We start from the raw sequence: 144,179 nt of genomic DNA on the forward strand, positions 1-144,179 counted from the left end.
TGATGAAGCCTAGGACAGCAAAACAAGGCTAATATTCCGGAAATCCTTGTCTTAGACTCTGTGAAAGGATTCTGTGGAACTGCAACAACCTTTTGTGTGGATTGTTAGACTCTGTGAACAGACAGGTGGAATAGACATTTTCACATATATGGACCTTATGCACAAACTGATTAGAGAATGAACTGATCCACTGGGTCTTCTACTTTTTTCATTGAACTTTATGAGCTACTTTTGTTGAAATCTACAATTCAATACATTGAATAGTATATATTATTTTTTCAAACGTACTGCCAGTTACGTCTTGTGTGCTTATTGAATGTTTCACGTTACCAGAGTGTAATGTGTATGGGTTGCTCGTGCGTAAGTTGCCGCCTCTCCAGGCTTTGTTGCCTTGCTAAACCTTTCAGTCTGGGCAGCCCTTCACTTCGTGGCTGCCTCAGTCGCTAGCAGAATCCGTCAGTGGGCATTTCTTAAATCTTTTCCAACATAAAAGTTGTTTGACACCCAGTCTCCTCCTACTCTCTCTGCGCGGAAGTCTTCTGCGCAGGGTGGGCGTGGGTAGCGGAGGACCCGTGCTCTCCCCGCTGGTGTCCGGTAAAGAGTTCTGGAGCCCTCTCGCCGATTCCCCCATCAGCCCCTCTATATCCCTGGTGTTGCGCTGATTTGCTTCCCCATCTGCGGAGCTGCCTCTCTCCCTGCTGGGCCCTTCTCCAGCATCATTTGAGAGCCTTCCCTCCGCCTCTAGCTCCGATGTCAGTTCCCTGACACAGAGGTTTGTTGTTGTTTTGCCCTTCAGAGCTGGCACATCACACAGGGCTGGACCTCAGCGGCTGCAGCTTATTCTCCTGCTCCTTGCCCGCTCTCCAGCAGCTGCTACAAGTTGCCCAAGGGAGGAGGCCATCAGTGGTAGCAATGGAAAGCCCATGGAGAGGCAACAGGATGTTCCCTTGCAGCAACCACCGCAGCCACTGTCACTCATAACAAACCTCCTCCTCCTCCTCCTCCCTGAACTCGGCAGAAGCAGCACCGGCGAGGGAAACTGAGGCATTCCGTGATCAAATCAAAAGCCAGGATAGCTCTTGCAATTCTGGGACTCTCCCTGGAAAATTGCCCCACACAAATGATGAGTGTGCCATAAAATGTTCCCAGAATCCTCTGCAACGTGGGAGAATTTCTGTGGCAGGAGTTCCTTGGCGAATTAATTGATTTGGGAAGGATTCTGAAATCCCTGTTCTAAGAAATGAGTCATCTCTGTGTACATAGCAAAATACTGTTTTGCTGGGCAATTCTAGTAAACTTTCCAGTCCAAGCTTTTAACATAAAAGACCTTTTGTATACGAGGGAAATATAGTGAGACAGACCCAAGCATTTCCACACATTTTGGGCGGATGGAATATATTTCCAGTCATCTTTTCCTGATGCTTTTGGATATTAGATGGTTTGCCCTCATTTTAGCATTCCAGGTTAGAATAGATAAGGGGGCATATTGGGTGATGATACGTTCCTTCTTCCTGATTATCTTTGTTCCTCAGCTCCCAACACATGACCTTTGCTGGCAGCAACCAAAAGCTTCGGCCTTCTGCCTACTTTAAATTTCACCGTGTTTCTGCCCTCAGGCCTTGCCTGCTGTAAGGCTCCTTTGTTCAACTGGCACATAAAGGCCTGGGAGGTAAATCTACCTGGGGCTGAACAGGTCTTTCAAGGAGATGTATTAACCTGAGTTGGGGCCAAAAAGAAAAAAAACAATCCTTACTGGACATTCCAGCTGAGCTGAGCTGGTTTTTGCAGCAAGTATTACACAACAGTGACGCAGAGTGATTTTAGGGGAATCACAAAGTCCTATCACATACCACATTGCGGGGTGGGGCAGGGAGCACACAAAATGTTTCATGGGTACACCTTAGCTCTTAAATGAGGACTGATGCAAGAAGAAGAAGAAGAGTTTGGATTTAATATCCCGCCTTTCACTCCCCTTCAGGAGTCTCAAAGCGGCTAACATTCTCCTTTCCCTTCCTCCCCCACAACAAACACTCTGTGAGGTGAGTGGGGCTGAGAGACTTCAAAGAAGTGTGACTGGCCCAAGGTCACCCAGCAGCTGCATGTGGAGGAGCGGAGACGCGAACCCGGTTACCCAGATTACGTGACTACCACTCTTAACCACTACACCACACTGGCTCTTTCTACACCACACATTTCACCCCATCAGGGAAAGAGGATGAGGAGCACAGAGAAAGGCAGCTGGAGAATGAGTGGACAAAGGATGAAAGATGGGAGGATCCATGCAAGGAGAGACGCATGTGGATGTGCTGTGTGAGGATGAAGGTTGAGGAAGTTTCCCTAAGAATCCATTGCGATATTCAGATGCATGGTGTTATGTACTGAAGTTCTCACCCTGGGCCAGCAGGGGGATACTGTAGATAGTTTTCACTCAGGTCCACATATGCAAATAAGGGATTGAAAGTGACGGTCAGTGATTGGATAGTTACAGAAAATGGTTACTGTTGCGTTCTAGTGGAGCTCTATATAAGCAGGCTGGCTGAACCCTTCAGTTCTGTTCTGTTCTGGCTTGTGAATAAACAAGAGCTGCTTGAAGAATCGCTGTGTCGTCTGATATGTTCACCCGCAACTTAACACATAGGGATGGGGAGGAAACAGGAAAGCAAATAAATTCAGGCATCCATTCTTCATGATGTTAGATAAATGCTGAGACCCTACCTGCCCGCAGACTGTCTCGCCAGAGTGGTGCATGCTCTAGTTATCTCCCGCTTGGACAACTGCAATGCGCTGTACCTTTGAAGGTGACCTGGAAACTACAATTAATCCAGAATACGGCAGCTAGACTGGTGACTGGGGGCAGCCGCCGAGACCACATAACACCGGTCTTGAAAGACCTACATTGGCCCCCAGTACATTTCCGAGCACAATTTAAAGTGTTGGTGTTGACATTTAAAGCCCTAAACGGCCTTGGCCCAGTATACCTGAAGGAGCGTCTCCAGCCCCATCGTTCTGCCCGGACACTGAAGTCCAGCACCGAGGGCCTTCTGGCAGTTCCCTCACTGCGAGAAGCAAAGCTACAGGGAACCAGGCAGAGGGCCTTCTCAGTAGTGGCGCCCGCCTTGTTCGAATGCCCTCCCATCAGATGTCAAAGGAAAAAACAACTACCAGACTTTTAGGAGACATCTGAAGACAGCCCTGTTCAGGGAAGTTTTTAATGTGTGACATTTTAATGTATTTTTAATCTTTGTTGGAAGCCACCCAGAGTGGCTGGGGAAACCCAGCCAGATGGGCAGGGTACAAATAATAAATTATGATTATTATGATTATTAATCAGGAAGAATGGACACCAAGGAAGCCAACTCTGGGAGATGAGGGCAGTTGGTCCTTGCCATGCTAGATCACGCAGACGCATCCTCTCTCCAGCAGTCAAATGGAACAGGTGCTAAAAGGATGTAAGCTGGTCTGTTTACTGCCACATATTCTGTGAAATACTTCTAAATTCTGGGATCTGGTTTCCAGCTTCCCATCAAGACTTAACTCCAGGGGATTCCAGCTGTGATTTGGGGCAGCTGTATAGATTTAAATCAATGCATTTAATTAATTGCTTAATTAACTAACAGGATTTGTACACAGCTTCATTGTAAACTGAACCTCTAAGCAGTTTGCAAAAATAGGTAAAACAAAGTTTAAAAACAAGTTTTTGAAATATATAAATATAAATAAAATCAACAGATTAAAAACTTAAATTACAAACTAAAGGGACAGTTTTAAAAAATAAATCCATAATGGCTGGGTCTGAACAGCTGGGTAAGATTGCCTTTGAGTAAGACTGCGCTGTCTGTGTGTTTGACCAGCATGTCTATTTTTTCAGTGCCTGGACTTGACATGTCAACTGTCAGTGAAGGAACTTCTCTGACATCAACGCTGTGACAGTAGCAGCAGGTAACATCTATCACAATGCTGATTTTTCTGGATGGCAGGTGTTAAAGGGAATGTTGTCTTAATCCCAGTGCTGCACACTTGCTGCTGCTAGAGAAGTATTGGCCAAGAACTGCAACCTCCTGTGTCCAACAGAGAGGATTATCATCTGACTGCATTGTTTTCACCAACTGTTGATCCTCAACAAGAAAAAGCTGAAACTCAAGGCAAAGTTTCTATGGAAACCATTGGCTTTGTTTTGGGAGGTCATCCTTTATTTTATTTTTTTTAAATGCTATTTATTAAAGTTTCATAAACAATCAATAACTTCAGAAATTAAACATAAAATACAAAAGCCAATAAGGATAACAAAAACAGAAAAGATACAAAACAAAACACATACAAAGTACACAATAAAAAGAAGTTAACAAAATAGAAGAGAGAGAAAAATAAAGAACCCCCAAAAGCAAAAAAGTAAAAAAGATTAGTATTTTCTTATCTTATCTTTCATTCACTAGTTTCTTGACCTCCTCACACCTCCCTTTTTGTATTCCAGTTCAGATATTTAGTTCAGCAAATCCTTACCCTCTATCATTTAACCTTACTCAACATCTTAACCTATAATAAAAATACATTTTCCATCATTATCAATCCATATTTACATATTCTTATTAATCTTTTTACCAACACCACTTATTTTCCATCCAGCATCCGTTTAACATTCATAAATTTTACAGTATTTCTGTAGATAGTCTTTAAATTTTTTCCAATCTTCTTCCACCAACTCTTCTCCCTTGGGAGGTCATCCTTTAGTCTGGTGGAATGTGAGGAAGCACAAGACAGCCATGTGTTATCTGGGGATCCTGAAACCACCACCATTTCCTAACCCTCCACCATCCCAGTAAATAGCAGCAGGGACAACCCATCCTCTTTCACTGCCTGAGACAAAATAGGAAAGTGCCTTCTCACCACCCCAGCTCCAGAAGCCTCACAGAACTCTCACAAGACCTCACCAGAAGCCACTGCCACTTTTCAGCCGGCAACTTTTTCCACTCAGTCACATCACAGCAAATTCTGCCCTCAAACTCAAGCATTGTCCTTCTAACTATCTAAGAAATAGAGGAGGGGCCCCACTCATTTGCTCTCTTAATGGCCCATCACCTTTCCTTTGTTCTCTTAATGGCCCATCGCCCAAGCGATCACCTGAACACAGAAAGCTAGCCTGGCCTGTTTAGCTTTTAACACTTGCTGGAGCCAGGGATTAGAATTGTCTGGCACACACAAACTCATAGCAATATATGCATAATGAGTGGGTGTGGGCATGTTTAGAGAGAGTATATACTATGTGCGTGCGTGTGTACGTATTTAGAGTATATATTATATATTCATTGTGTGTGTGTGTGTGTGTGTGTGTGTGTGTGTGTACGGTGGAGTGTGTATATATCATATATACACAGTGTGTGTATCTGTGTATTTAGAGTATATAGTATATATTCAGTGTGTGTGTGTAATTTTCTTGTATAAATAAAAATATAAGGTGTCATCATGTTCTGCCAAGTTCTGTCATCTTTGCTATTCAAAATTATACCTAACACCACACCACACCCACTAAAAACTCCTGCCAAAAATCTTGGGCTCCACACTATGACCAGGCATGGGATTCAGGTTTGCTCTAATAACAGCCCTGTGTTAATGCACAAAGGAGTATGTCTTGCTTGCACAGTCCATCTGCATGTCAGGGACTGGACTCAAGAGGGCGAGAGGGAGGAGGAATGGTGGAAATCACAATCACCCTTCTCCTGACGCTGCAGGAGAAGAGAAATGCAGCATTGATTTACAGCAGGAGTTTGAGGGAAGTCACTGTTTGGATACTGCCGGGGAGACAGGGGGCATCAGGCAGGCATTAGGCAGGCCCCCAGCTGGCTCCAGCCACCAGCCAGCAGCCGGTGTCCCTTGGAACAGCATCAATTAGCGACACAAGCCTCAGATACATTTAGAGACCTGTGCACGCTCTATCAGCAGAGTGTGTAAATCTTCTCACAGCAGAAGAGGCGGACAGAGAAATGTGTAAACATAATGTACAGCATTTTATTCAGCATAGTTCAGGAATAAAGGAAAACATGTCTGCTTCTCTTCATCTCCAGCAAAACAGCAGTAACACAAAAGCTTTTTCAAACAGAAGTTCCCAGCAAGTGCTGGAAGTAAACAGGCATGTGACACGCAACAGCCTGTTCCCTTTTAAGGTGGAATGGAACTATATCCTACAAGTCACAGCTCAGAGATAGGCAAACAGAAGAGTTGGGAAGTGTTAGAAGAAGGGGGGAGAGAGAGGAACTGCAGCAGGGCAGCCAGTTGACACGTTGTCACTGGAAAGTATCTCTGATCCCCCTTCTCCCAGAACTCGACATTCGTTAAGAGTGCAGGAACAACAGAATCAAAGACATTTGACCACCAGCGGCCACCATAAAGGGAGATGTTGTTGCTAGGAAGGGGGGGAGGAGCCCAGTTTGGAGCAACCCCATAATTAGGGCAGACAGCGTTCCTTTGTCTCTCACTGTTATGATTGATTAAACTAATTAAAAAGGACTTTTATCTTGTTTCTCTGCTTCTTGCTGCCACCAGGGAAGGAATAGCATTGCAGTTCCCACCAGCCACTCTGGGAAATACTCTGAAAGGATGGGAGTTGTAGCGTAGCAACATCTGGAGGGTCAACGCTTCCCCATCCCTGCTTCATACCAATAAAAGTTGTAAAGGGAACTCCACAAGCCATTTACAAACCCAGGCTTTTTTTTTGCCCTGAAGTCCACATTCACTTTTGACCAAACCTCTGGGAGCCACAAGGCAGCAGCGGGTGTAGTCACCCCAGACTCTCGTGCACACTCTCACGAGCACATAAAAGAGGCACACATCCTCAGGGCACACACAGGATACCACTGGCAGACACACAATGGCACACAGCCTCCCCTTCTCAGCTGATTCGTGCAGGCCCAGTGCCGGATTTACATATAAGCTAAACAAGCTATAGCTTAGGGCCCCCCAAAAAGTTAAAGGGGGGGGGGAACTGGATGTACATTTCCAAAATATAAGATGAAAAACAAATAAAATAAAACCTCCATACAGCAACAGTGTTTTGTGTTGTGTAGGCTCCTATGATGTAAGAATTGGGCCCTGCCTGCTAGCCTGCTCCCTAAAATATCACTGGTTTGCTCATTTCTATATATAGAGAGCCTACATTCTCCATGGACTGGTTGCACGACAACATGTGCAAATGGCTTTAGATACCTATTTAGGTCCATAAATTAGCTTATAGCATATATTCAACACAAAAAACAGTGGCAATTTGTTGTTGACAAAGGACAGCTGGACATATAAAGGGCCCCAGTAGCTTAGGGCCTCATCAAACCTAAATCCGGCCCTGTGTAGGCCGACTGATCAGTCTCATGAGTGAGGAGGAGGCTATTTGCATCCTTACAGGGATGCTGAGCTCTGCACACACCACAGCTGGGTCTACTTTTTCATTTTTTTAATGCCACTCCCACCAAAATAGAGAGGGTATCGTGGGGCTAGGGGAAAAACCTTGGGTTAAGCTTCTGTGCAAGGGCCACACCTGCTCTAGATCAAGAATGACAGTTGTCCAAAACATACCAGAAAACTCCTGGTGTAAGGTTGCCAGATTTTTTTCGATGAATCCAGGGACACTTTCCAACCTCCTACGAAACAGATGGAATTTGTCAGGGGACTGGTTTGTAAATCCGGGGACTGTCCCCGGGAAACAGGGACACCTGGTAACCTTATACTGGTGTGTCATAATATGCAAATAAATTAAACGTTTTAAAACCTCTGAGGATGTGAAAGCACTTAGCTCTAGAGGAAGCTGCCCGCTGCATCTCTGCATGATTTACTGTTCAGGCCTTCCAATCAGCATCATCCGAGCATGGAGCCCAGTGGCGTAGCGTGGGGGTGCAGGGGGGCCCCGGCCGCACCGGGCGTAACATCTGGGGGTTAGGGTTAGGGGGCGCAAATCCATGGGTTAGGGGGCGCAAATTACTTGCCTTGCCCCGGGTGCTGACAACCCACGCTACGCCACTGATGGAGCCTTCTGCCCCCTCTCCGTTGCAGATGCGGTGGAGAGACAAACGACACATGACATTGAATGAGACACTTGGAGCTGCATGAATCATCATTAAACTGTAAATAGCAGGTGCCGTGGGGCTGTGACTGATCGAGATTGGGACCACAGCGCACAAGGAAGGGGGATTAACCCTTTCCTCCCTAATCAAAGCCCCAACAACTCTACCACCAAAAAAGCCTCTATTTGGTATAGGACGGCAGCTTCCACTGGGGCCAACGCCAGCTTACTTCCTCCCACTAATTATCAGCTTCCTTTGGGAGAGATGGATTTTCACCGGGGTCATGATGCACAGGAAAACTATTCAATCTGTGTCATTTCCCTGCTGCCATAATACCACCCCTCAGGCTCAGATCGCTCCATGGCTGCAATTTGCTTTTTAGAATAAAGACAGGCAAGTGCCAATGTATTTTTCTTCTATATTCTCTTTTTCCACCTCCGTACAGAGGTCTGCTCTGTGTTATGACTGTACTGCGGAGACACCTTGTGGAGAAAGAATAATATTTTTCCTTAGCACACGTACAGCATGAAAGCAATTTGCATGGTTGCTTTTAATGCTTTGTAAAATCTGCCTTAGATGGGATGATTCCCCCCCTTCTATTTGTTATAATAGCATTTCTCTCTCTCTCTCTCTCTCTCTCTCTCTCTCTCTCTCACACACACACAGAGAGAGAGAGAGAGAGAGAGAGAGAGAGAGAGAGATATTCAAATGACTTTTTTATCAAATTTATATACTGCCCTATACCCAGGAGTCTCAGGGCAGTTCACAGAATAAAATCAAGATATAAAACCACAAAATACACAATAAAAATGGAAACAACAACCCAATCGCCCCCCCTAAAAAACCCCCACATTTTAAAGGGGCATAGGGTGTAAATCAGATCAACCAAAGGCCTGGTTAAAAAGGAATGTTTTTGCCTGGCGCCGAAAGGTGTATAATGAAGGCGCCAGGCGAACTTCCCAGGGAGAGCATTCCACAGATGGGGAGCCACTGCAGAGAAGGCCCTGTTCTTGTGTTGCCACCCTCCACACCTCTTGAGTAGGTGGCACATGAAGGAGGGCCTCAGAAGATGATCTCAGGGTCTGGGTAGGTCCATATGGGAAGAGGCAGTCCTGGAGGTATTGTGGTCCTGAGCTGTTTAAGGCTTTATAGGTCAAAACCAGCACTTTGAATTGGGCCCGGAAACTAATTGGTAGCCAGTGCTGTCGGGCAAGTATCAGTGTAATATGTTCGAACCGTCGTGCCCTGGTGAGCAACCTGGCTGCTGAATTCTGCACCAGGTGAAGTTTCTGAACCGCCTTCAGAGGCAGCTCTATGTATTTACTTGAATGTTCAGGAACAATGCTCAAAAGCTGAACTTGTTCCGCACCATCCCTCAATGCTTTATCAAAGGAAGACGACGATGAAGGAAGAAGAAACAGCAGCAACAGCTTAACTCTGGTGAATGGGACAAATGTAGTGCAATCCCACATATTGATCTTGCATTTTTCAACCATCAGTATATGGGGAAAGAAACCGCATTCAAAAATTATGAAAAGTCAAAGGAAATTTCAGTGTTTTCCCTAATATGACCATCTTTGCAGAGGTATTTTCCCCAACGCAATAGATTCTCACATATTAATCTCACTGGCATGTGCCTTTCTTGTAAAGTTTTATTTCATTTTATAATGTATATAAAACAGAGGGAACAGACAAAAATTAGAAGACGAAAAACAAAATTATAAAATAGGCACGTAGAATGAGTAGTTGCCCATGAGTTAAAACAACAAAGTCCAGGTATGGAATAACAACATTATCAGATCATAAAGTCTCATTCCAGGCTTGTGACGAGGGCTGTCTGAAAATGATGGTTCTGCTGTATATGTCATAATGGAATGCCAAAACATTTTAAAAGTGCCAGGAGGGTCTAGTCCTTGCCAAAATCTTAAATTCAGAGTAATTTTCTCCATTATAGCTATATTCCACAGTAAGTGTAAGATCTAGGACTGTTTTCCATTGAGCTGCAATTACTATTCGTGCTGCCAAGGTCATATATAAGGTCAATTCTTTTGACAATATCAGATGCATCTTACTGCACATTTTACCCTAATATTTGCATTTTTGTACACATGACTTGGCTGGCGAACTGTACTGCAAAATTCAGATAAGTGCAAATTTCAAAACAGTTGTCTTTCAGTTCACATAGTGTTTTGTAAGGTAGGTAGATTTGCTTTAAAATGCAAACTGAATGTAATTTTTCTTTTTTAATATAAGATATTTATTAAATGTTTTAAACAGTATAACACCATAGACATACACAACCCAAAAACAATAAAAAACACTATCACCAAAATGAAAAAATACAAACAAAAAAGAAAGAAAGGACAACCGACAAAAAATCATATGAAAAATATAAAACATAGTTAAACTTCATAAGCCAAATGTCCATGACCCTCTTTTCTGACTCCCTCACATCTCCCTTTTCTGTGTTCCCATTTAGAAAATCATGTTCAGCAATACTTCACCTTCTCTCAAAACTTGTTTTACATTGTACGTTTCAACTATTATGTCCCCAGTTTTGCCCTTTGTTATCAAATATTTAAATTTTTAAGCTTGACATAATATTATTCAAATTTCACCTTCGTTCTTATAGTTCAGTTATTTTCACGCTCCTTTCCGCCAAGTCACTAATGCCATGTTATCTTTATATCCTGCATCATTCTAGCATTCATACAATTTACAATACTTTTGCAAATAGTCCTTAAATTTCTTCCAGTCCTCTTCCACTGTCTCCTCTCCCAGGTCTCAGATTCTGCCAGTCATTTCTGCCAAGTCCATGTAGTCTATCAGTTGCATCTGGCAAACTGAATGTAATTTTTCACCCATCCCTACAACTGGCTGGCTGGTTCTGTCCCCAAACAGCAGCTCTTACTTGAGAGTAGGAAGAGAGCTTTATTGGGTCAAATAATAGTAAAGGCCCGGCAACAAGCACTGGGTACACAAGCCAGGATTCCAAGGTAAGCAGGAAAGGCAAGCAAAGCAGAACTGAACAGAGGCAATGAAGATGTCCCAACAAGTTGTCATACTCCTCTCTCTATGCTTTCAGTGGCGGAGTGAAGTGAGCTAACTGACAGAATTCTCACACCTTAAATGACAGGTGCACATTCAAGTGTGTGTTCCACCTGAGTGGGTGCATCTAATTCCACCTACATAGGTGGCATTGCTGCTCCTCTGACTCCAGCTCTGCCACCTCCTCCTCCTGCTGCACAGCCCTTTCTCACTGGCTAGTCAAAGTCCTCCCCTCTCCCCAATGAGGTTCTGCACTCCACAGCAGGGGCAATGGAGACAACATCCCCCTCTCGGGCATCTGGTGTCACAAGGATGCCTGCATCCCTGGGTACCAAGCTTCCAGCCCCGCCCCACCCCTGCTTCTTCTCCTTCAGTGTCATCCTCTTCCATCTGGGGCCACCAAAGCAGGCCAGATCCTGGCAGAGCCAAGAGGTCCATGACAGAAAAGCATGTGTTCTACTACTGAGCTACAGCCATTTCCCTAAGACTTATTTACATTCAGAATTTCTGGATGCGATCTGAATTCAAATCCTGCTTGGCAAAAAGAAATGATGAATGTATGGAGCCCAAAATCACAATGCTTCAAAATTTGCTTTGATTGCTCCTTAATCTCCAAGGGTTACCCATGTTTCCCAAAGGGGTGTTGGTTAACTTTCATTTATCTGAGCTACACATGAATGTCAAAAATTAGTTCTGACCCATGAATGTACGTCAACATATCTTTGCCACATACCTAGTCAGTACATTCCTAATACCTGCAAGGACCCAGAATCAAGGCACTATGTTTCACTAGAGCACGTTCAACCTTATCTGGCAGCATTAATAAACAGAGAAGCTTAATCATGTCCTAAAAGATCAACACAGTCGAAAGCCCAGTTCACCAAAGGTAGTGCTAATGAACCTGTTATCCAAGTCATTTGCAATGGAAAGCCTCTTCTCGTCCCACACCAGATGCCCAATTAGCAGGGGTTTCTTGTACCCCACCTGGAAAGTGGTATTTTGAAAAGGGTATTAAAATAAACTCAGCGCTAGAGAAAAGTCTAATTACTTAGCGAGAATGGAAGCATGTCTAGCATGAAAAGTGCAGGTTGCAAATGTCAGGGGAGTTCAGAATCAGAACGTCTGTCTCTGGGCTAGGACCGAAGGTGGCAACATTCAGGATGCAATGCCCAGGAGCAGAGCAGAGAACAACAGGTAAATTGCCACCTTGTGATAATTAATGGCAACACAAGACCTTTTTTAAACAAACAAACAAAAAAGCTCGTGACCCACTCTTCCCTCATTTTCCCTTGCTATGAGCTCTGGGTTCTCAATGGCATTAACTCTGGACACCACAAAATGGCCACCTTTCTTTGTTGACTGTTCTTATGGTCTACCTTCCATAACCAACATGGACCACTTCTTCACTTAACTTCTTTCTTTTTTCGTATAATTTTTATTAAGTTTTTCTATTTTACATTTTAGAATATTCATTTAAACAACCTTAAAATATCAATGCCTTCCCTTCTTCTCTTTCCATGGTTCAGTTTGCATGCCATAATTCCCTGCAAATTTTACATGAACTAAACCCTTTAGTATTCCATTATTACATCCATCAAAACTTACTTACACCGTTGAATTTATCTGAATGCTGCCAACGTTTTCAAGTATACACAATTCCCCCCATATATTGAATAGACATTTCCCAGTCTTCTTTAAACGTATGTTCTTCTTGTTCTCTTATTCTATGTGTTAGGCCCGCAAGCTGCGCATATTCCATCAGTTTAAGTTGCCATTCTTCTTTAGTTGAGACCTCACTCATTTTCTATTTGGGGGCTAACAAGACACGGGCTGCAGTAGTGGCATACATAAATAAGCCTTTTTTGACATCTGGGAATTTCCATCTGAATTATCCCCAACAAAAAGGATTCTGTGTTGTTAAACATTTTTTCAATTCATTATAAATTATTTCCCAATACTCTTTTACCAAGTCCACCACATATGATAGAATGTACCCTCAGCCTCATTGCATCTCCAGCTTCACTTATCTTCTTAATCTTCAAGGGTGGCCCAAAACATTTTGCTGCCTAAGGCAGAGGAGCAAATGGCTCCCCCCCCCTCGACTCCACACACATAAATCAAGGTGCATATATTACCCAAGACTAGCCAGGCAACTAGCCTACAAGGGTTATCCTACACCAGGGGTCAGAAAACTTTTTCAGCAGGGGGCCAGTCCACTGTCCCTCATACCTTGTGAGGGGCTGGACTATATTTTGGGGGGAAAGATGAATGAATCCCTATGCCCCACAAATAGCCCAGAGATGCATTTTAAATAAAAGCACACATTCTACTCATGTAAAAACACGCTGATTCCTGGACCGTCCGCGGGCCGGATTGAGAAGATAATTGGGCCAGATCCTGACCCTGAGCCTTAGTTTGCCTACCCCTGTCATACACTTACCCTTCCTTGGTGGTAACATAACCATGTGTGCCCCTTGCGGACATCAGCCACCTGAGGTGATCACCTTACTTTTCCCAATGTTACGGCTGGACCTGCACATACCACAGCCAACATGAAGCTGAAGGAACTCCCTTTGTTCATATTCCCTGTTATTTTCTAAGTGGGCCAGGAAAAGCTTCCATTATTGGTTTGCAGTCATTCCTTGCTTTAGAGGGAAAGGCCCTGGTGGTGGCATCCTCCCTGTGGCAGCCATGTCAGGATGGGGCCAGGCAATGAAGTTGAGAGAGCTCCAGGCTGGTGGCAGTAACCCTGCAAGTGGTGAACGTTGTCTCTCCCTGTCTTCTTTTCTGTTCCATTCTTCCACTGTCCTCCTTGTTGCTTATGTTTTGCTAGAAGAGAAACTTCTCTCTGCAGGAATGTGCACTTACCTCTCTCACTTTCTCAGTATGTGTGTGTGGTGGGAAGAGGAAGAGGGAGAGGGAGAGGAAGAGGAAGAGGAAGAGGAAGAGGAGACAGATCACGGGCAACTGGTAACTAGAGTGGCCTAAAGCACTTCCAAGACTGAACTGACCACTCTTTGAAATTAGTTGATTAATCAAATATAAGTTTCATGTTGATAATTATGGACAGCATCTTTTCCAGAGCATACAAAAGACACTGTCATTTGAAAGTACCTTTGACTGAAAGAATCTTCAAGTTACAGTAACAGGAACCAAGATTCCTATGGTAACTGCAAGCCTAACACATTTATTGTAGGTAAACTCTGTAGATGAGAGCCCATTTCATCCGTTGGATATTGCATAAATCTTTGTTCTCAAGGGGTATATGCAGTTTGGTATAGAGCGTGGGGGGAGTTTATGGACAGTGGGGCCCAAAAGTCACAAAATGCAAATGATAGCCGTAAGCCTATCACATCTCTGTATAAATTCCAAATGCATACAAACCAAGACACTCATTCCCAACTAGTTGCAGCTAAGATCATTTCCCTTGCTTTGCTATTTTAGCACCTGAAGAAGGGCAATTACCTTCTGTGGTGGAAACGATGCTCCAATCTAGACTGAGTCCAAATGCAGTCACTTTGAATTTGCTAATGAATTCTCCCTTTTCACCTTCAAACTGGAACCTTAGATGTTAGCAGCAGAATCCTGAGAGACAGAAATGTCTCCCCAATAGTCTCTGAATGTTGCAGATTGGTATTGTGGTGTGTGTTCTTTTATCTCTCTTTCCCTCTTCTTGTTGTTTTAGAAGAGAAAGGTGTTTGGAACATCACTCCTTCAGGCTCACACAGGATGTGGCCCTGCAACAGACACACACACGCACACACACACTCCTCTAGTAAGGAAGAAGCGTGCTGTTGACTTGATCCACCTGAGCATTGTGGAGAAAACCTTGCTGAAGGCACAGCTAAGGAGTCCTGCAATGGTCACATCTTCTCTATGGACCCACTTAAAAATAGAAAAGGAAAGAAAGATCCGGTAATGATTCATAACTGGCCCATCCAACCAAAATCATGAACACCAATGACCTACCTGTCATCTTTTAGCATTCCACTAACAAGCTTAAAAACCCTGGTAAGGAATAGCATTAAGCCACAAAATCAGCTCACAAAGAGAAAGGACTCAGGATTTAAAGAGAATCTTGCGTCTTTCGGAAGGTAAGCAATATTCTCTTCAGCAGCACCATCCGTCTGTATAAGACTCAATCTATAGCACTTTAAATGAGGCATTAACTAATGACAGAGGGGTAGGAAGTCTCTATTACATTCAAAGTAGCGGGGAGAAGGCAGATATCGGGTTTTCTAAGCTAAGTCATGAAGGAATGTGATTGCTTTCAGTTTATCCAAAGTGAGACATCATCCTAGGTGCAAACAGCTATTCTTTTAAAGGAAATAGATTGGGAAAAGCAAGGCATTTCTGTCATTGTATAGTTGGCACTTTGGCTGGAAATAGCTTGCAAAAGCACGCATCAATAAGTTCCACTAAAATGAAAAAGGCACACATGCAAATAACAAACTCACTAAGCACTGAAATGGATGCTGTGGTCTTAAGCGTGCTTAGATGAAAGTAAGGCTGGAGGAACAAGCGACAGCTTTTAAGAGCACAGAAGGTGGAACGACAGAGCCACAATTTCCCATAGTGTACACATACATTTTCTCATTATGCTTACTTGCTGGATTTGTTAGACTCCTTTCCAAAGAGATCGAGGCAATATGCAGCACCTCATATTGTAAAACATGTTTTTGAAAACTTTACCCCCTTTTTTATTATAAAAAAGCCTGTTTTCTCCAATCAGGTTTCTGAAGAACTACAAAAACTTGTGAACAAAGACAATAAGGTGAGTCTCTGCATAGCATGGACAATGATGCCTCTCTCTCTCTCTCTCTCTCTCTCTCTCTCTCTCTCTCTCATACCACTTTCATTATCTAGAGAGGAAGGACTCCTCTGTCTCCATGCGTTTGGGATTGCTATGTCAGCCTCATTTGACTGAACGGCATGAAATCAACTTCACATCAGCTTCTTTAGCTTAGCTGGTGTGTGCCAACTGCAAGTTCAAATGTTCAAAATCAGAAGGCTCTGGCCAAATAAGTTCTATTCAGAGCAGACCCATTGAAATTTATGGACTTAAGTTAGTCACATATGCTAAATAAATAAATATGAAAAAAAAATAATTCCTATCGATATACTACTCTGAGTATGGCTAACATTAAATGCAGCATAGAATCATGATTTGGATGTTTACAAACTCATTTTAAGAGTCGGGGGAGTCATTCTTTCCTTTGAAACCTTAAAAAGGCATCATTGTGTCATCTCCTAAACTGGTAGGTAAATGTAACTTTTAACAACAATGATCTGATTTCTGGTTCATTTATTTGCTTGTTTTGATGCAGAAGGTCTGATGAAGAACACACAGTGGCTTTACCTTTGTGGGCTGGTTGTTGCAGCTTTTCTCCCCGTTAGCTGGCAAATGGTCCTGAAAGATTCGACTGATGAGTCCAGGTAAGAAGCATTTAAGAATGATCGACAGAATGGAGTTGAATCACAGGGACGCAGATACTTGATGAATCCTTGTGGAAATCTTCAGAATATATTTTCAGCACTGTCAAGCTGACTCCTAGAAATTTGAACCCTTTCCCCAATCCTGTAACGGAGGAAATAGGACGGTCAGTTTAAGATAATATGAGGAGATTAACTGGCAACCTCTGTCCACACCCCAGTTAAAGCAGAATTTAGAAATGTATGCCAGCTGAACTATATATTACTACATACTACTGCGTTTTTCCATATATAAGACTAAGGGAGCTGGGCATGTTTAGCCTGGAGAAGAGGAGGTTAAGGGGTGATATGATAGCCATGTTCAAATATATAAAAGGATGTCACATAGAGGAGGGAGAAAGGTTGTTTTCTGCTGCTCCAGAGAAGCGGACACAGAGCAATGGATCCAAACTACAAGAAAGAAGATTCCACCTAAACATTAGGAAGAACTTCCTGACAGTAAGAGCTGTTCGACAGTGGAATTTGCTGCCAAGGAGTGTGGTGGAGTCTCCTACTTTGGAGGTCTTTAAGCAGAGGCTTGACAACCATATGTCAGGAGTGCTCTGATGGTGTTTCCTGCTTGGCAGGGGGTTGGACTCGATGGCCCTTGTGGTCTCTTCCAACTCTATGATTCTAGGTTTTTTCCCTAAAAAATAATGTAAAAAATTAGGGGGCATTTTATACACGATAGTGTGTCCCTCCATTTTCTTAAATCTGAGTCCCCAAAAATAGGGGGCGTCTTAGAGACAGAAAAATACGGTGTATATAAACTGTGTGTTTACTTAAAACACAAGAAGATGGTACAAGTTGGTGCCCTTTGTAAGTTGCATGGGAGCCTTATTTGTGGAAATAAGTTCAGGGTATGCCTATGGAGGTCAAGCTCATGCCCCAGTCTGAACCCACACAGCTTATGCACATTCAGTTTAAATTGTGAGCAGACTTTTCTGCAGACACAAATGTAACATGCCTAGATTGTGGATGCATAATCCTTACAAACAGCAGAATCATGCAAACTGGCCTACACAGGTACTGTTTGTTCATAGGTATATCGTGTGCGTTCACAAGACCTACTGGTCGTGAATAAGTTGGGGTGGGTCCAACAGGCATAACTATTACTACCCTGAAGATATGTGTTCTCTTGTCACGGGACGTCTGCTGTGCAGGGCTTGTGGTAGCCAGTGTTTTAAAAAACATGATGGGTGTTACTCAGAGTGGACCACTTGGAATTAAAGGACCTAACTTAGTCTTGTTCATTAATTTCCGTAGGTTCTACTCTGTGTAAAATTTAATTTTTTGATAAGGTGTGATGTGCTATGAAGATACTCTTACTATGGTTAAAAGCAGGCATAGGCAAACTCGGCCCTCCAGATGTTTTGGGACTACAACTCCCATCATCCCTGACCACTGGCCCTGTTAGCTAGGGATGATGGGAGTTGTAGTCCTAAAACATCTGGAGGGCTGAGTTTGCCTATGCCTGGTTAAAAGGATGTATAATTCTGTCCATTCTTGATTTCGGATACAGGTGGCAGTCTTATGAAACAGAAAGCGCCCACAGCTTTACATCTAATGTCAAAAGACATTCTGAAGGCACCTTTACCAGTGATTTTACTCAATATTTGGACAAAATGAAGGCCAAGGATTTTGTACACTGGCTCATCAATGCCAAACAGTACAGGTATGTAGTAGACTGCAGATCAGTTTTCCAATCAGAGTAAAGACAACAGGGCCAGCAGAAAGACAAAGAAGAATCAAAACCAAGGTGATTCCTATATAACTATAAAAATACTTTCTTACACAAGTGTAGGCAGACACAAGATAGTTCTTTGCTTTCTGCAGTAGGTCAGCATAGGTTTCAGAGTCCCAGTTGTTTGACAACAGCAAAACAGTGATTATAGTTTATTGTTCAAAGGTTTTATTCTGCTTTATTATGTTTTGTGCTTTTAAATTATGCCCTGCTTTGGGATTACAGAGGAGTGAAAAGTAGATAAGAAATGTTGTTGTTGTTGCTTTAAAAAAAATAAAACAACTTATAATTCAATAAGCAAAAGCTTGCAACCATGATTAGAAGGGAGGATGATTTTTCAACCTCGGTATGGTAACACTCCAGAATCAGATAAATGAGGGCGCTCTTAATCCTAAACCCATTTATTTAACCCTACTCTTCATTGATTGGGCCTCAATTTAGCAAAATTGAATTAAATAATCTACTGGTTGAAATGTAAAAGGTTCGTTTGTTGTTATTATTGCTATTAATATCATCATCAATACTACTATAGCTTGATTGATAATTATTCCCAATTCAGGAACAATCAGCAATGGGGTTATTTATCTAGCTGGTCTCGTTACAGTAAAATAGCTACAGGAAAGTCAGGCTTTAGATCAGTGGTAGGGAACTTTTGTTGCTGGACCATCTGTTGCTCTGACCATCTCATACTTGCTGGGACTGATGGGAGTTGTAGTTCAGCAACATCTGGATAGTCAAAGGTTATTTCCACCTACTTTTAGATGTTTGGTGATTTGGGAATGGCTTGGCTCTGTTAGGCTCCAGTCCTATGCAACAGGGGTGGAGAACACACAGTCCTTCAGATGCTATAGGCTTTCAACTCCACGCTTAGTAGCAGCCAGTATGGCCAATGGTCAAGGATGATGGGAGTTGTAGTCCAGTAACATCTGGAGGGCCAAAGTTTCCCCGTGCCTTACCTAGGAACAGTTCCTATTGAATTCAGAGTTCTTTCTAAGTAGACATGCACAGGTTTACGCTGTTACTGTTGTTTTCATAACTGTTGCCTTATTCCTATTCACAGCTATAAAAAGAGGTTCATCAAGGAAAGTTACCCATCTGGCTTTCTCTCATTCAGGTAAGTCTTACTGCATTTGAAAAGAGAACTGTTACCGTATGACTCACATCCTCAAGACAGATAAGCTTCAAGGGTTCTGTACTTTCCCTATTTCTGGAAAGAGAAGGACAAGCCAGTGCCATGCACTAGAAGTGGTCACATTTGACTGATTCAAATCCTTGTGTAATAGTAAATACTTCCCTGTCTACATGTCTGGAAAAATCATACACTATGAAATACAGCCATACCTTGGTTGACGAACGCCTTAGCAGTCAATCGTTTTGGGTCCCGAATGCTGCAAACCCACAAGTGAGTGTTCCGGTTTGCAAACGTTCTTTTGGAAGCTGGATGTCCGGCAGGCCTTCCACAGCTTCTGATTGGCTGCAGGAAGCTTCTGCAGCCAATTGGAAGCCTCGCCTTGGAAGTCGAACGAACTAGCGGAACGGATTCCATTCAGCTTCCAAGGTACGACTCTACAAGTGATTTTTACCAGTCACACAGATGCCACTTCAAACACAGTAAGCCCACAACTCACACACATTTAATTCGTGCACATTCAGCTTTAAATGCATGGCAAAAAAATTAAAAGGGAGGAAAAATGGTTCCAGGAAAAATGGCAATCCCACCCACCCTTGAACCCAGGGTGTTTTGGCTTTAGTCGTGATCCCCAGAACATAACCCCTGTTTAAGTTGCAGTCTTACTGTATTGGATTGTATGAGTTCATTGAATAATCTTAGGACAGTCACTGTCTTTCCACCCAACCTACCTCACAGGGCTGTTCTGTACTTGAGCTTCTTACAGAAAACAGGAAATATCGTATTTTTCGCTCCATAAGACGCACCAGACCATAAGACGCACCTAGTTTTTGGAAGAGGAAAACAAGAAAAAAAATATTCTGAATCCCAGAAGCCAGGACAGCAAGCGAGATCACTGCGCAGCGATCCCGTTTGCTGTCCTGGCTTATGGGATAGCCGCGTGCAGCCTTTCCCAGGCAGCAGAATGAAGGCTCCCCTTGCCCGGGAGAGGCTGCACATGGTTAAGCAAGAAGCCAGGACAGCCAGCAGGATCGCAGCGCAGCGCAGCGATCCTGCTGGCTGTCCTGGCTTATGGGACAGCCGCGCACAGCCTCTCCCGGGCAGGGGGGGGGGCTTCATCCCCCTGCCTAGGAGAGGCTGCACATGGCTAAGGCTCCCCCGAGAGCCACGCTCCCTTTAAAAGCCCTGAAGAGCCGCACACACGCTCCATGTGGCTCTTTAAAGGGAGTGCTGAGTAGAGCCTCCCGCCTGCATTCGCTCCATAAGACTCACACACATTTCCCCTTATTTTTTAGGAGTGGAAAAGTGCGTCTTATAGAGTGAAAAATACAGTAGTTCGAAACTATTTTTCTGAAAGCGGGAGGTGTGCAGCCCCCACCCATAATTGGCCCAGGCAGCTGCTAGGGCACCCCTAAATTCCTTCTGACCTGAACTCAGTCCATCTCCTTATTCCATGATCTATCACTTTTACAGATATGCGTAAAAGGAAAACTCAAAATACAAGAATCCCGAGTTCCCCTGCTTTGATGTCCAGCTTCAGCCAACACTGGAGTCTTTTGCTCGACATGGTCTTACCATCATTCTTTAACTCTTCATTGTTTCCAAGTTGGTGAGCTACAGGCACTTATGAAACTTGCTGCTAAAGCTGTCTGCACTAAATAATGGCACATTAAAAGTGGTTTCTTCCAGCCTCTCTCTTTTGATTTCCCCTGTGTTCCTTGGAGGTGTTTGGTGTTAAAGGTGGGATTTATGGGTCAAAACACACCAATGTAAAGGTTCTGTTTTTAATAAGATGTAGATTCTAAACAGTCTGGCCTCCAATAGTTCCAACAGTCTACAATTCCAGGTAAAAAGAATGCAGCAGCAGCATAATTACTGATGAAAGATTTAAATGATTGTTAGGTACTCATCGCCTAGGACATCAAAGCCATGGTCCATCAAAATGGAAAGCTGTGCAAGTGTGCTGATCCCGGGGGATTACAGTGCGGTGTGGTCCAAGTCCAGTCCAAGGTCGAGGGTGTGGTATGGGGCTGTCCAACAAGGCTGAAGCGGGGTCCAAGGCAAGGAGTCGGGTGAGGTCAGGAACTCTGGCAGAAGAGCAGGACGGGGTGCCGGCAGGAACAGGTTACCCACAGTCAAAATAAAAAAAGAAGAAGTGTGCATGCACACGAAAGCTTATACCAAGAACTAACTTAGTTGGTCTTTAAGGTGCTACAGGAAGAAATTTTTTTATTTTGACTATGGCAGACCAACACGGCTACCCATCTGTAACAGGTTACCCACAATGTTGCTCCCACAACCTGGGACTGGGGCTAGCTGGCTTTTATCTGCCCCGAGGCATAGGGTGGCCACAGGTGACTCGCCTCTCCTGGCCTGGAGGCAAGCACTCCTCCTGCAAGAACTTAGTTCCCTCCACCTCTCTGCCCTGAGCCTCTGCAATCCAGAGGCAACCTCGCCTTCCCCTGACGGGGCTGAGAGTGGAGCACCTGCAGGCAATGGGTCCTCTATCACTTCTGGAGCCAGAGCAGATTCAGCTGGTGTCTGCTCCTGAGGCACAGGTGAGAGCCCTTCAGGTTCAAGCCCCTGGAGGTGGAGACTCCTGTGCAGGCTAGGATTTCTCAGGTTCAGCCTCTGAATCTGATTCCCAGGCCATCACAGCAGGCACAGAACCTCAGCTCTGCTCCCCTATTGTACTTTGCATGTTGATAGCAGCATCTGGGCTTGAGGAGGCATGTAGTCCTCACCTGTCCTGAGACTAATCCAGCTGAGGAATCACACACCTCCTTCCAGATCCAGCCAGCCCCACCTGGCCAGTTAGTGAGCTGGGCTGTGTGCTATTGCCTGTCTCAGCTTCCTAGAGAGTTCCTCCCACTCCTCCCTATGCCTTGGAGCTTGCTTTGTTTGTGGAGATGGGGACACCTCCAGCTCTGGTAATGGGTCCTGCTTCTCTGATGCCTGTGCACTGATCTCCTCGCCATCCTCTGACACCCTGTGAGTACTTTCTACGCCCCCAACCTCTTCCTCCTCCATCTGCAGCTTGTTCTAATGTGTACCAGTGGAGATGGCAGTACTGAATCGGTAGCTCATGTCCTTCTGGCTTGCACTCTTTATAAAGATTTGAAGAGTGAGGTTATCACCCCTCCATTCCGGGTCGCCCAACCATTGTTACACTGTCCTTTCTCTTAGCAGATCAAGATGAGCAGGTGACAGCAAAGGTTGCAAGGTTTTTAGCCGGGGCAATTAAAATAAGCTCCATTATTTGACTATTGATTCAAACCCCCAAAATGTATTTTATATAATTGACTTTTTACCTTTAACCTCTGTATACCGCATTTTGTTTGTTTTATTGCTATGGCTGGTGGCTGATGCAAATAAAGTTTCATTCATTCATGTGTACCAGTTGTTGCTACACCCATCGCCAGGATCCGTTTCCTCCTCCCCATTGTCCTGCCAGCTCATGACATGAATTCTCATATTGTCCCCATCTTCCTCCCTGCTGAATTGTACAAGGAATAACATTGAGACAAGGGAGGTGGGAACCGGCAGGCTGTGAGTGCCACACTTGGACTGGCTATAGATAAGGCGGCAAAGAAGTGGGGGGTGGCAGAGAGCAGACTGCATTTGGTGGGGCACAGCCCCACTCACCTGTGCAGACTATCTTCCAACGTTGCATGCTTCTTCATGTATAAAGGCTTCCCCAGGAGACATAAGGCCTCTTTCTTGTGCTGGGTTTCCACCCTGGGACATTTGAAAGCATATCAGAGACAAGAGTGCCTTCCAGCATATGCAGAATGCATATATCTCACCAATGAGCAACCACAGAAGGCAAGGGCGTTCACATCTGAGGGCTTGAATCAAGGGTACAGCTGAATCCAGAACTCTCTTAGTTATAAGCTATGCACACTTAGCGTATTTTTCGCTCTATAAGATGCACCCGACCATAAGACGCACCTAGTTTTTAGGGGAGGAAAACAAGAAATAAGAAGCCTCTCCGCTCAGGAGGCTTTGCGGGGCTATCCCTGAAGCCAGGAGAGCAAGCGGGATCGGTGCGCACTGATCTCGCTTGCTCTCCTGGCTTTAGTGAAACCAAACCTCCTGGCTTTCCCCCAACCTCCTGCTAGAGCCATGCGCTCTTTAAAGGGAGCGCGGCTCTTGGGGGCTTTTCTGGGAGGTGGGTGAAAGGGACAGAGCTGCGCACTCTGTCCCTTCCCCCACCTCCCACAAAAGCCAGGGATAGCTGCGCGAAGCCTCCGCAGGGCAGTGGGATGAAGGCTCCTCTGCGGAGGCTTCGTGCGGCGAAGCTAGAACAGCGAGAGGGAGCACTGTGCAGTGCTCCCTCTCACTGTTCTGGCTTCTGGAATAGCCCACGAAGCCTGCATTCGCCCCATAAGGCGCACACACATCCCCCCTTACTTTTTAGGAGGGGGAAAGTGCGTCTTATAGAGTGAAAAATACGGTGCGTTGAAATACGTGGGACTTGCTTCTAAGCAATGTGACATTGGACTGGGCAGACATTTTGTCCCCAGCTAGCATGACCATACTGTGTTATGGTCCAAAACATCTGGAATGTATCGAGTTAGGGATGATTGCTGTGAATTATACATTTATATGAAGCCTGGTGCACACCCCCATCGTTCTACCCGGACACTGAGGTCCAGCACCGAGGGCCTTCTGGCGGTTCCCTCACTGCGAGAAGCCAAGTTACAGGGAACCAGGCAGAGGGCCTTCTCGGTAGTGGCACCTGCCCTGTGGAACGCCCTCCCACCAGATGTCAAAGAGAACAACAACTACCAGGCTTTTAGAAGACATCTGAAGGCAGCCCTGTTTCAGGAAGCTTTTAATGTTTGATGTATTATAGTATTTTAATATTCTTTTGGAAGCCGCCCAGAGTGGCTGGGGAAACCCAGCCAGATGGGCGGGGTATAAATAATAAATTATTATTATTATTATTATTATTATTATTATTATTATTATTATTATTATCATCATCATCATTATTATCTACTTCGTTTGCAAAGTTCAATGGAAGTTGGTCTTGAGCTGCAGTGGGGGTCCCCATATATTTTTAAAAGAGCAGTACCTCCTTTCAGCATTGAGGTGCTCAGTAGTTTCATAAGGGGGGGGGAGGTTACTCAGGCTCAGAGCATACCAAAAGGGAAAGGGAAGGAAACAGTTGCAAGGAGAGATTTCAGCCAGAAGCAAAGAGGGACGCTGACAAAAATATGTGAAGACAGTCCAGCCTGGCCTCTAGCATCTGCTTATTATCTATGTCTCAAGATGTTTTCTGTTTCACATAGAATCTGGCCTCTGGTAGTTCTTGTGATATGTTTACTGCACTCCCAACTAAATTTGAAAGGATTGTGATGACATCACTCCTGGCAAAGTTCTCGATTTCCTGTTAAGACATCCTTGCTACGAATCCTATTGCATCACTTTTCTCAATATTCATGTGGGATACATAATGCAACATTGCATCCTTGGGCTTTGCACTTATTAACCTGGAAGAGGCTTCCACTACTGGTGACTCACTAAGTGACAACTCACCTGTCATGCGCAGTGGCCTGCTGGGGTTCAATAAACTCCCTGTTTTTACTGGTGGACTGAGACTGCACAAACAGGAAGGGATGGTTGCATCTAGCAGGGTGCCACACATACCGTATTTTTCGCTCTATAAGACGCACCAGACCATAAGATGCACCTAGTTTTTGGAGAAGGAAAACAATAAAAAATATTCTGAATCTCAGAAGCCAGAACAGCAAGAGGGATCGCTTCATAGTGATCCCTCTTACTGTTCTGGCTTCTGGGATAGCTGTGCAGCCTGCATTCGCTCCATAAGACGCACACACATTTCCCCTTAATATTTAGGAGGGGAAAAGTGAGTCTTATAGAGCAAAAAATACGGTAGTTGCTGGGAATACATCTGGCTTGGTAGGTCACAAGTTGGACAGGCATGATCTGAAAGTCCTCCTCCTGCTCAGGGACCAGGGACCTGTAAATTCTGTAAATACTTCCCTTTGTGATATGATGGAGTAAGTGTGAAAGACTATACAGTGACTCCTCGGGTTACAGACGCTTCAGGTTACAGATGCTTCAGGTTACAGACTCCGCTAACCCAGAAATAGTACCTCAGGTTAAGAACTTTGCTTCAGGATGAGAACAGAAATCGTGCAGCAGCAGCAGGAGGCCCCATTAGCTAAATTAAGAATTAAGTTCTTAACCCAAGGTACCACTGTATTTGATTGACAAGGGCATGCCTGGATCTCAGGTTCTAAGAGACACCTTTTCAGTGAAATACAGTGGTACCTCGGGTTAAGAACTTAATTTGTTCTGGAGGTCCGTTCTTAACCTGAAACTGTTCTTAACCTGAAGCACCACTTTAGCTAATGGGGCCTCCTGCTGCCGCCGCGCCACCGGAGCATGATTTCTGTTCTCATCCTGAAGCAAAGTTCTTAACCCAAGGTACTATTTCTGGGTTAGCGGAGTCTGTAATCTGAAGCGTATGTAACCTGAAGCGTATGTAACCCGAAGCGTATGTAACCCGAGGTACCACTGTATCTATGATGTCTTGATGATGCATCCTGAGGTGTGTTCTGGGAAACTTTAAAATACTGAAATACTTTATTAAAATAAAGACATGGAGCATACACTGTGTGTTAATATATCCATTTCCAGATGTGTTTTGAAAAGGCCTTTAAAAATCCAACATCCTTTTCCAACAGAAACCATTGTCTTCTGAAAATACACTGTAGAGAGAGTGCTTAGACAAATAAGGGCAGCTTTTATTTTACATTTCTCCTTGTTATTTTGGGTGAGTATGTAGATGACAGGCACAATCCTGATTGTCAGAATTTCATCATCAGTGACATTTTAGTCATAAACCACAAGGCAGAAACCAATGCCTGTAACTATAGAACCAAACAAAAACTATACTATAATACCGTATATACTCGAGTATAAGCCGACCTGAATATAAGCCGCGGCACCTAATTTTAGCACAAAAAAACTGGGAAAACGTATTGACCCGAGTATAAGCCGGTTCACCACACCACAAACCGGGTGGTGGCGGGAGCGGCGCAGGAAGAACATTGGAGGAAGAAAGGGCTGCTTTCAGGCTGCTTGTTCTTCCTCCGCCATCGCTGACAGTGGCAAAGGTGGAAGATGAGGAAGGAGCAGCCTGAAAGGACCCTCACTTGAGTATAAGCTGAGGGGGGCTTTTTCAGCATTTAAAAATGTGCTGAAAAAGTTGGCTTATACTTGAGTATATACGATAAATAATGATGATGATGATGATTGATTGATTTATATTCTGGCCATCTGACTGTACATTTCCATAATACTTGTTTCTTAGGTGAATTTAGCAAAAACCCTTTTTATCGTGCACAAAACAAGTAGCCAGAGCCAATCTTCCAATTTTCATATTTTATTTACAACATGGAGTGTTTTTTTGAAATTACATCTCTTACAACAAAATAAATATTTTTTCTTTTATTTCTAAAAAGAAAATAATCTCTCTATTTCTACATGTAGCGATTATAGGAGGAAGGAAATACGCTAGAAAAATGTGCCAGCACCTTTTCTTTATTTGATTCCCCTCCTTCTCCAGTAAGGATTATGAAGCACTTCTTGTGCGTTGTGGTTTTCAAAGAAGACAGACCCCGCCTTAAGAACTGACACAGATTCTGTTATCTAAAGCCTTTCAGACAACAAGCTTGTTGGGAGATACTGTGGAACCTGGAGTCCAGGTTAAACCCCACCCCGAAACATTTGTCTTCTAATCCCTGTCAGCCATGAGCCATTTCCCTCCTTCCCATCAATACTGGGATGAAGTCAAAAGTCTTGCTTTGCTCGGGATAAAGGCTTAGGTTGGCCCAACTGGGTTGTGGTTTCTCTTATGAATGGCGCTAGGAAGGAACAGCAGTGTGCTCAAAGATTCTTTCCTACCAAATAATACTAGCCAGCTGTCTACCCTCCACATCCACACACCCAAAGAAAGAAAGAAAGAAAGAAAGAAAGAAAGAAAGAAAGAAAGCTCTGCACGACTGCCTCAGGTTGCAGAAGTTCATGTTCTAAGACTCATGTACCGTATTTTTCGCTCTATAAGACTCACTTTTTCCCTCCTAAAAAGTAAGGGGAAGTGTGTGTGCGTCTTATGGAGCGAATGCAGGCTGCCCAGCTATCCCAGAAGCCAGAACAGCAAGAGGGATTGCTGCTTTCACTGCGCAGAGATCCCTCTTGCTGATCTGGCTTCTGAGATTCAGAATTTTTTTTTCTTGTTTTCCTCCTCCAAAAACTAGGTGCGTCTTGTGGTCTGGTGCGTCTTATAGAGCGAAAAATACGGTAAATGTTGACAAATTCCCCAACCCTTGAGCTAGGAAGCTATAGGAGAAGTTCAATGTAGCACTAAGCAGATAACTCCATCTACTTGCCCAATGGAACAACCAGCCTTGTCCTCCCGCATGAGCTGTGCTGGCAATTCTCTGAACCCCATTATCCTAGTAGAAGTCCTTGCATGGGCCTCCACTGGCAGGGCCACTTAACTGAATGGGTGGCATTCAAGAAAGTTTTACTCACCCATTGAAATGAATGGACCTAACTTAGTAATGTTCATGAATTCCAGTGACTCTGAGTGAAACCTAGTTGCATACCACCCCATACATTTCAATTTTTGCAAGCATAATCACCAGGCTACGCCCAGCTATGCTTTGTGTTTTTCTCCTTGCCTTCCTAAATTCCCATAGACAACCGCTCTTGGTTAAAAGTCTTCACTTCTTGGAGCGGGGGCCTGCTTTAAGTCCAGCCCCCCCACACACACACTTTTCTTTAGTCCAGAATAATCCCCAACCATTCTGAACTATGATTCCCGATAGCTCCACAGATCCATCATGCAGCAACACCTTTCTACATTAGACCAAATGAGGTTGTTTCTGTCACTTTCTGCTCAGTGCCCATTCAGCACTCCATCATTTGGCCTACAGATAGTGTAGGGTTACCTAAAAGTCCGTGCTGCTTTCCTTTGTTTAGCCACAGATGCCCCTAGAGTCGAGAGAAGCTACATATCTTGGCCTCCTATCAAGATTGCCAAGCCAATATTGCAGGGCCCTTTTGCAGAGACAAGCTGGAGATGCTTAGGGTAGAATTGAAAGGAAAGCTGCTGATTATTCATGGCATGAAAATGCAAATTGTCACTTGGCATACAAGGAGAACCATGAATAGAATGAATGCAAATATTAATACAGATACTCTGGTTTTTCTTGGCTTAACTTTCATGGCAGGTCAAGTGGTGGAGATTTTGAAATTCAAGTCAGAAAGGAAATTCAAAACTGTGTTTCAATAAAGTGGTGCTTGGGAGGTATAGCTCCATCCATTATTTGACCTGCAATCCAGTTAAGTCCAAGCCGCTGACACCTATACCTAACAGTTATTGGGAGTTCCTCTGACTTCAATGAAATGGCCAAGCAAATAGGAATGTAACAGTGGCCCAAAACAATATTTCATCGGTGACAAAGGAGAAACCTGATTCTGCTACACACTATTTTTTCTGCCTCTGCTTTACCCTGACTAGCTAAATCCCATCACACTTATGTTCCTAATTCACCAAACTTTGCCTTGGCTCAATCCCTTACCTGGCAGCTATTATCTTGCTACCACTTGCTTTAGCTCTACTCATTAATGCTACCTGGGCAGCGGACAGAATTTCTGAAATCCTAACGAGCAAATCCTAATGCTAAATGTTCTCACCAATGAAGTATCTTAAAACAATCTCAATTTTGCGTCGGGGGGGGGGAAATCACCCCCAAGGTTCAGAGTGACTTGCAAACGATTTGCATCCTGTCTCCCAAACCTGCCTCCAGCTTAGGATTGGTAAGTTTACCCTGACCAATTCAGCATGCCCATTCCTGCAGGGCATTTAATGCTCTCTGTTCCCAAGGACAACAGGTGTAACCTATCAGACCTCTTGCCCACTTTCCCCCATGAAATATGCGCCTCTATTCAAGTTGTATAATCTTGTAAACCGCTCTCAGCATAAGGAATTAAGCCCAGATATGAAACGTGCACCTTTGATCTCCTGCCAGTCTTAAAGGCTGCTTACTTAAAGCATGGAATCCCTACAATTACAGCCACTTTAAAAGGGCAATGCCACCACTTTGACTACCCCTCCACAGCTCCTTGTGCGCTTGTGAATGAGATGGCTTTGCTCACACCCTTGGAACACAAGACTGCAATGCAGAGCCAGATCAGCTGACAAGGATGGCAGTCAATAGTGGGGAATGGGATTTAAGTATGTATGTAAGTGCTTGCTCCTCCCTTGCTTGCCTCTGTGTGCCATAAAAGGGCCACCAATGCAACACAAGAATCTGAGCCAGGGTACTGTCACCCAAAGGAGGCAGACTGTGCAAGACAGTACCTCCTGGCTCTCACCTTATCACCAAGAACTCATACTCTGAAAGGGGGATAAGGAGAGAGGACTTTTGCTCATTGCCGATCATGTTGTCTATCAATAAAAGTTGTGCTCTTCTTTTCAGTCCAGCTCTTGAGTCTCATGTCTTCATTCTGGGTCTTGATAATAATAATTTTAATATTTGTACCCCGCCCATCCAGCTGGTTTTCCCCAGCCACTCTTGAGGCAAACATTTACAAGGAAAATAAACCACTCACAACTCTTTCCACCATGCTGGTTTTCTTCACATAGCCAAGAGATGAAGGAATATTGATAAGGAGAGAATTGGAGAAATGAGCAATGTAGTTTGGCTTAAGTTTCATGGAAGGGTAACAGATCTAAATTGCACTTCGATCGAGGTGGAATGAAACTGCTAAAGGTTTGCAGTATAAACTGCCACCGCTTCCTCCAAAAAAATATTGGGAGCAAGAATCGCTGCTAAGAGTCTCCATCACAGAACTTCTGTTCCAGGGTTTCTACTGTGAAGGAATAGCTTTAAATGAGTTTTAAGCATGTGGTATTGTTGTTCCCAGCTTAGTACCCTCTTTCCCAATGTGTCCTCAATAAACACATGTCCAACTTCTGAAAAATATCAATTTACTTGGTACAGAAAAACCTACAGGAAGAACTTGAGAAAAGACAACAGTGTTCTGTCTAGGTTGGAGAATCCTGACCTACTCACCTGGCCTATCATCCCTGCCTTGTCCCTCAAAGGTTTTGACAAAGTATGGATTGGCCATTGCAGAGCACTGCTTTATGAGGAAATCAACACACACACAATCTGGCTCTTGGGTACAAAAAGGCAGCAGAAGTCAGGGCAGATATTATTGATTTGTTCTGAAAAGTCAGCAGGCCATGCCCATCTCTTTCTTGTCTATTTAAATTTTTTAACTTCTCTGAATTTTGAGGGGCCCAGGATGGTCAAAATGCTATGCAACCAATTCTTTTGAGGTGCCAGCAGCTTTGGAAGCATGAACTACTTATGCTACCATCAGCCCCCCTGCCACATAGTCAAAGCACCAGATTGGATGGGTGAGGAAGCAGAGTGAGTCCCTGCTCTGTAATATAGTTATGTCTCCCTCCCAGTTGCAGTAGTGGATAATGCACAGGGCCCCAATGGAGCAAACTGGTTGGTTGGCTTCCTTGAAACCTGCCCTTGGAGCACCTGAAATCATGCCATCGATTCAAATGACCAAGCATCACTTGGGGCAATAGCATCGGCCCTAGTCATCATTTCTTGGCCAATTAACACTTGGGGAGGTTCACTTCTTGACCTGAAAAGGCACACAAGAATGTTCTCAAACGATAATAGAAAACAGAATAATCAAGAACCAAATTTCTGACTAGTAGATCAATTAGCTCTGATGTTATTAATTTCAAAGGGGTAGAAGAATATCATGAACTAAGTTTCCATGCACTGAGGCACTGAGACTCCTGGCCCAATCGCCTCAAAGGCAACTTTTGATGTCTGTTATTTTGTTCTCAATCTATGAACTCAACATTTCTGATCACATTTCTGGGCTCAACTGCTGCTCTCCCCATATCAGTCCACTTTTGCCTTCATAATACATTGGGCTGCAGGGATTTGTCAAGAGAGTGCCGATTGTGATATCAATAGCTGTTGACACAATTGCCCTTCTCTAGCCTGCTAGCTCATTTACATTGCTATGGTCAATGGCTTGGTTGCTTTTACCTAGACCATGAAGATCACACACACAGACAAATCAACACAGATATGTTTGGCCCATGTCTATATTGTGACTGAAACATGTAAATGTTCTGATGAATTGGGGTTTCATCATAAAGTAGCTAAAAAAACAAAGGAATTAAAATAATGTGACCTAATTTTTTCTAAAATGAGCATTTCAGAAGGCCATTCCCCGCCCCACATTTTCTTGTAAGTTATCTCTTATCAGTTGCTTCTCTGATTCTGTGTAGAAACTCAGGCAAACCCTAATTGAATTATTTCTGCAAAGAATAAGTAAATACAAAGAATAAAAAAAGAAAATCCAAACATAGTGGTGGTGTTGTACATTCAAAGTTTAAAAGGTTAAAAAAAAACAGACACTGAAGAGGGAGACTTTAAGTATGCAGAGACAGCAGTCTCTCTATAGCTAAGAAACTGCAACACGGCAAATGTACACACACATACACACACACACACACAGGCTTTAACACTGAATTTTCATTGTTTCATGTGCGTCTTGATTTGCTGGTCTGAAGATAATTAGGATGGCCACTGAAGCACACTAAAGGATATTCAAAACACTTCTGAATGGCTTTTTAATATGAACCCAGTTACTTGTGTGAAGGAAGTACTGGGGCAGTTTGTTTGCTTGCACCCTTTTCTATTGCAAAAGCATTTTTCTTCCTTGCCTGCATGTCTTGGCTCTTCCCTGAGTCATCTTCGTGTGCTGCTGCTCCTCATCCAAAGCAGAGGGGCATGAATGGCAAAGCTGTGAACCAAAACATGCTATTAGAGATAGATTAATTCTGGACATTCTGGAGGTAGGAATCAATGCGGTTTCTTCTCCAAGCTCCATCTTCTTCTATCAAAGATGATTTGGGGTAACACAAGAGGCGCAGGGGCACTGGGTGCACAACCAAGGAGGGTGACTTCTCAGAGCCCAGTAAGCACTTGCCTGGCTTGAAGGAGGAGGCATGAGGGCTCTTACGGGGTTCTAGAGTCTTCCTGTCTCCTTCGCAAAGCCAGGCAAGTGTTTATCAGGCTTTGGGAAGGAGGAGGGAGGGCTCTAGGACCTTGCCAGAGCCTTATGCCTCCTTCCCAAAGCTTTGTTTACCTGGCTTAAGCCAGAGGGCCAGAGGGTAACTAACAGGACCAGTGGCCAGGGATGATGAGAACTGTAATCCCAAAACAGCTGGAGATACAAGTTTGGAAACCTTGGACTAGATGATCCTCATGGTCCCTTCCAACTCCATGAATCTATGGTTCTATGACTCTAAGTCCGAGAGCATGAGAAACAGTGTCAATTTGCCTATCAGTGACTGTCAAATGCTTGTATCCTTTGCACACAGAAATACAGTGCAAAATAGATTAGATGTGCTACCAGACTACCTAATGTGCTCCTAGCACTACCTAATGATTGCTCCACTGTTGTAATTGAAGTGTAGCATTGCAAGAGACTTTCCACAGTCCAGACGGCATAATGTTTTGTGTTTGCATGCACACTCTGCTATGTTCTGTCCACCTTAGTGAATGTGGAATAGCTGTTTGGGTAGGCTGTGTTCCAGCATGCTATTTTTAAAACACTTTATTTTGCGGGGTGGGTGTGGGTGAAATTGTTTAATGCTCTGCTCTCGCCAGTACCTTAAATTAACCACTCTAGCTGGCTGGCTTGAAGATTGCATGGGTAAGTACAGGTCCAGGGTCACTGTACAGCGAAATCTCCGTACCTCTACTCTTGATTTAGAGCATTTATTGATTCACGATGTTCTTCCACAAGATTGTTTTAGCCATTTCGTCAGTGATGTTGATTTCTAAAGGATCAGGCCTGCAATAATCATTTTAGTTAGAGATTAACTCCTAGGACAGTGAAATTAAAAGCACTGCAAAATAATGCAAAGTCAAATAAGAGTTTTGTAGTACCTGAAAGACTAACAAGTATGGCCATCTTTAGATCAGTTGCAGAGTGTCCTGGTAGACTCTCTGCTACTGATCATAAAAGTGGCGATTCTTGAAGAAATCAATTTCAAAGGGAAGCTCCAGTGTGAAACTGCTGAATTGCAATTCACCAAGAAGTTCAGCTCTGTTTATTTGTAACTGAATTGGTCTCCTTGCCCACTACAGATGTTAATTAACACAGCATTGCCAAGTTGAATTTCTCTCCCTGCTATTGTAAAAAGCCACTGGAACACAAAATAAGAGATATTCAAAAATAAAAATAAAAGAGGAAACATGCAATTTCTGGATATCTGGAATTCACCAAAATTATAGCAAGCATTGGTCACTCATTTAGTGCCATTGAATGCCCTTTTTGTGTTGATTTTATGACCTCCCCAAAGGCTAATATTTTCTTTTTGACTTCACAATTTTGTGTTTTTACCCGTTTTGAGTTTTTACCTGTTGGTATTTTTTTGGGGAAGTTTTGGTGGTGGAGTTCCAGCTCCCGGTACAGTAAGAAAATTTGGCATTTGAACTACAGTTTCTTCTGAAGATTCTTTCATCTTTTCAGGCTCCTGTTTGACACATAAAGCTGGCGTAAGGCTGATTTGAGAAACAACACATCGAAAAGTAACATTTTATAACAACGCACGGTGAACAGGAATGTGAACAAAGCCTTAGTCTCTATGCATTCCTCTGAACATGTGAACAAAGCATACAAATATATAAAGTGTGTGTGTGTACACAGGGACCCCACTTTTTGCAAGGTTCCTTATTGTGCAAAGAAAGCCTGTGTGCAGTTATACAGATGCAGGGGCGGAGGAAGGGGGGTGCGGTGGGTGCGGTGGGTGCAGGCCACAATTCAAGGACAATTACAGTACAGTACACAGCCGGATCATCTCCCATTTAAATTCCTTGCACCGTAACTGGAACTGTGAGGCATTGACTGTCACAGTCCTGACCAAGCTGAGAGTCAGGAGGATGGATCTGGGACGGCTGAAAAAGTGACTCAGAACAAAGTTCCTGAAGATTGGAAAAACATTGCCCAGCAGAGGGCAGAACAGTTGGATATTAATTTAGACTGAACATTTGACCACTTTGAAGAATTATTGTACAGTCGTACCTTGGTTGTCAAACGGAATCCGTTCCGGAAGTCTGTTTACTTCTGAAAATGTTCAACAACCAAGGCGCGGCTTCCTATTGGCTGCAGGAGCTTCCTGCACTCAATCGGAAGCCGCAGAAGCCGAGTCAGATATTTGGCTTCCAAAGAACGTTTGCAAACTGGAACACTCACTTTCGGGTTTGTGGCATTCAGCAGCCAAAACGGTTCTCGCAAGGCATTGGGGAACCAAGGTATGACTGTATATACAACTGAGGGATGGCTAGCTGGAAGTCATTTTACCTTTTATCTATTTCTTTCTTATTTCCTTTCTCTTTTCTCTTTATTCCTTTATTTAATATTCTCTCTTACAGTATTTTGATAAGAATTGCATGCAGATGGAGATGATGGACAGTTGGTGAAATGCCGGGAGGCACTCACCGCAGGGCCTGCCTAGCCCACCCAAGCCACGTATCTCACCTGGGAGAGACATGGTGGCTTGGGTACACGCAGCCTCTACACTGCCCAAGCGGTCCACCCACTGCCTCCGCCCCAGCTGTAGGGCGGCTGAGTGGGAGGAGGCAGGCAGATTCCAGAGGCCCCATGGTGCGCCCCGCCCCTATGGGTGGCTCGTCCCGCCCTCGGCTCGCCTATATGGGTGGCTTGCCCCAGCTTTATGGGCGGCTCACCCCGCCCTTGGGCGTGCTGCCCCAGGTGCCCAAGCGGCTTCCTCCGCTGCTGTATGAATTTAGGGTGGAAAATGGTAAGGGATTGGCAACTGATCAATAAGAGAAAATTGGGAGGAACTAAATCAGGGGTCTGCAACCCGCGGCTCCGGAGCCGCATGTGGCTCTTTTACACCTTTGCCGCGGCTCCGGGGCAGATACTAGCGAGGGGAGGAAGCGCATTGTGTGCCCCGACACTCCCCACTGTGGCGGGCGCTGTACTGGCTGTGACGTCGCATGGGGGCAGTGCGTGTGTGCGTTAGTCACGCACCGTCCCGACGTCACCTTCCCGGTTTTGCGGCTCCCAGTTGTTGTTTTCTTCGGAAACGGGTCCAAGTGGCTCTTTTTGTCTTAAAGGTTGGAGACCCCTGAACTAGATGGTGATAGCACAGGAAAGATCAAAAAGGGCTTGAGTGATGAGATGGGTGTCTCAAGAGTAACATGTCTGTGCCTGCCCTTGATAATAAGAAAGTACAAGAGGATCTTCTAGCTGGTGCCTAACTTTGCTACAGCACAATCAGATTCTGAAGGGTGGACACATACATGCAATACATAAACCTGCTTACCTCTGCTTGCTCTGCTTGCTCTGCTTCCTGTGCCACAATCTGTGCATCGTCCAATCTTTTCTTCTTGCTCTCTGGCATAAGGTCATCAAGCCAACTGAGTTCCCGCTTTGAAAAGCAGACATCCATGAGCTTCCGTACAAAGACTAACGCCAAAACCTTGTTGTAGTAAGGAGAAGAGAAATGGGAAGGTGGGAAAAGATAAAGAGCACTCACACTCTTAATGAGAGGATTCACCAGCTGGAACAATACACAGATGAAGACAAAGGGGATAAAGGGTACCAGACAGGGGGAGAAAGACACAATTTTCTTTACTCTCCTCTTCCATGATCAAATGTTATGCAAAGATTGCCATTCTTGCTGCAGAGTTTTGTTTGTGGCAAGGAGACAAACAGGAGAGCAAGAGAACTTCATTCATGTGTAATCCCAAAATCCCTCCAAGCTAATGCCAAAGTTTTGTGTCCTTTTTGTGCCATTTTGTTTGGGAGAATACCTCTGGCTCTCAGTCTATTAATTACGCAGTTTTGAGTGGGGTGGAGGTACAAAACATGGGCTTTTCAGGACAAAATGGCACAAAATGAGCACAAAACTGTGGCATCAGTTTGGAGGTGATTAGACAATGCCGGATTTGGGGGTGTTAACTTGGAACCCTGGTTTGCTGTGTCAATTGTTCAGCTGGGGGGGGGAGGCACAAAACACAGGGTCTGTGGCTCAAAAGGAACACAACAGTTTAGTATCAGCTTGGAGGGGATCCAAAATTTGGGGGGTTACATGTTAATGAAAATCCAGCATGTTTGTAACCCAGCTCAGGCAATCAAACAATAGCAATAATCAGCTATTATGAAGGGGAAGCCAGCGCTGCCTCTATCATGCAGCAGAGCAAAGCAACTTGCTTTAGACAACACCATGGGGACAGATGAAGGATAGAGGAAGGCAGGGATTGGTGTTGCAGCAAAACTTTCAAAAGTGTTGGCCCTAGTAGGGAGGGAACCATTTGGGCTCTGCTTCAGGGATCAAAATATACCCCCCCAAAACAAAAAAAAATAAGGCTGATTGGAACTACTGCCAACTATCTGAACTGGACTGCAGTCAGATGTTAGATCAGAGTCCATATTTATATTTGTGGTGGTACTACTGACACCTTAGGGACGCGGCTGGCATTGTGGGTTTAACCACAGAGCCTAGGACTTGCCGATCAGAGGTCGGCAGTTTGAATCCCCACGATGGGATGAGCTCCCATTCCTCGGTCCCTGCTCCTGCCAACCTAGCAGCTTAGTCATGCTGGCCACATGACCCGGAAGCTGTACGCCAACTCCCTCAGCCAATAAAGCGAGATGAACACCGCAACCCCAGAGTCAGTCACGACAGGACCTAATGGTCAGGGGTCCCTTTACCTTTTTACTGACACCTTCCATCCCTTCCAATTTGGTTAAATTGTGGCTGGCTAACCTGCCTTCGCTCACTGGAAGGACAGATCCTGAAGCTGAGGCTCCAGTACTTTGGCCACCTCATGAGAAGAGAAGACTTCCTGGAAAATACCCTGATGTTGGGAAAGATGGAGGGCACAAGGAGAAGGGGACGACAGAGGACGAGATGGTTGGATAGTGTTCTCAAAGCTACCAGCATGAGTCTGACCAAACTGCGGGAGGCAGTGGAAGACAGGAGTGCCTGGCGTGCTCTGGTCCATGGGGTCATGAAGAGTCGGACACGACAAAACGACTAAACAACAACAAACCTGCCTTCTGGTTCGACTTCTGTTATCCACTTTGTACACTGGCTTATAAATACTGTGTAACCAAAGAAATAGGCTAAGGACACAAAAGTCATTTGGGGAACAGAATTCCCATTAATAAATGGGGCTTTTTAACAGCAGTAAGACACAAAACACAGGCCAATTTTTACAGATGCAATCTCAGTCCACGTGATAACATTATGGCCTATTCATATATAGGTTTTTACCATCATGGGAAAGACAATAGCAGCACGAGATGCCTTAATAGCCCAGAGAAGAATGAGGCAGGTCATTTGGATGGCAGTGAAGAGGTGTACTTTTCGCAATGGAACGTGTCGAAGATAGATGAAGTCCGGCTGGTGTTTGGTTGGCATTCCAATGAGCTTCAGGCGATCAAAGAACTAGGGAGAGCATATGACAGAATAAATCAAGCATTTGAAACAAGGCATAAATTACTATAGAGTGCCTACTTCATGAACTACCTTACACAAATCTGTATAAAATAGCTAAGGGCATTTTCCACACAAGACACAAACACCTTTAACAAACACCTTTAACATGTGGGTGTACCTTGAAAGCAATATTAATCTTCACTAGAAGGTGCTTTCCATTTCATTAGGAAATGATTCCCTGTCTTCCAGTTCTTATCTCATATTAATAAATAAAAGGGATTTCTGTCACGTTGAAAGGCAAGAAAGCCACGCTTTGCCAAAGGCAGGGAGCAGCAGCCCATTCATTGGCAGAAGGCATGGTAGGCTGCTGCCTCTCCCCTGACCTCCATTGCATTGCTGCTGCTTACCCGGAAGTACAGGGTAAAGGGCGAGGCATTTATGAGGTCAGCACAGAGAAGGGATCCTTTCTTGTGAGGCTTCACAAACTGCATACCTGAATTCCGTCCAGGGAAGAAACGCCCATGTACAGGAACACTCCATAGAGGACAGGCATAGGTATAAACTGGAAAGAGAGTACACACATCATTCCACTATTCATTTATTCATTCACTTCAAGCACTTATACACCATACCTTCTGCCAAAACAACGCTCCAAACAGCATCCAAGAACAGTAAAAACAGCATTTAAAAGCATAGTACAAAATTCATAAAGCATAAAGGCTTGGTTGTAAAAAGTCAATAGAGACAACTATAACTAATAAGCAGCAAACTGTGCATTACAAACAGATGAGTTATATATTTATTTGTGGGGCACACTTAATAGGATGCATCTAGCTCTTGAAGCACAGTTCCTACCTGTCATTGTATTGGCAAATAATATAAAATGGCCCACCAAGAAAGCCTAAATCTGCCTTCTCAGCCTCTCCTCCCTGCCTCTGTGATATCTCCTGGCAACTCTTCCAACCCTTATCTTGTCAATGAAATGCAGACTGAGCAAAGACTTAGGCCACAATCCTAACACTTATTAGGGTCTAACTATGCAGTTGTCTACATGTCAATTTAGTAGCCCATGGGAGCTGAGAGAAAGGATATTTTTGCTATTTTGAGTATAAGAGAATTATCTGGCTCCAATTTAATGCAGAAAAAAACTGTGCTCTAGGTACCTATAGTCTGAGGAGCAGAAGGATATAAAGCTCCCATTTAATGAGGCCATCTCTCCAAAACACCTTCTGCAAATACCGTAAGTGCACTTTTGGAACAGAAATCCAGAGTTAATTGCCATTGCCAAAGCTGGTTTCTCATATTAAAACCAACACCATCTAATTTCAGCACTTTCCCAAAAATGGGGCTATTGTCATATTGTAACCTTGAAAGTTCCTTTTACCTGCAACGCACTAGTGATGAAAACCGAGAGGCCCATTAGTACAAAAATCATCAATCCGGTAGCTCTTTGCTCACGTATGCCCAGGAATTTAGGTTGCTCTCCAGGAGCTGCCACGCTGGACTCCAGTTTGAGGCTGTTGACATGACTGATGGAAAGAACGGTGGCAGCAACAAACCAAGGCAACCCCATCACTGAACACACACCAATCATGACGCCCACCGTTAGAAGGTCCAAGTGGTAGCCGCCCCCTTTCTGTGGAGATATAAGTCATTAGCAGATGGCAGCTAGAAGCTTATATATTCAGAGAGCTATCAAATACTAACAAGTTCTAGAGAAAGGTTTGTCACATGCTTGAAATGCAACAGAGGTCACAGGACACCTGATGGCAAAGGTCAGGCCCCAGTTCTTCATACCATGGAAGATGATAGTAGGTAAGAAGCAGATTATCCAACCTCTGTCAGATGCAAGATACTTTCACTTTTGGCAGTACTTTGAACTAGCTAAAACCACACACACACACACACACACACACACACACACACAAAATCTGTTAGAGAGCATACTTTCTCCCATATTTATTTTCCTATACCCTGAGATCTGCTGGGAGGTCAATAGAAAACTGTTGGGTTTTGCAAGTTGTTTTAAAAGCAGAAAGATCTCTGCTTATTTACTAAGCCGACCTATTTCAAGAAAGGCAATAAAGCTGATAAGTAAATTTGCTAGTAAGTTTGTGGACAAACAAAAGAAGAACATTACCACCTTGATTAATTTAGAACAGGGAAAGAGATTATTAAAAACAAAACAAAAAAAGAAATTGTAACTTTGCCTTTCGAATTTTATAAAGCCGTTTATTCATCAGATAACTTAGATCTAATGAGGGCATTTGTTTGTGATATACCTAAAATTAGCAGTGCAGATGAGGTTATGTTAAACAGCCTGCCTATGGAAGAAAACGTGAGACAGGTTATCTGTTTATTGGAGCAACCCAATAAACTGCTGGTTTCCTTGCAATTTTATAACAGATTTTTGTAAGACTAATACGTATCATAGAATGCTTAAATAATTATCAGACATGTTCCCATTTTTCAAATACTTGAAAAGATGAAAATTCACTCTTATTTTTAAAATAAAATAAGTGGTCATATTGGCCACTTGCAGAATTTTTCTAAATATATTAATCACTATCAGAGTTTAGAAGCAGTTGGGCTTCAGTTCACAATATGAGAAAAGGAATACATGTAATTGCTGAAAGTGAATATCAACAGAAACAAGCATGATTATGTGTTCCTGGGTGTCAGGAAGACATTTGATTGAGTGGAAGAACAGTTTTTATTCATTACATTGCAAAAATGTAGTAGCATGAGATGTTCACTTCTCCAAACCTGAAGATTAGGATGACAAAGAATATATAAAATACCTGCAAGCAAGAGGCACATCCAGTTGTACACTGCAATCCTAAACATGCCTACTCAGAAGCAAGGCCCATTGACATTAATGAGATTTACTTCCAGCTAAGGATGGGAGTAGTAATGTTTTAGTCCCATTAAAATCACTGAGGCTTACATTAGTCTAAAGTGCTACTAATTGCAATGGGACCAAAGCGCTGATTAAAACCAGTGGGTGGCATTCAACTAAGTTTTACTCGGAGCAGACCCACAGAAATGAAAGAACACAACTAAGTATCTTTCATCTGAGCCTTTTAATGCCATCACAATGCTGCTGTCCTGATTATACTTCTCATATCATAGTAACAGAAAGAAAAGTATTGCAGACTTCAACAAGCAAAGTATACCATTACCTTAAGCTTATGTTCCTTCCTGTTCACAATAACTGCAGTGATCTGCTGGTCCATAAATACCAGTATGGTGCAGAGCAGAGCTGGGATGATAGCTGCTACTACTGTCCACCCGGGGTTGTCACCAACTGGACTAATGAGCCACCCACGGTCGTCTCTTGTTGGCTGCAGAATAATACACAGGGTTTGTGCACTGCCCAGTCTCAGCTGCTATTCTTCTTGATGTCCTGAAAATTCTAGAATGTCACAGCATGGTGCACAACAGCCTTGCCTACGGCTGTCCCCATCCTAAATTTAAAAATGCTCTCCATATGCTTGGGGTGTCAGACATTTTGATATGACCCTAAGGATTCACACTTTTGAGACACTCATCAAATCAGGTACACATATCCGGGCAATATGCCTATGCCCTATGAAATACAGTGGTACCTCGGAACTCGAACGGCTCCATTGCCGAACGTTTTGGTTCCCGATAGCCGAAAACCCGGACGTGCTCCAGTTTTCGAACGTCCCTCAGAACTCAAACATCCGAAGCAGCTTCCACTGAGAGCAAGAACCAATCAGAAGCTGCGGCTTGGAACTTGACCGTTTCGGAGGTCGAATGGTCTTCCGGAATGGATTACGTTCGAGTTCCAAGGTACCACTGTAACTACTTCTCTTGTCAATATAGTGACCAACTTGATCCATGCAATACAGCACTCCTCCTCAATCCATCGCCTTCCACATGCCGTTGAGTTCCAGCTCCCATCAGCCCCTTCCAGCATGGCCAATAGCCAGAGATTATGGAAATTCCATCTTAATTGGGCAATGTGCATTTTATATTGGAGTCAATATAAAAAGGTAAAGGTAAAGGACTCCTGACAGTTAAGTCCAATCACAAATGACTCTGGGGGTTGCAGCGCTCATCTCGCTTTACTGGCTTAAGGAGTCGACGTTTGTCCTCAGACAATTTTTCCATGTCATGTGGCCAGCATGACTAAGCCGCTTCTGGCAAAACCAGAACAGCACACGGAAATGCCATTTACCTTCCCGCCAGAGTGCTACCTATTTATCTACTTGCACTTTGACGTGCCTTCGAACTGCTTGGTTGGCAGGAGCTGGGACCGAGCAACGGGAGCACACCCCATCACGGGGATTCGAACCGCCGACCTTCCAATCGGCAAGCCCTAGGCTCAGTGGTTTAGACCACAGCGCCACCCATGTCCCGTAGTCAATATAGAAGAGATCAATTGTCAACCTTGGATGTACTAAATATGATAGCAGGCACAATGTTATTGGTAAATACTGTATAATATAAAATAAATAAAGTAGGACTTCCGGGTTGGTGCCTCTGGCAATGGTGGAATTCCTCTGATCGGGAGGAATTTGCTCCATGGGAATTTGGGTCTGTACCGCCACGGCGAAGGCGGAGACCCATAAAAATCACAGGCGGGAGAAGCCTGTGAACGTGGGATTCGGCGGGCACAATTTGCGCCTCCCCTACTCGCGGGGAAACCCAGTTTCGGGGATCCGGAGCGATGTGGGGTGGGTGGTGCAGTGCTTCGAATCGTCTGCTTCTTCCACGGAGCGAAGCCACATAGCTGTTGTCGGAGAGCACTGACTTTTTCCTGTGGACAATTTGACTCTAAAGTAATTACCCGTGAGTAGAGCTGAATTGGGAAGAATTGGATTTTTAAACGTTTAATCTGGCATCGAAACGGGGAGGTTCAATACAGGAAGTCCGCCTCCCCCTTTTGTAGATAAACTGAAGCAAGGAGGCTGCAAGCTAAAGTCTTGGAAAGCCTTTTGTAAAAGACTAAATTTCCATCTGTAAAGAACTAACCCCCCCCCCTTTTTGGAGACAGGAGAAGAGGGGGGGAAGTGGTGGACTGAATATGCCTGTAGGAGAGAGTTAAGAGAGTTAAAATACCGCCGCTCTGACCCTGGAAACGGGCTGCTAGCAGGATTGATGTTTTTTTGGAACGTCCATTGACAGCGTTTAGAATGTTCATTGACAGGTAGCTAAACAAGAGAATACATTGTTTCTACTGTCTCCAGTTGTTTTCAAAAAAAAGGAGGAAAGTAACTGAAAATTGAAACTAACTTTGGATTATTGAAACTGTGTTTAAAAGAGGACATACTGACCGATACAAATAGAAACTGTTTTCCCCTAGTGGAAGCTTTTGAAATTGGTTACTTTACAGGAGCTGGGCTAGGGGAATTTCCAGCTGCAAGATAAAAAAGTGTGAGACTTTGGAATTGACCTTGAATCTCTTAAGTGTTATGGCAAATGGAAAGGAAAAAGCAGACAGGATGTCGACAGAAGAGGCCTTAGTGGCTGCATTATTGAAAATAAATGATTCGCTGGAACAACTTCACAAGAAAACAGACGTGATAAATGTGAAAATGGATGCTGCAAATATTGAAATTGACTTAATTGTAGAAAGTTTAAATAACTTGGGACAAAAGGTGAATACCAATTCAGAAACCACCCAGAAACTGACATAGGAATCTACTCTGATACGGCAAACTGCAGATGAAGTCAGGGAAAAAACCCTTGCTGCTGAATCTAAAGCAATACAACTGGAGAGGAGAGTCCCATCCATACAAAGACAAGCTGATGAACATAAGCTGACATTCGTTATGATTGAACTTAAAGAAGAACAGATGAATTTGAGGACCAGAGCCCTATCTGAACTGGAAAAGGAAAGCTTGACAGAGTTTCAGGAGGTGACAGGACTAATATCGGTTGAGAAAGAGAGGTATTTGGGGGTTAGTATGACCGCCAAAAATGTGAATCTGTTGAAGGATAACTGTGAAGGATGTTGGATTGAAGAGAAGGGGGATTTGGAAATATGGACAAATCAGAAGTTGTTACTGTTGGGCTGAGTTACTGTGGTGGGGATGAGGGCTGCTGTGTTGCTGGGGATGTTGCTTTTGTTTCAAACATTGCAAGCTTTGGATGGGATGGTTTGTTTCAGGAGGTGGCAGAGGGTTGTTTCTAGAGTTGTTTGGCAGGGCAGGAAGCCTCAAGTAAAACTTAAGATATTGATGGATGCCAAAGAAGGAGGTGGACCTGCCCTGCCAGACCTTTAAATTTTGTTGTGAACCATCTGCTTTTTGCTGGTTGAGAGAATAGCTGCTTCTTGAAAGCACTGAAGTGTTGGACAATGGCAGACAAAGTTGATGGACTATATGGAATTGGCGGAAATGACTGGCAAGATCCGAGACCAGGGAGAAGAGTCGGTGGAAGAAGATTGTAAGAAGTTTAAAGACTATTTATAGAAACATTGTAAAATTAAGGAATGTTAGAAAAATGTTGGAATGAAGTTATATGGCTTTAGTAGAAATGTCATAAGGAATTAAGTATAAATAGATTAATAGAAAATTAAAGGAAAAATAAGGCAAGAATGTGTTAAGATAATTATAGGATAGAAAATGGGAACGCTGCGGGTTACGTCTTTTCAGGTTGCGTCCCGCGGCAACCTGGAAGTACCAGAAAGGGTTACTTCCGGGTTTTGCCACTCGTGCATGTGCAGACACACAAAATGATGTCACACGCATGCGCAGAAGCGGTGAGTCACGACCCACGCATGCGCAGACGCGCAGACACAGGTTGCGTTCTGTTCAGGTTGCGAACGGGGCTCTGGAACGGATCCCGTTCACAACCAGAGGTACCACTATACTCCAGAATAAGCTCAGGATTCATCCGCAACATGTAGGGATCCCACAGCTGGCCATGCTGGGGTTCCTTAGCACTGTGATGGGGAGGACATTTGAATACCACCACTTTAGGGAATGTGGAGTGGAGCCACATGCCAAGTTCAGCAGAGGGCATTAGGTTTCGCAAAGCAAAACGTTAATTGCAGAGAAGAATAAACATGGTCCCCTGAATCCACCCTTAGGGTGTTTTTCTTAAGGTGGCAAGACACAAATATTTTACCATGCACAAGCATCTTTCAAGCATTTTCAGTTATGATGGGGCTGTCCGCAACCTTTGCTTGTTTCCACAGTGTCTCTTCTGCCTTGACTGGACGACAGAACCACCAACTTCTATTTCAATCAAGGCTTCCTCCAATTCCACATTTCTTCAGTGCTTTCATCTTTCTGCTTCCAGGCCTAGGACCCTTGTACCTATGGGACCGCCTCTCCCGGTATGCCCCACGGAGGACCTCAGGGTCCTTATATAGTAACACCCTAGAGGTCCCGGGCCCTAAGGAAGTTAGATTAGCCTCAACCAGAGCCAGGGCTTTTTCAACACTGGCTCCGGCCTGGTGGAACGCTCTGTCTCATGAGACCAGGGCCCTGCAGGATCTGATTTCTTTCTGCAGGGTCTTAAGACAGAGTTGTTCTGCCTGGCCTTTGGCTTGAAATCAATTTGATTCCCTCCCCCTCTTTCTTTTTTCCTTTCTCCTCCTGTGATGAGGCCGCATTTAAATGTTGTATTTTAATCTTGTTTTTTAGTTGTCTTTCAATCAACTTGTTTTTATATCGGTTGTTAGCCGCCCTGAGCCCTGTCTTGGCTGGGGAGTGCGGGGTATAAATAAATTTTATTATTATTATTATTATTATTATTATTATTATTATTATTATTATATCTTTCTGCTTCCCACTCTGCTTTTAAACACCCACCTGCTTATTTCAAGCCATGAATTCCTCTCGCCTCCTGTACTCTACACCTTGCCTCATTGTCCTGTAATCTACCTATGCCCAATTGGAGCAGGTGTCCAGGACTCCTCTCAGCAAAAGGTATAGGAATACTGCAGGGATGACTTACCACATTTTGAAGTAAGTGTAGTGATACACGTTACTATCCTGGTGATGTCTAAGACATTTAAGCCCAGAGTCTAAAATTACCTAGCTGCATCTCTCTGCTCCATCCACTGAAAATAGTAAACACAACTCCCAAACCTCAGTTCCCCTTCGCACATTTAGCTATGAAATATTAATTCTCCTCCAGAACACAGACAGAACCTGGTATGGTGCTGTCCTCTTCTGCCCCAATCACATAGACATCCCTTATTTTCCACACCAAAAAGTTAGTTGCACTTAAGAAGCCACATCAAATCTATCATCAAAAGAAAGGTACCTACCTTGAAGACCCTGGGAACATGTAGCTTTGGTGATGGGACTCCAACTAAGTAGTCAATTAGAACCATGATAGCAATGGTAATGAAAATAGCAAAATCACCTACTGTTGAACGAATCTGTTGCAAAACAAAACAAAACAAGAGAGGGCTCAGCAAGAGGATATATGTTGGTTATCAGAGCACTTAGCAGGTTAATTAGTATGCAGATGGCTGAGACAGGGGCTGAAAAGGACTGCAGGCCAAAAAGCCGTGAGTTAAGCCGCCTCACCGCAATGCAGGGCTGTTTGCACACTATCCTATTTGCAAATTAATGCAAGAACACAATGCAGTCTGAGAGCCACTGTGGTGTAGTGGTTAGAGTGTCAGACTGGGACCTTGGAGGAAGGGTTCAAATTCCCACTCAGCCATGAAGCTCCCTGGATGATCACTTTCTCTCGGCTTCACCCATCTCACAGGAGGCAGAGAATTGTGCACGCCACCTCGGAAGACGGGTGGGGTGTAAATGCATAAATTTTTAAAAAATGCATAATTAAATAAGTTAGCAGAAGGCAAGAATAGGTGGGTGCTCAAAAATGCCCTAAAAACAGGAGGGCCAAGCCACATACTGCAAGGGCAGATGGGGAGGTTACAATAGTAACCTAGGTGGGGCAACATTCACAGAAAACGCTTTGTCTATCTGAATCCAGATTACAACTCAAAATGCAGGTAAAAGCTGAGCACACAACCCAAGCAAGTAAAATGTCTCGTTTAGTTCGTTAGTTCCTTCATGCAGCCCAAAGTCTCTGCACGCAGTAGCAAATGGCATAGTGAGGTGAGGTGCCTCTGTTCACCTGGTCTCCTGTCAGTCACATTTCTGTTGTTGACCAGGAAGTAGGAGGGGAGGGGAGGCAGTGGCAAGGTCATCATGGTGCAAACACAGAAGCAAGAGCACTGGATTGGCTCTGCCTGCTTGTTTGCAGCATGCCAACCTCACTGCCACTTTGTCACATGTCCCCCTTTTTCCAGGACACACCCTCTTTCTCATGGGTATGTAAAATGAGAGTCACCATAGCGATCCACAGCTAAAAGTAGCAGTTGGCAAATGTGTCCTCTGTTTTGCTCTTCGTAATATGGCAACCCTAACTTTGCCCCTCCCTGATACCTGACCCTCACCTGCTGCTGCTGCTTATTGTATCTGCTATAACTCTGTACTCTGCCATTGTGAAAGAGAGAGAAGCAATGTCTCCTTTGCCACTGCTCCAGATGCTGGCCACAAACAAGGCCACCTTTTGGCCCTCCCTGTGGTAAATGCCAGGTGCATTAATTTACCCCACAGGGTAGAGGTGAAGATAAGCAGAAAGTCCTCCCCCCCAAAAAAATAATAATCCAGCCTGTTCATGTGACCAGGGTAGTGTGGTAATTGTGCAGAACAGAGAAAAATCATTCAGCCAGTCATTGTTACACGGGGTAGACAGCATACACCTGTCAGGGTTTGAATTTGCTGTGCTCACTGCTGCTATCTACTTACTCTTTTGGGGAAATAGCTACTGGTCTTAAATTTCTTCAGCGTACTCGACAGGATAAAGGTGGTAAAAAACAAAATGCAGCACCAGAACTGAACATCCGGGGTGAAAGGGCCATCAACGCCACATGAAGGTCCTGTGAATTCTCCAAGCATCTTCCGGCATTTCTGAACAAACAAGTGTAATGAAAGCATTGAAAAGAAAGCCCAGGCAGCAGGCATGGTGACATCAGTGATTATTAGATGCAATGAACATTTGAATAAATTAAAGGTAAAGGTAAAGGGACCCCTGACCGTTAGGTCCAGTCGTGGCCGACTCTGGGGTTGCGGCGCTCATCTCGCTTTATTGGCCGAGGGAGAAAGCGTACAACTTCTGGGTCATGTGGCCAGCATGACTAAGCCGCTTCTGGCGAACCAGAGCAGCACACGGAAACGCCGTTTACCTTCCCACTGGAGTGGTACCTATTTATCTACTTGCACTTGACGTGCTTTCGAACTGCTAGGTGGGCAGGAGCTGGGACCGAACAACCGGAGCTCACCCCGTCACGGGGACTCGAACCGCCAACCTTCTGATCGGCAAGCCCTAGTCTCTGTGGTTTAACCTACAGCGCCACCCGCGACCCCTTGAATAAATTAGGGCTGCTCAACTTGAATACTAAACTTGCAGCAGGGGGAGATGTCCGGATTGCTGGGCTCCCAACTCCACGCATCCTCAACCATCATTGCCAAGGGCCAAGGATTGTGGGAGCTGTAGTCCAACAATCAAGGTGGGCATAGGTTGGCAATCCCTACCAGGTAAGAATGGGCAAAATGAAGTTGAAATAAAGTCTCCAATTGGGCTAAATGTGATACTCTACTATTCAGCAAACAGCCTGTGGGTGTGTGCATGGATGCTGTTATGCAAATTCAACATTGCTTGGGTGGGAGAATCCCAAGCCCACAATCCTTAAATGTGGAGGCATGAACATGCAGAACGTGTTCGGCATTTAATGCCATGATAAAGTTGGGCCATGATCAAGTATGTCATGGTTCAGATAGTTACTTTAAAAAAGTAAGGGCAAGGCAGGGGTGAGGACATTAAATATAATAAGGAACACTGGTGTGGACACGTCCTAAGCATTAAAGCTGGATGCCAGAGAACCATTAGAGTAGCCCACAACAGCTCTTTCAAAAGACGAGCCTTTCCCAAATATTAAAACTGTTGTAAAGGTAAAGGTAAAGGGACCCCTGATCGTTAGGCCCAGACGTGGTCGACTCTGGGGTTGCAGCGCTCATCTCGTTTTATTAGCCAAGGGAGCCAGCATACAGCTTCCGGGTCATGTGGCCAGCATGACTAAGCCACTTCTGGCGAACCAGAGCAGCGCACGGAAACGCCTATTTATCTACTTGCACTTTGATGTGCTTTCGAACTGCTAGGTTGGCAGGAGCTGGGACTGAGCAACGGGAACTCACCCCGTTACGGGGATTCGAACCGCCGACCTTCTGATCGGCAAGTCCTAGACTCTGTGGTTTAACCCACAGCGCTACCTGCGTCCCTTAAAACTGTTGTATGAGCAGGCAAATGGTCCGCATAGGTCCAATCAAGCACACTATTAGCTCATAGAACTTTAAATGGACTATTATGATTCCACCATACAAAAGGGGGCAACTTGGTTCAGCCCACTTTAGAACTTTATAAGACCAGAGCGTTGCCAAAGTTGTTATATGAAGCACCACTGTGGGCCATGGCCAATTTAGACTCACTGCAGAGAGCTCAAAATAATTATTAGCGCAGACTCCTGTCAGTCCCCATTTCTACAAAAATAGCACTGCTCCCTGCAGAACTGGGAGTAATGCCCATTAAAGCCAAAGCCACTAGACTAGCTCTGCTTTTGGGATTAACAACTATTTTTTTAAGCAGATATCAGAATCTGTCATGAAAACCTTTGAAGATAAGGCTCCCAACTTGTGGAAACGTGAAATTCAGCTTGCTGCCACAAACTTGGGACTCTCTAACCCCTTTCTTGTGACGCAGTGTTTTGAGAGAGCTAAATAATTAATACTCGAAAGGCTGGGAGACACTGAGATGCAATCTCAAGTGGTTGAGATCAACATCTGTCAATCGAATAAATTGTATGCTTCTTTTATCCCATTGCACCCATCCCTGCCAAGATATCTGGTAGATTTACCAAATGTTAAAATGAGGATAGCCTTCACACAGGCAAGACTAAATGTCGTTCCATTAGCAGACTGGAATGGCCAACATAAAGGAGTTCCTAAGAAGGATAGAATTTGCGGCTGGAACTCTGTATCAATAGAAAGCATAACTCATGTACTCCTTGAGTGCCCTTTCTATGATGATCTCAGAAACAATTACATCCACCCATTGACATAGCTGTCAACCTTCAGATTTGAAAATAAGGGATCAGCAGCATCACCTGTCCCGGAGACAGTCTACGGGATATCTAACAATCCGGGATAGCAGCAGGAAGCAGCAGGAAACAGCGCTGAAATAAGGGAATTTCCCGCAAAAAAAGGGAAGGTTGACAGCTATGCCCATTGCCAAGATCACAGAAGGGAAGGTCGTCTCTTTCAAAGACCTGTTTTTTGCTGACAGGTGTTGAGAGATATACAGTGGTACCTCAGGTTATGTACTTAATTCGTTCTGGAGATCCGTTCTTAACCTGGAACTGTTCTTAACCTGAAGCACCACTTTAGCTAATGGGGCCTCCTGCTGCCACTGCGCTGCCGCTGCACGATTTCTGTTCTCATCCTGAAGCAAAGTTCTTAACCCGAAGTAATATTTCTGGGTTAGCAGAGTCTGTAACCTGAAGTGTATGTAACCTGAAGCATATGTAACCTGAAGTACCACTGTATATCCTTTAGAACATTTAAATTTCTTGTTAAGGCTTTACAGATTTGTGTAACAAAACTTGAGGGGGGGGACGGGAAGTGATTTATCCATTAGGGGTCAGGGAGTAGAAATGTAAATCATTATTAGTAGCAGTATCCCTGTTGTTGTTATTATTATTTTATGTGTGTAAAGGCTGCTTGCTAAACACAATAAACCAAACTGACTAACATAGGTTGGAAATTGTTGAAACAAATAAATAAAACAGTGGCTTAAACAAGGTTCAGACAGGTTCTGTCAGCAGTTCATCAAACTTAATTGGCTTGTCAGTAATATGTGAACAAAAAGCCAAAACCATTATTTTCTCAAACAGTTCTTCTCCAGCAATGAAGGAACATGCTTTTGATTTTTAAAATGCTATGTTTCCATATTTTCTTTTTGCAAATACAGTGGTACCTCAGTTTAAGTCCTGTTTACGAACGATTCAGTTTACGAACTCCTCAAAACCAGAAGTAGTGTCCCAGTTTGCAAACTTTACCTCGGTCTAAGAAAGGAATCCGAACGGTGGAAGGGCACTGGCGGTGGGAGGCCTCATTAGGGAAAGTGCATCGTGGTCTAAGAATGGTTTCGGTTTAAGAACAGACTTCCGGAACGGATTAAGTTCGTAAACCGAGGTACCACTGTACATATTTTACTACAACAGTTCTGCTGCAACCCACTGAAAGCTAATGTAGTGCAAGCATCCCCTCCAGATGTTTTGGCCTACAACTCCCATGATCCTAGCTAACAAGGCCAGTGGTCAGGGATGATGGGAACTGTAGTCCAAAACATCTGGAGGGCCGAAGGTTGGGGGTGCCTGATGTAGTGCATTAGTGGGAGTGTCAGACAAGGATCAGAGAAGCCTAATTTCAAATCAGAACACAGCCATGAAGTTCCTTTGAGGAAAGGCAGGATCATAGTAATTGTAGACAAGAACTTTAAGGGTACACCTGTAAAAAAGTAAGTGCTAATATTATTGGTTTAATAAATTCTGATCTAATCCATTGGTAATGCTGTGCTACAGACGTCAACCCATCTCCAGTGGGGGGGGGGGAGTGCAAAGACCAGAGACTTACGGAGACTGTGAGATTAGCCCATGTGACGGCTGAAGGAATGATGTTGTTTTCTTTCCAGTACTTCAGGGTCTCATTGCTGGGATTCGCTGGGGCTGAACACCTGCAGCTGACAGGCAAAGGAAAGGGTTAATAATGCACACTGAGAATGTCTCAAAAGACAGCCTTGTTTACATCCCAAAGCAAAATGGCATATCCATTTGGGATGGAGTGGGGAAAAACACAAAAACCATATTGTTCCATTTGTGGTAAGCACCTCCATTCGGAAAACATTTACTTGGGAATCATTCCCACAATTGAGACTTTGTTCTGCCCCATTCCTTCATGAGAGGAGAAACTCAACAGAGCTGCTTTTAACTACATGGCCTGAAATGGTGGCCCTGCCTTCCCTCTTCGACTTTACTTCCATGCCTGGATGGATCACGTGACCACTTTACAAACCAGTAGTTCCTCATTAGTACAGTCATACCTTGGGTAACAGACGCTTCAGCTTGCGTTTTTTGGGGTTATGGACCGCCGAAACCCGGAAGTACCGGAACGGGTTACCTCCGGGTTTCGCGCATGCACAGAAGCACTAAATCGCACTTTGCGCATGTGCATAAGCGCCGAATCGTAACCCGCGTGTCCACTGTACGAAGCTTCAGTTAGCTCCAGACCATTGCTAGAGCAATATTCTAGTCTGCCTGGTAATGGCTGCTGCCTATATGCAGCCAGAATTTGGAGCTGTCCATGGTCCTAATTCCCTGTCTGAACTCTAGTTTCACTTTCTTGATTCTCCCTGCAGACTCCACCTGCAACAGAAGTGCTAGCAGGTATTATTGTTGTTGTTTAGTCGTTTAGTCATGTCCGACTCTTCGTGACCCCATGGACCAGAGCACGCCAGGCACTTCTGTCCTCCACTGCCTCCCGCAGTTTGATCAAACTCATGCTAGTAGCTTCAAGAACACCATCCAACCATCTCATTCTCTGTCGTCCCCTTCTCCTTGTGCCCTCCATCTTTCCCAACATCAGGGTCTTTTCCAGGGAGTCTTCTCTTCTCATGAGGTGGCCAAAGTATTGGAGCCTCAGCTTCACGATCTGTCCTTCCAGTGAGCGCTCAGGGCTGATTTCCTTCAGAATGGAGAGGTTTGATCTTCTTGCAGTCCACGGGACTCTCAAGAGTCTCCTCCAGCACCATAATTCAAAAGCATCAATTCTTCGGCGATCAGCCTTCTTTATGGTCCAGCTCTCACTTCCATACATCACTACTGGGAAAACCATGGCTTTTACTATACGGACCTTTGTTGGCAAGGTGATGTCTCTGCTTTTTAAGATGTTGTCTAGGTTTGCCATCGCCTTTCTCCCAAGGAGCAGGCGTCTTTTAATTTCGTGACTGCTGTCACCATCTGCACTGATCATGGAGCCCAAGAAAGTAAAATCTCTCACTGCCTCCATTTCTTCCCCATCTATTTGCCAGGAGGTGATGGGCTCAGTGGCCATGATCTTTGTTTTTTTGATGTTGAGCTTCAGACCATATTTTGCGCTCTCCTCTTTCACCCTCATTAAAAGGTTCTTTAATTCCTCTTCACTTTCTGCCATCAAGGTTGTGTCATCTGCATATCTGAGGTTGTTGATATTTCTTCCGGCAATCATAATTCCGGCTTGGGATTCATCCAGCCCAGCCTTTCGCATGATGAATTCTGCATATAAGTTAAATAAGCAGGGAGACAATATACAGCCTTGCCGTACTCCTTTCCCAATTTGGAACCAATCAGTTGTTCCATATCCAGTTCTAACTGTAGCTTCTTGTCCCACATAGAGATTTCTCAGGAGGCAGATGAGGTGATCAGGCACTCCCATTTCTTTAAGAACTTGCCATAGTTTGCTGTGGTCAACACAGTCAAAGGCTTTTGCATAGTCAATGAAGCAGAAGTAGATGTCTTTCTGGAACTCTCTAGCTTTCTCCATAATCCAGTGCATGTTTGCAATTTGGTCTCTGGTTCCTCTGCCTCTTCTAAATCCAGCTTGCACTTCTGGGAGTTCTCGGTCCACATACTGCTTGAGCCTTCCTTGTAGAATTTTAAGCATAACCTTGCTAGCATGTGAAATGAGTGAAATTGTGCGGTAGTTGGAGCATTCTTTGGCACTGCCTTTCTTTGGGATTGGGATGTAGACTGATCTTCTCCAATCCTCTGGCCACTGCTGAGTTTTCCAAACTTGCTGGCATATTGAGTGTAGCACCTTAACAGCATCATCTTTTAAAATTTTAAACAGTTCAGCTGGAATACCATCACTTCCACTGGCCTTGTTATTTGCAGTGCTTTCTAAGGCCCATTTGACTTCACTCTCCAGGATGTCTGGCTCAAGGTCAGCAACCACACTACCTGGGGTGTACAAGACATCCATATCTTTCTGGTATAATTCCTCTGTGTATTCTTGCCACCTCTTCTTGATGTCTTCTGCTTCAGTTAGATCTTTACCACTTTTGTCCTTTATTATGGTAATCTTTGTACGAAATGTTCCTTTCATATTTCCGATTTTCTTGAACAGATCTCTGGTTCTTCCCATTCTGTTGCTTTCCTCTATTTCTTTGCATTGCTCGTTTAAGAAGGCCTTCTTGTCTCTCCTTGCTATTCTTTGGAAATCTGCATTCAATTTCCTGTATCTTTCACTATCTCCCTCGCATTTTGCTTGCCTTCTCTCCCCCGCTATTTGTAAGGCCTCGTTGGACAACCACTTTGCTTTCTTGCATTTCTTTTTCATTGGGATGGTTTTAGTTGCTGCCTCCTGTATAATGTTGCGAGCCTCCACCCATAGTTCTTCAGGCACTCTGTCCAGCAAATCTAAATCCTTAAACCTGTTCCTCACTTCCACTGTGTATTCACAAGGGATTTGGTTTAGATTGTATCTTACCTGTCCAGTGGTTTTTCCTACTTTCTTCAGTTTAAGCTTGAATTTTGCTATAAGGAGCTGATGATCTGAGCCACAGTCAGCTCCAGGTCTTGTTTTTGCTGGCTGTATAGAGCTTCTCCATCTTTGGCTGCAGAGAATATAATCAATCTGATTTCGATGTTGCCCATCTGGGGATGTCCATGTGTAGAGTTGTCTCTTGTGTTGTTGGAAAAGCGTGTTTGTGATGACCAGCTTGTTCTCTTGACAGAACTCTATTAGCCTTTGCCCTGCTTCATTTTGATCTCCAAGGCCAAACTTGCCAGTTGTTCCTTTTATCTCTTGATTCCCTACTTTAGCATTCCAATCCCCTATAATGAGCAGAACATCCTTCTTTGGTGTCACTTCTATAAGGTCTTGTAAGTCTTCATAGAATTGGTCAATTTCAGTTTCTTCAGCACCAGTAGTTGGTGCATAAACTTGGATTACTGTGATGTTAAAAGGTCTGCCTTGGATTCGTATCGAGATCATTCTATCATTTTTGAGACTGCATCCCAGTACAGCTTTCGCCACTCTTTTGTTGACTATGAGGGCCACTCCATTTCTCTTACGGGTTTCTTGCCCACAGTAGTAGATATGATAGTCATCCGAACTGAATTCGCCCATTCCCGTCCATTTTAGCTCACTGATGCCCAGGATGTCAATATCTATTCTTGCCATCTCATTTTTGACCACATCCAACTTACCCAGGTTCATGGTTCTTACATTCCAGGTTCCTATGCAATATTTTTCTTTACAGCATTGGACTTTCCTTTCGCTTCCATGCATATCCACAACTGAGCGTCCTTTCGGCTTTGGCCCAGCCGCTTCATCAGCTCTGGATCTACTTGTACTTGTCCTCCGCTCTTCCCCAGTAGCATGTTGGACACCTTCCGACCTGAGGGGCTCATCTTCCAGTGTCATAACTTTTATATGCCTGTTGTCTTTGTCCATGGAGTTTTCTTGGCAGGGATACTGGAGTGGCTTGCTGGTTCCTACTCCAGGTGGATCACGTTTGGTCAAAACTCTCCACTATGACCTGTTCATCTTGGGTGCCCTGCTCGGCGTAGTTCATAGCTTCTCTGAGTTCTTCAAGCCCCTTCGCCACGGCAAGGCAGTGATCCATGAAGGGGCTAGCAGGTATAACAATCAGTAAATAAATGGGACACACAAGAACACCCTTGAGAAATAGCTTGAGGAATGCATCCTATGCCACAGTATGGGTAGCACAATTCAAAGTGTTGGTGCTGACTTTTAAAGCCTTAAACAGCCTTGGCCCAGTATACCTGAAGGAGTGTCTCCACCCCCATCATTCAGCCCGGACACTGAGGTCCAGCTCCGAGGGCCTTCTGGCGGTTCCCTCACTGTGAGAAGTGAGTTTACAGGGAACCAGACAGAGGGCCTTCTCAGTAGTGGTACCCGCCCTGTGGAACACCCTCCCATCAGATGTCAAGGAAATAAATAACTATACAACTGTTAGAAGACATCTGAAGGCAGCCCTGTATCGGAAAGCTTTTAATGTTTGATGTTTTATTGTGTTTTTATATTTGTTGGAAGCAGCACAGAGTGGCTGGGGCAACCCAGCTAGATGGGCGGGTATGAAAATAACAACAACAACAACAAGCAGCTGCAGCAGGCTGCACCTGGAACAGATGTGCTGGCAGATATAACAACCATTAAATAAACAGCACACACAGCAACCCCCTTGAGAAATAGGTCAAGGAATGCACCCTATGCTACAGTATGGGCCATGGCTAATAGGTGCCCAAAATGCTTATAAATTAACCTTTATAAATTGAAAATCCCAATATCCATACCAGAGAGAGAAAGTGTGAGTCTGTGTATATGTGTATACACTGTACAGCATAAAAATCCTTTGAATGACCCCTGTTATCTTCTTCACTAAATGAGCTCCATCCAACTAAAATTATTTCCTCCACTGCCTCCAATATATGAATGGACTGATATACCTAGATGTATTTTTATTATGGCGTGTCATTTCAGTGAATCTATCATGCACTAGTATTTGCTTAACCATTGCTGGAATGAGGGGGGAATTCCTTTGCTTCCCAGTTCTGTGCATCAGACATTCTCAGAGCACTCAGTGAATTCAAACAAACCGAAAGAAAAATCAATAGGCTACATTTAAACAAGAAGAGCAACAGTAACTCACTAATACAAGCTCAGTTGATCAAGATCCGTGTGCATATGAAATGGGTAGGTTTTCCCCAACTGAATCAGTTTCTCTAGAGACTCAAAGATGAAAATGATGCAGATCAAAGAGGCAAACGCTTCTTCTGTAAAGCGAGTTATGTGGCACACAAGGCAGCTGGCATCAGTTGCTACAAGGAGGACGCACATGAATGTAGTCCACAGGCCAATGGAAGTTCGTAGAGAGAGATAATTTAGGTCATAGTCTCTGCAAAAAAAAAGAAGAAGACCAATTTAGACTCTCTCCATTGCAGAACGTATTTAATTCAAACCCATAATCAGAACAGAAAAAAGCTGCAATGCAATATAGAGTTAAGTAAATGATCCTAAAATGCTATTGACTCTGTTTTGCTTTGTGGCCAAACTCTACCATCCTTGTACGGTAAAGGTAAAGGACCCCTGAACGGTTAAGTCCAGTTGAATTCGACTATTGATTACACACAGTAATAAATATTATCTCCAGCCACAATGAACCCTTTTAATCGCAGATATCATCGCTTTATCTTCTGCCACTTTTTTAAAGTTTAGAGGCCCAACGCCATGTGGGTAGGGCTCTCCGCATGTGTCTTTTCCACTGGATGTGGACCACATTGTGTGATGAAGGACTGGAAACAAATTAATTTAATTGAATAATTGAACTTCCAAAGTTCAGCATCTTGGTTGATGGCATTCAACCATTTCTGTGAGAGTAAAGAGGAGGGGGGCATTGTCCCTCTCCAGTTATTTTTATTATTTTTGGTATTTTATTAAATTCATTCACAGATATCAGGGCAATTCACAACATAAAACTTAGGAAACAACATAGCAAATCATGAGTAGCAAAATCATGGCAGGTTGCCATTTTCCATCCCCCCCCCCCGGCTTGCTATGCATCACGATTAGCCCCAGATCACACCAAAGCAGGGAAGTGGGGTAAGGGGAGAAACATTAGGTCCATTCACCAGACCGACAGACCGACCGCCCTCTCTCTGTCTCTGTCTGTCTCTGTCTCTCTTCCACATCCTTTTTTCAAACTATAAAAATTGTTTGCCCCTTAAGAGAGCACACAGCCTTACTTGCAGAATTTGAATAAAATCTTCTCGAAGACCAGTACCGGCCCAGTACTTCCCAAGATGGTGAGAGGCTGACCAGCAAAGAGGGAATACACCACCCCAGTCATTGAGGCTCCAAGCAAGGATTCTATTGCACTCTGCAGGTGTGAACAGGTAAAAACAGAAGGGTGGCCATGTTGAGTCAGACTATTGGTCCATTCAGCTCACCTAACTAACTACAAATTCTACAGCGGAGGCGAAATTAGAACTTTCAGAGATTCTGATACCTATAGAACAGCCTCCATGTTTTGGCTTCTTCAGCATTCTCTTTGCAATGATTGCTTGATTGTCTCACCACCACCACGTATTCCTTTTGGCAGAGTTTGTGGTGAGTGGGGGAGGTGCAGCAGTATAAAGAAAAATCACCCTTTCCCTACAAACAGGCTAATTGTGTGGAGATAGATAGCTCAGGAAGCAATTTCAAATGACACCAGTGTTCAGGTTCAATAGCCCTTAGCCTCTGCTTTCTGCAGTGGCAGGTTATTTCTCACACTCCTTATTATTATGGATCAACTTACTCCCAAATAGCTGTCACCCTTTAATTTATATTCAGACTCATGAATGTCCTTTAAGTCTTGCATTCTGTCTATAAGTCTAGTAAATCAAATAAAAAGGAAGTCCAACCACTGAGCATTTTCTGACTGAATACAAAGCATGGTTGAAAAGTGTTCAGAGGCCATCTGTTAAGGTGAGGAATCCTAAGTACATACCCTCACCCTCTGTTCTAAAAGAGATTATGGAGAATGTGTCTTCTGTAAAAAAATGAACATCTGAAGGCCACATTCTCCTGGGGGTTTAAAATTCCATAACTTCAGAGATGTGTCACTGGCCACACAAACTGAGTGATGAAGTCTGTCACAGTGAGATAAAAACAATGGCTCTATTAATGCTGAACAGCACACAAACCTGAAATGTAGAAGAGCAGCAGTTAAGTTAAATGCTTGCTGCTTTTTTGCAATGCTACCTAGGAATTATTCATAACACATGAAAGGAGAGGGGGGAACTTTCTTACTATTTCTCCCTCTGTTGCTTCTCCAAGCAACCCCCCAAAGGTGATCACAGGAGACATGCAGGCACAGTACAGGAAGAGGAAGGAAGCTAAGCACTGCAAACTCATAGCATCTTTATAGTCGCTCCAGTACCAAGGAACCTTCCGTTTCACATCCAAGATCAAGCCACCAAACAGCCTGCAAAGAAAATATAGGGAGATCAACAAGAAAAAGGTGGGCAGACACATCATTTGATTTCCACAGGGGAGTTAACAAAAGAGAGACAGAGGCATAGTTGATAGTGGTATGATTGTAGTGTTAGTCGTGCTCATCCAATTATCATGTCAGGTTCTGCAAAAATCTTATTTCACCCCAAATGAGTGTGGGGTGAAAGGTGTGGGTGTGGGTGTGTTTTCACATGCACACACATGCAGATAGTGGAGGATGATATCTTCATCACACCACCTTGATCCTCTATAAAATTGTTGTCTATAGGGAACCAGATGACCAATTCACAAAACGACAGCCTGAATTGTGGCTAATTTGGGCATTACTTATAAATGGGAATCTGCACTTGCTAGAATCATTCGGACTTCTGAATCTCCACTATAAAAAAGTAATGAGGTTTACTGCTGGGTCACTTCATACTTCTAACTAGCCTTCTGACTAGGGCCCTCCATGCTATGAAAGCCACCTGGACCAATGTTTCAAAAACAGAAGTTGTACTTGTGTATCACCAACTTGTGTGGCAGTGAAGGTCATACTTTAAATTACCTGTTGTGTGAAGAATTGTGGTTTATTTTGTCTGCCTTGAATCTACTGCCAATTTTGTTGGATGACGATAAACACTCTGCAAGCTCTAGTGCTATGGAAGAGGGAAGGTGGCCTTTAGCAGAAGCCATTTGAGGCACCTAGAACATACCTTCCCGTTCGCTGGAGTTCTGGCCCACCATGATCATCTTCTGCGTCCTCTTGGCTAATGCTTCCACTAGCGGCTCCTGGTGTTCCCTGTAACTTTCTCTTTTCCTAATAAAGTGAGAACATTATGAACAATCCCATTAATTTCTATCCAAGGAATCAAGGAAGAGTTCGTTAACTGTGTGAAAGTAACTGGAGCCAATCCAGACATGAAAACAGCATTTGGGCTTGAAAGAAAGAAGCAATAGACAGTGGATTGAGTCAATCAGTGTTCTGCCTATGAAGGCATGCTATATTTATGGCAGACTGTCCTCTGTCCTGACACTGAAGCAATCACCCAACGGGTTCATTATCTTTGTGCATAATTTCTGTAGGGTGGAATTTGAAAGAAGGAAATGAGATGGGGTTCTAGGCAAAAGGGCAGCAAGGGAAAATGACTGAAATCATTTAAAGCTATATATGGGTGATGGAGTTGCAAATTTGCAACAAAAGACTACAAATGTGAGCCAAGTCAGCCACATTCTTCCACCATAATAGGTGAACACTCCAACTCAACTCAGTGTATTCTGCTCTGAAAAGTGCATTAGCAGTCTAGACCAGGCTTCCTCAACCTCGGCCCTCCAGATGTTTTTGGCCTACAACTCCCATGGTCCCTAGTTGGCAGGAGCAGTGGTCAGGGATGCTGGGAATTGTAGTCTCAAAACATCTGGAGGGCCAATGTTGAGGAAGCCTGGTCTAGACAGTCAAGGATGAAGAAGAAGAAGAAGAAGAAGAAGAAGAAGAGGAGGAGGAGGAGGAGGAGGAGGAGGAGGAGGAGGAGGAGGAGGAGCCTCTAACAGGCTACATGGCTGGTGAGCTGCGTTCAGCTTGGCAGGTCACAGATAGTACAACTCCTTCTTGACAAAAGGGTTAGACAAAGCCAGATGTTCTCAATTATTTCAGTTCATGGTGGACAGAAAAAAAGCCCCACCCATATTATTTCACTTTTGTTTCAGCCTGCAGCAAGTCATTTGTTTCCATGGGACAAACTCTCAAAAAATGATGTTTACAACAAAGGTACCAAAAGCCAAATCCTGTACGTCATGTGCAATAGCATATGAGAGACAACAGGGGCCTTTCCCCTATAGTTCAATGTTCCAAAAAGGCTGAACAGACTCTGCTTCAGGGCCCTAGTATGGACAAACAGGTAGAAAGGCTTAAAATGTAACATGGTTTTGATTACACTATTAACGCTGTCCATCTAATCAAAGGACCACCCTATGGAGTACAAAGGCATCGCTTCCAAAAACACAGCCATCGTGTTCTAGTGTACCGGAGAATCATAGAATCATAGAATCATAGAATCCTAGAGTTGGAAGAGACCACAAGGGCCCTCGAGTCCAACCCCCTGCCAAGCAGGAAACACCATCAGAGCACTCCTGACATATGGTTGTCAAGCCTCTGCTTACAGACCTCCAAAGTAGGAGACTCCACCACACTCCTTGGCAGCAAATTCCACTGTCGAACAGCTCTTACTGTCAGGAAGTTCTTCCTAATGTTTAGGTGGAATCTTCTTTCTTGTAGTTTGGATCCATTGCTCCGTGTCCGCTTCTCTGGAGCAGCAGAAAACAACCTTTCTCCCTCCTCTAGGTGACATCCTTTTATATATTTGAACATGGCTATCATATCACCCCTTAACCTCCTCTTCTCCAGGCTAAACATGCCCAGCTCCCTTAGCCGTTCCTCATAAGGCATCGTTTCCAGGCCTTTGACCAGACCTCTGGAGAAGAAAGTCATTATTTACCTGGGAAGGGAGATTTTTTGGTGGCTCAATTCTAATTGATGGATCCCATTCTCCAGGTGGTAGCACTGTCGCCTGATCTAGAAATTCATCAATCCCAGCTAAAAGGTCGTTACGGTTCCTAGCTTTATAAGCAACATCATGGAAAATCTGTAGACAGGAGATCAAGACAAAGCCATCAGTCTGTTACATTACATACAACAACAACAAAGCCATATGAAATTTGCATGATGTTTTGCCACATAAATAATTTGCAATCTCAGCTATTGGTTTGTTTGTCCTGAAAAATAGGTAACAAGATATTTGTCATTGCATTATATTTTTCATTACATATTTTTCATTGCATTATCTTATAAGCGGGAGCAATATGCTGGCTGTTGGGGTATAAAGTCTTCTACCAGGCCATGAAAGGCTTCTCCCTCAAAAAAAGAGTATGGTTGAATATAGAATGGGTTGGATCACCATTGAAGTATATATGCTTTCAATAATCTGTTGCAAACAATGCTCATATAGTTTATTCTAATGTATAATGTTAATGTATCTGCTTCTTTATTGTTTTAAAATTTGAATTTCACAAAATGGGTAGCAGCCCGAGCAAAATGTCTCATATTTCTAGCAACAGTTTTGCATTTCTATTCTCTGATCATTGTGACATTCTTCCTGAAGCTTGGATTATGGCAGAAAGGCAAAGCAATGCAAACAAAAGGGGTGAAAATATATTTTGTATTTTACTGTACCTCATCAGTCATGAGGGTAGCCATTGACCTTCCAATCTCATGATACTGTTGTCCTTTCCCTAATGGACCCAGCAAGATAAACATGAACCTAGGAAGAGGGGGGAGGGAATGGGGCAGACGTTTTTTAAGGCTTTGAGAAGTTAACATTCCTTTAAGGCAGGCATCCCCAAACTCGGCCCTCCAGCCATTTTGGGATTACAATTCCCATGATCCCTGACCACTGGTCCGGATAGCTAGGGATGATGAGAGTTGTAGTCCCAAAACAGCTGGAGGGCCGAGTTTGGAGATGCCTTCTTTAAGCCAAGTATGTAACATGTAACATTTCAAAAGTATGGGAAGAAAAACTGGGCTCTGATGAAGCCTGTCTTCCACGACCTCCCAACCACCTATATCCATGATGCTGTGGCGCAGTTTAATGTAGGGTTACCAGATGTCCCTAGTTCCCAGGGACAGTGCCCGGATTTGCAAATCCGTCCCCGGACAAATTCTGTCCCCAAAATATCCCCAGATTTGCAAATCTGTCCCCGGGAAACGTGGCAGTGGCAGCCTCAGAAGCCCAGAGCCAGCCTGGTAGCGCAGTTGGCTGGTTTCAGGAGCTGCTCGCTGCTGCCGCCACTGCCGAAGGGGAACCAGGGATGTCCGGCAGTGCAGATCTCCTGGCCCCTTCCCCCTTTGTTTTGACAGATCAGGGGAGGTTCAGGAGTCATGGACGGGCAACGCACCATTGCCCATTTTTAAAAAAACCTCTGTGCATTTATGTTTCACAGGGTGCAAAAGAAGGGCTTTGCACCTTTATACAATATGCATGTGGGCTTGGGCCCAAGGTCTTTTGCCTCACCATCCCCACTACTGACTCCCTCTTGCTACCATAGATTCCAGCGTATTAGGCGACTGGGCATATTAGACGACCCCCAACTTTTCCTGTAAAAATATAGAGTTTGGGATATACTCGCCATATAAGACTACCCCCGCCTGCAGCCAACTAGCAGCAGCCTGAGGCGAGGTGAGTGAAGTGAGTGAGCCCCAATTGGCCATCCAGCAAAGCGGCAGGCTGTGCTTAGCGCCTGGTGGTTCTGGCAGTTATGGGGATGCCCAGCTCCTTGGAGCCCTGGCCGAAGCCACGCACCACCTCACCGCGGGAAGGGGAGGCTACAGCTGCTGCTGCTTCGGGATAGCTGCCTGCTATCCGGCGGTCCCCATGGTGGCAGGATGGGCAAGTGAGTGAGAGGGCAAGGGCTTGGAACGGGGTGGGTGGGAAGAGTCACGGTTCTTCTCTCCAGCCCGCAGCCACTGCCTGGCTGCCTCCCACACAGCTGTCGCCACGCGGGTTAACTCTCTCCAGCCCACAGCCACTGCCTGGCTGCCTCCCGCACATCCATCGCCACCTGCCACAACCATACCCAGCGTATAAGGCGACCCCGACTTTGGAGAAGATTTTCTGGGGTTCAAAAGTCGCCTTATATGGTACTCAGCTTTTTTTAAAAAAGTGTCCCCGGATTCATTGGAAAAAATCTGGTAACCAAAGTTTAATGATCACAGTGAGGAGAGGACTGGGATCCCAGATATACACTGTCAGAGTCAAGTTCCCTCTACAACCCATTGGGGCACCAAGCTGAATTGTCAGGCTCACTTTCCTCCCAGCCCCAACCAACTGAGGCTAGTTCATGCTTGCAGGCTTCCTTTGGCCCTCATTCATTTGGGGGAAGTTGGGGTGGTAGGTGACATCAACCTCTCTTCCAATTCAGGCATTGCACCTTCTTCCTGTCCTGTGACAACAATGGTTTCAATGGCGGCAGCGTGAAACATATCAAGTGGGAACAGAAGGGAAGGAACATTCCGGATTTCCCTACTCACTAGCCTAGAGGTTCCTAAAATATTAATCTGGGTCAGTTCCCCAGAGGAAAACCATCTCCACACTTTATGGAGCAAATGTTATATCCTGGGGTAAATATAGAGCATTATCAATATACATCTTCAATCTCCCAAGTACAAGCACCCAAGACCTCTGGTTTCCAAATAAATCATAATGGTACAAAACATAAATGCTTGCTTTATATAGGTTTTCTGCTGTGTAGAAATGCTTGCTTTCTACTCTCTTTTGGGGTTTTTTGAGGTTTTGCTCAATCAGCAAGTTTCAATTATCCTAATTTGAAGAAAAGCAGGGGGGGAATGACTGGCAATTTTGCCTCAAAGTGTGGAAAGGCAGATATCATTTAAGAAACTTGGTCAGTCCCTCAATCAGAAGTTTGGAACCTTTCCCCAATAATAAAGGGGTTATTAATATCAATGCCTGCCCTCAAATCTCAGTCTGCTCCCCCCCCCCCCGTCATAGACAAATAATAATTAAGCACAAAATTCCAAATTCTGCAAAAACAAAAATGCAAATGACAGCTGGGCAAATTACAGGAATGCATACAAGTTCTCATTATCACAAATTCGTGTTGTTGTTGTTAAGCCTACAACACCAACAAAACATAGTGATGTATGGAAGTGAGAGCTGGACCATAAAGAAGGCTGATCGCCGAAGAATTGATGCTTTTGAATTATGGTGCTGGAGGAGACTCTTGAGAGTCCCATGAACTGCAAGAAGATCAAACCTCTCCATTCTGAAGGAAATCAGCCCTGAGTGCTCACTGGAAGGACAGATCCTGAAGCTGAGACTCCAATACTTTGGCCACCTCATGAGAAGAAAAGACTCCCTGGAAAAGACCGTGATGTTGGGAAAGATGGAGGGCACAAGGAGAAGGGGACGACAGAGGACGAGATGGTTGGATAGTGTTCTCGAAGCTACCAGCATGAGTTTGACCAAACTGCGGGAGGCAGTGGAAGACAGGAGTGCCTGGCGTGCTCTGGTCCATGGGGTCACGAAGAGTCGGACACGACTAAACGACTAAACAACAACAACAACCAACAAAACAACAGTAACAACAACTCTTACCTGGTAGGAAGAGGAATTTCAGTCATGCCTGGGAGAAGAACGGCTGGTGATAAGCGCACAAAGGCAATAACCGGTCGAGAAAGAAAATCCAGCTCTCCCACAAGAACATTTGAGGCTTCTGCTCCAGTGGGAATCTTCTTCATAAAATGAAGCTCTGCCTAATTCCAAAGAACAGGGCATAATTTCTAGGGCTGAGATACAATTTGGCAAGCATTTTCACCCTCCCAGACATGGCCTTTTCACCCAAAACAAACCCCTGTGTGGCAATAAGAACCAAACACAACAATACAAAGACAACACGTAGGCTAATAGTAGAGAACATATAACAGAATAATGATATCATTCAAATTATAGGAATAACAGAAGACGTCTCAAAAGTTTCAAAAGTAAAGTCTATCAATATGTCTTCTGTTGCAACTTTTGAAAGACTATTGTGAGTCAAGGACCCGATGCATGTCGTGGTGAATAAGAGACAAGGACACAAGTATTTTAGGTTAATGGGCTGAAAAGAGTCACAACTTTTATTGGTTACAGCATGTGAGCGGTATTGGCTTAGGCATTGGATCAAACAACCTATATATGACCCCACCCACACAGCAGGCGTCATTTGAAGGTTAACAGCCAGTGGGAGGAGCTTGTTGATGCAAATACAACTGAAGCTCCCCCTGATGACCAAAAGTTCATCGAAGACTGGGGAAAGTTCGTAGATTATCTGAAAAACATATGTGGCGTGAACACAACGCTAGTGGGATTTCAAGAGGCACTGTAAAAATAGAGAAGTATTGTTAATATGAAATAGGGGGAGCAGGGAAGCATAACGGCAATACGAAAGAAGGGAATGTGTAACTAAAGTTATAAATACGGATGACTGTCAGAGACGCTGAAGGAAGTTCAAAACAGAGATAATTTGTTGTATTTTGGATAAAAATGTATAACTGTATGGAAAATCAATTAAAAAAATTTTTTAAAAAAGAAGAAGCTCCCCCTGATGTCACCGGGCGTCATGCCATGGCCCTAGCCACCAGCAGGGCATTGGGCAGGATCCACGACCACCGGATTCCTTTAATGGAATACCCAACATGGGGCGGGATAGGTGATGGCCACACCCCGCCCTCCAACACACAACACATATTCCAATGCCTAACCGCCAAAACTGGAAAACTCGTGATGATTTGCTATGAGGTAAGCGAAAAACCAAGAGGCTAGTGCCAATTAGTCAAATGGATAAAAACTCCTACCAGGCCCCCTGGGCAACCAGGGTGACCGACCAAGGTCCATAGCAAGGTCAAGAGCATAAACCTAGCCTAGAGGGCGGGCAGGTGATCCGATGTCTTCCGAGGAGCAGAATGAGGCGCGAAGGCTGCCGCGACCGCTTGAATGAGGCTAAACCCCACCTTTGGGCCAACCCTACTGGCTGGCCTGCTGGGGGGCAGCACAGCAGCCGGAGATGACGCAGGGGGCCAAACATGCCCCCCTGCCGAAGCGGGAATGGCTTCCGCTCACAATAACTCCCCTCTAGGAGGAGGAGAGGCTTTGTGAGACTGTCCTTAGACATCTGTTTTGAACACACGGCTTGACGACCCTCACTACCACTCTGCTATATTGTATACAGTGGGGCCTCGCAAGACGAAATTAATCCGTTCCGCGAGTCTCTTCGTCTAGCGGTTTTTTCGTCTTGCGAAGCAACCCTATTAGCGGCTTAGCGGATTAGCGCTATTAGCGGTTTAGCAGCTATTAAAGGCTTAGCGGCTATTAAAGGCTTAGCGGATTAGCGGCTAAAAGGCTATTAGCGGATTAGCGGCTTAGAAAAAGGGGGGCAAGCGGAAAAAAATCGGAACACTTGCAAGATGTTTTCGTCTTGCAAAGCAAGCCCATAGGGAAAATCGTCTTGCGAAACAGCTCAAAAACAGAAAACCCTTTCGTCTAGCGGGTTTTCCGTCTTGCGAGGCATTCATCTTGCGGGGCAAGACTGTATATGAATTTTGATTGTTTTATTCCTATAATTTGAATGATATCATTATTCTGTTATATATTCTCTACTAACTATTAGCCTACGTGTTGTCTTTGTATTGTTGTGATTACTCCTCCTTTTCATACATAATTTTGGGGATACTCCCTCTTCACTGGCTTGGCCTTTTTTTTTTTTTTTGTAGGGTAACAAGGGATCAGATAAGCCATCAAGACTTTACCTCAAATGTATTCATTAAAAAACAATTGCTCCTTCATAATAAATATTCCTGTTACAGGAAACCAGAGATCTGCCTGCCTTTACCTAACTGACCATTCCACACTGGCCAATTGATCAAGAACAGCAAGATCTGTCTGGACACACTCAAAATAGCAAACTGAGAGGGTAGAGCTATTTCTTGCAAGGAAAACCAAAGTCCACTTGTCACAGTAAAACAGGGGCAGGAAGGACAATTGCATGGAAGAACTGGCAAGCAGTGAGGAATCTTCAACCCTTTTCTCACCTATTGTCTCTCCTGTGAAAATGCCCACGCCTAAGTGTACGGCTGGGACGCGGGTGGCGCTGTGGGTTAAACCACAGAGCCTAGGACTTGCCGATCAGAAGGTCGGCAGTTCGAATCCCCACAATGGGGTGAGCTCCATTCCTCGGTCCCTGCTCCTGCCAACCTAGCAGTTCGAAAGCATGTCAAAGTACAAGTAGATAAATAGGTAACGCTCCAGCAGGGAGGTAAATGGCGTTTCCGTGCACTGCTCTGGTTCACCAGAAGTGGCTTAGTCATGCTGGCCACATGACCCGGAAGCTGTATGTCGGCTCCCTCGGCTAGTAAAGCGAGATGAGCGCCACAACCCCAGAGTCGGCCGCAACTAGACCTAATGGTCAGGGGTCCCTTTACCTTTACCTTTAAGTGTACAGCTGCACATTCACCATACATTTTAAACACCAGGACTATGTGTCAATAATCTAGCAAGAGACAGTCTATAATGGCCATCTGCTTCCAGGCAGCAATTTGCTTTTACAGTTCTACTCTACATACCTCTACAGCAGGCATGGCCAAATTTGGCCCTCCAGATGTTTTGGGACTACAACTCCCATCATCCCCAGCTAACAGGACCGGTGGTCAGGAATGATGGGAATTATAGTCTCAAAACATCTGGAGGGCCAAGTTTGGCCATGCCTGCTCTACAGAATTATAAGGTATTGTTTTATTATATATAATACAATATAAAAGTTCTACTATGATAAAAAATATAAAAATATGCTGTGTTTCCTTTGCAACTGTTTTGCATATCCCTAGGGGTACACATTATCACACTGCTTTCTTAAAAAAAAAAAGAAGAAGAAGATTCTTCTGCAATCCAAACAACACAATTTTATTGTTTTAATTTTGAACTGAATCTTATTGGGGGATTTATATATCTTATTAGCAACATAAGTAAACTGAGAGCCAAACGACAGTGTTTAAGTTGAATAGACGAGCAAAGAAGATTGCACCTTAGTTAAGTCTGTTGGGGTAATATCATGGATTATTCCATTCTTAGCGTCCAAGCCTGGAGGCGGTGGGGCACTTGGTGAGCTCACTCCTTGGAAGAAATGAAGAGAAATAATTCTAGATGAAATTGCATGTTAATGTTACAGACAGGTAGCCGTGTTGGTCTGCCATAGTCAAAGTAAAAAAAAATCCTTCCAGTAGCACCTTAAAGACCAACTAAGTTAGTTCTTGGTATGAGCTTTCGTGTGCATGCACACTTCTTCAGTGTATCTCATACCAAGAACTACCGTATTTTTCGCTCTATAAGACGCACCAGACCACAAGACGCACCTAGTTATTGGAGGAGGAAAACAAGAAAAAAAGTATTCTGAATCTCAGAAGCCAGAACAGCAAGAGGGATCGCTGTGCAGTGAAAGCAGCAATCCCTCTTGCTGTTCTGGCTTCTGGGATAGCTGCGCAGCCTGCATTCGCTCCATAAGACGCACACACATTTCTCCTTACTTTTTAGGAGGGAAAAAGTGAGTCTTATAGAGCAAAAAATACGGTAACTTAGTTGGTCTTTAAGGTGCTACTGGAAGGAATTTTTTTTACTTTGCATGTTAATGGTTAGTTTCAGAATATCACCATCTATAGATACATTTTCACCAAGTGCACATTTATATGCATGAAATCACACACACACACTTTTTCTCAGCACAAATTACATGAAGCATTTGTTTCCATCCACATATCCAATTTTATGTGGGTGGTGCTTCTTCATTAAGAGTATTGCTACTCCGGGAAAAATGAAGGGTATCTTTTTATATGATACAGTTGCAGCAAGAGTTCTTATTGCTGCAAAATAGAAGAGTGATGAAATCCCCTCTATTCATGAATGGACTCAAAAATTGACAGAATATGCGGAGTTAGATAGTCTATCAGAAAAAAATAAAGAATAAACCGAAACAGGAATTTGTCTCAAAATGGGAGGTCTTTAAAGTATATTTGAAAAATAATTACAGCAGTTTAAACTCTGTCACAGCATTCGAATAATTTCAGTAGTAGCTTTAAGAAAGACGTGAGACCTAAGACAAATTAAGGATTAGTTAAATTATGATAAAAATGTGTATTATATAATTGAAGTAAGGAATAGATGGAAGGTCGGGCCTATAGTTCAAAGACCAAATATTGCTTTATGGTTTTGTAAATAATTTTGTGTTCATTATTTTTTTCATTTGGATTTTTGCTTTTCTTCCTTTTTTTTCTCGGTGTATCAACAAAAAAGGAAATAAAAAAAATAAATTTAAAAAAAGAGTACAGTGGTACCTCAGGTTAAGAACTTAATTCATTCCAGAGGTCTGTACTTAACCTGAAACTGTTCTTAACCTGAAGCACCACTTTAGCTAATGGGGCCTCCTGCTGCCGCTGCGCAATTTCTGTTCTCATCCTGAAGCAAAGTTCTTAACCTGAAGCACTATTTCTGGGTTAGCGGAGTCTGTAACCTGAAGCGTATGTAACCTGAAGCGCATGTAACCTGAGGTACCACTGTATTGCTACTGTAATTACAATTATTCTAAACCACCACCTTGATGCGATTTACCCACAAAGTGGATAAAAACAGTTAAAAACACAAGAACAGTAAACACGTTTTAAAACAAGACTAAAACAAGATCAAAACAAGCAAGTGGACAATTGTAGGAAAGACGGGGTGGCATGTTGGAACAAAAATATTTCCGTCTATTTCCATGAAGCACAGAACAGGGGCAGCGAGACCAGAGTGGGCTTCTGAGTCCTCTGGCATTTGCAGGAGACGCTCTCCAGCAGACCACAGCTATCGACTGGGTGTATAAGGCAAGTTAGTGCCAACACCAGTTTGGACAACAATCCCACCAACCTAACGTACATAAGGAAACAAGTGCACATAGCTCCTTCCTTGCCACTTTGTATGTTGTCCCCTTCTCTGCCTGAACACTTGGAACAGATCATCTGATTTATTCCCGCTCTTGTGCAAATCAGAAGGCTGATTTTCATTTACACAATTTGCACACAATATGCAGGATTACCATATTTTTCGCTCCGTAAGACGCACCTGACCATAAGACGCACCTAGTTTTTAGAGGGGGAATGCAAGGGAAAAAAATCTTTAAAGGGAGCGCTGAGCAGAACCTGTATGCATCCCAGACTCTGCTCAGCGCTCCCTTTCACGAGCCGCATGGAGCGTGTGCGCGGCGCTTGCGGGCCTTTCCCTAAGGAGGGAGAAGGGCAGCCCATCACTGACAGCCCATCACTCTCTTTAAAGGAAGCGCGGCTCTTGGGGGCTTCCCCAGGAGGTGGGGGAAGGGACTGAGGGGCTAAGCCAGAAGCTAGAACAGCAAGAGGGAGCACTGCGCAGCGATCCCTCTCACTGTTCTGGCTTCTGGGATAGCCGCACAGCCTGCATTCACTCCATAAGACGCACACACCTTTCGCCTTACTTTTTAGGAGGGAAAAAGTGTGTCTTATAGAGCGAAAAATACGGTAGATCAGATGACCAGTCTCTGCATTTTCAAGCAACGACAGCAGAGGCAACGCAGGAGAGTTGTATGCACTCACTTCTGCTCCATGTGCTAGGTTAAGTTGGGGACAGGGGGTGGTGAGTATTGCCCAAATGAGCCAATGACCTCCCTAGTGCCCTTTAATATTAGAACCTAGGTAGTGCTGGTGGGTAGGGGCACGGGTAGCACTGTGGTGTAAACCACAGAGCCTAGGACTTGCCGATCAGAAGGTCGGCGGTTCAAATCCCCGCGATGGGGTGAGCTCCTGTTGCTCGGTCCCTGCTCCTGCCAACCTAGCAGTTCGAAAGTACGTCAAAGTGCAAGTAGATAAATAGGTACCGCTCCAGCGGGAAGGTAAATGCCGTAAATGTGCTGAACTGGTTTTGCCAGAAGCGGCTTAGTCATGCTGGCCACATGACCCGGAAAAACTGTCTGCAGACAAACACCAGCTCCCTCGGCCAGTAAAGCGGGATGAGCACCGCAACTCCAGAGTCGTTTGCAACTGGACTTAACTGTCAGGGGTCCTTTACCTTTTTAGTGCTGGAGGACAAATTAGCCAGAATAAGGGTCCCAGAGTAGCAGCTGAAGGCAAACAAGTGCACCAACTTGCTAAAGCTAAGCAGGTCTAAGTCGGGATGCGAGACCTCCTGGGAACCATGTGTATGTTGCCCTGGACTCCATAACAGAACAAAGGTGGCACTGAGAAGACTGGTTGGATGCTAGGGAGGCATGATAGGAGATGCACAGGTTATTGTGCTAATTCAACCAGACCGTACAGACCTCCAGGGACTCTCACCTGCTTTATCTGTCGAGGGAGGTTCAGTTTTTTTCTGGGAGACATCAGCTAAAGAGCGGACAATTGGGAGGATGTTTTTCTTCTTTCCATTCTGATGGTGATGACTCCTCAAAAGGGCTTCCCAGATTTTTTTACGGGTTTTCTTATCAATCTCCTCAGAAGGTTCATATTGATCCAGAACCATGTCTGAAAGGGAGAAACTCCAAGTCATTAAAATTTTATTGCAATTCATAAAATTCATAAACCACTTGATTGCTTTATTTATATATCATATATATAGAGAGAGAGATGGATATAGATATAGATATATTGATATATATACACACACACACACATAAAACCTCAAAGAAGTTCAACAAAGACAATAAACAATAAAATTCGCAGTGAAAACAGTTATAAACATCAATGGAATTTTATTTTTTTATGGCAGTCAAATAAATACAGATTAAAGCATACATCAACATTGTCCAAGTCTGGGTAGGCTTGTCTAAAGAAAAATGCTTTTAGCATGTGCCCCAAAGAGTGCAGTGAAGGTACCTGCCTAGTGTCAATAGGCAGGGAGTTTCAAAGTGTAGATACTGCCACATTTAAAGACTGGTTTCTTACAAATGCCAATTCCAGAGACTGAAGTGGCTCAGTGGTCATATATGAGTTAAGGCAATCTTGTGCGTAAACTGGTTCCAAGTGGTTAAGGTTATTAGTGGTTATTTACTAATAATAACAAGGGGCACAGGTGGCGCTGTGAGTTAAACCACAGAGCCTAGGACTTGCTGATCAGAAGGTTGGCGGTTCGAATCCCCGTGACGGGGTGAGCTCCCGTTGCTCGGTCCCTGCTCCTGCCAACCTAGCAGTTTGAAAGCATGTCAAAGTGCAAGTAGATAAATAGGTACCACTCCAGCGGGAAGGTAAACGGCGTTTCCGTGTGCTACTCTGGTTCATCAGAAGCGGCTTAGTCGTGCTGTCCACATGACCCAGAAGCTGTACGCCGGCTTCCTCGGCCAATAAAGCGAGATGAGCGCCGCAACCCCAGAGTCGGCCACGACTGGACCTAATGGTCAGGCGTCCCTTTACCTTTACCTTTTACTAATAATAACATCTTAAATTTGGTCCAATAGCAAATTGGCAATCAATACAGACCTGGTCTCAGCACAGGTCTGACAAGGTCTCACACCTGTCACCAATGGTGCCACAGCATTTTGCACTAACTGCAGCTTCCAGATCAAGCACAAGGGAAGCCCCACATACAGCGCGTTGGTCTGGATCTGAAGACTGAGGAATGCAGTCACAGGCGGATCAGCTCCTCTCAGAAGAGGGGGGGGGATATTCGGGGGGGGGCTCACCTCTAGTGTTTTCAGAAGCAGAAAGAGAGGCAGACACAGAAGCTAAACAGATTAAGGAGGAGTAAGTCAAAATGGTCAAAGGCCTGGAAACGATGCCTTATGAGGAACGGCTAAGGGAGCTGGGCATGTTTAGCCTGCAGAAGAGGAGGTTAAGGGGTGATATGATAGCCATATTCAAATATATAAAAGGATGTCACATAGAGGAGGGAGAAAGGTTGTTTTCTGCTGCTGCAGAGAAGCGGACACGGAGCAATGGATCCAAGCGACAAGAAGGAAGATTCCACCTAAACATTAGGAAGAACTTCCTGAGAGTAAGAGCTGTTCGACAGTGGAATTTGCTGCCAAGGAGTGTGGTGGAGTCTCCTACTTTGGAGGTCTTTAAGCAGAGGCTTGACAACCATATGTCAGGAGTGCTCTGGTGGTGTTTCCTGCTTGGCAGGGGGTTGGACTCGATGGCCCTTGTGGTCTCTTCCAACTCTATGATTCTATGATTCTATGATACTATGATTCTAAGAGGGTGGTGCTGTGGTGTAAACCACAGAGCCTAGGGCTTGCTGATCAGAAGGTCGGTGGTTTGAATCCCTGCGACAGGATGAGCTCCCGTTGCTCGGTCCCAGCTCCTGCCAACCTAGCAGTTCAAAAGCATGTCAAATGCAAGTAGATAAATAGGTACCTCTCTGGTAGGAAGGTAAATGGTGTCTCCGTGTGCTGCTCTGTTTTTGCCAGAAGCGGCTTAGTCATGCTGGCCACATGACCCGGAAAAACTGTCTGCGGACAAATGCCAGCTCCCTCGGCCAGTAAAGCGAGATGAGCGTGCAACCCCAGAGTCGTCCGCAACTGGACTTAAGTGTCAGGGGTCCTTTACCTTTACCTTTTTACCCAGCTATGAGATAATGCTAAGAGATCCAGAAGGGAGGGGGCAGCTGGGAGACACATCAACTGAGAGTGGGGGGGAACCCCCCTCCCCGTGGACTCCGAGGTCCGAACGTATCAGAGAACAAAGGAGGCAAAGAGGGGGAGGAACTTCCCATTGGCACCCCCTTGCAGCGGAAGTCGGAAGGAGGATTCAAAGTAGGCAACTGATCTCCTTGCGGAGGGTTGTCTGTTTGTGCTGGCAACATGATGCTGCAATAAAAGGACTATAAATCTATCAACTGCTCGTTAATTCTTATCTGTGAGCTACCGAAGGGAGAGGGGAACTCCCACGCTTGACAGCATTGCAGTAATCCAGTCTTGAATTAAACCATGTATGAACTACTGTAGCCAAGCTTTCTTGGTCCAGGAATGGTCACAGATGTCAGACCAGTTGCAGCTGGTAGTGCGAGAGCCAACGAGAGTTCTCCTTCCAACAGCAGCTCTGGAGGACCAAATTTTCTCAGGATTGCAAAAATGGAGAAGAGGCTTGCACTCTCCCATCAGCTGTGATCCCAATATAGTAAGTCTGCCACTTATGTGCATTTAACTTGTGCACATTCAGCTTTATGTGTGTGACCAAAATTTTTTTAAAAAAATCATTTAAAAGGGAGTGGAAAGGGGGGGTTCTGGGGGGGATCCTGCCTGCCATTGAACCCAATGGATTTTGACTATACACAATTTTGGCTTTAGGCATGATCCCCAGAATGAAAACCCCGAGTAAATTGAGGGCTTACCGTAAATTTCAATGTACACACATCGCAGCTGCTACTGGCATCTTTTAATGCAACAGTAAAATTAATATAACATCTAGCTTGGCCCTTAGCAGTGAAAGAATGTCAAAAATGCCCTTACCGGATCACACCCAGATCCACTGGGTTTGTCTCACTGTTTTTAAGTGGAGCCAGATATATGTGGGAAGCTCACAAGCAAGCCATTCCTCTTCTCTGTCCCCAGCATGTGTTATGCAGAGAGAGACTGCCTCTAAACATGGACGTTCCCTTTAGCTATCATGACTAATGGCCAACAGCAACCCTGCTCTCCAAGAATTTGTCCAGACCTTTTCAAAAAACCATCTAAACCATTGAAGAATGGAGGATGAAGTTAATGAACTATGCAGAATTAGACAAGCTAACAGGAAGGATCCGAAACCGGCACGATCAGAAATTTACCAAAGACTGGAGTAAATTTACGAATTAATTGAAAAGTATTTGTGATGGCCAGACGACGTTTGTAGATTTGCAAGAAGTTCTGTGAGGAGTAATATTGGAAGTATTGTAAAAATGGAGAAGGGGAGATGTTATGTTAAGAGATGTAAAGACAATACAAAGTTAAGAAATGCATAAGAAATGGTTAAGATGGGGGATCATCAGAGGTGCTGATGGAAGTCCAATAAGATTGTATTTGCAATAAATTGTGCGGTATGTTTTATAATTTGAATGTTAAAATTAATAAAAATGTATTTTAAAAAAAACCATCTAAACCAAGAAAGGAAAATAACTATTGGTGGCCCTAGAGCCAGCATGGAAAGCAAAATACAACCAGAGGAATGACAAGATGGAACTGACAGGAGACGAAGGAATGTTGTGTGAGAGTAGGGGATGGGTGGGGTTGTGTGCAATTTTCATGAGATTTTTATGTGTAAGAAAAGAAAGCATACCATGTCCAGCCTTATGTTCATAGACCACTGCTCCACTGAACCCAGGACCACCTAGCGACACTGAATAGAGCAGCTCTCCATGGTCCTGAACAGAGACCTTTCTTATCCCTGACTTCCAGTGTTTCCTACATCAGAGGTAAGGAATATGTGGCCCACCATTCATTGTTGGACTCTCAACTTCCAATTAGTCTCAGCCAGGAATTATGGGAGTTGAAGGTTCTTCACTCTTTGTAGAGATGACAGGGAGTCAACCCAAGACCAGTGATCTACCATTGAGCTACAGGAACAACTTGTAAGGGGACTTGAGGGGAAAGGCTATGGCACAATGACAGAACATCTGGTTTCCATGCAGAAGGTCCCAGATTCAAACCCCACCATCCCCATGTAGGGTTTGGGAGAGACCCTTGTCAGAAACCCCAGAGGGCCTGTGGTCCTTTGTGGTCCTGTGGTCCTTTGCATGCAGGATCCTTTGTTCCTGAGTTAGAACAGACTGGTAGTAATCATGTTGTAGGTGCTTAAGGATGTGAGAGCTCCAGACTGTGGGGAGTGGCACCCATTCTTACCATCCAGTCATCAGGTTAGTTCAGCACTGCTGCTCTCTACCCTGAATTTCCTGGAGAATAACAACAAATTGCCTTCATTCATGGCCTATGACAGTCTCTGTGCTTTAACAGCTATTGTGTAGGATATCCATTTCCACCCTCCAAGGGTAGCAGACGTGTAATCTTTTTCCCAATAATGCTGAAGATAAAACTGTGAAAATAAAACATAGCATGTGGTGGACTTGCTCCAAGATTAAAGCCTTTTGGGATACTATATATAATGAATTGAAAAAGGTATTTAAGTATAATTTCAGTAAAAAACCAGGGGCTTTCCTGTTGGGGTTAATTGAGGAAATTCAAGTGAAAGATGTAAATTTGTTCATGTATGCAACAACGGCCGCAAGAATACTCCTGGCCCAGAAATGGAAGCAACAAGAACCCCCCACATTGGCAAGTAAAGATGGTCAAATATGTGGAGCTGGCAAAGCTGACGGGGAAGATTTGAAATCGCTGTGTTGATTTGTTTCAAAAGGACTGGGGCAAATTTATACTCTATTTGAAAGAAAATTGTAAACAGTTGAATACGTTTGTAGGTTTAAGTTGAAATGTTTGGTAATGGGAAATTAAGGAGCTGATTTACTTATAAGAAGGTGATTTTTAAAAGATTGATTTAAGGTAAAAAAGTGAATTTGGGAATGTGGAGAAAACGGTAATGAGATATGGAAGTCTGTTAGAGGGAAGGAAGGAGGTCGATGCTTTATTTAAGCAATGTTTTAAGTCATGAATTATTATTATTATTATTTTCTCTAATTCTTTGATACTGAAATGTAATAAAATATGAAAAAAATAATAAAAATTAAGCAAAAAACATAGCTCAGTGGCTCCCATGTTCAATCCCTGGCAGCTTCAGGTAAGGCGAGCAAAGACTCCTGCCTAAAACCCTGGACAGCTGCTGCCAGTCAGTGCAGACAATACTGCGCTAAATGGGCCCATGGTTTGACTCTGTGTTCCTATGTGCCAACAAAGCCAGAGAAACATCACTCAAGCACAAGCTATTCCTCTTCTCTATAAACAGTCTACTTTTAATTCCTTGGTTCTCTGAAACATATATATGCCAGATGTGAAGCCACAGAAACCAAGTCCATGTACAGGTTTGTGATGCAGAAGGCTGCAGTGTAGACAATCCCTCTTTGTCTCTGCTGAGAAAGCAGGCGTTTCCCTTCAGTTAATAAGCTTTGTGAAACGCTAAAGCACCGTCTAAATAATGCATCTGCAACCCCATTCAAGATAATGGAGTTCGCTTCCACAATCTGAGTCAGTTTTATATCTCTGCGCATCTAATCAAATAAGAAGCAATCTGCAGCACAATGCCTCATTGAAATATCTCGCGTAATTGACTGATATTGGTAACCCTTGTGGGAAGGAAATGTGCTAAGAATTATCAGATACCAGAGGGCTTGAATGGAATCTTGTCAATCAAGAGCCCATTTCTACAAAGCTACTTTCCTGGAAGGAAAAAATTAAGAAAGCTCCATTAAGTCTTCCACTGACTCTTCCATTAACACATGACTTTGGTTATCAGGCAAAAGAGCAAGTGCCTCTGAAAACAAAAGCTACAAAAATGTCTCAAGCAACTTTCTGTTTTCCAGGCAGCTATGTAAGCTTGAAGTTCACAGAGTTCCAAAAGATGCAGATTTTAACAGCTCAGGGCAGTTTCTCCATCACTCACAAGTGTGTGTACTTTCCTGCAGAGGATGACTAGAGTCTGTTACAGCAAACAAAGATAGCATTTCCCATAGCAAACCTGGGCTTTGGCAATAATATCTTAATCCACTCCTTAATGGGCAAGTCTCACAAGGCTGCCAATGGTGTGAGGTCAGGTTTGATGGTGTCTTTTAAAAAATAAAAAGTCATTGTCATGAAAGCTAGCGAAACATTTGTATTTTTTTTAAAAAAATCATATCATTTTTAGCATAGTTTAGTAGAAATGCGTAGCATGCAACACACACATTTTTGCTGGAATATCCATGACAAAATCATGAAGAGCTGTAACAATTTTCTCAGATTCAGAGGAAATCTTGAGGTTGCAAGCCAACCTGACCAGGGCCATGTAAAATGTGTGAATTTAATGTGTCTAAAATGACATGTGGAGGTTTGCATTTGCAAGATATCTGTTTTACAGAGAACTGTAACAAGTGCAAAAAGGTGCACTAATGTTTCAATGTTATGTTAATTGATTACTTATCCCTGGGAGTCTGGATCTCTCTTGGAAGCTAAAAGCATATTGAATAAGTAGCTTGCTTTTCTGAATCTCTCTCTGTAACCAGAGAGAGATGCCTCCATGTATAAGATCCCCCTGTTTTTCAGGGCTCAATTTTAAGAAAATGAGGGGAAATGGCCCAAAGTTGTTGAGCTTCTCCCCCTACACAGCTGCAAGCAGGAAACACTCCCTAGATCGTTTCCTGCACACAGCAGCATCGGGGGAAGTTGCGCTCCTGCCAACCGGCTGGCAGGCAGGTTCGACGCTTCTCCCCCCCCCCCCATGCCACTATCCATGTATTGTACAACCCCATGATTTTTGAGTCAAAAACCCTTGTCTAATACAATAAAAAATATGGTAGTTATTGGACTATACTAACAAGTGATAGTTAGTATCACACCCAGGTAGTGTGGTTGCTGACCTTGAGCCAGACATCCTGGAGAGTGAAGTCAAATGGGCCTTAGAAAGCACTGCAAATAACAAGGCCAGTGGAAGTGATGGTATTCCAGCTGAACTATTTAAAATTTTAAAAGATGATGCTGTTAAGGTGCTACACTCAATATGCCAGCAAGTTTGGAAAACTCAGCAGTGGCCAGAGGATTGGAGAAGATCAGTCTACATCCCAATCCCAAAGAAGGGCAGTGCCAAAGAATGCTGCAACTACTGCACAATTGCACTCATTTCACACGCTAGCAAGGTTATGCTTAAAATTCTACAAGGAAGGCTCAAGCAGTATGTGGACCGAGAACTCCCAGAAGTGCAAGCTGGATTTAGAAGAGGCAGAGGAACCAGAGACCAAATTGCAAACATGCGCTGGATTATGGAGAAAGCTAGAGAGTTCCAGAAAGACACCTACTTCTGCTTCATTGACTATGCAAAAGCCTTTGACTGTGTCGACCACAGCAAACTATGGCAAGTTCTTAAAGAAATGGGAGTGCCTGATCACCTCATCTGTCTCCTGAGAAATCTCTATGTGGGACAAGAAGCTACAGTTAGAACTAGATATGGAACAACTGATTGGTTCAAAATTGGGAAAGGAGTACGACAAGGCTGTATATTGTCTCCCTGCTTATTTAACTTATATGCAGAATTCATCATGCGAAAGGCTGGGCTGGATGAATCCCTAGCCGGAATTAAGATTGCCAGAAGAAATATCAACAATCTCAGATATGCAGATGACACAACCTTGATGGCAGAAAGTGAGGAGGAATTAAAGAACCTTTTAATGAAGGTGAAAAAGGAGAGTGCAAAATATGGTCTGAAGCTCAACATCAAAAAAACAAAGGTCATGGCCACTGGTCCCATCACCTCCTGGCAAATAGAAGGGAAAGAAATGGAGGCAGTGAGAGATTTTACTTTCTTGGGCTCCATGATCACTGCAGATGGTGACAGCAGTCACGAAATTAAAAGACGCCTGCTTCTTGGGAGAAAAGCCATGACAAACCTAGACAGCATCTTCAAAAGCAGAGACATCACCTTGCCAACAAAGGTCTGAATAGTTAAAGCTATGGTTTTCCCAGTAGTGATGTATGGAAGTGAGAGCTGGACCATACAGAAGGCCGATCGCCAAAGAATTGATGCTTTTGAATTATGGTGCTGGAGGAGACTCTTGAGAGTCCCATGCCATGGACTGCAAAAAGATCAAACCTATCCATTCTTAAGGAAATCAGCCCTGAGTGCTCACTGGAAGGACAGATCCTGAAGCTGAGGCTCCAATACTTTGGCCACCTCATGAGAAGAGAAGACTCCCTGGAAAAGACCCTGATGTTGGGAAAGATGGAGGGCACAAGGAGAAGGGGATGACAGAGGATGAGATGGTTAGATAGTGTTCTTGAAGCTACTAAAATGAGTTTGACCAAACTGCGGGAGGCAGTGGAAGACAGGAGTGCCTGGCGTGCTCTGGTCCATGGGGTCACGAAGAGTCAGACATGACTAAACGAATAAACAACAAACAAGTGAGAACTGAAAGAAAACTGGACTGCATTGCTAGTTGTTTAAGAGCAATGTGTTGATATTTGAAATGATTCTTTGTAATAAGTTTAAAGACTGTTTGCAGTAAAACTTTGGAACCCCTTGTGGCGGAGAGTTTATTGATACATATGCGGCACAAGGTCCAGATCAGGAAATTACACTCATGTAACTCTTAACTGGCCACACATACGGACTACAGCTAAGTCAAAATCTCCCCCCTCCCATGAATTTACCATTCCTGTTTGGGGGTGTTTTGGCAAATTTTGGGGTGGGGAGCCAAATAGTTGCATAGTTTCAGGTGAGTGGGACACTTACCATGATGGCAACCGGTTCTTTCTTTCTCTCTGTAACCCCCTTCCTCCCTCTCCAGTCTCTGCTCTGACTGCTACCATTGGTGCTCCTTGCATTTTTTTTACACAGTAAAAAAAATAAATGGAAAGAGAAAGTCTCTAGTTGACATGGCAATAACCCCCCTTTTCCCAGAAACCATAGAATTTCATCACCCCACCCCAAAAATTATGCCCCCATTTCTGGAAGCCAAAATGGGGTGGTTTTAGCCCTTCTCCAATATGAATGTCAGGACGCAGGTGGCGCTGTGGGTTAAACCACAGAGCCTAGGACTTTCCAATCAGAAGGTTGGCGGTTCGAATCCCTGCAACGAGGTGAGCTCCCGCTGCTCGGTCCCTGCTCCTGCCAACCTAGCAGTTTGAAAACACGTCAAAGTGCAAGTAGATAAATAGGTACCGCTCCGGCGGGAAGGTAAACGGTGTTTCCGTTCGCTGCTCTGATTTCGCCAGAAGCAGCTTAGTCATGCTGGCCACATGACCCAGAAGCTGTACGCCAGCTCCCTCAGCCAATAAAGCGAGATGAGCACCACAATCCCAGAGTTGGTCACGACTGGACCTAATGGTCAGGGGTCCATTTACCTTTAATATGAATATATGAGGCTGCCTTTTACCCTTGGCCCATATACGGCTCAGTACTGCCTGCCTGACAGGAGACAGCCCTCCAGGGTCTCTGGCAAAAAAATCCTTCTAATCTCCACCCCACTACTAAGAAAAGGTGCCAGGCAGTGAAATTGGGGTCTGCTGTATGCAAAGCAGGAGGGTGCCATTTGGATTTTCTGCCTCAGGCTCTAATCCACCTTAAGCTGACTCTGTTCCTTTCCTTTTTAATCATCCTTAACGGGCACCTGCAATTTCTTCAATGGTGCTTGCGTTCATATCCAGAAGGACAATCCCATTGATGATGCAGCTCCTCAGCTCAAAGATACTGTGCAATGAGAGGGTTGCAACGTAGGGTTTACTCCAACGCTCTCCTCCATCTTCCACATCTTCTTCAAACTTCACCCACCTGCAAGTGATGGACACCAACACAATCCAAATCAATAGGAACAGCTTTTTAAAAAACAAAAAACCTTGACCCTGGTGCTGAGTACCAATGTGCAAATTTGTTTTATTACATTTATATCTTTTCCCAGAACCCAAGGTGGAGGCAGCCTCTTACCCAATCACTAGACCTGCTTAGCTTCAGCAAGGTGGTGGCCTCATGGGCCTTTTTATTTTTATTTTAAGTATTTCTACACCACCTTCCACTTGTTACCCATAATCCTTTAATCTGTGATGCCAATGACTGAACATAGGAGCTTCTGCAAGCACTGCCTATACTCTACCTATAAATTATTGCCCCTTCCCAAAGTCAAGTATGGACACGGATGGCGCTGTGGTCTAAACCACAGAGCCTAGGGCTTGCTGATCGGAAGGTTGGCAGTTCGAATCCCTGCGATGGGGTGAGCTCCTGTTGTTCGGTCCCTGCTCCTGCCAACCTAGCAGTTCAAAAGCACGTCAAAGTGCAAGTAGATAAATAGGTACCGCTCCGGCGGGAAGGTAAACGGCGTTTCTGTGCACTGCTCTGGTTCGCCAGAAGCGGCTTAGTCATGCTGGCCACATGACCCAGAAGCTGTCTGCGGACCAACGCCGGCTCCCTCGGCCTATAGAGCACGATGAGCAAGCAACCCCAAAGTCATTCGTGACTGGACCTAACGGTCAGGGGTACCTTTACCTAAAGCCAAGTATTCTCAAAATATGAGAAGTATCTTTCAAGGAAAATACAATCAGCTGCTATGGGAAGCTGTCAGTAGAACATAAATGAGGCAATGGTTTTCTTGTTTTCAGAGAGTCTTACATTTTGCCACTTCAGGGGGCTCAAAATAGCAGTTCCCGGCTTTGTAGTGGCTCTGAGAAACCAAGGCTTATGAAGCTGTGATCTACGCAGATTACTAGAATGAATTCTCCCAGTGTTCACAAACAAACTGGTGCAGAAGGAGTTACCAGTCACTTGCTTTGTTTATTTTGAAAATCAACACCTATGGAAACATCTGGAGCTACCAAGGCTGAATGTAGAAAGCAATGGTGGGTAGCAACATCATGTCTTCTGCCAGTAGATGTCATCACTGGGCAAAGCAACAGTGAATGTGCTTTGGTTTGTGTGAGCTTGGCAGGTACATTAGCACATGTATTTTGAATAGGTTTGGAAATGCATTTAAGGCACTTATGAACTAGAGACGCAAAGTGGCATTTGGCAGCAGCTTAGCAGCTCTTTGCTCAGCAGAAACAAAACAGCCCAGAGACCGGATTTCCTGGAATCCAGAAGGTCCTGCTGCAAAGCCTGGAAGCCTTCTCCAGTGTTGTTGGCTCAGCAGCCAATGATGAAAAGCCTCCTCAATTGGATTGATGTGATGGCACTACCATCTCATGCTGACTCAGGAAGCTTGTGTGCATGTTCAAAGCAGCCCATAGTAAAACCTCTGGAGTCAGCAGTACCCACCAGATACCATTAGAACTGAGACATCTGGAACTGATTCTGGAACAGAAGCAGAAAGTATGGTAGAATTCCAGATGCAAAATCCTGGCCTGCCAGACTGTCCTGAGTAAAACTGGGTGCTACTCTCCATTCTTCATTCAAGACTTACAGTAATCCCACACAGATATGTTACTGTATTGACAATTCCCTTGCACATCTCTGTCAACCCACGTAACAGAAGGTCATCTGTTCAGCATCAGCATTCAGGATGCAGTCTGCCCATTTAACTTTCTGGTCCCATAAGCAGGGGAAAGGGTTACTTGTTTCTTTAAGAATGCTTCTGGCTTAATCCTTTGGAGCTAAACTGACCACACAGGAAGCTGACGTACACCTGTTGTCCTTCATTTTTACCTTGCTGTTTCCTTCCACTCTGAATCTTCATCCTCCTTCACGCAGATTTCATCCATCTCTGTGAACAAGTCATGGGGGACATGTTCCTCATCCTCCTCCAGGCCAATGATAAACTGAACTCTCCGAGATGGGGAATCTAAGAAAACAGAGCAATAAGTAAATAACAAACAGGGAGATGAGCTTTGAGAGCATGATTAATTGCTCCCCTCGCCTTTTGAATATCCTGCAAAAAAAAAGGACAAGAGGGAGACGCCTTGCAATGTTTCTAGACATGGGACTAGTAGCTTACAGGAGCAGCCCCTCAGCATAAGAACACAACATGCAAAAGAATAATATGCAGTACCTACCACAGATAATGAAGATTTGTGCAAAGGCAGCAACTTCCTGCATTGCTAGCTACTTACTACATTTACTACCTAGTAAATACATTTACTACCTAGCCAGACGTGTACAGCAAAAAAAGTTACTCTACAGCTCTGCGATTCTATTGAAGGATCTAATGGTAGCCATGTTGGGAAAGCTTCTGTCTCTCAGGTATTGGAAATCTATACAGGACACTTGGCCTACTGTCATGTTCACGTCACATAGTAACCCAGCACTGCACACTCACCATTAGACCCAGGCTCTTCTTGCATTTGCCGCGCCCGATCTCGCTTCCTGTGCTTCTGGCCATGTCTGTGATGTCTGTGGGTCTGTCTCATTAAAGGCATCCGCACCCCAACATACAGAGTCCTGTGCCCTGGAATCAAAGCAGAGAAGTTTAAGTTTTGTACTGGGTGTAACTGATACAAATCATATCCTGTGCAAACTTCTCCCCTTCTCATTCCAATCCCAGCCATTCTTCAGAACCAGAACAGCCCAAACAGTAACAGCATCTTGAATGGTTTTGGAGCCACTTTCCTGGAAAAACTAGGAATCAAAGCCTTTCCACATGTCCATCCTATTGACATATAAAATAGGGGTGGGGGCACTAAGTCCACTCTCTCTCCCCTCATGCAATTGCATCAGCCATGTTTCTCTGCTTATGGCTCACTTCTGTTAATCATGGACAGGAACAGAGAAAAGCAGGTTGAGCAATGGACTGCAGGGAAGTAAGACTCAGAAGGGAGGATGGAAGATTCAGTGCCCATTTCCTATGCACTCCCTTTGAAGATATTCCAAAAAACAGCCTCCGGTCTTCTACAAAAAGTTTGTGAACCTTTGAATTGCAGGCGCCTTCAGGCCCTGGACAAGACAGCATCTACCCAAGTTGGCCGTTCCTTGACATGTGGGAAGCATAAGAGGGCTTCTTCTTCCAGTCCAACTTTGCTTGAGCAACAAGGTCCTCCTGAGCTGTGGTGTGTTCCTGTATTCATGGTTATTTTTTTGGTCCTGACATCTGGCTTGCTCACTGACCCCTAGTTTTTCCACTGACTTCTGCCTTGATTTCTACCTTGCTTCTTGGCCGCCCTGTGGCTCTGGATTATTCATTGGCCCTGCTGGCTGGCTGGCTGTTCCCACAGCCACTAGTAATCCCCAGACTGTTGATCATGGCCCATTCCTGATGGGCATACACTACAATGATTAGCCCAATGGTTTAGTTCAGAAGCGCGGCCTGCTGGGACACATGATGAATATATATAGCCCAGGCTGTTTTGGGCATTGTGGTTCATCAATGGCCCAGACAGCTATATGGAGTCAGTGAATACCCTGGAATGTCAGTTTAATGTGTTTCTGATTACCCATCTATTTCTGGATGCCGAGATCATGTGTTGCATTACTTCTGAGTAGTCTCTTCAAGCCCCATGTAGACCTAAGTGCAGTAAGTCTAGCCTTCAAGCTACGAAAGTAAGAATGAATACTGCCAGTTCAGAATCCGAAAAAGAATCAGCTGCAGCTTTCTAACCAATGTAAGATCTGAATGGTGGGGGGTTTGGGGGGGGACTTTTCAATTTTTTTTTTCTTCATGCATAATTTTTATTGGTTTACAAAAGTCAAAACACAAAATAAGCTGTATCAAACTCATATCATTCACCAAAAGAAAGAAAAAAGACTTCCTTCAGTCGTTCCACGAATCGTCCATAATGACAATAAACAGTATATCCGCGTTTCCATGTTTGTAATGCCATAAGTCGTTCTCATTCGTCCGTTTTCTTTTGGCATTACCCTTTACCTCTTACAGAGCACCTCTGAAACCTACTAGTGTTATTTGTTCATCACTTAAGCTTTCCAGATATTTCGTAAAGCTTTCCCAATTTTTAACAAACCTCTGATCTTTTGTATATCTAATTTTACCTGTCATCCTGTCCATCTCCACATAATCTAATAGTTTAGATCTCCATTCCTCCGTTGTCGGTAAGCTCTCTTGTTTCCAATTTTTAGCTATTAAGACCCTTGCTGCCGTTGTTGCATATTGGAACAGTTTGTAGTCTTTCTTCTTTATCTCCTTTTCTACCAAACCTAGCAGAAACGCTTCAGGTCTTTTAACAAAGGTATATCTTAGCATTTTCTTCAGTTCATTATATACATTCTCCCAAAACTCTGTGACCTTTCGGCATTCCCACCACATATGGTAGAATGTCCCCTCCCTCTCCTTGCATTTCCAGCATTTGTTACAGGATCCATACATTTTAGCTAGTTTAACCGGAGTCAGGTACCAGCGGTAAAACATTTTCATTAAATTCTCTTTAAGTGTCACACAGGCCGTAAATTTAATATGTTGTTTCCAGAGTTTATCCCACTCTTCTAGGTAGATGTTACGACCGAAATCTCTGGCCCAGTGTGTCGTTACCGCCTTAACCTCCTCGTCGGCTAAGTTCCAGTCCAATAAGTACTTATACATCTTAGATAGTATTTTTGTGTTGTTTCCCAAGATTTCAATTTGAAATCTGGAACTTTTATCAGCGTAGCCTTTATCTTTAGCATCTTTCCTAAACATATCATTTATCTGGTGGTAATGCAGCCAGTCATATACTAAAGATTTTACCTGCTCATACGGCCTTATTTTCCACTTGCCTTCCTCCTTCATTAACAGTTGTTCATAAGTTGCCCAGTTGGTTCCCATATTGATCTTTTTGATAGCCATAACCTCTAATGGGGATAACCATTGGGGTGTTCTGGGTTCTAACATGTCTTTGTATCTTTCCCAAACCTCCAACAGAGGGCCCCTAAATATATGGTTCTCAAATCCTTTGTGGCCCTTCTTTCGCCCATGCCACAAATAGGCGTGCCACCCGTATCGGTTATCGTGGCCCTCTAGGTCTAGCACTTCCCTATCCTCTAATTTTATCCATGTCTTAACCCAGCATAAACAAGATGCCTCGTAGTATATTTTCAGATCGGGTAGGGCGAAGCCTCCCCTTTCTTTCGTGTCCGTCAGTATTTTAAACTTTACTCTCGGCTTCTTCCCCTGCCAAATGAATCTGGAGATCTCTCTATGCCAGGCTTTAAATATCTTTGTGCCTTTGATAATTGGGATATTTTGAAAGAGGAATAAGATTCTTGGTAGTACTGACATTTTTATTGTGGCTATTCTACCCCAGAATGACAGTCTGAGCCGGCTCCACGTTTCTATATCCTTCTTAATTCCTTTCCATACCATTTCGTAATTGTTTTTGAATAGATCTATGTTTTTTGGCGTTACCCATATCCCTAGGTATTTCACCTTCTTTGTTACCTCTATTTCTGTTTCTCTTTTTAATTCCTCAATTTCGTCTACCTGCATGTTTTTAACTAGTATTTTTGTCTTCCTTTTATTTAGTTTGAAGCCTGCTACTTCCCCAAACTGATCGAATTCTCTAAGTACTTCTTTTGTTGAATCCAATGGATCTTCCATTGTTACGACTAGGTCGTCTGCAAAGGCTTTAGTTTTATGTTCGTGTTGACCGACCCTGATACCTTTAATTCCTTTGTTGTCTCTGATGGAATTCAATAGAACCTCTAGTATCATTATAAATAATAGTGGGGATAGTGGGCATCCCTGTCTTGTTCCTTTAGTTACTGTTAATTCTTCCGTCTCTACATTATTTATTATCAATCTTGCTCTTTGTTCCGTGTATATTGCTTTTATCCCATTGAAGAATTCAGTACCTACTTCCATATGGTCCAGTTGTTTCAAAAGGAATTCCCAATTTACGTTATCGAACGCTTTCTCAGCGTCTACGAATAACAATATACCTTGTTTGTCGTATCTTTCTGTTAGATATTCTATGATATTTATAATATTCCTTAAGTTGTCTTTCATTTGCCTCCCCGGCAGAAAGCCGGCTTGGTCTCTGTGGATACTGTTTACCAAAATGACTTTAAGTCTTCTTGCCAAGATTCCCGCAAAGATCTTATAATCTATGTTTAGTAAAGAGATCGGCCTGTAGTTTTTAATTTGCTCTAAGTCTGTATCTTGCTTTGGGATTAGTGTGATCAGTGCCTCCTTCCATGTCTCCGGTATTTCTTTTTCCTTTAAGATGTTGTTCATTACTTCTTGTAGTGGGTTCAGCAGAACTGATTCCATCTCTTTGTAATATCTACTAGTAAACCCATCTGGGCCTGGGGCTTTCCCATTTTTTAAATCTCTTATTATTGCTTTTATTTCCTCCGCCTCAATTGGGGCATTTAGTTTCTCTTTATCTACTGCGGTAATCTTGTTGATGTTCTTAGATATAAGATATCTCTCTATTTCCTTCGTCTGATTCTTTTCTGTATTCCTAAAACGTCCTCCATAGAAGTCCATAAAGGCTCTCCTTATTTCTTTTGGTTTGTTTATCTCTACTCCTTCTACCACTATCTTGTTTATCGTATTTTGTTCCTTTCTTTTTTTCAACTGCCAGGCAAGAAGCTTCCCTGTTTTGTTTGCGTATTCGAAATTCCTCTGTCTCAGTCTTTTAATTTTCCATTCTATCTCTCTGTTTATCAGCATTGTATATTGGGATTGTAAGACTTTTATGTTCTCTTTTAGTTTCTTATTTTTTGGGTTTTTTATTAATTTCTGCTCGTTCTCTGCTATTTGTTGTATAATTTCTTTTTTCCCTTTTTCTCTTTTTTATTCTTGATTGCGCTCTGTTGAATAAAGAAACCCCGCATCACCGCCTTACCTGCATCCCATACCACCTTTGACTTTATATTATTGCCTAAGTTATCTTCGAAGTATTCTTTTAGTCTGTTTTGAGCCTTTTCTACTACCTCTTGATCATCCAGCAGATAATCCTTCAATTTCCATCTAATTAATCTGCTTTCTTGCCCTTTCAATTCCATTTTTATTGGATTATGGTCCGAAATTGTTCTGGCCTGAATCTCCACCCTTGCGGATCTTAAGACTAGCTCTTTCGAAATCCATATCTGATCTAATCTTGATGATGAGTCATTAGGTTCTGAATGGAAGGTATACTGTTTTTCTAGGGGGTATTTGAACCTCCAAATGTCTACTAGATTACAGTTTTGGACTAAAGAGAAGAAGGTTCTAGGCAATTTCCCTTCTTTACTTTTTGTGTCCCTCAGTCTGTCCAATTCTAGCGACACCACGCCATTCATATCTCCTAGTAGTATAATTTTCTGGTCGGCGAAATCGGATAACCTTTCTTCCAGCCTCCCATAAAATTCTGACTTATTTACATTAGGCGCATATGTTCCGACTATTATTATCTTTTCTCCCTGCCAATTTATTTGTACCGCTGATATCCTTCCTTCTTCATCTTTGAATAAATGTTTCGCTTCAATTTGTTTGTTTATATAAATGACCACTCCCCTCTTTTTGCTCTGGTCTGAGGATATAAATTCATTCCCCAGTCTTTGGTTAATCAGAGTTCTTTTATGTTTCCTCGCTATGTGGGTCTCTTGGAGACAGATAACATCCAAACCTTCCTTCTTCAGAATGTGCTCGATTCGGTTCCTTTTTCCTTTATCATTCATCCCATTAACATTCCAACTAAACACCTTTAACGCCATTACGATTTAATTACTAGAAAGGGAGAAACAACTGTTGCTTCCTTTTATGCTTCCTCTTCCGTTCCTCCTCCCTCCTCCCCCTCCCCCCGAGCTCCCTGCCCCCCCCGACTCCCCCCCAATCCCGCTCCCCCCCCGCCCCCCTCTCTTTGCGGTTTAAGCTCTTTATATTTCCTTAGAAATTTATCTGTTTCTCCTGGGTTTGTCAATTTTTGTCTCTTGCTCCTATAGGTAAAGGAGACGCCTTCCGGAAACTCCCATTTGAACTCAATGTTGTTTCTTTTGAGTATCTGTACCAATTCTTTGTAGGAGTCTCTACGTTTGAGAAGCCTGACAGGAATGTCTTTAAAGATTATTATATTAATTCCTCCAATATTAAATCTTTTCTCTCTATTCTTGTGGAGGATCTTATTTTTTATTTCCTTGTCCTTGAATATAATTAGGCAGTCTCCTACAAATTTTTTATTTTTTGGGAGCTTGGCTTTCAACCTAAAAGCCGATTGAATTGCCTTTTCTACCTCTTCTGGTGGTATCTCCAACCAGAGGGCTAATTCTATTGTTAATTTCTCCTTTATATTTTCTCCCTGGGGGGACTTTTCAATTTAGCCATTTGGAAACCTGCTAAAGGTAAAGGGACCCTTGACTGTTAGGTCCAGTCACGGACGAATCTGGGGTTGTGGTGCTCGTCTTGCTTTATTGGCCAAGGGAGCCCACGTACAGCTTCCCGGTCATGTGGCCAGCATGACTAAGCCGCTTCTGGCAAACCAGAGCAGCGCACGGAAACGCCGTTTACCTTCCCACCGGAGCGGTACCTATTTATCTACTTACACTTTGACGTGCTTTCGAACTGCTAGGTTGGCAGGAACAGGGACCAAGCAACAGGAGCTCACCCTGTAGCAGGGATTCGAACCGCCAACCTTCAGATCGGAAAGCCCAATAGGGTTAGTAGTTTAGACCACAGCGCCACCCGTGTCCCTGCTACCAATATTTTAATACTGGCAGTGAGATGTTGTTTGAGAAGGGTCATAGCTCGTGGGTGGAGCATTGGCTTTGCATGATCCCTGAGGTTTTTATGAGTTTTTCACCCCATCACTTAACTTTTTCTCTTTTTTTAGGGTTCAAAGATGCAGTTCTACTTGGAAGCTCAGGCCGTGGATACACGGCAATGCAGAAAACGTACTCCGCTCTCGTTCGGGTCACCCCCATCCTTGTTGTTACTGCACACCTTCCAAGAAAACAGGTACCTTCTGTTTAAGTTTTGGGTCTGAGTCCCAAGAAACCATGACCTTTATTTATACCAAACTGAGAAGGTGAAAAGATTTGTGACATTTCGCTGCTGTGCAATTTATTACTAATTCAAGCACACTGTGCCATGCTGAATACAAAGAGAGAATAAAAGGAACAAGGAATAAAAAGAACAGCGGAAGGAGCTGCAGAGATTCCCCCTCCTCCACCTTTGGACTTAGAGGGGCTTCCTCTTAAGGGTGACTTCCCTTTGATATAAAAGGGAATTATTTATAGGTATTGACACCCTGCTTGCTTTGTGTGGGATTTTGACAGAGACGAGAATTCACCCTTCATTTCCATATCCTGTTAGGAAGATTAGTGCCTTAAGCCACCTTAAGGGTCTGTTTGAAGCTGATGTGAAAGAGTGTGCAATCCTGTGCATATTTACTCAGGTCTAAGTCCCACAAAGGTCCGTATAGTAAAAGCTATGGTTTTCCCAGTAGTGATGTATGGAAGTGATCTCCAAAGAATTGATGCTTTTGAATTATGGTGCTGGAGGAGACTCTTGAGAGTCTCATGGACTGCAAGAAGATCAAACCTATCCATTCTGAAGGAAATCAGCCCTGAGTGCTCACTGGAAGGACAGATCCTGAAGCTGAGGCTCCAATACTTTGGCCACCTCATGAGAAGAGAAGACTCCCTGGAAAAGACCCTGATGTTGGGGAAAATGGAGGGCACAAGGAGAAGGGGACGACAGAGGACGAGATGGTTGGACAGTGTTCTCGAAGTTACCAGCATGAGTTTGACCAAACGTCCCACTATTCAATGGGCTTACCTTCTCCCATTGCAGTGCTGCAGCCTGAGATAAGATGAAGTTTCAGATGCAAATCTCAGTATATCAGTAATAGTGAATGTAACCAATCTCAGAATACAAAGTGCGGCATATTCAGGATTTGGCATTGTGACTCCCAACTATGTTTCACTCCAAGAAGAGCCATTAAAATGAATGACATGGCTAACTTAGGACCATTAACTTCAATGGTTCTACTTAGAGCATGGCCAACAATGGATACAACCCAGAGTCCTTTAAAATCTGATTTTCTTCTCCAGCACCTTTTCTATTTCCTGTTGTGGTTCTTGCCCTTTAGATTTCCTGTTTGGAGAGTCCTTTGCCGTGTTCTTTCTTGCAGGGATACAAGATGCAAGGGGGGGGGGACTTTTGTTTCAGTCCACCGTAGGAGGATGTGTTTGAAGTGAAAAAATAATTGGTGTGCTGCATTTATGACTGCAATTCTTGTTGGCATCTTTTACTAGTTTTTATTACTGTGTCACAGGTAACAGAGCTTTCCCCTGCTGGAACGTTTCAAAGTTATGAAGGACAATTTATTGTATAGATTTATTATTATTAATTTATATACTACCTACATGCCAAAGTGGCTTCTAAGAGGCTTACCAGTATGAAATCAATACATTATTAAAATACACAATTAAACAATTCCATCAAAGTATTGAAAGTATCCATAATTTACATATAATGAGGTGAAATGTTAAAGGAAGATAGAAAGTAAAAAGGGGGTTATAGAGATCCTAAGAATTTAGTAAAGATGTTCAGAAGTCAGAAAGAGGGAGGGAAGGAGGTCGGTGCTCAGTCAAGCAATGTTTAAGGTTCTTGTTGTATGTAACAAAATGTGACTATGATAAATATTGAAAACTCAATAAAATTATTAATAAAATAAAAAATGAAATAAAACAAGCCAGTCAAAAAGCGTAACTGCTAAAACATGTAAAACAACAACAACTAAGCTTGCAAAAATTTATCATTTGCCCGATAACAAATGTTGGAAATGTAATGAAACTGAAGGTACATTCTTTCATCTTTGGTGGACATTCCCAAAGATTAAGGCTTTCTGGGAGATGATCTATAATGAAATGAAAAAGGTATTTAAATATACCTTCCTGAATAAACCAGAGGCCTTTCTCCTGGGCATGGTCGGCCAATTGGTGCCAAAGAAGGATAGAACTTTCTTTATGTATGCCACAACAGCAGCAAGAATACTTATTGCAAAGCACTGGAAGACACAAGATCTACCCACTAGGGAAGAATGGCAGATGAAGCTGATGGACTATATGGAACTGGCGGAAATGACTGGCAGAATCCGAGACCAGGGAGAAGAGTTGGTGGAAGAAGATTGGAAAAAATTTAAAGTATATTTACAAAAACATTGCAAAATTAAGGAATGTTAGAAGGATGTTGGAATGAAGTTATATGGTTTTAGCAGAAATGTAATAAAGAATTAAGTAAAAGTTGATTGATAATGGGCAAAAATGAAAAAATTAAAGGTTAGACCGTTAAGATAAATTATAGAACAAAAATTGAGAAAGATGGAAAGAATTTGCTGAAATAGTTAATTGAACTAGAATACAAAAAGGGAGGCGTGAGGAGGTCGATGAAACAAGTAAATGAAAGGTAAAGATATGGAACATTGGATGCATTTTAATGATCTTTCTTTTTTGCTGTATTGTTGTATTGTTTTCTTTTATGTTTTTTTCTTTTTCTATATGTATTGTAATGTATGTTTTGTTAATTTGGGCAGATTTGAGGGTAAGCCATACACAGCACGGGTCTGCCCTTGTGGCTCATTGGAAGTTGAAACTGCTTCATTGGAAGTTGAAATGTTGTCGTCTTTATGAGGATATACGTTTGACTTTTATTACACCTGTTTTGCAAAAGTCCAGGAAAGAATCGGAACACCATAGTTTAAAACTACTGCTAGAGGACAAGAATCCCAAGACTACATTAAATGTAGCCAAATTCTGTGCGTCTGCAATTAATCGCAGGAAGCTAGTGGTATCCCATAATGACCAAACCCCTAAATGTTAATTACAGGGGGGCACGCTAATAATTAATTATAATTTTTTATATTTAAATCCTTGTTATATTCAAATTGTCCTCTGTATTTCTGATTATTATTATTTTTATGATCTGTGATATTGTGTGTGTTGATGCTGGTCTGTGACCGTATTAATAAATTCATTCATTCGTTTTGTTAATTTCTTATTGTTTTTCCTTTTTCTGCTTTCTGTAATTTTTAAATTCTTAATAAATATCTTTTATTAAAAAAAAACCTAAAACAATTAGAAAACAAGATCAACTTGTGATCCACACACAGAGAGGGAGAATCTTGCTTTGGAAGGAAGCTCTGTCAGATCTTGGCTCGTCTGCATCTCCTCTGCATGTCGAAAATTTGCATGAAGGCTTGGAACAGTCTGTGCTAAGTAACCATTTCATTCAGAGAGATATTTGGTAGCAGAAGAAGCAGAAGGCTGTGTTTGTTGGGCAAATATTTGCTAGGCATAGTGGGAGGTACTCACACTGTCACATAACACAGGCTACTTTAAACATGCATGTGCATCTCAGTGCCAACATAGCAGCAGCTGCTCGACCCAAAGGATGATCGTGCCAATCGCAGAGTTCCAGCATTCTCTTCACCCAGCATTTGGGAATCCTCTGCCTCAGCACCACTGCTAAAGGAATGACAGAGTTCTCTGTGGCACCACCGCCAAAGATTCTTTGGCTTCTCAGATTCCAAGTGTAAGAGTGGCTTGCACAAAATCCAATCCCACCATTTCAAGTCCCTGAACAACATCGGTTGTCATTCTTATATGACAGTCAAGTTTCTAGTCCCTGTGGTTTTGAAAGTGCCATGGGTGTGTAATCAACAGGCAGCTGCCCAACGTAAGTCAGGAGCCAGGAAGCAGCAGCTGGGCCAGGGAGATGGAACCAGGGAAGGAGCAGGCAAGAATGACAAAAGCAGGAATTGGATCCAAGGAGCAAAGCAGAAGTTAGAGAAGATGACAAAGCCAGGAATCAAGACCAAAGGAACACACCGGAGTTAGGCATATCCTGTGCTCATGCAAACTGGAAGCCCTTTTATAGTTCTTCCTGTCCAGGAGGTGCCAATGACCAGTATGCCTGGGTGAGGCCAGTTCAGGCCTGGAGGTTCTTAACTACTTAGGGCAGCAGATATTCCAGACTTACAGTTCACCAGATGGAACAGCCACATGCAAACAGAAGGTCTCAAGTTTGAGCCCAGCAGCTCCTGAGAGAATAGTTTTGAATACCACCATATAAGGTGGGACGCGGGTGGCGCTGTGGGTAAAAGCCTCAGCGCCTAGGGCTTGCTGATCGAAAGGTCGGCGGTTCGAATCCCCACGGCGGGGTACGCTCCCGTTGTTCGGTCCCAGCGCCTGCCAACCTAGCAGTTCGAAAGCACTCCTGGGTGCAAGTAGATAAATAGGGACCGCTTACTAGCGGGAAGGTAAACGGCATTTCCGTGTGTGGCTCTGGCTCGCCAGAGCAGCGATGTCACGCTGGCCACCTGACCCGGAAGTGTCTCCGGACAGCGCTGGCCCCCGGCCTCTTGAGTGAGATGGGCGCACAACCCTAGAGTCTGTCAAGACTGGCCCGTACGGGCAGGGGTACCTTTACCTTTACCACCATATTACAGGGGGCAGAGCTTGATTTGGCAGGTTTCCTGCCTCTTCTTCCTGGAATCCTGTCACATTCCACTATCCACAGACTTCTACTGCCCCTCCGCTATGGCACATATGGAAGGTAGCATTCTGCAGGCTTCGTTCAGTGCTTTATACATTAGCATTGCTAAGCCTCTCTTCCCTCATATGATGTACCTGTTGAGTTTTCCTCTATTCCTTAACATCTGTTTCAGTGCTGGCCATGAAAAGAGGGAAAGAAGTGTCTCTAAAGTGAAACTGTGTGTGCATACATTGTTGGAACCAGAATCTGAAGTGAAACTGGAATGTGCTGCCCTGCACTGCCACCCTGAAGATTCCCTTACCAGGTTCCAGTGTTATCTCAGGAGACTTCTACAAGATCTCACAAAATCTTGCTGGAAGCTACTGCTGCTGCCTCCACTTCTCTGCCAGCAGCAAAGGGGGCATCACCTCTTTGGGTTTTGCTGCCCAAGGCAGCATCATGGGTGGACTGGCCCTGGTCAGACCAATAGCTCTAGGGATGGCGCCATCGTGGGTGCAATGGCACCATCTTGAAACAGCCATTCTCAGGCTCCAGCATACAATGCACTGAACGTCTCAGATGCCTTCTCAGACACCCTTGAGGGTTTTGTTGTGTAAGGGTTGAATATTTTCAACATTTCCCCAAAACTCACAACCTATAGTGCTGTGTTGTTCTAAGAGGCAAGCGCAAAAGGCTTCAGGTCAAACAGGCAGTGTGAAAAGGAACAGGAGAGGATGTTCTCACTTTCTGGTGCAAAGTCTGAGAGAGGGTTCAGATTGGCTGGGTTGGGGGGGGAGCCTGGGCAATGAAGAAGAAGAAGAAGAAGGGTTTGGATTCGATATCCCGCTTTATCACTACCCAAAGGAGTCTCAAAGCAGCTAACATTCTCCTTTCCCTTCCTCCCCCACAACAAACACTCTGTGAGGCGAGTGAGGCTGAGAGACTTCAAAGAAGTGTGACTAGCCCAAGGTCACCCAGCAGCTGCATGTGGAGGAGCGGAGACGCGAACCCGGTTCCCCAGATTACGAGTCTACCGCTCTTAACCACTACACCACACTGGCTCTCAATGCTAGCCACAATAAACTTTATTCAATCACACTATTTATGGTAATGTCAAACAATGTTGCCCTATGTTCTGTATGTTTTAATAAATCGTTGCTGAGTGTGAAGACGTCTTGGTGGGGCCTGCTGATTCCCATATAGAAAACATAGGATGCAGCCACAAGAGGAAGCATGTTGAGGCAGCCTCATGATTTGATACACCAAAGTATAGGAAAGAGGACAAAGAAAGTGTGTGTGTTTTTGTTTTCATTTTAAAGCAGGTCTTTTTGTTCCCATGAGATGAAATGTAGCTCAAAATATGCCATCTACTCTGCAAGGACAAAATGCATCTCTTGCAAGAACACACACACACACACCCCTGTAACATGGAAAAAGAAAAGGGATAAATACAGACAGAAGACAGCCTCTGGTATGGATTGGAGGGGAAGATATGAAATAGATAAAACTAAGGATTGCTGAATAGTTCAGATCTGGTCACTCCCATTTTTCTGATTCCATATTAGTTTGCAATTTAAAAAAGTTCTCGCGAAAATTCACCAGCATTTTACTACTAATTTCTCACAAACATTTTTGTATACAATTTTCCCTAGTATTTTGTAAAGCAGTTTCCCATAATATGACACAATTTTCTATGTCATTTTCACCAGTATATTTTTTTTTCTACATTTGGGAACAGTATATGTATTTTTGTACACATTACTTGGCCAGAGAACCACATTGCAAAATTTGGAGAAGGGGAAATCTCAAAGGAGGGTTGTGTTTCAGTATTCTTATTGATTTGGAAAGGGTGGGTTTAGTAGGTTTGCCTTTAAATGTGAACTGAATCAATTTTGTCCCCCATCCCTATCTCCTACACACTTTTAAAACCACAATACTTGTATAACTCCTGTACATGTACCACCACCTATAGCTTGTTTTTTAAAAAAAAAAATCAAGATATATTGAATTTTCACACTTGAAATAAAGCAGAATGGAAGCAGTCATGCAAAATAATCAAGTTTCCCAAATCCTGCATGCAGAATTTGAATTTTCTTGCTAAAGAAATTGGATTTTCACCAGAGTCTTGTTTATGAGATGCAGTATAAGCAGTTTTGGTTCTGTGGTATACAAAATACTGTATCTGGAACCTTCTCAGATAGAAAGCACATTTACTTCACTTTCCAAATAGTTAATGATGATTAATGGCCTGCCAGAGAAATGGGGGGAGAAGGGGGGGCAGGAAGGAACAGCCTCACCTTCCAGCTCTTCGGGTTCATAACGAATGTTGACAACATTTCTGGTACCTCCCAGATCCACAACAGCCTCATCCTCCGGTCTCTGGTAGAGAAACAATGAGGGTGTGTCACACATATTATTAACAAACAAATCTATGCATCTACCCCATGAACCAGATTAAAGAACAGTGGAGGTCAATGCTGATTCCTGTTCAAGAATACTGTAAATTTCTGACACATACAAATATTCTTTTCCCCTCTGTTGAACAGTCACATGTAAGCATTGGCCTATCCAAATATAGTCAGATGTTTGTCGGTACATACACAATCACATACAGTTCCTCTCACACACATTTTGGGATACTTTTGGAAATATCTGCAATATAAACAGCATTATATGAACTCTAATATTCTATGGCTTCGTGGCAATGTTTGCTATAGGAATATGAATGCAGGCAGCCAATACGTGGTCTTACCTTTAGTCAATAAAATTGTGCAGTCATGTAAGATTGGTGTAATGGAATGGCTGCTGATATCAGAAAACATCAATGGCTCTCTAAAGCACTGTGTTAGGGAGTGCTATTCCTTTATGCATTTCCTAGAGGGAAGAGGTTGCAGGTTGTCTAAACGCCAGTCAATTGCTCTGCCCTTCTTCTCAAATTTTCATAAATACTTCTCCTGCCAGTGCTGACCCAAAACATTGTGTGGCTTCACAGGACCCCAACCCCTAGGCTAAGGTCAGCGGCGTAGCATCAGCTTCCAAGCACAATTCAAAGTGTTGGTGTTGACCTTTAAAGCCCTAAACGGCCTCTGCCCAGTATACCTGAAGGAGCGTCTCCACCCCATCGTTCTGCCAGGACGCTGAGGTCCAGCACCGAGGGCCTTCTGGCAGTTCCCTCATTGTGAGAAGCAAAGCTACAGGGAACCAGGCAGAGGGCCTTCTCGGTAGTGGTGCCCGCCCTGTGGAACGCCCTCCCGTCAGATGTCAAAGAGATAAACAACTACCTGACATTCAGAAGGCATCTTAAGGCAGCCCTGTTCAGGGAAGTTTTTAATGTACGACATATCAGTGTATTTTTGGTATTTGTGGAAGCCGCCCAGCGTGGCTGGGGAAACCCAGCCAGATGGGTGGGGTAGAAATAATAAATTGGTGGTGGTGGTGCCTGGGACAGGTGCACATGTGCCAGGCAGCAGCACATAGACTGGGAGGGGGTGCCAGCCCAGCCCTCGCCGCCACCACTGGAGTGACCTCACTCCCACCACAGCAAAGCATGGCCACACTGAGCTGTCAGCCTGCCCACGCAGGGAGCAGCCTGTCCAACCAACACGGCCCTTGGCGTGTGGAAAGGCGTATCAGGCCAGGCTGTGCTGGGGGCAGCTGCATGGGGGCATCTGGTTCAAACCCACTCAAAAACTGTGTGCCCGGGGCCACGGCCCCCTGGCACCCTCCACACGATGCCCCTGGCTATGGTCATGTATTGCTGCACCAAAGACCACTTTTTGCCTTCATCTGTTTCCCCACATTCACATACTTCATGATGTCTGAAGCAAATCCCTTCCTTCTGCTGCCTAGCAAAGCTAGCCTTTCCTCCTGCCCCAATTCAAAAGTAGGAGAAGAGGCAGAGATGTGTGACATTATAGAAGCTTACTTGCCCTTTGTGCCAAGGGGACTCACAATCCAAATTTAGATGTGGGGGATGGGAAACATTCAAGTTAGAATTCAGATCATGCATCAACACTCATTTTTCAAGTTCTAGAGAAAATTAAGACTATTAAAGCTTAGCAGTACGGAGAAGCAACAATCTTGTTTAGTCCTTCTCTGTTTTCTGACATAGAAGCTTGGCTGGGGAGAAGGGATTATTTCTCTCTCATCAAAGTGGAAACTGGATGCTTTTCAGACTTGTCGCACTTACTATATAGCCTGATAAAGCTCTTCCTCACAAGACACAGTGATTCCATGCATCATTTTAATAATTAGACAGAGGAGAAAGGACACTTTGCTAATAGCAAGCTCCAGTACCACTCTTTTCTTTATTTTTCTTCCCTCAACCTAGAAAGATAATTAATGCATAGCTCTGCTGAAGGCAGAATTTCACATAGGGAAAAGGAAAAGCATTCTTTCCACCAGTAATGAGCAACAGCAGGGGCACCAACTGTAGGGGCCAGAAGGGGCTTCTGCCCCCTCAATATTTGTGAGTGGGGGGCTAAGCCACCCCAATACTGAGGGGTCCCCAAACAGATCAGCCTCCCTGAAAACACGCCCTCCGTGCTCCCCATTCCCCGGCAGATGGGCGAGTACCCGTGTACTGGGCAAGGATGGAGGGCAGAGGTTGATATTTACTCAACCTGCTCTCCAGCCCCTGTCACTGGCAGAGTGCAGTGGGGATCTCTGTGGGGGGCTCCTGGTTCATGCTTCCCCCCATTGCGCACCCAAGGCAACAGCCCCATGGAACCCTCCACCCGGTGCATGACATTGTGCATATAACATCACACAGCACTGGGTCCCTCAGTGTGGAAGGCAAGCTGGCAGCCCTGAGCAACAGCAAAGCTACAAGATCCCAAAATTTATGAAGAGACAGAGTTGCTGCCGGGATCTGCCCAAACTGGAGTTCAAACTGGGGGTATTGTATTCTCGGTTGCTCTTAGGTTTTCCTCCACATTGTATCTTCATTTTATTTTTTCTCTTCCTGCAAGAATACTGCACATCGGAAGCTAGCACAACAGAAAAGGGAGCTGAACAAGAACCTCTCACTTTTCCCGCCTAGTTTTCCACCAGCAGAGAATCTTTTACAGAAAGGATCATTTAAAATAAATAAATCAGTGCCTCCAGTTGCAGTCACCCAAACTGCCTGTTCTAAAAGAAACAGAAAATGCCAAATACAAGTCCTAAGGGGTTTTAACTGGGGACGCGGGTGGCGCTGTAGGTTAAACCACAGAGCCTAGGGCTTGCTGATCAGAAGGTCGGCGGTTCGAATCCCCGCGACGGGGTGAGCTCCCGTTGCTCGGTCCCAGCTCCTGCCAACCTAGCAGTTCGAAAGCACGTCAAAGTGCAAGTAGATAAATAGGTACTGATCCAGCGGGAAGGTAAACAGCATTTCCATGCACTGCTCTGGTTCGCCAGAAGCGGCTTAGTCATGCTGGCCACATGACCTGGAAAAACTGTCTGTGGACAAACGCTGGCTCCGTCGGCCTATAGAGCAGGATGAGCGCTGCAACCCCAGAGTCGTCCGTGACTGGACCTAATGGTCAGGGGTCCCTTTACCTTTACCTTTAAGGGTTTTAACCATTTGCAGGGCTTCCAGTGGGGACTCATCCATCCTCATAAAAGCGCTTTACCTGCAAGTTCCTGAATGATGTCATGGTTATCTTCCAAAGCCGTGCAAAGTCAGAAAGAAAGAAGAATCAATCTTCTTCTACAATTATGTTCAAGGATCCAGGTCCTGGGCTAAGTTCTCTTCTGGTGCAAGTCTGGGTAGCCAAATGGAGGCTCGAGTCCATTCCATGCACCCATTTAGCTGACTAGGTACTGAGCCCCAACAGAAGCCACTTGCTACTTCTTAAAGCATCTCTCTTAGACAATCTTCTTTAATGGGCAGGTGGGGAGGGAGGGGGAAAGGTTGAACCATTGAAGATGCGGCTTCAGCTGGGCTTCCTCGCTAACTCTGTTCCCAGAGCCACATGACCTTCATTACTATGACAGCATGGAACACGGCAGCATGAATATTCCAAATGGTACCCATCCTTCTGTCTCATCAAATCCATTCTTAAGGAGCTTTCTTGGAAAGTAAGGGGAGTGGGAGGGAAGGAACTAAACCTTGAGGTCCTGTTCCCACCACAACTTCCCTGACACTGGAAGTCAGTACAAAATGCCCCGGGCTTCATCAGATTGCCCACCTGGTAAGAAGGCAGCATTCTCTTGTTTATAGGCTAGCCATGTGAAAAAATAAGAGGGCAGGACAACTTTCTTTAAGAGAAAGTTGTGTAAAGTAGGGGATTGGGAGCAGATTTAGGTGTCATGGCAACAGGGGCCTATAAATATTTATCTTGGGTTGGGGTCCATTCCAGTTCCCTGAGGGGAGAGAACTAAATTATTCCCATCACATTTCAAGGTGTATTTTAATGGGAAATCCTTTAAAATCCACCCAAAGCACTTTAAAAAATAGTATTTATGAGGGGGTTCATCCCTCCCCTCAAACCCCCCCCCAAACTTTTATAACTTCTAAAACAGGGCATCCAGCCACCTACAGCCTGAGCTGCTAATACACAAGGCTCCCTGCACATCACACACACAGTTAAGTCCTCTTAGGTGGGAGGAGACTTAATGGCAAGATGCACTAGCTGCTGAAACTGTGGGTGGCTAGATGCCCTGTTTATGTTTAAAGGGGGAATTGGGGGTGAAGGGACAGAGGTAGGCACAGTCCTCTGTAGGAGCCTCTGCCCCTACAGATGCTGCTGAACTGCACCCAGCAAAAAAACGTGGGCCATTACCAGGGCCAGATACAAGAAAATAGGGTGTCTATCACAAGAAAAGGGGAGACATTCATGCATATGTATGTTATCTGCGCATTCTAACACAGGCTGCAGTCCGAAGCACACTTACCTGTGTATAAGCTTCCTTGAACACAGAAGGACGAACTTCTGAATCAACATGCATAAGGTTGCACTATTGGGCTTTTTAGGATATATTTCCCTCCTTCTGAAACTCATGAGTGAGCACTATGTTGAAAATTCTCTTTCCTACAGCAGACAAGCCTTCACGACGACTATGCCTGTTAACAGGCAAGCTCTGCTTGAAATGTTATCATTGACGTAATAGGGCATCCAAAATGAAAACCGACACCAATCAGTTAAAATTAGATGGTGACCGTGGCCTTCAGCCCTGTGCCCCATATTACTGTTTAACAATGGGGAAAACACAAAAGTAAACATCTGGAGAAAACAGAATACGCATCCCAAGGAAAATGCAAAATCAGTTTCCTTCTGGGCACACTTTTGAGCTGATCTACATGGTGGAGTTATTAATCTACATGTTAAGTTGGGAAGAGCACACAGTACTGGCTGCTGCGACTGCATCACTTTAGACTGCAAGTGGAGAATTGCTTGTTTGAATGGCCCCTAATGTAAATAGCCTTCCAGAATAAAACAAACTAGTAGCTTGGGGAGAAGCTAGGCTTTTTAAGTGACAGTGAAATTCTCAAAACTTACAGCAATTGCCAGATTCTACATCAGTGGAAGTGCTGGAATTTCATTCCATGCTCTACAGAACAGCTGAAGTCAAGTCCATTTCTCATTCCCCACAACTATAAATATCTTCCTAACAACAGAGGGTTTTAAAGTCATTGTTGGGTCTTTTATTAGTAGCAGTGAAGTGTACACACTGTGGTCAACAGTTGTCTAACAGAACATTGATTGACAGTTGGAAGTCTTTCTACATTATATGAGAAATCATAAATCAAATTGTTCCCAGGTCTGGGGGCACAATTGTTCTCCTTATGAACACACACACACACAAACTAGAGATGTGGAGAAAATCAATAATACTTTTTAAAGAAAACCCTAGAGAAATCAATGTCCTCATAAATAAGAAAGATTCAAACTACCATTTGACACTTACTTCAGAGTTAGTTATTTAGTATTCGTCTCTAGTTATGCAGTGAAGGCAGATAACTTTGCATGTTGCACCAAGCAAATCATTTATTTAATCAATAAATCAGTTACAGAACGACGAAAGCTTGCTTATATCTATTTAACGTGTCCATTCATTTCAAAAGTTAATCCTTGCATGTACCAGTCTGGGCACCATCATTATACCAACAACTGGAGGTGGAAACCCAAATGAAGGTCTGTATTTTGGAAAGGAAACGTGATACAACACAGAGACTTGCTTTAAAACTAACTTTTTCAAACTATGTCTTGAAAATGGTAAGGAATAAGTTCTTCTCAAAACAAGTGACACAAGTCAGTGTCTGGTGTTGCTTTTGATAGTGTACACCACTTTGGAGGCCTTGATAATAAAATGGCTTAGTATTATAAACAAACAAGTTCAGCAACACATTGTACAGGTGACTTAGGCTGCAATCCTATACTCACGGACCTGAGGGTCAGCCCACTGAACTCAGATGGGCAAGGGTATAACTAATAAATGATGATGATGATGATGATGATGATGATGATGATGGTGGTGGTGGTGTTTTTTTAATACACACCTCTGCAGTTTAGTCAAAAGCAGACAATGCAAAATGTCTTGAACACCTGAGACACACTGATAATGATAAAGGGAGGGATATTACTTATTTCCCTTAGACCTTTCAATCCTGTAACCAACTTGGTTTAAGAGCTAACACATTAATTTAGCTATTGGTTTGCATTTGGAATGTGGCCGTACTGGAGCATCTAAAGAAGGTCTATGCATCCCCTCTCAGAAAATGCATCGCCACATTGCTTGATGGATACATTCAGTGAATAAGTACATGCACGATGATTAAGATTGTTAATTCTTCTGGTGCATAAGAAGATACGAACATAACAACATCCTTCAGGAAACCCACAAGCAGGTCCGAGGACAACTTCCTTGCCTTCTGTTATCCAGCAACTGGTTAAATGCTAAAAGATTAACAAAAAGATTCTGCAGATCTGAATGCTTAATTTCCCGAGATGCACCAGCAAGAATTTCACTTTTCCTCTTTCAAAGGGGGGTGAGGGCATTACAGATCTCTGTTCCTTGATCACAACCACCCCAGTTCAGAGGAGCAGCAGAACTGCATGCAAGCACACTGCTCCACCATCAATTCAACACTGTCCCACAGGAATGTCTAATGGCCAGCAATGGACCCTCTTTGTCAGTTCCCAGAACTGGAAAAAGTCCATTTTTTCTGTCAGACATATGAGAGGTGTCATAATGCATATATGGTTACTAAGGCATCACATGGGAGGAGCATGGCTGCAAATGCTTACTACACACGCATGGCTGCTATACTACACTGTGGCTGCTATGTGCTGTGAATTCGAATACATGCCTAATGTGGTGCCATGCGAATCACATAGAGGGGTCATTTTGTGAAGTGCATTTGGAGTGAAAAGATATCATAGTCACCAGGGTGCAATGAAGTCAGCCAAACCCACACATCTCAACCTCAGCTAATCACTTGTGCCATCTGGGCCTCCTCTCAACATTATTGTGCCTTCAGATTTGCTGTTGACCTAACAAGCAGGAAGCCACAAGGTTACTGTAGGCATTCCTTTCACAAAGAAAACAGACTTTGCACATCAGGGGTGGGAAAGCTGGGCCCCTCAAGCCACTTCTGGGCTCCAACTCCCATTATTTTATTTTATTTTATAATAATATTTTATTAAGTTTTACAAGAAAAAAGGTTACAAAAAACATCAACAAAAAAGAAAACATAACATAACAACAAACGGTGAAAAAATAAACACCAAAAAACCCCAAAGCCAAATTCCACATAGAAGAAGGAACCAAAAAAAGAAGAAAAGGGAAAAAAATACAGATAAAAATCCCTCCTTTCAATTTCTACCATTCTCTTACTTATTTTCCTGACTTCCTCTCACCTCCCTCTTTGTATTCCATTTAAAAATTTATTCAGCAAATTCGTACCCTCTTATCTTACCCTTAGTTATATATCCTCATATAATATTACTTCATATTTTCATTTATAATCAAACCATTCTTGCAAATTCTTATTTCACCTTATTACTCAGCCACTCCTTTTTTACATTAACTTCACTGATTTTATCTTATCCTCAGATCTCTTAAAAATTCTAAAATTTTAGCCATATTTAACCTTTCTGCAAAAGCCAATTACTTCCTTTCCCACATCTCTTAATATTTCCGTAGTATTACACTAATTCCATGAATATAGTTTAATTACAGAGAACATTTCTCATTCTAAGTTTATCCAACGTCCTTTTTCCTGGTTCCGGGTGATGTCAGTCCTTATGTCATTAAAACCTCATCAGTCAGGTGTTCTAATGTCTAAAGCTCTCAAGTCACTTCCAAGCCCCCTCTTGGGCTCCAACTCCCATTAGCCACTATGCCCGTATGGTCCACTGCCAAGGATGTTGGGAGTTGTAGTCTAGCAACAACTGAAGAACCACAGATTCCTCATCCCTGTTGTTCAATGGCATTTTACCTGAAGCTCCTTTTGTTTATTTATCATGCAAACAAACAAACAAAACCTTTCTTTCGTGGCACCAAGTTTACATATGTGTTACCTTAAAGGTAAAGGGACCTCTGACCGTTAGGTCCAGTCGTGGCCGACTCTGGGGTTGCGGCGCTCATCTCGCTTCACTGGCCGAGGGAGCCAGCGTACAGCTTCCGGGTCATGTGGCCAGCATGACTAAGCCGCTTCTGGAGAACCAGAGCAGTGCACGGAAACACCGTTTACCTTCCCGCTGGAGTGGTACCAATTTATCTACTTGCACTTTGACGTGCTTTCGAACTGCTAGGTTGGCAGGAGCAGGGACCAAGTGACGGGAGCTCACCTCGTCGTGGGGATTCAAACTGCCAACCTTCTTATCAGCAAGCCCAAGGCTCAGTGGTTTAGACCACAGCGCCACCCGCATCCCATACCACATCCCTACCCCACCTCAAACTCAGCTTTAGCATACTAGTACAGTGGTACCTCGGGTTAAGTACTTAATTTGTTCTGGAGGTCCATTCTTAACCTGAAGCACCATTTTAGCTAATGGGGCCTCCTGCTGCTGCCGTGCCGCCGGAGCACGATTTCTGTTCTCATCCTGAGGTATAGTTCTTAACCTGAGGTACTATTTCTGGGTTAGAGTCTGTAACCTGAAGCGTCTGCAACCTGAAGCGTCTGTAACCCGAGGTACCACTGTACAGGAAATCAACCTGTTTCCATATTGAGAGAGGAGTACTTGGGCTAAGACGACTGTATTTCAAGATGCAAATTATAGACTCAAGATACATACATTTAACTACCTTGGGCCTTATTGTGAGAATGCTTTGTTAACTGAATTGTAGAAAATGACCTGGCCTCCAATGCACCCTTTTATCATGACTAGTGGTATTTGGTGGGTGCAAAGATAAGGAAATATTTATTCATGTAACTTTCCCAGATTTGGGGGCTAAGAGATGGCAAGCTTAATCATCATGCACCTGTATAAATACATTGTTTTCTCTTGCTCTAGAATAGATCCTAACAATAACGATGGGAGAAACTGAGATGATTGTGTTCAATTATAATCAACCTTGACTCTGCCTATTCAATAACGCTGTTATCCTGCCTTGAGCTTCCTGAAACATGAAACCTTTTTCTTCTACCATCTTCCCTTGATCTCACTAGGCCATCTCCAATCTTCAATTCATGTAACTCCTGCTTGGATCTTCAACAGCCAAGAAAACCAACACCCTCAGGGGGAGCCTAGTACTAAAAAAAACCTAAACAATTCTTAAAGCTGGGTTTAGTCATACTTTGAACTTCTGCCAGGGGTAGTGCTTGCAATTATCCAAGTAGAATGATTTTCTCAAGCTTTTGGGGGACCCAGTTGATTCTAATGTCCTAAAACACATATTTAATAAGGTTTAAATTAAATTAGCCTTGAAAATCAGCTTCAATTTTTTTTCCTAGTCCAATAATTACACAGAGAAAAATTACAATTGAGGTTGCAACTACATTTGTATTAACACAATGTTCAAAGCAAACATACGTAGAATGAGTTTAAATCTAGAAACCTTCCATCCGTTGTCAAAACTGCTTGTAAATTTAAAAACTGAAACAGCTACGCCTAATTCACTCACCGATTCCATTGCAGGGATGTGCAAGAACTAGGCTAGTTTAGTTTCTCCATTCCTTTTTATTATGAAAACTTCATTTTCTTTCATTATTTGCTCATTTCATTTTTCATGTGTTTTAATAACCGATTTGCAATTAAATCATTTGTTTTTATCATTCCCATCCATTTCCCCCCCATTGATTTCAATGGGAGACCCAGCCCGTTTTCTGTTGACTGTAAGTTTGATGTGTTCCATCCAAATGACATGGAAACTTCAGGAATACTACTATGCCTTGAATACAGCACCCCTGCCAAATTTGAGACACATTAGAAAAGGGCATTTTAGAGGCTTTTTAAAAAAAAAATCCATTCGATGGGGGGCCCAGGTGTTCATTACTGAGATTTTATGCTCTCTAGAACTTGCTTTGATATCCTATGGGGAAAATGTGCCTCGTTAATTTCATTTGTCTTGATAAAATCTTTAGTTGTAATTACATCCTTTCAATGAGAGGTCCAAGTGCTCCTCTCCTGCTTGTAACTTCTGTGTTTTACACCTGTTCCTATGAAATTTTCCGTCATTGTACCATTCCTCAAGTAGATGAGACATTTTAAAGTTTCAAATAGACAGAGCAAAGGGTTCCCATTTTACATCTGTGAGTTTCAGTGCAATCTCCCTCTCTTTGTCCTTCTGTAACCTTTCAGTTACATGCTGTTCCAAAACATTCCAATTTTCCATTGGAAACTAACGAAAAATGAATCAAACAAATGAGTAATGTGATTTCTAATTAAGAATTCATCCATTTGCAATCTAATTTGTTTTTGCAACAAAAACAAATTAAATCAATGAGGCACAATTGTTTTGTTTTTCATTAGTTATTAAAACAAATGCATACACTTATTCCATTCCAAGTTCCAGAAAACCTAAGATCCCAATGACAGCCTACCTTCAGTTAACTGAGGAGCTGAAATTGAATGATGGACTGACCTCGCACTGAAACTAGTGTTAGGATTTTATGCATTACATCAGCTAAAAGGAACAGGAAATGTCAGGGAACTGACATCGGAGCTAGAGGCGGAGGGAAGGCTCTCAAATGATGCTGGAGAAGGGCCCAGCAGGGAGAGAGGCAGCTCCGCAGATGGGGAAGCAAATCAGCGCAACACCAGGGATATAGAGGGGCTGATGGGGGAATCGGCGAGAGGGCTCCAGGACTCTTCACCGGACACCAGCGGGGAGAGCACGGATCCTCCGCTACCCACGCCCACCCTGCGCAGAAGACTTCCGCGCAGAGAGAGTAGGAGGAGACTGGGTGTCAAACAACTTTTATGTTGGAAAAGATTTAAGAAACGCCCACTGACGGATTCTGCTAGCGACTGAGGCAGCCACGAAGTGAAGGGCTGCCCAGACTGAAAGGTTTCGCAAGGCAACAAAGCCTGGAGAGGCGGCAACTTACGCACGAGCAACCCATACACATTACAGGAAACTTATGCGTTCTAGATTCTGCAATGGAATGGGCAAAATAAATTCATCTCTGCATTGCATTTTTGTGCCTATACAGTGGTACCTCGGGTTACATATGCTTCAGGTTACATACGCTTCAGGTTACAGACTCCGCTAACCCAGAATTAGTACCTCGGGTTAAGAACTTTGCTTCAGGATGAGAACAGAAATCGTACTCCAGTGGCGCAGCAGGAGGCCCCATTAGCTAAATTAGTACCTCAGGTTAAGAATAGTTTCTGGTTAAGAACGGACCTCCAGAACGAATTAAGTTCTTAACCGAAGTACCACTGTAATTATTCAGCAAGGGGTCCACAAATTTATACATAGCACTCAGAGCCATGAGCATTCCCCCACCACTCTTATTAAACTGGCAAACCACAGCTTTTCTGAGTTCAGTGCTAGGAAGGACAAAGAATCTTCCCCGGACCTCGCGCTGAGCTTCAGATTCAGGTAGGTGGTCTGATACAGTCAAAAGAAATAAAAATAAATAAAATTTTTCCATCAGCACCTTAGAGACCAACTAAGTTTGTACTGGGTATAAGCTTTCGTGTGCATGCACACTTCACCAGAGGCACTCAAAGCATCTCTGAAACTTAGAACAGCATTGTTGTTGTCCGTTAGTCGTTTAGTCGTGTCCGACTCTTCGTGACCCCATCGACCAGAGCTTCGAGAACACTATCCAACCATCTCGTCCTCTGCTGTCCCCTTCTCCTTGTGCCCTCCATCTTTCCCAACATCAGGGTCTTTTCCAGGGTCTTCTCTTCTCATGAGGTGGCCAAAGTATTGGAGCCTCAGCTTCAGGATCTGTCCTTCCAGTGAGGAAGAACAGCATTACTGTACATGAAATATTCCCAACCATCACAATAATAAGGGGAGGGGAGCATGGTGGGGACCACAGGTTTGGGGGAGCCATTTACCTACAATAGGGGTGTAAGTAAATGTGGTCTGCTAGATTGCCTAGTGATTGGCCATGGTGGTTTGGAATGATGGGAGCTGGGGTTCCAAGCAGATCCCTGACCTAGAAGGATGCAGCAGCTCTAACTACTAAAGTGTATTTTCCAGCTGACAGGAAAAATTATATTTCGAAATGAAGTTCTCCAAATATATCGCTGAGAGTTGCTAATGGCAAGACTCCGCAAAAGGTGCTAATTGCACTATTTAGGCCATGGGTAGGCAACCTACGGCCCAGGGGCTGGATGCGGCCCAACTGGCCTTCTCAATCCGGCCCACAGACGGTCCAGGAATCAGTGTGTTTTTACATGAGTAGAATGTGTCCTTTTAGCATCTCTGGGTTATTTGTGGGGCCTGCCTGGTGTTTTTATATGAGTAGAATGTGTGCTTTTATTTAAAATGCATCTCTGGGTTATTTGTGGGGCATAGGAATTCATTCATTTAATTTTTTTCAAAATATAGTCTGGCATACCACATGGTCTGAGGGACGGTGGACTGGCCCATGGCTGAAAAAGGTTGTTGACCCCTGATTTAGGCCATAGGTAGGCAAATTAAGGCCCGGGGGCCGGATCCGGCCCAATCGCCTTCTAAATCTGGCCCGCGGACTGTCCAGGAATCAGCGTGTTTTTACATGAGTAGAATGTCTCCTTTTATTTAAAATGCATCTCTGGGTTATTTGTGGGGCTTAGGAATTTGTTAATATTTTGTAAAATATATATCTGTCTGAGGGACAGCTGAAAAAGTTTGCTGACCCCTGATTTAGGCTGCAATCCTATGCTTACTTACCTGGGAGTGAACTCTGTCAATCACTGTGGGGGATTTAATTTCTGTGTAAACATTCATGGCTTGCACTACATGTGGAGCTGCTCTCAGTTTGCATGTCACATGAAAGGCATGTCACTTTTATTATGGATAAATGTTGGAGGCTATGCAACTTACTCCACAGCTTATGTGACTGCTGCTCTAGAGTAAATCAGTTGTAAATCATATATACCGTATTTTTCGCCCCATAGGGCGCATCGCCCCATAGGACACAGCTTGGTTTTTTGGGGGGGGGATAATGGAAAAAAATTATCCCCCCCCCGCGCGCGCGCAGCCTGGGAATGCAGGCAGCTCTGCGCAACCCTTGGGAGACCGGCGCGAAGTCAGTCTTCTGCCTTTGTGCTCAGAATCTTAGTATCACTTTTTACAAAGTTTGTAGTTCTCAAAGGAGTGAGAGCTTGCAAGTGGGCGGAAAAGCCGAATGCCCCCTGAACAGATCCTTCAGCCTCTCTAGGTTCAGAGGAGGCAAAAAGAAAAAGGGGTTAGCATAAATTTGCATCATTTATACAGGTTGCAGCATTCATTTTCTTGGTGCTAGGTGCAGCAATTTTTAATTTAAAAAACAACCACGTGTACTTGCCTTTAGCTACTGACGGCATCACATCAAAGGTATTTTGGGGTTATAAGAATACAGGGAAGAAACTAGAGAATCATCAGAGAAGAAATAATTGATATTTCTCTTCTGCACTCCAGGGAAAGGAACTGCTCCTTGCACTCTGGCAACATCAAAAGCTTTCAGAATAAAAGAAACATTGGAGGATCATTAAATTGAGTTTTAAACTTGCTAGATGCTCCTAATCAGCATGATCGCTTGACTGAGCACACAAGGCTGGCTGTTTTTCTTTCAATCTCAAAGCTTTCTTTCCCCTCCCAACAATATGTACAGTATTAATGGGGACATGGGTGGCACTGTGGTCTAAGCCACTGAGCCTCTTGGACTTGCCGATCGGAAGGTTGGCGGTTCGAATCTGCACAACAGGGTGAGCTCCTATTGCTCTGTCAACCTAGCAGCTCGAAAGCATACCAGTGCAAGAAGATAAATAGGTACCACGGCAGTGGGAAGGAATAGGCATTTCTGTGAGCTCTGGTTTCCGTCACAGTCCTCCATGTGCCAATAGCGATTTAGTTATACTGGCCACATGACCCAGAAAGCTGTTTGTGAACAAACGCCAGCTCCCTCAGCCTGAAAAGTGAGATGAGCACCGCACCCCATAGTCGCCTTTGACTGGACTTAACAGTCCAGGGGTCCTTTACCTATCCTTTTACAGGAGCAAGTATGGGATTGTATAAACATGACTGTGCAGGGGGGGAAATCAGAGGAAAATATTCTTTGGAATTACATACCTGTGGGAATGTTAAGGAAGGTAGGAGAGGATATAGTGTTCTGATAGTATCCCTCCTCACTCACGCTAGTGAGTAAACAACAGAGCACATTCCCTTTGCAACTTATTGGAAGCAAGTTGAAGTTCTTTAGAACCCTTTAATTAAACAATCTAGTCTGGCTTGTCCAGTCTGGATTGTTCCTGGTATGTTTCCCCTTTATTTCCCTCTTAAAATAATAATAACAACACAACACAGTCTTCTTTAAAAGTGAGAACAATGTTTTACTCACATTCAGTTCACAGCAGTCATCTGAAGGCAGGCTTTGTTTTGTAGTTACAGTGAAAAGAAGTCTGAGCTACATCTCAGACTTTCTGCTTGTGGGCTCCATCCTATGTGAGGAACATAGGGAAATACAACTACATGTGCTTAAAGCACGGTTACAGTCAGGAATGATAGATATATGCCTAATTCAAACTTCTTTGAGTCATGCCCCAACATTTCTGTGAAGAATACACAGGGCAGGTGTCTGATTGACAGCAAAGACATATGGCTGCATATGGTGCTGGAATGTACACTAAATGGTGAATCAGCCATTAACCATCAATTTTCCCCAGCCCCAGATTATATTTCACCACCTACTGGATCTGTATCATTGGACGTAATGAGGATACATAATAAGTATGATTAATTACTGGAAAGAGCAGACCCATCTCCCTTTCTCCTCTGCTCAATCTGCAACCTTGAATTAGCTCCACTCAACAGCTGTGCTTCTCCAAAAGACCAGGGGTGGGTGGGAATAGGGCTGCCAACTGACGAAGTGGGGAACCTGTTGTGCTCTTGTGCCTTTTAACAGCAGCTTCATCTGCAGACATCAGCAGATTCATTATATTATGAAGCTTTTGGGGCACAGAAGTAAGCATCATCACCACCACCAGTTAATTACCGCAAGGGGTAGAGTGCCAGTGCAGTGGCCAATTCAAAGAGCAATGCAAATAGAGATGTGTGAATCCACAGGGTGATTAGATGCAGGGTCTATAACATGGGTACGCAAACTAAGGCCCGGGGGCCAGATCCAGCCCAATCACCTTTTAAATCCGGCCCGCGGAAGGTCGGGGAATCAGCGTGTTTTTACATGAGTAGAATGTGTGCTTTTATTTAAAATGCATCTCTGGGTTATTTGTGGGGCATAGGAATTCTTTCATTTCCCTCCCCGCAAAATATAGTCCGGCCCCCCACAAGGTCTGAGGGACAGTGGACCAGCACCCTGCTGAAAATGTTTACTGACATTAACATGACATTAAATGCCCTCTGCATCTTTAAAGATTTGATAGTCATGGGAGAACCATAGCAAAGTAAAGGTAAAGGGGACCCCTGACCATTAGGTCCAGTCGTGGCCGGCTCTGGGGTTGCGGCGCTCATCTCGCTTTATGGCCGAGGGAGCCAGAGTACAGCTTCCGGGTCATGTGGCCAGCATGACTAAGCCACTTCTGGTGAACCAGAGCAGTGCACGGAAATGCCATTTACCTTCCCGCCGGAGTGGTACCTATTTATCTACTTGCATTTTGACGTGCTTTTGAACGGCTAGGTTGGCAGGAGCTGGGACAGAGCAATGGGAGCTCACCCCGTCGCAGGGATTTGAACCACTGACCTTCTGATCGGCAAGCCCTAGGTTCTGTGGTTTAACCCACAGCGCCACCCATGTCCCTTATAGCAAAGTACAGTACAGTGGTGCCTCGCAAAACAAAAAGAATCCGTTCTGTGATTCTCTTCGTCTAGCGGTTTTTTCGTCTTGCGACGGATTAGCGGATTAGCACTTTTAGCGGCTTTTAGCGGCTTTTAGCGGCTTATCTGCTGATCGGATCAGCTGATAAGCAGCTTAGCGGCTTAGAAAAGGGGGGGGAAGGGGAAAAAACCAGCAGGAACTCGCAAGACATTGTCGTCTTGCGAAGCAAGCCCATAGGAAATTCATTTTGCGAAGCACCTCCAAAACGGAAAACTCTTTCGTCTAGCGAGTTTTCTGTCTTGCGAGGCATTCGTCTTGTGGGGCACCACTGTATGTTTAAATGAGGAGGTTGCATCAGCAGCAACAGCAATGTTTGGGAAGGAGGTGATTGTCTCCTTCCTAGCACAAGTTAGGAGGAATTACTTAAGAGTGTGGTAGGACAAACTCAATCCAGACTCACAATTTCCAGAAGAAAAATGCAAGCCAGTACATACCCTACATGGCAAAAGCACCAAGGGAATTCAGGCACGAATATATGTGAACGACAACGATCTAGAAAAAATAAGCATCAGGAAATAATGTATAGCAGATTACAAAGAAGCCCTATGGTCTGATTTTAGCTTGGATTTGATGAAATGAAAGTTCATTCCAAGATGGTACGTCTCATTTGTTTTTATATAGTTTTTAAAGTCTCGAACCCTAAAATTTGCCATTCTGAAGTAAACTCTCACGCTGAAAATTCAACTTTTAAATTTCAATTTTAAGAACCACATAAGACACATGCATCTATTATACTGCATTAAAAGGACATTTGCCCCATTCTGTAGCTATGGAACAATCAACCACAGCAATAAGCAACCGAGTCAGTGAATCCACAGTGGGGAAACCTTAAGTAAAATTAGCAGGTGGAAACAGAGCATCATCAAATGCTTTTCCATTCCTACCGCCTGCAGCATCTCCCCTCTGCACACACTTATAATTACAAAGCAATGTGATAGCATTTCTCCAACACAGATCTAAACCCCCCAACTCTCACTTAATAAATTAAGCGCTGACTCAGCCCCCATTACTCCACCACTAGTTTTTCCCCCTTTCCGTCTAGTAACCTTTCGAAAACATGTTCCCTTTTTTCACAGTTCTCCACCACCAGCACATCTTGCTATAGTCAGACCCACTAAAGTCTTCCTGCCTCTTCTCCACTTTGTATCAAAATGCAGTGCAGGGATCTATATTCAAAATCAGACCTGAATCTTGGACCATGAGAAGAAAAATATACCTCAGCATATATGTGGAACGCCCTGTAGAATGCCCTCTCATCAGATGTCAAGGAAATAAACAACAATCTGACTTTTAGAAGACATCCGAAGGCAGCCCTGTTTAGGGAAGCTTTTAATGACAGGTGTTTTAATGTATTTTTAATATTTTGTGGGAAGCTGCCCAGAGTGACTGGGGAAACCCAGCCAGATGGACAGGATATAATTCATTTTAGTAGTAGTAGTACAGTGGTATCTTGGGTTACATACACTTCACGTTACAGACTCAGGTAACCCAGAAATAATGCTTCAGGTGAAGAACTTTGCTTCAGGATGAGAACAGAAATCGTGCAGCAGCGGAGCGGCAACAGCAGGAGGCCCCATTAGCTAAAGTGGTGCTTCAGGTTAAGAACAGTTTCAGGTTAAGAACGGACCTCCGGAGCGAATTAAGTTCTTAACCCGAGGTACCACTGTAGTAGAATGTGCACTACTCAGTGATTATAATCTCCAGGTCTTTAGGAGTGAGTTGCCTCCAAGCACATGCTTAGCCCAGAGGTAACGTTCTGTCCATTCCCTAACAGTACAGCCCTGGTTTCCTCTCAACCTACCAATGATTGCCATATATATTTCCATATATGTAAATTGTGGTATGTGTTATTAGTGTTATTCTTACAATGTATCTTATTTATGTTCTTAGCTGCTCCAGAATTCAGATCTGGAAGGATGGGATCCAAGAAGAAGAGGAGGAGGAGGAGGAGGAGGAGGAGGAGGAAGAAGAAGAAGAAGAAGAAGAAGAAGAAGAAGAAGAAGAAGAAGAAGAAGAAGAAGACGACCTCAGCTTCTCTGTTCTAGCAGGTGATTCATGAAATAAAGGGGCCACTGTTCCCCCTCTCCTTTCTAAAAAAAATAAATGAGTACAGTGGGTGGGGAATGCACTTTTTTTCCTTTGTCTGATGCAGTTTATCAATAAATTAATGGCATGGTCACTGAACTGTTCCAAGTCCTTCCCCTCCAAAAACACCTGCTCTTAGGACAGTTATGCCAAAAAAAGAGAAAGGTGAAAGGCATCAACCAAAAAAAGGAGGAGGGCAAAAGAGAACACATATTTGCATAAAGTGTATCTATGCAAAATGTAGAAATAATGACTACCGGTATATTTTAAATGGAAATACAATACGTCTCATCATAGTGTGGAAGACCTTGACTAGGTGACCTGTGCACCTGCTCAGTCACCTGTCTAGGTGCTAACTGTTGATGGGCAACTGCAAAGCCACCCTGCTCTCCCTTCTTAGGGTATCTGCAAATCAGACTTGGACCGGACAATCCTTCAGAGAGAGCACTTTTTCAAAGAGGTGACATAAAGTAGGGCACATGGCCACCCTAGGCCAGACAGAGCACAACAAGCATTTCCTGGTTCCTGGGAAAGCTTAGCAGTTGCATTGGTGCCTAAATTAACTTGGGGAGCTGGTGGAGGAGGGACTCCAATCTGGCACTGGGCATTGAGCATTGAGTGCTTAAAAGCCCTGTTGGCTCAGAACTCTTAAAAATAAAAAAAAACAGTACACAAAAAACCCAATTGGCATGCACACAGCTATTGTTGAAAGCAAAGGCTGTATTTTCATCCTCAATAAAGGCAGTGGTGACAATCAGCGGATCTAATTCAGTACAAAGGGCCACTATAAATATTTAAAGTCTCAAAAAGAATATTTGGATTGTATACTCAGAATGCTGTCCAAGGAGGCGGAGACACTCCTTAATTTTTAAAAGATTAAGTTCCAGTGCACAGATCTACAGTGGGAAAAGAAGCTCCGTGGAATGCCCTTAAATTCCGCGATTGCAGGGAAAGACAGCAGTACTCAATGATGGGAGACAAAGGCACACTGCACATGCTATAGTCTTCATTCTAGTATTTGAAACTGCAAAAAAAAGGCTCAGGAATGCATCTATTACATGCATATATTCATCTGTAAATTAAAATAACTACAGTGGTGCCCCGCAAGACGAATGCCTCGCAAGACGGAAAACCCGCTAGACGAAAGGGTTTTCCGTTTTGGAGGTGCTTCGCAAAACGAATTTCCTATGGGCTTGCTTCGCACGATGAAAATGTCTTGCAAGTTCCTGCGGGGGGGTTTTCCTCCCCCCCTTTTTCCCAAGCCGCTAAGCCGCTTAACAGCTGATCCGCTAAGCCCGCTAAGCCGCTAATAGCGCTGAGCCGCTAAGCAGCTAATGGGCTTGCTTCGCAAGACGAAAAAAACGCAGGACAAAGAGACTCGTGGAATGGATTCTTTTCGTCTTGCGAGGCACCACTATACTCATGTTTTCATTTATTATTTGACACTTGCCTTTAAAACTGCTCAGTTGGTTAAAATTGTTTCCTGGAGTAGAGGAAATGCTTCGTTAAAGGAAGGGTGTAGTTACAAAAACACAGCATGTACAACAGATTTTTCTCCTGCTAACTACAGTGGATTGGAGCTATAGGAAGACTTGTACAAGGAGAATTCTAAGGTAATAAAAGCAGAGGCTCATATCCCCTTTGAGTTGTTTCCTATTCCAAAACATGCTGCAAAAGGAAGAAGGAAGAAGAGTTTGGATTTGATATCCCGCTTTATCACTACCCGAAGGAGTCTCAAAGCAGCTAACATTCTCCTTTCCCTTCCTCCCCAACATCAAGCACTCTGTGAGGTGAGTGGGGCTGAGAGACTTCAGAGAAGTGTGACTAGCCCAAGGTCACCCAGCAGCTGCATGTGGAGGAGTGGAGACGCGAACCCGGTTCCCCAGATTAGAAGACTACCGCTCTTAACCACTACACCTCACTGGCTCCTGTTGGGAAAGGGGTGTTTATACTGAGCAGGAATGGTCACCCAAAGCAATGCTGGTGTAGTTAGATCATTTTAGACCAGGAGTTGGGGAATTTCTTGGCTTCACAAGCCTGATCCTTATTAGGATCAACTTTGCCAGTCAAATTTGACAGGTGAGCAGAGATGCCACCTTGTAAAAAAGCCCTTGCACAGCTTTGCAAGTCTAACCCCCTCCACCTTTAAACTCCCAAAGTTTAAAAGGGGGTCATGGGAAGACTTGCAACAGGGAAAGAGAGAGAGATGGAGCAAATATATAAAGTAACATTCCAAGATTGTTTACCAAGAAACATAACGGATGTACTAATGTTGTTGCAAATTTTATTTGGGTGGGTTATAATATTAAAACACAATAATACATACCATACAAACAAAACATAGTAAGGTAAAGGTAAAGGGACCCCTGACCATTAGGTCCAGTCGTGGACGACTCTGGGGTTGCAGTGCTCATCTCACTTTATTGGCTGAGGGAGCCAGCGTACAGCTTCTGGGTCATGTGGCCAGCATGACTAAGCCGCTTCTGGCAAACCAGAGCAGCGCACGGAAACGCCGTTTACCTTCCTGCCAGAGCGGTACCTATTTATCTACTTGCACTTTGACATACTTTCGAACTGCTAGGTTGGCAGGAGCAGGGACCGAGCAACGGGAGCTCACCCCACCGCGGGGATTTGAACTGCCGACCTTCTGATTGGCAAGTCCTAGGCTCTGTGATTTAACCCAAAGCGCCACCTGCGTCCCTGTTAAACAAAACATACATACAAGCAAAAACAAACCAATAGTCCCCAAACACACAGTTTAAAAGGCCATAGATCAGGCTTCCTCAGCCTCGGCCCTCTGGCTGTTTTGAGACTACAATTCCCATCATCCCTGACCACTGGTCCTGCTAGCTAGGGATGATGGGAGTTGTAGGCCAAAAACATCTGGATGGTCGAGGTTGAGGAAGGCTGCCATAGATTGTTTAACCGGCCAAAGCCCTGGTTCTAGAGAAACCCTTTCGCCAGGCACCTAAAATGTAGCAAAGGCACAAGGCGAGGCAAATTGGGGAGAGCATTCCACAAGTGGGGAGCCCCTGAAGAAAAGACCCATTCTCATGTTGCCACCTTCCAGACCTTTCATGGAAGAGGCACACAAAGAAGGGTCTCAGGTGATGATTACAAAGTCCAGGTTGGTTCATATGGAGAGAGGCAGTTCTTGAGGTCCTTAGCTATTTAAAGCTTTATAGGTCAAAACCAGCACTTTGAAATTAATCAGCAGCCGGTGCAGCAACCTGGCCTCTGAATTCTGAACCATCTTCAGAGGCAGCCCCACACATAACGTGTTGCAGTAATCTAACCTAGAGGTTACCAGAGCATAGACAACAGTAGTTAGGCTATCTCTGTGCAGACAGTGGTATAGCTGGGCCACCAGCCAAAGCTGATGGAAGGCACTCTAGGCCGCTGAGGCCACCTGAGCCTCAAGCAACAGCAAAGGATCCAGAAATATTCCCAAACTGTTTACCCACTCCTTCAGAGGGTGTGTAATCCCATCAAGTGCAGGCAACATCCCAGCCATCTGGTTTAGGAAACCCATCTGTGTCAGTCAGATGGACGGCATATAAATAATAAATTGTTATATTATCATCAGCCTATTTGCTAACAACGTACTCCAAAGCTCCAGATGACCCTGCTCAGGGTTTCATGTAAATGTTACACAGCCTGGGGGATAAAACCGAGCCCTGGGGAACCCTACGTTGAAGGCTCCACAGAGCCAAAGAGCATTCCTCAAGCATCACCCTCTGCAAATGAGAATCCAAGTTGGAATGGAAAGTGCTGCCACCCACCTTTAACTCAGGCAAACGCTCCACAAGGACACCATGTTTGATAGTATTGAAAGCCACTAGGTCAAGGAGAATTAACAAGGACACCTTTCCCCTGTTCATTCTTCTGACAGAGGTAACCATATTGGTTGACCAAAGCAGTTTCTATGCCAAAACTGGGCCTAACCCCCAATTAAAACGGATCGTGAAAATCAGTTCCTTCCAAGAGCACCTGGATCTAGTCTAGGACCACCCACTGAAGAACCTTGTCCAAGAAGAGAAGATCGGCAACTGACCAGGCATTATTTATATTCTCTGGATCCAGGGACCACCCCCTCTCTCAGTGAGGCATTAATCACCTCCCTGGCCCAGCCATCCATACCCTCCCTGCTAGCTTTTATTTTTATTTTTTTATAATAATGTTTATTAAAGTTTCACAAACAATAAAAAATTCCAAAAATTAAACATAAGAAAAACTACAAAAATATAAAAATACAAAAACAAAACACATAGAAAATACAAAATAGAAAACAGTTAACAAAAGAAAGGAAGGGAAAAAAGAACAAAAAGAAAAACCAAAAGACAAAACAGAAAATAGATTAGTATTTTCATCTCTTATACTTCATTCACTAGTTTCTTGACCTCCTCACACCTCCCATTTTGTATTCCAGTTCAGATATTAAATTCAGCAAATCCTTACCCTCTAGCATTTATCCTCACTCAAGATATTAACCTATTATAAATATCAATTTTCCAATTATCAATCCCTATTTACATTTCCTTAGAAATCTTTTTACCAATACCACTTATTTTCCATCAGACATCGTTTTAACATTCCTTGATTTTACAGTGCTTCTGCAAGTAGTCCTTAAATTTCTTCCAATCTTCCTCCACCGACTCTTCTCCCTGGTCACGAATTCTGCCAGTCATTTCTGCCAATTCCATGCAGTTCATCACTTTCATCTGCCATTCTTCCAGTGTGGGTAGCTCCTGGGTCTTCCAATACTTCGCGATGAGTAGTCTTGCTGCTGTGGTTGCATACATAAAGAAAGTTCTATCCTTCTTTGGCAACCTCCCTGCTAGCTTTTATCAGCCAAGAGGGGCAAGGGTCCAGAGCACAAGTTGTTGCCCTGACTGATCCAAGCACCTTGTCCACATCCTCAAATAAAACTTATCCAACAGCAGTGGCGTAGCGTGGGTTGTCAGCACCCGGGGCAAGGCAAGTAATTTGCGCCCCCTAACCCGTGGATTTGCGCCCCCTAACCCGTGGATTTGCGCCCACTAACCCATGGATTTGCGCCCCCTAACCCTAACCCCCAGATGTTGCGGCCGGTGCGGCCGGCCCCCCCTGCACCCCCCACGCTACGCCACTGTCCAACAGGACTAGACAGTGCTCTGAACACCTCCCAACACTTTTATCCTCAAATTGCTTTGCAAACAAGTCACAGAGAGCTGCCATTGCTTCTACCACTTCATTCGAGCCAGACTGTAAAAGGCCCCATACTACTAGGGAAAGCTCTGCTATACAGCTCAATGAGGATGCAATGGAGGCAGCAAAATACAGTGGGCCCTCGGGTTAAGTACTTAATTCGTTCCGGAGGTCCGTTCTTAACCTGAAACTGTTCTTAACCTGAAGCACCACTTTAGCTAATGGGGCCTCCTGTTGCTGCACCGCCGCCGGAGCACAATTTCTGTTCTCATCCTGAAGCAAATTTCTTAACCTGAAGCACTATTTCTGGGTTAGCGGAGTCTGTAACCTGAAGCGTATGTAACCCGAGGTACCACTGTATGCCTTCTTTGCTACCTTCACTGCCACTAGGTGAACCTCACCAGTGTTTGCTTGCAAATAAAAGTTGGCTTTCCCTGTGAAAGCTTGTAAGCAACACCCACAAGTGCACTGACAGCCACTAACTGGTGCTGTTGTGCTGCAAAGGTTTCAGTGATGCTATTTATGGTTGCAGAACCTGTGAGAATTCTGGCGTCTCGAAAAAGCAGTTGAGGTCTACGGAATCCATAAAGCTGATGGGCTGCTTCAACTCATAACAGCTTTGGAAGAATGCGATATTAGGACTTTTCCACCATCATTTTCCCTGCCTGCCATCACTCCCTTCTCTTCCCACATCCCACTGTTGCCTTTCCTGAGAATTTGTTTGCTCCTGCTCTGAGGCTGAATCTGCTTTGATTTCTTCTCTCACTACAGCTGAAAGAGCTAGTTCAATCCATCTATTTTTCATACTAATCATGGTGGATTTGTGCTGACCTGGGTGATAACTGTGGCTCAGCATGACCTTGGACAGTGTCATTACATTCCCCCTCATCATCTCTTCCAGATAACTGTGGGCATAATAATCTTACAACATTTGGGGCTTCTTAATGGGGGGGTGCCAGGGACATAATAGAAGTGTATGAAATTGCACACTGGGTAAAGACTGTGGAGAGATAGAAGCTTTTCTTCATTTTGTAGAACCCAGGGACCTCAAGTGGTGCTTAGTCTGTAAGGTAAAGGTAAAGGGACCCCTGACCATTGGGTCCAGTCATGGCTGACTCTGGGGTTGTGGCACTCATCTCGCTTTATTGGCCGAGGGAGCCGGCGTACAGCTTCCGGGTCATGTGGCCAGCATGACTAAGCCGCTTCTGGCGAACGAGAGCAGCGCACGGAAACGCCGTTTACCTTCCCACCGGGGCAGTACCTATTTATCTACTTGCACTTTGACATGCTTTTGAACTGCTAGGTTGGCAGGGACTGAGCAACGGGAAGCTCACCCCGTCGCGGGGATTCGAACTGCCGACCTTCTGATCGGCAAGTCCTAGGCTCTGTGGTTTAATCCACAGCACCACCCGCATCCACTTAGTCTGTAGTTTGGTGCAAAATGCTTATCTCCACCAATCAGGCATTCTGAACAACCGGGACCAGGCCAACGCTTCTAGGAAACCAACAAGGAGGACATGAGGCCAGTTGTTGTTTTGGCCTCTGGTGTACTGCCTCTGAATATGGGGGTTCAGCTTAGTCATCATGCCGAAAATGGGTTCCCATGGGCAGCCCCTTCATCTGCCCCACCTGCAATAAAACACGTCTCTCCTGTACTGGTCTCTACAGCCACAGCAGGCACTGTAACTCTCATAGTGTTTGACTTCACCCAGAAAGGTTCATTGTGTCCTGAGACAGATGGATGCCAATCAGCCTGGAATAGAGCAGCTAGGTGGGACTAAAGGGTAGCGTGAGAGAAGCAGTTTGGCTGGGAAGGGGATGGCTGTAGCCTCTGGCTGTCTCTCAGTTTAGCTTACCCACCTCTAAAGTGAGAACTACAGTCTCCTGACGTGTTTGCTGTTTTTAAGTACTATAAATCACACATTTCACTACGCTGCACTGTAAGGGCTGAAGCTCAGTGGTACAGTACTTGCTTTGCACTCAGAAAAGGTCATCAGCATCTGGTCCCAGACATCTCTAGGTAGATTGGGCTGCAAAAAAAAATGTAGAGAGGTGCCCCTCTGTGTAGACTGCACTGAGCAGTGGTCTGACTTGGCAGTGTCCTGTGTCCCTAATTAATAATATTAAACGGTAATATTGAGACATGTTGCAAAACTCCACTCATCGCATCTTGGATAATGAATGTGGCATGTACTGCTATAGCCCTGAGACCAACAACAGAGATTATTCTGGATGGAGTATCTGACTCTCTGTTACACATGAATTCTGGCAATGCATGAGAAAATACCAGAGAAACTTTCTGACCAATATATGCTTACATTCACGTTATAAACTGGTTTAGGCATAAGCAGGTCTAAGGCATACGTATGACAATCCTTTTTGTCTGTGAACATAAGTAGAATGACAAAAACTTTTATTTGACAAAGGAACTTTCACACACACATAGCATAGTGGCAACAAAGGATAAACACCGCACCTGTCTGTCAAAGCCAAAGCATTTTATCGCGTAGGAACCTTCGCCTGCTTCATTTGTTCATTGGAGCAAGCTATGCTTTCCCCAGAAATGGCAACTTTGTCAGTTTCTCCAAGGAACCGGGAAGAGGGTCATGAAGGAAATCTATGCTGGTGACATTGAAAAGGGTCACACAGTTCTGTACAGGGAGAAGAACTTGAAAGGGAGTGTGGGACAGTATCTGATTTGCATGCAGAAGGTCCCAGGTTTAATCCTTGACATCTCCCGGTCGGGCTGGGAGCGTCGCCTGTCTGAAAATCCTGGACAGTCACTGGCAGTCAGTGTAAATCGTACTGAGCAAGAGGCACCAGAGGTCTGACTCAATACAGTAGTACCTCAGGTTACGAACTTAATTCGTTCTGGAGATCCATTCTTAACTTGAAACCGTTCTTATCCTGAGGCGCACTTTTGCTAATGGGGCCTCCTGCCACTGCCCCGTGATTTCCATTCTCATCCTGGGGCAAAGTTCTCAACCCGAGGTACTACTTCCGGGTTAGCGAGTTTGTAACCCGAAGTGTTCATAACCCGAAGCATTTGTAACCCGAGATACCACTGTACGAGACAGCTTCCTATATTTTCAGAATGTGAAGGAAACGATCCCCAAATTTATACAACTCTTGTGGGGTACAGGCTTAGGATCATAGAATCATAGAGTTTTAAGGGAACCCCAAGAGTCATCTAGTCCAACATGATTCAGAATGGAGCACAACAGGAGGAGGGGCGCTGAATTTTCACTTTGCACAAGGCACCACTGAAATCTGAGACCCCAAGATCTGCCACTGCTTGTGGGAGTCCATTCCACTGTCACAAAGTTCTTCCCGATGTTTAGTCGGATTCTCCTTTCTTTTAACTTGAATCCATTGGTTCGGATCCTACCCTCCGGAGCAGGAGAAAAGTGCCTTAAGTGAGACCTAAGAGGGTTAGCTAAGAAACCTTCAGCTCCTCAGCCCTTCTCTCTTTGAGTTAACCTAAGGAGTCTGCTGGGCACAGACCCTGCAAGGAAGCATGAATGGGGAACCTGTGGCCCTTCGGATGCTGTTGGATTCCAGCTCCCATCAGTCCAACATGCAATTAGCCACCATTGCAATGAAAGAACAATAATACTGGTCTACCTGATGGCCATGGGACGCGGGTGGCACTGTGGGTTAAATCACAGAGCCTAGGACTTGCCGATCAGAAGGTCAGCGGTTCGAATCCCCGTGACGGGGTGAGCTCCCGTTGCTCAGTCCCTGCTCCTGCCAACCTAGCAGTTCGAAAGCACGTCAAAGTGCAAGTAGATAAATAGGTACTGCTCCGGCGGGAAGGTAAATGGCGTTTCCGTGCGCTGCTCTGGTTCACCAGAAGCGGCTTAGTCATGCTGGCCACATGACCCGGAAGCTGTCTGCGGACAAACACTGGCTCCCTCGGCCAGTAAAGCGAGATGAGCACCGCAACCCCAGAGTTGGCCACGACTGGACCTAATGGTCAGCGGTCCCTTTACCTTTACCTGATGGCTAACCTGGAGGAGCTGTTGTAAAGTTTACTGAAGTAATGTTTATGCAATACTTTGTATGTTAGGAAAGTACTATTCAAATGCTATTTTTACCGACTGCAGAACAAAAAGCTGGGTAGAAATGTGTGGGGATTAACACAGCACAAATGTTGTAAAATTAGGCTGCTATATCAAAGCAGTGGCATCTCAACAGACACAGGGTAAATCCACAATCCAGCACAATAGCTCTTGACTTTTAATTCTTCTACTGACTGCAAACCCTTCAGTTCCTTTTGGAGCCTGTTTGTGCTGCCAATGCTCATCCCCAGGAATCTGGGTTTGCGGGAATAACAACTGTGCAAAGGCATGTTCAGCACAGACACCCAACAGGTAAATAAATTCCAACGAATGAGTGTGTTTGTGTGTGTGAATTGAAAAAGAGGCTATATGTAGACAGACTGATCGATCACCAACAAAATCAGCCTGGATGAAACCTTTGGTGTTACAAAGGGGATTTTAGCCAGTCATCCCCCACCTTAGAAAATAGTGTCCCGTACTTTGGAGACGAAGAAGGGTTCACCTCTGTCTCTGCAAGCGATTGGTGAGCTTAAGAAAAACAGAAGCCTTCCAGTAATGCTTAATGTGTGTGTCTGTGTACACACACGCGCACACAAGGCAGAGCGAGCGAGAGCGCAGAAGATGACGCTTGCCCCGATCCCTGGATATTTTGGATCCAACAGATCGCCTTACGTCGCGAGTCTCTCCAAGAGCTCGCCTGCTCCCGGTACAAAACAGGCATCCTCGGAACTGTTTTTCGGCTCGAAAGAACGGGCGGCCCCCATTCCCCGTTAGAGCAAGACCCGAGGTTGAGGTGCCCAGTTCCTGGAATAAAGCAGGGTGTGTGTGTGTGCGCGCGCGCGCGTGTGTGCGCGTTTTCCTCCGGGAGGAAGCCGGGGCAGCTTCCCCTTCACATCCATCCCTCCATCCCTCCCGCCGGCCCGTCCCCCTCTCCCCGGATCGGACCCTCAGCCGCGCGCCCATCCCTTCCCTTCCTCTCCCGGTCTTCTCGGCGAGGCGCACGGCTCTGCCGCAGTGAGCTGCCTCCTTCCCCCCGGAGCGGGCTGCACCAAGCGCGGAGCCCCAGCCAGCATCCTCCAGCCTCGCCCGCGCCCGGGGCGCACGCGAAGGTGACATTGCGGCGGCAGCGCCAGGAGACGCCCCTTCCCCCGAGGAGACCCTCGCCTGCCTGCCGCCTTACCTGGTACCTGAGCAGGCAGTCGGGCTCGTTGCTGTCGGCGGGCATGGCTGGCTGGCTGGAGCCGGGCGAGCAGGTGGCCGGAGCTGCTTCGGAGCGGGGGCCCCGTCGAGCGGCGCGCAGCACGGAGCGGGCTTCGCCCTCCGCGGCTCCCAGAGACTCCCCGGAGGAGCCCAGTCACCGGCGCCTGCTGCCCGCCGCGCACCGCACCATCCCCTCCGGCCGCGGCAAGCAGCCAATCCCAACCCAGGGATTTTAGCCGCGGGGGGGGGGTAGAGAGGGGTGGGTGGCTTTTTTTTTTTTTTTGGACGGGGTTTGGGGGTGGGCAGAGAAAAAGGGCGGGGGGGGCCTTCGCAGCAGCGGAGAGTCCGAGGAGACGCAAGCGAGGCGGGCGGGGGGCGCGGAATGGGGAGGGGGCGCGAGGGAGTGGGAGGGGAAACGGGGGAGGGGGAGCGGGGAGGAGGAGCAGAGGGGGGAGGGGCGCGAGGCAGGTGATGGCCAGGGCCAGATTTAAGTCTGATGTGGCCCTAAGCTACTGAAGCTAATGGGACCCTTCATAAGTCCAGCTGTCCTTTGTCAACAACAAATTGTGGCTGGTTTTTTGTGTGTTGACTATATGCTCTATATGATGATTTATGGACCTAAATAGGTTTCTAAAGCCATTTGCACGCAACCAAATATGTATTTTATCAAAGTAATTGTTGAACTGAAATACAATTAAGAAAAAGTGTATTAATAGTGAGATACAATGAAGAAGCATATTAAGAGTGAAATAATTATTATTAAGCTCTAACTTAAAATGATTTTTTTTATTCATAACAAATTTAGTAATGCAAACACATTGGCATTTGGCAAGAACAAAAGTTCCTTTAGAAACACAATTTACAAAGTCTCGTAATCTAGCCTCTAGAAACTTGCTATAACATGAAATAATAATAGCAAACCAGTGATATTTTAAGGAGCAGGCTAGCAGGCAGGGCCCATTACTTACATCATAGGAGCCTACACAACACAAAACACTGTTGCTGTATGTAGACTTTATTTTATTTGTTTTTCATCTTATATTTTGGAAATGTACATCCAGTTTTTTCCCCTTTAACTTTTTTGGGGCCCCTAAGCTATAGCTTGTTTAGCTTATACGTAAATCTGGCACTGGTGATGGCGGAGGAGAAAGGTCAGGAGCAAGAGAGGGCCGAGGCTCCCGGAGGGATGGGCTGCAAGGAGGGCTATGGGGCCGAAACAGGTGGAGGCCGAGAGGAAGGCAGGCTTGACTGACAGGTGGCCGCGAAGGCAGAAGAGAAACCTTTCTTTCTTTCAATCATTTTTTATTTGTTTTACATAAAACTACCGTATTTTTCGCCTTATAGGACGCACCGGCCCATAGGACGCACCTAGGTTTTTTTGGGGGGGGAATAAAGAGAAAAAAATTATTTCCCCCCCCCAGGCGCCGGGCTGGGGCGGGGGAAGCCCGAGCGCTCCCCGACCCCAGCCCACAGAACAGGCAGCTCTCCGCAAACCTTGGGAGACCGTTGCGACTTCCCACCAGGCTCCCACTGCTTGCGGATATCTGCCTGAAGCCCAAACCAGGTCGGGGAACAGCGGGATGGCGGCGCTGTGCCTCCCCGCTGTCCCCCGAGCTTGCGGGGCTGGCGGCGCGGAGAAGCGCGCTTCTCCCCACCGCCAGCCTTCAGACATGGCGGGGGACAGCAGGAAGGCTCTCGAGATGCAAGCTGCTATCCGCAAGCCTAGGGAGCCTGACGCGGGCTCCCAAGGCTTGCTGAGAGCTTTCTCAAGCCTGGAGAGCGAGAGGGGTCGGTATACACAATAACTGCAACCATTCCAAAACAGAAAAATAAAAAAGGTTCTCTTGAACCTTCAGAACTCCTTCCTTCCCTCTCTGCGTTCTGATTCTAAAGATTTTTTATTTTCCCTGCATACTTTACCGTTATCCATCTATTATATAATCATATCTAACCAAAGTTCATTTCACTTTACAAGTGTCATTGTATCCCTGCCAAAGCTTTTAATTGTCTACAGTGGTCTTCTAAGTATGTTATAAAGTTATTCCAGTCTTTTAAAAATACTTGTTCTTCCTGGTTTCTGATCTTTCCCATCAGTCTTGCCATTTCTGCATATTCTATCAACGTGGTCTGCCAGTCTTCTGTGGTCGTCTTCTTTCCATCTCTGGGCTAGAAGCATTCTCACAGCCATCATTGCATACAGAAACAGTCTTTTTTTTTTTTTTGTAGTTCCTCTCCTATTATACCTAACAAAAAAGCCTCTGGTTTTTTAACAAAAGTTTTCTTAAACATTTTCTTTAACTCATTATATATCATTTCCCAGAAAGCTTTTACCACTCCGCAGGGCCACCACATATGATAAAATGTACCCTCTTTTCTTTTACATTTTCCAGCACAAATTTGAGCTGGTTCCATACATTTTTGCAATCTTACTCGCCGTTAAATACCAACGGTACGTCATTTTCATATAATTTTCTTTCAACGAACAGCAAGCCGTGAACTTCAAATCCTCTTTCCATAGCTTTTCCCATGATAGAAGTTGTATATTATAAACAAAGTCTCTTGCCCAGTGTATCATCACTGATTTCATTGGCAGAAGAGAAACCTTCCATGGTCGTTCCTTGAGTTGCCTGGGGCAAGATCAATCGACTAAGAAATTTAATAAATAATAATACTAACACAATAAGCCCATCAGGGGTACCAACTTGAATAAAATATAGGAGGGGCCCGCAAGTAAGCTCCTCCCCACATAACTGATCACATGACATGGACACGCAAAACATTGGAATGGCAATGCCCATCAGCTTTGGGGCTTCCACAAATACTTTATTGGGGGAGGCGAAGACCCCTCAACCCCTAGGAATTGGTTCCTATGAAGCCCACAACTTACGCAGGGGTTACGTTCAGGGGTGCTTTCTGGGGATACTTAAGGGTACCCATTACCGACATCTCTCTCATTATTTCAATATTCTAAGTGTGGCACTTCTTGTAACAATTTCATGGTAGTACTGGCACCTTTTTTTCTTTTTTAAAAATAAAAGCACTGATTGCACCTAAAGCCAAAATCACATACAGTCAAAAACCCAATGGGTTCAATGACAGGTGGGATTGCCAACTTCATTTTTCACAGAACCCCACCCCCTTACTGCACCTATTCATTTATTTATCTTTGCCATGCGCATAAAGCTGAATGCGCACAAGTTAAATGCACATACAGTGGTACCTCGGGTTACATACGCTTCAGGTTACATACGTTTCAGGTTGCAGACTCCGCTAATCCAGAAATATTACCTCGGGTTAAGAACTTTGCTTCAGGATGAGAACAGAAATCGTGCAGCGGCAGTGCAGCGACACAGGGGACCCCATTAGCTAAAGTGGTGCTTTACCCCAAGAGGTTAAGAACAGTTTCAGGTTAAGAATGGACCTCTGGAACAAATTAAATTCTTAACCCGAGGTACCACTGTATAAGTGGTGGGCTCACTGTATGGCCTTTCTTCGAAATTCGCATTTCTCCTAATTTCGCAATGGCATTCTCGAGCCAAGAAATGTGTGCCAAAAATGCATATGCCAAGGGTGAAGTAAGCATAGAAATGTAACAGTGGGGTCCCACTGGTGCAATGAGACTTTTGTCTTCTGGCCTCCCCCCAGATCTGCTCTTGCGAATTCCCCCAGGACTGATTTTAAGGGCACGTGGGGATGGGTGGAGGGGACTGGAGTGGAAGAGGACGTTCCCTGTTAGATACACAGCCTCAGTATCACAGAATAATGTGGTTGTCTGAATCCACTCTTCCTTTATGATGCATGAAAATGCAGAGAATCCACCAACAAAATCCATAGGTAATCAAACAGAAATGGCTCCGACTGTGTGCACGTGTCTGGCAAACAGAATTTTTCACTCATTACGACTAAATTCACTGATAAGCAGATTGTAGCTCTGTACTTAACCTCCTCTTCTGTGCACCCTTTGGAGAGCATGTTTTATCACAAAAGAATTACTAACAGGAAGCAGCGTGGGAGAGAATCGGTAAGAGGAAACCTAGCTGTAATATGTTTCACTATATGTTCTAGCAAGGCATATAAATAATGTGCCAAGGGAGATAGTTGTTTTCTGTAGGAGGATGTTTTCTGCTTTAGAATATCATGCCAAGGTAAGCCACTGTAGTGTAGACAAACACACAGATGACCAAAATCAAAAAGATGCAGAAGAGGCAGTAGCTGTCATGTTGCTTTTGAGGATTTTGCCATTCGGTAAAGCAGGTGATATCACCGTGCCGACAAAGCTCCATATAGTTAAAGCTGTGGTTTTCCCATTAGTAATGTATGGAAGTAAGAGTTGGACCATAAAGAAGACTGATTGCCAAAGAATTGATGCTTTTGAATTTTGGTGCTGGAGGAGACTCTTGAGAGTCCCATGGACTGCAAGAAGATCAAACCTAGCCATTCTGAAGGAAATCAGCCCTGAGTGCTCACTGGAAGGACAGATCCTGAAGCTGAGGCTCCAATACTTTGGCCACCTCATGAGAAGAGAAGACTCCCTGGAAACAGTGGCGTAGCGTGGGGGTGCAGGGGGGGCCGGCCGCACTGGGCGCAACATCTGGGGGTTAGGGGGCGCAAATCTACGGGTTAGGGGGCGCAAATCCATGGGTTAGGGGGCGCAAATTACTTGCCTTGCCCCGGGTGCTGACAGCCCACGCTACACCACTGCCTGGAAAGGACCCTGATGTTGGGAAAGATGGAGGGCACAAGGAGAAGAGGACGACAGAGGACAAAATGGTTGGACAGTGTTCTTGAAGCTACCAGCATGCATTTGACCAAACTGTGGGAGGCAGTGGAAGACAAGAGTGCCTGGCATGCTCTGGTCCATGGGGTCACAAAGAGTCGGACACGACTAAATGACTAAACAACAATGCGGGTGAATAAAGAGAGACCCTACACATGTATAACAAGGCAGAGGGCATTTGAGAATCTGCCAGACCTGCCAAGGAATTCTGATAAGTTATTGGGCCATTTTCCTTGGAATTCCACAATTCCGCATACACAGCATTTGAAAGGTAATGCTCAACAACTTTCAGGGGGTTCAGCCCTCTCAAATATTTTATTGGGGGGCCCTAGGAGTTGGCTCCTATGAATCTGACTCCCATCAGCCCCAACCAGCAGTGCCAATCAAGTATGATGGGAATTGTAGTAGTCCACAGGTTCTTCACCCCTGATGTATAGTGAATAGGAATAATACACTAACGCACACAAACTCTTCTATGTCACCATAACCAATTTATATTACAGGAAAATTCATTAGCAGTAGGTTTGGGACTGACAGAGGGAAATATACGTCTTGGTTATACACATACAGTTAATTTACTATGAATTAAGCAGATTTGTGGAACATAAACCTGCCAACATTTGTTAGCCATGAGAGTTAAATTGAGCCTCCATGTTCAGCTGCATTCCACCTCTGAATACAGGTTGCTCGGGCAGATAAAATGGGAGGAGTGTTGCCTTGATCAGTGGCGTAGCGTGGGGGGTGCAAGGGGGGCCGGCCGCACCGGGCGCAACATCTGGGGGGGCGCGCTCACTGCCTCCGGAGTCGCCGAAGAGCCTCGGGCGCAGGCTGTAGCGGAGCCGCATGTCTCGCGGAACCGACGAGCTGTGCGCGCGTCCGGGCTGAAGGCGCCCGGCAGGCAGCGGCTCTCAGCGCTGGCCGCGGAGGACACGCCAGGCAGCCCCTCCTCACAGCCCCGCCTCCGCCGGTGCTGCTGCAGCTGCTGGGCCGTTGCATTTTCCTCGCCTCTCTGCCCCCCTCCTCCTCCTGGCAAGTGGCGTCGTTTGGGCAGCAGCGCCAGCGGCAACTCACAGGTTAGGGGTTGGGGGGCGCAGATTACTTGCCTTGCCCCGGGTTAGGGGGCGCAAATTACTTGCATTGCCCCGGGTGCTGACAACTCACGCTACGCCGCTGGCCTTGATAGCCACCTTTTAGAATTCCTAGAGCAGTGTTTCCCAACCACTGTTCCGCGGCACACTAGTGTGCCACGAGATGTTGCCTGGTGTGCCACGGGAAAAATTAAAAAATTCGAAAGATTTTTTTTTTAAGTCAAATTTTCGATTGGGGCGCCGTCACTAGATGACCCCTGGGGTTCCCTCCCTCCCTCCCGCTCTGCGCCTCCCTCCTCCTCCTCCTCCTCCTCCGGGGAGGCCCTTCCTGGCTCTCGGCCAAGGCTTGGCGGCTGTCACTCACTCACTCGCTCGCCCACCCGTCCCTCCATCCCTGCACCTGGCCTCTCCCCCTCCATCCCCGGCGCGGGGGCTGCCGGGATCCGTAGTCCCCTCGCCCTTGGGCTCCGCGCCCGCGCAGGGTGCTCAAACTACGTTTCCCAGTGTGGCCTGGTGGGCCGGGCGTTTTGTTTGAAGCGCTCTTCTCCCGGCCATGGAATGAGCGCAGCGGCGGCGGCCGGGCGGGCAGGGGCTCTTCCGCACAGACCCCGCGCAGCCTGCCTGCGCCCCCGCAGAGATTGGGCAGCAGGATGGAGCCCGGGGATCCCCGCGGAGGCGGAGCGGCGGAGGCTGCCCCCCAGGCAGGGCTGCGTCGGGGGGGTTTTATTTTTGCAATGCTGCATCCGCGCCGGAGGGGACGCATCGGACCGTGGGGAGACCCCTTGGTGGGCGTGCATGACAATGCATGTGTGCAGGCGTTGCATGGAGTGCAGTGCAATGCAATGGCAACGCGGCGCCCTGCATGCATGCATGCAACTTCCACCGGCGCTCCAGACTTGGCAGGTGAGGGGGGTCCCCAGTGGGCGGCAGAGAGAGCCGGGAGGGCGAAGGGGAGCCGGGGGGGAGCAGCGCTGCTCCCCGAGCCGAGCCCGGGGGGAAACTTCGGCGTTGTGCTGTTACTGTTGGTTGGATCCGATAGTACTGGAACTCAGGTTTTTTGAGGAATTATGGGAGCCTGCTGCTCCCCTCTCCTGGACCAATGCATTGTGATGCTCTCAATTTTTTTGCCTCTTGGCAACGGAAGCAAAGGACGCCAGCTTACCAAAATGCCTCAATGGTGCTTTGGATGAAATATGAGAAGGCCAAATTATACAGACTTTCATTGACACATCATTGTGGTTTTTTGTGTATATTACAGAGTTATTTTTTAAAAATTGTTGTTGCTGTTGCTGTTTGTACTGCTAGTTAGCCTTAACTCAGGTCTGTAACTCGGGGGCTCTGCCCAGACATCTAAATTCGGTCCCATCTTTTTTGAATGCAATGCAAAATGTATTTCAAGACCCAACATCCAAGGAGCAAGGTGTGGTAGTTTTAGCCACTGCCAAATCTGTGGGGTTGGTCGTGAAAAGTGGTCTGCGTATAACCTCCAAGCAAACCGCCATATGGAGAGTGAAGATTTGAACCTGGGTTTCAAGCAAGACCAACAATCTGATCACTGCAACATATTTAACACTATAGAAAGATCTGTGTGTGGCAAAGACAGGGAATGAGTGGTCCTCTAGATGTTACTAGGCTACAACTCCCATCATCCTTGATCAATGGGCATGCTGGCTAGGGCTCATGGGAGTTGAAGTCCAGCAACACCTGGAGGGCCACATAGATTTCGCACCCCAGGTCTAGCCCAGTATGGTCTACTCATGACAGGTGGCAGTTTCCTGGAGTTTCAGATGGTGGTTTTTCTCACTCCTAAAGATCTTGTACTGGCGATGCTGAGAATGTAACTGGGTCCTTCTACATTCAAAGCAAAAGTTATGACATCAAGCTAAGGCCCCTCCTTGTATCTAGAGGAGACACTGATTTAATGCACCCTAAGACTTTCTTCGGGATGCAGGTGGCGCTGTGGTCTAAACCACAGAGCCTAGGGCTTGTCAGTTGGAAGGTTGTGCTTCAAATCACCATGATGGGGTGAGCTCCCTTTGTTCAGTCCCAGCTCCTGCCAACCTAGCAGTTCAAAAGCACATCAAAGTGCAAGTAAATAAATAGGTACGCTCTGGCAGGCAGGTAAACGGCATTTCCGTGCGCTGCTCTGGTTTCGCCAGAAGCGGCTTAGTCATGCTGGTCACATGACCCGGAAGCTGTCTGCAGACAAACGGCAGCTCCGTCGGCCAGTAAGCGAGATGAGCGCTGCAACCCCAGAGTTGTTCGCGACTGGACTTAACTGTCAGGGGTCCTTTACCTTTACCTTTTTAAGACTGTCTTCACGGTGGCCTGCATTATAGTTACCATTTACAGTGGCACCTTGGTTCCCAAATGGCTTAGCTGATGAATAAATTGGCTCCTGAACGCCTCAAACCCAGAAGTAAGTGTTCCAGTTTGCAAACATTTTTCAGAAGCCGAACTTCTGTTTCGGCTGTTGGTATTGTTTCTGGGGCCAATCAGCCAATCAGAAGCCGCACCTTGGTTTTCAAATGTTTTGGAAGTTGAACAGACTTACAGAACAGATTCAGTTCGAGAACCAACGTACCACTGTATAGGGTTGACATATTCCCAAAAGTGAAAATCTGGACACCGACTTACCACCTGCTCCCTATTTCAAGGGACAGTTCCTTATTTAGTAACACTAAAATTTAATATTCAAAAGTAACCATGTCTTAAAATAGGTGGTAAGCAAAGTGATGCTCCCCACTTTTAATTTTTTTAAATGTTGCTCATCTTGGAGGGACCAGAAGGTAGATCAAAGAAAGCTGCGTCAGAGACTAGGACACTGGAGGGAATTTGGCAAGTTGGTAGCACAGCCAGGGCAGAAGCAGAGCCTGCCAAAATCTGAATTCTACCGCTTTTTCAGAGGCTGGTTCCTTTAAAGAACATGTGCCAATAAAAATACTCTCAGTGGTGTTACTATTAACAAATGGAGGAGTGGGGCAAAGAAGGCATAAATATATTTCCAAGGGGGGAGCTTTGTCCAACAGGTTAGATTTCTGGAAGAGAAATCACAGCATAATGCTCCCATCACAGTAATGTTTCCATCCTAAACAATTTTCCCCCCTATTGATTTTGAAGGAGTTCACTGTCAAGTAGCCACACTTAGGACTGCAGCATTATTTTAATTTATTGATAATAAATAAAAGCACTGTATGAGACAAGTGCCTTTCTTTCAAGATTTCATGGGGACACTGCAGTGGGGTGAGGGACAGAGAGTTGACCTCTTTGCCCCCACCCACCCTCCCTGACCTGACTTGAAAATACTGGCTGGCCGCAGGTTCTCAGAAAGCTGAATGCATAGCTAAAGTTCAAGCAGGGCCGGATTTAGGTTTGATGAGGCCCTAAGCTACAGACACGGGTGGCACTGTGGGTTAAACCACAAAGCCTAGGACTTGCTGATCAGAAGGTTGGCAGTTCGAATCCCCGTGATGGAGTGAGCTCCCGTTGCTCAGTCCCTGCTCCTGCCAACCTAGCAGTTCAAAAGCACATCAAAGTGCAAGTAGATAAATAGGTACCACTCCAGTGGGAAAGTAAACGGCATTTCCGTGAGCTGCTCTGGTTCGCCAAAAGCGGCTTAGTCATGCTGGCCACATGTCCCGGAAGCTGTACACCTGCTCCCTCACCCAATAAAGCGAGATGAGCACCACAACCCCAGAGTCGGCCACGACTGGACCTAATGATCAGGGGTCCCTTTACCTTTACTTTAAGCTACTGAAGGTAATGGGGCCCTTTATATATCCAGCTGACCTTTGTCAACAACAAACTGTCTCTGTTTTTTTTGTGTTGAATATATGCTATATGGTAATTTATGGACCTAATAGGTATCTAAAGCCATTTGCACCTTTTAAAAAAATGTATTTTATCAAAGTAATTGTTGAACTGAAATACAATTAAGAAAAAGTATATTAATAGTGAAATAATTATGAAGCTCTAACTTAAAAGGATTTTTTATTAATAACAAACTTAATAATGCAAACACATTGGCATTTGGAAATAACAAAATTTCCTTTAGAAACACAATTTACAAAGACTCATAATCAAGTCTCCAGAAACTTGCTATAACATGAAATAATAATAGGTGAATGTAGGCACCCTATATATAGAAATGGGCAAACCAGTGATATTTTAGGGAGCAGGCTAGCAGGCCCATTACGTACTTGCATTACTTGTATCACAGGAGCCTACCCAACACAAAATACTGTTGCTATATGTAGGTTTTATTTTATTTGTTTTTTTGTCTTATATTTGGGAAATGTACATCCAGGTGTTTTTTTCCTTTAATTTTTTGGGGGGCCCCAAGAGAGTGGGGCTCTAAGATATAGATCAGGGGTCAGCAAAATTTTTCAGCAGGGGACCGGTCCACTGTGCCTCAGACCTTGTGGAGGGACAGACTATATTTTGCGGGGAGGGAAATGAATGAATTCCTATGCCCCACAAATAACCCAGAGGTGCATTTTAAATAAAAGGACACATTCTACTCATGTAAAAACACGCTGATTCCTGGACCATCCACAGGCCAGATTTAGAAGGCAATTGGGCCGAATCTGGCCCAATCATGCCTACCCATGCTATACAGTGGTACCTCAGGTTAAGTACTTAATTCGTTCTGGAGGTCTGTACTTAACCTGAAACTGTTCTTAACCTGAAGCACCACTTTAGCTAATGGGGCCTCCTGCTGCCGCTGTGCCGCTGGAGCCCGATTTCTGTTCTCATCCTGAAGCAAAGTTCTTAACCTGAAGCACTATTTCTGGGTTAGCGGAGTCTGTAACCTGAAGCATAGGTAACCTGAAGCGTATGTAACCTGAGGTACCACTGTAAATTGTTTAGCTTATACGTAAATCTGGCACTGACAAGTGGAGCCAGGCTGCTTGGTTGATTAGGGAGGTTTGCAGGCCAATGTACCTGCTGCTCCTCTGGATTGCCATGCAGATGAAACAATATCGCCTCCAAGACATGTAAGCTGTTGTGTGGATCCAATCTGTTCTCAGGAAACAAGCACAGCAGGGAGTGACGGGTGCTAACAGCTTGTCACATTTTGAATTTGGGAAGAAAGCACCTTCCATCCAAGAAGACAAGACTTATCTCTGCTTAGGAATCAAGAAAATGAGGTCATTCTAATTAAAGGACTGCAGAGGATCCAATATATGCAGACAACTGCATTTGGAAGGAAGATTAATAATAACAGCAATAACATTCTAATTATTGCGTCCAAATTCCCCCAAATCCAGCAGGCAAATATCCTGTGCAATCTGTTCAGTTTGCACAATTCTGTTAGCACCGCATAAACATTGAATAGTGATGTAATTCTTGATGCAAAATAGATGATTACTTACTAGCTAACTGGATATTTATATTATTAGGTGTGCTTACCTACTTGGAAAAAATAGATACTGTGTTACCTCAGGTTACATACGCTTCAGGTTACAGACTCCACTAACCCAGAAATAGTACCTCAGGTTAAGAACTTTGCTTCAGGTTGAGAACAGAAATCGTGTAGCGGCAGCGTGGCAGGCCCCATTAGCTAAAGTGGTGCTTCAGGTTAAGAACAGTTTCAGGTTAAGAACGGACCTCCAGAACGAATTAAGTACTTAACCCAAGGTACCACTGTATTTGGGGTAGGGGCTGTGGGAGTGTCATAAAACCTCAGGACTTAAGCTTGCAATGAATGGGGGTTGTGTTCTTAGTGGATGGCTCTGGAATAAAACTGCACAGAAATGCATTCTGGAACACAGCTGCAAAATCAAAAGTAGCAGGTGCCATTCAGATGGGACAAAGCAGATCATGTTGTAAAGTCTCCTGTCCTTTTATAAGATTCTCTGGGACCAGCCTGGCTTACTGCTCTTTGCCTGTAGCCAGGAAATCAGTTGGTTGCCATTAAAGATGTGTAGCTTATCTCATCGCAAAGCATTGGAAGACACAAGACCTACCCACCTTGGAAGAATGGCAGATGCAACTAATAGATTATATGGAGATGGCGGAAATGACTGGCAGAATCCGAGACCAGGGAGAAGAGTTGGTGGAAGAAAATTGGAGGAAATTTAAAATGTATTTGCAGAAATATTGTAAAATTTTTGAATGTTGAGGACATTGAAATGAAATGCAGGGGTTTTCGCAACAAGGTAAATTGTAAGATTGGATTAATAAATAGATAGACTAACAGGACATGAATTTGCTGAACTAACTTTTAAAAGGGATACAAAAATGGGAGACGTGAGGGAGTCAGGAAAATTAGTTAATCAAAGAGGAGAAATTAAGAAAGAAGGAATTCTTGTCTTTTTATATGTGCTTTTTTCTTTTCTTTTTTGTGTTTAATGTTTGTTTTTCTGTATTTTGTAATTTTGTATTTTTTCCGTTTTTTGTATTTTTCTATACTTTTTATGGATAAAACCTAACAAATTATTATTAAAAAAAAATAAAATGTGTAGCTTAGTCAATTTCCATTTCTCTTAGCTTCTTATTTTTCCCCCCAATCTTAAATTAAGTTTGTGGGTTATTATTTTTAAACCCTCATGAAAATTAATCAGCATTTCAATGCAAATTTCTCCTAATGCAAGCCCAAATAAAAGTATGCAACTTTGCCCAATGTACACATTTTTTGCACAGCAATTTTCCCATATGTAATGCATTTTTGCATGTTATTTTCACTAAGATATGCATTTTAATGCACACTTTACCCTAGTATATGTACACATTACTTGGCTAGAGAACTGAATCACAAAATTTGGAGGAGTACGAATTTCGAAGGATGGCTGTGTTTCAATTCATACATTGCTTTGGGAAGTGTGAATGTGAGCTGAATTGGATTTCCCAACTTTCTGTCTCACTCTTCCAAAGTTTTGTCATGCCATAGTACAGGGGTGGCTAAACCTTTTCAGGCAAGGGCTGTGGGTATCACGGGGTTAACACTCTGTGCTAATTGCAAATACTGACTCAGCATCATGTGATGAGTCAGCATCATGAGACATGGGGCGTTGCCTAGTTGGTCTATAGCCATCCATGCTAGCTTCTCCCCTGTATGTAATCCCACCTGTGTATGCTGATTCCTGGATGTAGGAAGACTGCTTTATGATGATGCAAGACTGCAATTGGAATAAAGCCCTGCTTAAACTTGACTCCGGAGTCCTTCATGTGGGGCTTCTGTACATCACAAAAAGGGCCACGCTGAGCCATCGTCAGCCCTCCAAGAGCACCACTGTCCTGTCGCTATGCAAGATCCATAGGAGCAGTTTAAAAAAATAAAAACAAAACTCTCTCTGTGTGTGCATTGTTAATGGCAAATTTGGAGGGGGAGTCTTGGAGGGCCACAGAAAAACCTTTTGGAGAGCAGGTGCAAGTTTCAGGCCATGGGCCACCCACCAATATCCTCTTGAGTCCAAGAAGCTGAGTCCAGCATGGTACTTACACAGATTTTCATACCCCCATTCTGATCACTTGACTGAACTTGGTTTTGCTGGTGCACAATCCTAGGACTGCAAAATGAGCATTTGCACCTGCCCGTCAGGTGTCCACCTGACATCCTCTCCTGATGTTGTCCTTGGACCTTTCCCTTCTTTTAAAAGCATGGCTTTTCAATCTTGGCCACTTCAGGCTTCTCAAGGATTAAAGAAAACCCAGGTCAGAAAGGGGAAGGGTCTGGGGCAACACAGAGGTTCGGGTGATGTCATATGGGTGACCTTATGTTAATGGGGAGACTGTGGGATGTAATCTGCTGGGAGCAGTCAAATACAACATTCCTTGTTTTCCTAGAGTGGACGTGCAAGGGGATGTTTGGTCCAACCAGTAGAAACTTCCTGTTTCCTCCTGGGCTGGAGCATCCTTCCTTTTGCATGTGATACAAGGTGACCTAACCTGTCCAGGTAACAAAAGGACGAGTCACGCAGCACACCTCTCTCTTTTTGACTTCCTTAGTCATTTAACCAGCTTTGAGCTAGGTCTGCTCGGCTAGCTTTTAGCTAGCAGGAGCACTGGGATCATCCCCCCATATGGGGTCGATCCACATGTACATATTTGTAACCAAGTCTGCCTTCAGGGATCACACTGTGCTCTGCCTGATGTAAGTAAACTTCTTTTATTGACTTTGAATAAGATTGTGGTGTCTTTATTCTTTTAAGAGGGATTCAGTGTGCCAGTGTGGTTAAGAGTGGTGGACTCGTAATCCGGGTTTGCGTTTCCGCTCCTCCACATGCAACTGCTGGGTGACCTTGGGCTAGTCACACTTCTTTGAAGTCTCTCAGCCCCACTCACCTCACAGAGTGTTTGTTGCGGGGGAGGAAGGGAAAGGAGATTGTTAGCCGCTTTGAGACTCATTTGGGATATCAAATCCAAACTCTTCTTCTTCTTCTTCTTCTTCTTCTTCTTCTTCTTCTTCTTCTTCTTCTTCTTCAGGGAAACTTACCAGGAATGTACAATTCAATCCTAGACAGACTGAAATGTATAATAGTGAGAGGCTTACACAAGCCTGCAACCAGCTATCTGCTGTGCATGTAAAAAGGGGAATGTAAACTCTGCTAAGTAAAGAAACTTGCTAACACAAGCTAGGAAGGATATTAATAAACAACATATCCTCTCCTGCCACCCTAAACATTCCCACAGAGACAGGAAAGTAGAAAACCACATTTTGCTCCAATGTGGACAAGCCCTTTATAAGACTGCAGGTGGCACTGCAAGGTGGTACAAACAACGCTCAGTGAGCCAGGCTGCTTGTGGGCTTGCCATAGCGGCATCTGATTGGCCAATGTGAGAACAGGACTAGATGGGCCTTCCCATGTTCTCACTTAATCTGAGCAGAACTTGTGGGTAAGCTTTCTTAAACCCCACAAAGTAGTGATATGATAGCCATGTTCAAATATAAAAAAGGATGTCACATAGAGGAGGGAGAAAGGTTGTTTTCTGCTGCTCCAGAGAAGCGGACACGGAGCAATGGATCCAAACTACAAGAAAGAAGATTCCACCTAAACATTAGGAAGAACTTCCTGACAGTAAGAGCTGTTCGACAGTGGAATTTGCTGCCAAGGAGTGTGGTGGAGTCTCCTACTTTGGAGGTCTTTAAGCAGAGGCTTGACAACCATATGTCAGGAGTGCTCTGATGGTGTTTCCTGCTTGGCAGGAGGTTGGACTCGATGGCCCTTGTGGTCTCTTCCAACTCTATGATTCTATGATTCTATGATTCTAAGTATCCTGTAATTGCACTTTCAATTAATGTTGCTGCACACCATCTGAGTACTATTCAATACACCACCTGCTCAACTCGTGTCCCAGCACCTATTTATCATGCAGTGTGATTCACACATCCAACATTTGCACGAGATTGTCACTCGCTGCTCTCCTCCCTTTCTCCCTCTCAAGGGCGCAGCAGTAACCAATAGCTACAGATATATAAAGCAAACCCCTGCCCCTGCCACATGCTATGATTGCCGCCTTAGAGAGTCGCTTTCTCACTTGCCCAGCTGCTACTCGAGGCATAAGGATTGCCAGACGGAGAAGGTTTCAGCTGCCTCTTGGGAAATTGTGCCCAGCGTCCTATATACTAATAGTGAACACGTTCTCTGAGGGTGTATCCTTGTCAAGCCAAAATGACAGAGTCCTCACACAAGAAGGGAGTGTTTGCAAGCTTGGAGAAGCCCAAGATCTGCAGGAGTGAAACATTCTGTAGTGAGACTGGAGTTAGATATTTATTTCTTTATATGATTTCTTGCTCACTGGAAGGACAGATTGTGAAGCTGAGGCTCCAATACTTTGGCCACCACATGAGAAGAGAAAAGACCCTGATGTTGGAAAAGATGGAGGGCACATGGAGAAGGGGATGCAGGAGGCAGTGGAAGACAGGAGTGCCTGGTGTGCTCTGGGCCATGGGGTCATGAAGAGTCAGACACGACTAAATGACTAAACAACAACAAATGATTTCTTACCTGCCGGGTGAGTTCCAACTATGTAGTCTATGGTGAAGGTTGGGGAACCCTTTTCAGCCCAAGGGTCACATTCTATTCGTGGCAACCATATGGCGGCCACATGACAATGGTGGAGGCAAAAATGACTGGAGCAAGAAATTAAATTTTTACCTTTGTACAACAGGGGCAGATAGGGCTCGTCCACTTGGGAAGCTAGCCTAACCAGGAGAAGGAAAACTCTGACCCTAAACCTCCACTGCCTTGTGGGATCTCTTTGGGAGAAGAAGGCTCAGGAGTAAACCCTAAACAAACATTTTGTTGTTGTTTAGTCGTTTGGTCGTGTCCGACTCTTTGTGACCCCCTGGACCAGAGCACACCAGGCCCTCCTGTCTTCCACTGCCTCCCGCAGTTTGGTCAAACTCATGCTGGTAGCTTCGAGAACACTATCCAACCATCTCGTCCTCTGTCGTCCCCTTCTCCTTGTGCCCTCCATCTTTCTCAACATCAGGGTCTTTTCCAGGGAGTCTTCTCTTCTCATGAGGTGGCCAAAGTATTGGAGCCTCAGCTTCAGGATCTGTCCTTCCAGTGAGCACTCAGGGCTGATTTCCTTCAGAATGGAGAGGTTTGATCTTCTTGCAGTCCATGGGACTCTCAAGAGTCTCCTCCAGCACCAGAATTCAAAAGCATCAATTCTTCGGCGATCAGCCTTCTTTATGGTCCAGCTCTCACTTCCATACATCTACACAAACATAGCTGTCAACTTTTCCCTTTTCTTGAGAGGAATCTTGTTCGGAATAAGGGAATTTCCCTTTTATAAAGGGAAACATTGACAGCTATGCACAAATCCAGAATGAAGTCCCTCAGATGATTGGATTGTGCCTTGTACACCTCCTTCCGGCAACTCCTGCAGCTTAGCTGGTGCTAAATATATTGCTTTCCTATGAGCCACATCAGTGAGGCTGAGAAGGTGGTCTTGTTGTCTGGGCAGTGCAGGAACTCCATACACACTGCCCAGACTTGTGTACCACTGACTTCACCCCTGGAGGTACACTCCATTGTCTCTCGAGACAAACGAATGCGAACAATAGTAGGCTAGTTTTGATGCAATCACTCACACACCCATTTCTATTTTCCATCCAGGCAAGCAAGAGGCGTCATCAAAGTTTAAGGACAGATTCCAGCCAGGCAAAAACACTCAGGGGGTGTAAAGTAGGGGAGGGCTGGGGAGAGTTCCCAGGGCCAGATGCAGAGATACACAGAAGAGCATATTTAGCTACCAGGTATCAGGTCCCCACCCCTGACTTGCAGTTATCAAAACATACAAAGCAGCTGCAATGTGGGTTAAACTACAGAGCCTAGGACTTGCCAATCAGAAGGTCGGCAGTTCAAATCCCTGTGACGGGGTGAGCTCCCATTGCTCAGTCCCTGCTCCTGCAAACCTAGCAGTTCGAAAGCATGTCAAAGTGCAAGTAGATAAATAGGTACCGCTCCGGCAGGAAGGTAAACAGCGTTTCCGTGCACTGCTCTGGTTCGCCAGAAGCGGCTTAGTCATGCTGGCCACATGACCTGGAAGCTGTACGCCAGCTCCCTCGGCCAATAAAGCGAGATGAGCGCCGCAACCCCAGAGTCGGTCACGACTGGACCTAATGGTCAGGGGTCCCCTTTACCTCTTTATCAGGCCCCCACCCCTGACCTGCAATTATCAAAACATATAAAGCAGTTGCAGTAAGTAAAACCATTCAAATTGAAACAGAACAGCAAATTCAGCAAAAGAGGTGGGTATCCCATAAAACAAGGTACCTTTGCTGTCAAATCCCAAGGACAAGAAGGGCTGAGAAA

At 44.5% G+C, this 144,179-nt stretch overlaps 2 protein-coding genes across 4 annotated transcripts; one reads left to right on the forward strand and one right to left on the reverse strand.

Moving 5' to 3' along the window:
• Positions 1-15,129: 15,129 nt before the first annotated feature.
• Positions 15,130-21,367, forward strand: LOC309526266 (exendin-3-like). Its single transcript, XM_082212173.1, has 6 exons — positions 15,130-15,187; positions 15,826-15,867; positions 16,421-16,529; positions 18,088-18,240; positions 19,370-19,423; positions 20,912-21,367. Exons 3-6 carry the CDS (start codon positions 16,429-16,431, stop codon positions 20,919-20,921), a joined length of 318 nt encoding a protein of 105 aa, XP_082068299.1. The 5' UTR covers positions 15,130-15,187; positions 15,826-15,867; positions 16,421-16,428; the 3' UTR covers positions 20,922-21,367.
• A 10,679-nt stretch (positions 21,368-32,046) lies between these two features.
• SLC4A8 (solute carrier family 4 member 8) lies at positions 32,047-102,645 on the reverse strand. Of its 3 annotated transcripts, none has more exons than XR_014214997.1 (25): positions 102,487-102,645; positions 97,908-97,989; positions 84,547-84,675; positions 83,937-84,072; positions 81,916-82,076; positions 72,039-72,224; positions 68,732-68,820; positions 65,272-65,429; positions 62,334-62,421; positions 61,600-61,746; positions 59,821-59,924; positions 58,922-59,096; positions 57,874-58,007; positions 56,781-57,026; positions 51,704-51,809; positions 47,765-47,926; positions 46,261-46,374; positions 41,192-41,353; positions 39,394-39,645; positions 38,503-38,571; positions 37,845-38,018; positions 35,889-36,044; positions 33,958-34,073; positions 33,205-33,388; positions 32,047-32,332 (listed from the first exon to the last, which is right to left on the reverse strand). XR_014214997.1 is itself a non-coding variant. In XM_082205483.1 (25 exons), exons 1-24 carry the CDS (start codon positions 102,538-102,540, stop codon positions 33,313-33,315), a joined length of 3,276 nt encoding a protein of 1,091 aa, XP_082061609.1. In that variant the 5' UTR covers positions 102,541-102,645; the 3' UTR covers positions 32,047-32,332; positions 33,291-33,312. The 3 variants fall into 3 exon arrangements, 2 of the variants coding, with proteins under 2 accessions (XP_082061609.1, XP_082061610.1); XM_082205483.1 differs by having other exon boundaries at positions 33,291-33,388; XM_082205484.1 differs by lacking the exon at positions 102,487-102,645 and adding an exon at positions 101,223-101,575 and having other exon boundaries at positions 33,291-33,388.
• Positions 102,646-144,179: the final 41,534 nt, after the last annotated feature.

This window comes from Podarcis vaucheri (assembly GCF_965113315.1).
Source record: "Podarcis vaucheri genome assembly, chromosome: 2".
Classification (NCBI taxonomy): Eukaryota; Metazoa; Chordata; class Lepidosauria; order Squamata; family Lacertidae; genus Podarcis; species Podarcis vaucheri.

Bases quoted from the DNA above. Each gene is read 5' to 3' on its own strand.
- LOC309526266 (XM_082212173.1), top strand. From the start codon at position 16,429: ATGAAGAACACACAGTGGCTTTACCTTTGTGGGCTGGTTGTTGCAGCT. The intron at 16,530-18,087 runs GTAAGAAGCATT...TTTCGGATACAG, and splicing joins GATTCGACTGATGAGTCCAG to GTGGCAGTCTTATGAAACAG. The intron at 18,241-19,369 runs GTATGTAGTAGA...TCCTATTCACAG, and splicing joins ATCAATGCCAAACAGTACAG to CTATAAAAAGAGGTTCATCA.
- SLC4A8 (XM_082205483.1), bottom strand. From the start codon at position 102,540: ATGCATGTTGATTCAGAAGTTCGTCCTTCTGTGTTCAAGGAAGCTTAT. The intron at 84,073-84,546 runs GTGAGTGTGCAG...CTGTTTTCTTAG, and splicing joins AGAAGAGCCTGGGTCTAATG to ATTCCCCATCTCGGAGAGTT. The intron at 47,927-51,703 runs GTAAGTCTCTGG...TTGTTTGTTCAG, and splicing joins GGGCTAATCTCACAGTCTCC to AAATGCCGGAAGATGCTTGG.